General features: G+C 42.1%; 5 protein-coding genes and 1 long non-coding RNA gene across 13 annotated transcripts in view; 3 read left to right on the forward strand and 3 right to left on the reverse strand.

Annotated features, from left to right (window-relative positions):
* Window positions 1-914: 914 nt before the first annotated feature.
* LOC134454938 (uncharacterized) lies at window positions 915-5,947 on the reverse strand. Of its 3 annotated transcripts, none has more exons than XR_010035935.1 (7): window positions 5,754-5,947; window positions 4,456-4,555; window positions 4,259-4,316; window positions 4,039-4,145; window positions 3,539-3,651; window positions 3,353-3,411; window positions 915-1,359 (listed from the first exon to the last, which is right to left on the reverse strand). It is a non-coding gene; the product is annotated as an uncharacterized LOC134454938 (long non-coding RNA). The 3 variants fall into 3 exon arrangements; XR_010035934.1 differs by having other exon boundaries at window positions 5,749-5,947; XR_010035936.1 differs by having other exon boundaries at window positions 3,539-3,682; window positions 5,749-5,947.
* Window positions 5,948-16,009: 10,062 nt separating this feature from the next.
* LOC134455395 (inositol monophosphatase 1-like) lies at window positions 16,010-30,380 on the reverse strand. The gene is made up of 9 exons (XM_063206414.1): window positions 30,243-30,380; window positions 29,082-29,153; window positions 25,780-25,913; window positions 24,523-24,627; window positions 23,543-23,588; window positions 22,464-22,572; window positions 21,931-22,039; window positions 18,770-18,921; window positions 16,010-16,253 (listed from the first exon to the last, which is right to left on the reverse strand). The coding sequence occupies exons 2-9, from the start codon at window positions 29,142-29,144 to the stop codon at window positions 16,129-16,131; spliced, it is 843 nt and encodes a 280-aa protein (XP_063062484.1). The 5' UTR covers window positions 29,145-29,153; window positions 30,243-30,380; the 3' UTR covers window positions 16,010-16,128.
* Window positions 30,381-37,734: 7,354 nt separating this feature from the next.
* On the reverse strand, window positions 37,735-62,373 carry LOC134454940 (inositol monophosphatase 1-like). 2 transcript variants are annotated; one of them, XM_063206027.1, is made up of 9 exons: window positions 62,307-62,373; window positions 61,327-61,406; window positions 59,326-59,459; window positions 54,910-55,014; window positions 51,150-51,195; window positions 49,509-49,617; window positions 44,010-44,118; window positions 42,693-42,844; window positions 37,735-37,988 (listed from the first exon to the last, which is right to left on the reverse strand). In XM_063206027.1, exons 2-9 carry the CDS (start codon window positions 61,387-61,389, stop codon window positions 37,870-37,872), a joined length of 837 nt encoding a protein of 278 aa, XP_063062097.1. In that variant the 5' UTR covers window positions 61,390-61,406; window positions 62,307-62,373; the 3' UTR covers window positions 37,735-37,869. The 2 variants fall into 2 exon arrangements, with proteins under 2 accessions (XP_063062097.1, XP_063062098.1); XM_063206028.1 differs by lacking the exons at window positions 37,735-37,988; window positions 42,693-42,844 and adding an exon at window positions 43,025-43,659.
* LOC134454939 (ADP-ribosyl cyclase/cyclic ADP-ribose hydrolase 1) lies at window positions 38,736-75,594 on the forward strand. Of its 2 annotated transcripts, XM_063206025.1 has the most exons (10): window positions 64,968-65,202; window positions 65,536-65,590; window positions 65,784-65,910; window positions 69,127-69,253; window positions 70,183-70,321; window positions 70,964-71,046; window positions 72,063-72,136; window positions 73,566-73,658; window positions 74,702-74,788; window positions 75,376-75,594. In XM_063206025.1, exons 2-10 carry the CDS (start codon window positions 65,548-65,550, stop codon window positions 75,455-75,457), a joined length of 855 nt encoding a protein of 284 aa, XP_063062095.1. In that variant the 5' UTR covers window positions 64,968-65,202; window positions 65,536-65,547; the 3' UTR covers window positions 75,458-75,594. The 2 variants fall into 2 exon arrangements, with proteins under 2 accessions (XP_063062096.1, XP_063062095.1); XM_063206026.1 differs by lacking the exons at window positions 64,968-65,202; window positions 65,536-65,590; window positions 65,784-65,910 and adding an exon at window positions 38,736-38,766.
* Window positions 75,595-79,890: 4,296 nt separating this feature from the next.
* LOC134455394 (ADP-ribosyl cyclase/cyclic ADP-ribose hydrolase 1-like) lies at window positions 79,891-112,794 on the forward strand. Of its 3 annotated transcripts, none has more exons than XM_063206411.1 (8): window positions 79,891-80,216; window positions 95,766-95,895; window positions 106,951-107,086; window positions 107,766-107,848; window positions 109,202-109,275; window positions 110,058-110,144; window positions 111,178-111,264; window positions 111,745-112,794. In XM_063206411.1, the coding sequence occupies exons 1-8, from the start codon at window positions 80,008-80,010 to the stop codon at window positions 111,929-111,931; spliced, it is 993 nt and encodes a 330-aa protein (XP_063062481.1). In that variant the 5' UTR covers window positions 79,891-80,007; the 3' UTR covers window positions 111,932-112,794. The 3 variants fall into 3 exon arrangements, with proteins under 3 accessions (XP_063062481.1, XP_063062483.1, XP_063062482.1); XM_063206413.1 differs by having other exon boundaries at window positions 111,673-111,847; XM_063206412.1 differs by lacking the exons at window positions 106,951-107,086; window positions 107,766-107,848; window positions 109,202-109,275; ... (1 more) ...; window positions 111,178-111,264; window positions 111,745-112,794 and adding exons at window positions 96,161-96,296; window positions 96,675-96,757; window positions 99,408-99,481; ... (1 more) ...; window positions 101,352-101,438; window positions 101,831-103,687 and having other exon boundaries at window positions 79,892-80,216.
* A 985-nt stretch (window positions 112,795-113,779) lies between these two features.
* The window catches only part of LOC134455396 (centrosome and spindle pole-associated protein 1), a 50,542-nt gene continuing 34,321 nt past the window's right edge, over window positions 113,780-130,000 (forward strand). For both annotated transcript variants that reach the window (XM_063206416.1, XM_063206417.1), the window contains exons 1-11: window positions 113,780-113,936; window positions 114,051-114,117; window positions 114,212-114,321; window positions 115,294-115,374; window positions 116,760-116,855; window positions 118,883-119,179; window positions 119,355-119,485; window positions 122,460-122,558; window positions 127,087-127,181; window positions 128,305-128,401; window positions 129,506-129,563. In XM_063206416.1, the coding sequence (XP_063062486.1) occupies window positions 113,856-113,936; window positions 114,051-114,117; window positions 114,212-114,321; window positions 115,294-115,374; window positions 116,760-116,855; window positions 118,883-119,179; window positions 119,355-119,485; window positions 122,460-122,558; window positions 127,087-127,181; window positions 128,305-128,401; window positions 129,506-129,563 (1,212 nt within the window). In that variant the 5' untranslated portion in view covers window positions 113,780-113,855. The remainder of the gene's footprint in view (window positions 113,937-114,050; window positions 114,118-114,211; window positions 114,322-115,293; window positions 115,375-116,759; window positions 116,856-118,882; window positions 119,180-119,354; window positions 119,486-122,459; window positions 122,559-127,086; window positions 127,182-128,304; window positions 128,402-129,505; window positions 129,564-130,000) is intronic.

The raw sequence follows: 130,000 nt of genomic DNA on the forward strand, positions 1-130,000 counted from the left end.
AGAGTAGACAGTCAGAAAATAAGCATGGCATGGTGCGTCATTTGCAGACATCCCTTCTTCCAAAGAACCATCAACTATCCCACTCATCCTCACTAAGTGTCATACCACTGATACCAATATTGGACCCAGGCTAAATGTAGGTGGCATGGACGCTGAAATATTCTACAGTGGCTCGTCTCGAGGATGGACATTTCAAAGAATGTCAGACAAGCCGAACCTCAAAACGTGTAGTCTATTAATAGCCTACAGCGTTTGATTTTTTTTTTTTTAACTATGCGTCGTTAGGACAGCAAACAACATTATCAATTGGGCGCACTGGCGAAGTGAACACAAAGACGCAAGACCAAAATCCAGGAACCCACTGCCCCTGTGTTCTGTTGCCAAAATCACTCGTGATGAATTGTTCATCTTTGAGACATGTACCCATTGCTATGTACACTCTTAAAAAGGCTGGGTTAAAAATAACCCAAAAACAACCCAGCGCTGGGTCAAAAATGACATAAACCCATTATGGGTTGGAATAACCAAGCACGCTGGGTTACACATTTTAACCCTGTTCATTGGGTTAAGTTGGGTTGTGAAATTAACCCAGCAGATGGGTTGAAACAACTTTATTGTAGGGTTGATCTAACCGAATGTTTGGGTTGCAAAAATTAAGTAAAATCATGGGTAAACCAAAACTCTTACTGCCATGAATGGTTTGCCACCACCTATGCTAAAGTAATGATAAATTAATAAGTAATTAGTCAGCCTTGCTAAGGCATAGATGCAAGGAAAATGTTAACAAAAAGTGGCAGTAAGACTGTTGGTTTACCCAAGTTATTGTCACTTATGCTTATTCAATCTCATTATGCAATATCAATTAATAACGACCTCATGCAGACACATACCACACAGATACAGCTTATTTCAAATCGAAAGTCAGTTTATTTGATATGCAATTAAAATACACATCAATATCCCAGTAGGTATTAAGGGCAAAAAAACACATATAGGAAACACACATGACTTCTAACTTAAAATTAAGTGATCCTGCCTGAATCTTCTAAATTTTGGTTTGGGAGCAGGGCGAATCTGATGGTCTGACAAGGTTGAAGCTAACTTAAAATGACAATAACCTAAAAATACAACACTGATATTCGTACAAACTCAGGCAGCCTCTAACTGAAAAGTTAATGAATATAAAAACACTGTCATCCATAAAAGGTGTGTGTGTGTGTGTGTATGTGTGTGTGTGTGTGTGTGTGTGTGCGCGGGCGCTACTGGCACTCTCCTTGGTTGTGTGCAGAGTCAGGGCAGGGCTCAATATCTCCCTCAGTCAACGTGTCCTTATGGGAGAAGGTGGCAACCAGAGTGACACTAAGGGAAGTGGGGGAAAAAAAAGTTTTGATATGTGGGCTGTCAGATTCTTTTGAAACACATACCATGGAAAACACAATAGTGGGTCAAAGACGAGACGTGCATTTTTTTTGTTCCGCACTCATTTAACTATCAAAAAAGTAAATTAATGAATTTTGAATGTTATGCTGATAAACAGCATAGTCTGGTGTCTCATTTCAGTAACATTTAAAGAAAAATAATTGTGAATGTATGTATTAAATAATCTCATAAAGTGCAAAAACGTCATTCAGTGTAATGGTCCGAACTTAAAAATCATCAATACATCCTTGAATAATTATGCAAAATGACGAACAAAATTCTTTTTTCACTCTCTGGGCATAATTCTAGAAGTGTTCTTGTTATTGTATCAAAAGCACGTTTCATTACCATTTTGTTTTGATATTCAAATCATCTGGGGACTTTTGTCCGGATTTTCAATTCCTTAGATATCATTCAGTGTAATAAGATCAACATGGTGCTTTTAAATCATAATAAAAAGTGATAGTCACACACAATATGTGACATCATCAAAAGGAACCCTAGGGACCCCTTAAGTGATGATGCAAAGGGAGAATCTTGTTCTTCAATAGTCAAAAATTCTGTATTTTTATCTTGTGGTAACAGCGTCCACAAAAACAGATGTCATTCAGTGAAATGTCAAAAAACACTTCTATACTCAGATATTCATCCAAACAAGCATATTTTCTAAATAGACATAGTAAACATTGTGGGTCAAAGTCATCCTCTCATGTAGGTGACTAACTGTGTGCTTGTAAAAAGGTAAAAATAAGGTGAAAAGTATTTGGTCGTCCTTCAGTGTAAGAGATGTCATTCAGTGACATGCAGTGTAAGGGCCATTTCATTCAGTGTAATCAGTTCATGGTTGTATTGTATATTAAGAATCAAAACGGCAATATAAGTTGCAATATTACTCTAAGATACAATAATATGATGATACTACTTGAAATTATGACTTTTATTGTTATTTCCATTATAACCTTGTTATTGCCATGTAGCATCCATATTACTGGGTAGATTCTGGGATTTTGAAAGTTGTGCATGAATTATCAGAACACCCTAAGTCACAATCCCCGAAATATGCAGGTTAACAGACAAAAAAATATTTTTTATTGTTTTAGGCCTAAGTAGTAGCCTACCTCTAAGCTTGTGATCTTGGAAGTTCTTCAAAACACATTGTAATGCCCCAATATTAAGTAAAATACCAATTATTTGACAACATCTATTTCTGTTGTCACTCATTCAGGACGTTGAGTACTGTAGTATGATGGTAACAATATGATAGCAATGAAAAGTGGCTGTTTATATAGGCTTTTTTGCCAAGGCATCATTCAGTGTAATAGTTGTGGTCATTCAGTGAAATGCACATTTTTATGTGAAAATAAAGTCAAATTCTTACGAAACTTATTTGTTTAGCACAACAAATGCGGGGGCATACAACAAATGAATAATTGTGCATTTTAAACTGATTTTCTCTTCAGTGGAAAAACTTCTTAAAGCCAAATGGGTGAAATGCACTCGGTGAAAGACTACAAACACTGCAAAAACTATTTGCAAATGCCTTTTACTATAAATGTTTAGGTTTGATGAAGACCTTAAATATAGGCCTTTACTATGGTATGTATCTTATTTCAGTTTTTTAACGTCATCTATATGCTTTTTGCATTATCAACAGTTTAACACCATATTACACTGAATGACATTTTATGGGTGAAAATGGGGTAAAATGCATGTTCCTTACTATTTTCTGAACAGAAAATAATAAACTTAATCACTCTACACTCCAATGTACCCAAAAAAGTTGAAGAACGGTGTCAGGGAACAGTTTTATTTTTTGGAGTCCTGAAAACCCTGTTTCGTCTTTGACCCTAATACACAACATTAACATAACTATGGATCTGATTAACATAATATTTGACAAACATTTTGTACAGATTTATCATACTTTACTGACCTCTAGCAGCTCTAGACAGCTTCCATCCAGCAGCAAAGAGTCCCTGGCCATCTTCTCAGCTGCAAAGGAGAGATTAACACACAACATAACCATAACTATGCATATCTGATTAACAGAGTGTGATTCAGACTGTTAGATCTTTGAAACACACATACATTTTGTGTAGATTTTTTAACATCTGCTCACCTTTAGAAGCTGTTGGTCTTTCTCAGCATTTTCCAACATGGTCCTACAAGGGGGCTTCATGTACTGCAACTAGACCGCTTCCATCCAGCAGCAAGGAATCCTGGCCATCTTCTCTGAAAAGCAGAATAATCACAACAAACATGACTGCATCTCTGATTAACACCGTGAGATACACAGATTGTTTTAAGTTGAACTAAAATTGTGCATACACACAGTTAATACTAATTTAAATTTCATAAACAGATTCCCATCATAATTCACTGTGCCTGCATATATTCTGTTGCACATGAGCGTGAGCTACTTCACTGGCCTGAGCCCACTCATATTCTTGTGACACACCAAATGTCAAGTCTTATTACAGTATGTATTAATGGTGCATGTGGGCCAACTGTAATACACATTTCAAATGATCTCGCAGGCCGAATAAAAGGACTCGGCCAGTTTTGACCCCTGGGCCTTAGTTTGACATCCCTGGTGTAAATGTATGAATGTTTGCTCACTTTTAAAAACCGTTGGTCTTTCTCAGCATTTTCCGACACGGTCCTACAAGGGGAATCAATGTAACTAGACAGCTTCCGTCCAGCAGCAATCCTGGCCATCTTCTCGGCTGAAAAACAAAATAAAACACACAACATACAGCTCTGATTAACACTGTGAGATACACAGATTGTTTTATCTTTGACACATTCATTTTGTGTAGATTTGTAACATTTTACTCACCTCTACCAACTCTATCTGGCTCCCATCTATCAGCAAGGAGTCCTGGCCATCTTCTTTGCTGCGAAAGAGAGAATAACACACAACATAAACACTATGGGTCTCAGGATAAAATATGAAACTTAAACAAATAGATTTTTGACATTTAAAAATACATAAGCTACATTTTGTGTAAATTCATTCAATTCAAGTTTGCTCACCTTCAGAAACCGACTAGTTCCACTTATTTTCAGACATGGGGGTCGCGTACAGTAACAAGACAGCTCCACCCAGCAACAGGGTCCCTGGCTATCTTCTCAACTGCAAAGCAAAATATAACACAACATAAACATTAGGCTATTCATCTCTGATAGACAGTGTGAAACAGACTGACATTTGAAACACACATACAATTTTTAAACTTAAACCCACCCAGTAGCCTTCCTCATTTCTATCTTTTGATTTATCTAGAGCTGTACACACAATAATGGGAGCGTACCTATGTTCCCCGGGTCTTATGTTCCCCTGTCTTTGTATGGGAATGGGGATAGGACCCTTTCTTCTAAAAAAGGGGTTCTATGTTGCCCGCATTATATGTTTCCGAGTTTTCAAATTGTGCCCTTTCCAAAACCATCCCTAAACCTAACCTGTCAGAAATGCAATGTTTCTGAGTTGTAAATGTGTGCCCTGATCTTACTTACTGTATCATTGGCCCTGACCATCCCTAAACCTAACCTGTCAGAGGTGCAACAACAACCTGCGCTTTGCCAGTCTACTTGGAAGCAGCAGGGAACATAGGACAAAATCTAAAACGGCACACACACACACAAGTTCAAAACATGCTTCCTTGACAACCCCCTTTTACATGAACATGAAAAGGGCAACATGGGTGTATCATTAATGTATATCCAAACAACTCTAGCCTCAACAAAGTAACATTTGTTGCTAGCACGTTAGCATGTATGCTAGCGGCATTTTAAAGCAGAGAAAAGTAGTTTTTTTCCTCTGATGTTAGATGCCATACAGTGTGATATTAACTGGAAAGGTTATGGCTAAACTTACATCAAAACGAATTCATAATGAAACTACAGTACAGTACTACAGTAAACCAAGCACCCAATGAAGCAGACATTTTGCAACAAACTTGCAAACAAACCATGATTCTTGTTGTTAACCCGTTAGCATAACGCTAACCGTTAGCATAATGCTAACGGCATTAGTAAACCAGACTGCTGGTGTTAACTTCAGATGCCACTGATGTAACTCGAACAGGACATGTTATACACTTAAAAACGAAGTTACATTTATAATAGAGTCAATTTCTAACAAGAAACTAAGCTCCCAACGAACTGAACATAGTTGTGAAGTGGCAGTGGGACCTACTGTGTGTAGTATGCAAAGTCATTTCAAATCACTATAGCAACCATAAACAATAAACGGTTTTGCTACTCCCTGTCAATTATCACTGAAATTATGAAAACAATTACATGATGGGACTAAAACAATGAACTTACCTTACATAGGGCTTTAATTTCACCGACTTCTTGAACATTTTCTGCAGCGTGGCCCATATTGTCAGTTGAAATTTGAAACGATCTTTCACGGACATCAGAGCAGTCTCGTAACCCAATGAAATGGGTTACTGGCTGGGTTAACATTATGGGTTAAAACTACCCAAAACTACCCAACCCGTACCTAACCCAGCGTTTTGGGTTACAAAAATAACCCAGCATTTTTAAGAGAGTAGTATTCAAAACATTCTCACTAGTTCTAGTTGCAGGTTAAGCTTACGCCTGAAATGTGAAGTGAAACACTGTAAAACACATTGTGCAACCGATCTATTTTTCAACAACTCATCTTGACAACTTGCCTACTCCGCTGTCGTTTTGACATTTAAAATAGCCTTGAGGGAGTTTTTTCAAACTCTTCATAGAGGAAAGTAAACGCAAAACGTGATGAGCATGGGCACAGAGTTTAATGTGCACAAAATCTTTTAAAAAGAATATAGCTACTACATCTGATAAGCGCACCGATGGGTAGCCAAACTTCAAAGCCAAACTTAGCCAAACTTCAAAGCATGAGGGGCTAGTAGTAACAACAATCGCACAGGCAAAATCAAATAGACCCAAGTCAAGATGCCGCGGCGGGCAAATTTAACAATCAAATTTCCTTACCTTAAAATGCTGTCTTACAGTGCTTCTCGCAATTATTCACACCGTTTGACATATCCAACCCAGCTAGCAAACTGCTAACATTGTTTTGCTTGTTGTCTCCATTCCACCTCCAGCAGGCTAGATGACAATGTCATCATGACATTTTTGCATTACCCACATCCAGAAATATGTCATACGTGGATGGGTTACTTATGTTGTTTTAACTATTAGGACATTATAACAAATCAATATGTATTATTATCATTATTATTTTACTGTTGAGGGAGATATCGCGCGCTAGTAGGATGGGTGACGTACACAACGCTACGGTGTGCCTTTGAGGACAAACTGCTTGCTTTACCCACAGATTGTCACATGCCGATGTCATTAGTGCCAGATGACTAAAATGCAAGCAAAACCAAAATATATGTTCCCCATTTTAATTGTATTGCTGTTACTTTGCACGTGTAATTTAAAAAGGATATTAAAATTAAACAGTCAAAATGCAATGGTTTAAAGTGTGTTATATATTTTTTTTGTCCTGTGTTGGGTGCTGGGGCACCAGTGGCCACTAGGGGGGGCACTGCCTACAAATGCCCCCCCATAGCGCCGACGCTGGCTTGAATGTCCTCCTTGTAAGTCTGTCTGCTAAATGAAACGTAATGTAAAGTAATATAATATATAATGTAATGTAATATAATATGAAATTAAACATTTGTTAGAGGAAACATTTGCCGAGTCTTGTCAGTCTAGTGACTCATTCTTGTGAGCATGGGTGTCACTAGGGGGGGAAAGGTGTTACAAGATTCTAAGAGCCCAAGCATTGACAGCACCGACAGGGGCCCTTTAGGGGGCTCAAAATTCGAATCTTTCATGGGGCCCAAAATGTTCTGGCGGCGCCCCTGCTTGTGAGTCTAAAGCAGTATTTTTCTCGAGGCCCCTTCAAAACACAGAGGTGCTTTGTGAAATCATTAACGCAAATGTGCGTACCCTTTCCACCCTTAATTCAATAGTAAATAACAAAGGAGTGGGGGAGAATTATAAATAGCATACTTTGTTTACTGTGCACTAGGTGCCTCTCAAAAGCTTTTCGGCCTTTGAAATTGCCTCAAGCAATGATACGCAAAGTTCCCACCTTATTCTTTAATTGAACACTTGGTTTCATGTTTGAAGTGGTGCTGGTGCTTCTGAAAGTGTGTGTTACCAAAAAAAAAAAAAAAAAAATCGGCAAGAGTGGCATTGTCTTACACTAGCCTGACAAGGGCACATGGGCTATGATCTATTTAATATATTAACATATTTCAGAGCACCTACTCGATGATGGTACTTAATGCATTCATGTATTTTAGAGCACATACGGTGTGAGGTATTCGACGCAACCCTGGACGGGCCTGTAACTAACATCATTGATGAAATATCATCATTCCCCACTTGAAGGTAAGACACCTTGAATGAGTGAATTGCATTATGGGAATGAAGGCTATTTGGCCCGCAGCCAGACGCGATGGCAAGGCAATTACTCACACTAAGTACATTACCATCCGACGCCGCCGAGTGACAAAATATTGATCGTAATTGGTCGTTGGGTGGATATTAAGAAGCCTGGGATTCATTTCGAGTTTCATTTGAGGTGATTGTCAGGAGAGAGAGAGAGAGAGAGAGAGAGAGAGACATAAAGGTATCCTGTGTTTGTGTCAATAATCAGGTGATCAAAAAAACAAAAACAAATAAACAACACAGAAAACACACACACACACACACACACACACACACACACACACACACACACACACACACACACACACACACACACACACACACACACACACACACACACACACAGTGTAGGCCTACAACAAACCAGACAGGTTTCAGTAGCGTCTGCTAAAAGCTTCCTTGTATGTTACAGCAGGTGGAGGCTATTGATTTGTGGTTAACATTTGAAACAGGTTGAATGACACTGTAGAGATCAATAAGAAGCGGCTCTCCTCTCCTCTCCCGCTGATCTGTGATCGCTATGGCATGTTTCACATCATTACAGTGCTGATATGGTCTACAGTGGTTTTCAAAGTGGGGGCCAGGGACCCCTGGGGGGACCACGAGGGGATGCCAGGGGGGATATGGCACGTTATTAACCCTATCCAGACTGGGGGGGGGGGGGGGTAAAAGTGCCCGCACCAACTTCGATGTTGTATAATTCCTTAACGACTTAAGCTATGACTACGAAACTTCGTGAATTTTCCTAAAATTTAGTTGACTACAGTTTAGTACCAAAAGATTATGTTTATCATTTTTGCCGTTGCCATGGCAACGGTTTTCTGACAGGTATGTCTGACCGAAAATCACTGATCTAAGTCTCATTATTGTTCCTTTTTCATATTTTTTTTATTTTTTTATTTCCATTAGCATCAGACAGCTTTGTGAGCATTAAAGTGGTCTGAAGCATATAATCATTAAAATGTACTGTAAGTGCATTAGGCCTACCTAAATTTGATGGAAAATACATCATGGCGAGATTTTGGGCATTGTAATCAGATGATGTCATAATGACATCATAATACCAGATAATGACACACAAATTACGTCATTCATAGATGTCCATATGTAGATAATCTCCCCAAAGTTTGGTGGTCATACCGTATTTCGTTCATGAGTTATGGGGGGGGGTCAAAAGAGCCGAGAGGAGTAGAGAGTGCTATATCACCCTGGGCTATGGGCAGTCATGGGTGAGCGGTTAGGGCGTCAGACTTGCATCCCAGAGGTTGCCGGTTCGACTCCCGACCCGCCAGGTTGGTGGGGGGAGTAATCAACCAGTGCTCTCCCCCATCCTCCTCCATGACTGAGGTACCCTGAGCATGGTACCGTCCCACCGCACTGCTCCCCATGGGGCGCCACTGAGGGCTGCCCCCTTGCACGGGTGAGGCATAAATGCAATTTCGTTGTGTGCAGTGTGCAGTGTTCACTTGTGTGCTGTGGAGTGCTGTGTCACAATGACAATGGGAGTTGGAGTTTCCCAATGGGCTTTCACTTTTCACTATGGAGACGAGTAGAGAGTAGAGGGTGCTATATCACCCTGGGCTGTGGAGACGAGTAGAGAGTAGAGGGTGCTATATCACCCTGGGCTGTGGAGACGAGTAGAGAGTAGAGGGTGCTATATCACCCTGGGCTGTGGAGACGAGTAGAGAGTAGAGGGTGCTATATCACCCTGGGCTGTGGAGACGAGTAGAAAGTAGAGGGTTCTATATTGTAGGAGCTCCTGGCTAATATCTCTCGCTCGCTAGCTCTCTCGTTCACTATCTTTCCTTCTTTCTCTCTCCCCCTCTCTCTCTCTCTCTACCTCTCTCTCTCTCTCTCTCTCTCTCTCTCTCTCTCTCTCTCTCTCACACACACACACACACACACACACACACACACACACACACACACACACACACATACAAAAAGTACACAGTAAATTCTGCAGTGCTCACTTTACACTTAGAGAGTTGATTTGACATCATTTGGACTTAAATGAAATCTTTAAGTGTTGAATTAACACCGCAACATTTACTGTGTAGATGGTCCATTATGGTCTAGTCGTTTACATACAATACATACGTAACAAAATTGCACAAATGTGTGCACAGTTCAGTGAATAAACTGTAAATGAAGTTAATTGATAGTTGAGAGATTTGAAGTGCCAGTTTGCAAGTTCTTTGCTTTTGAATGGTGACAGAATGAAAAGATGGAATTTACGTAACACTTGGAATGGAATGTGACCTAGAGCAAGAAGTACACAAGACAAAACATTTAAAAAAAAAAAAAAAAAAAAAGGTATTTCGCATAGTGAATTTGAGAGGCCGAGACTGGCACACATTTTTTTTTAAAATATATTTTTAGGGGCTTTTATGCCTTCATTTGACAGGACAGTTGAAGATGGTGACAGGAAGCGAATGGGACAGAGAGACAGGGGAGGATCGGGAAATGACCCCGGCCGGACTCGAACCGGGGTCCCCGTGGGTGGGCATGCAAGCCCAAATGTGGGGGGCTTAGCACGCTGCGCCACAGCGCCCCCCCTGACACACATTTTTAAACAACATTTATGTTTCCCGCCGTACGTAAGCATCCATAAAGTGTCTCTACAATTCCCGGCCATACACTGATTCCATCATTGCTGTACATTGAAAAGGCCATCTTCATTTGTTACAATCTCATTTGACATTTCTTTATGGAAACAAAACGAAAAAAGCATTCATTCATACATTTAATACAGAGTTAATATAATAACTTTAATATACTGAATGTATATAGGATTTTAATTTTAATTTAATTATTTCTATTCTACCAGGACTTTTTATTTATGTTGAATACTCTGTATGTTTTGTTTGTTTTTTTTGGTCTCGTCCTTGTATAATGTTGTAATTGTCTGTATGTTCAAGTGTTCCCAAAACGCAACAAAACAAACAAAACAAATTCCCCCTTCATTCATTCATTCATTCATTCATTCATTCATTCATTCATTCATTCATTCATTCAAAACATACAGTTCCACTTCTGCCCATTTGCAGGAATTACAGCGCGCAGCTGTCGGCTAGCCCAAGGGGAACATTGCATCCCATAATAGCCCATGGCCATACTGTAGCTCCTGACAGCTCTGTAATCTGCTGCTGAGTATTACACCAACGTCTTCATCTCAATCTGCACATTCTACTCCAACAACCTGATCCTCACTGACTGATTACAAAAATAACAGCACACACACACACACACGCACACGCACACACACACACACACACACACACACACACAGGGAGACACACGCATGCACAAGCACACACGCGCGCACACACACACACACACATATATAGTTACACTTGATTGATGTGTGTATGTGTGTAATTCTATTTAAGATAATGATTTGATATGCTTCAATATGCTCCAATTAAAACCTGCTGCTCTCCGAATCGATGCGATGAGATGCGACGCGGTGCGAGATGCGCAGGTGCTCTCATATATCATTTGGCAACGGAACAATTGCTGCGATGAACAGGGCTGGACTGGGATGGAAAATCAGGCAGGGCACTTTCAGACAGGTGTAGCAGAGGGGGGGTGTCGTGCCGAAAAGCGAGTCCCTGCCAGAACACGAGTGCCCTCATTGAAACCAATGGAAACCAATGACCAATTTTTCTGATATTTTTTACCCATTTTTGCAGACAAATCCGACACAATTTAAGATGGAAAGCCTGTCAATAAAGCATCTACATTCCTGGTCTGGAAGTATTATCAAGAGCTGGTTACAATTTCAGTATTATTTCCATAAAATAATCGGAAAAATTGTCATAACAAATGTTACGGTTTCATTCAAATAGCTCATATTAAGTGGAGGAGGAGTAATGTTCATAAGCATATGTTTAGTTCATAAATTATGTAATTCATTCTGCAAAAATGTGTATAATTTTCTCTCAAAAAATGTCATTGGTTTCAATGAGGGGACTCGTGTTCTGGCAGGGACTTGCTTTTCGGCACGACAGGGGCATCTTGCAGAGTGTGGCATGGAATGCTAGTAAACCTCCCTCCTCCCGAAACCTCAATACAGTGCGGTAGCGCTCGGGCTATCAGACCTAGCCTGATTATCATCGACTTTCAAATATCTTCGAGAAGCTGTTGCGTCACTCGGAGGGCGCGGCCTGGCTAATCGGACCGGCCCTTGAGCTCAGCGGTCTCGTACTGTGCTTCCCATTGCTGAGACCGATGCGTTGACGAGGTCAAAGAGGTTGGATATATAATAAGAGGAATCGAAACACGGCCACTCAATGCAAAAGCGTGTGCTCAAAATTTGGTCTCCTAAGGGGGCGTTGTCCCTCCTTCTTCTTCTCTTTTCGTGGTGTTTGCACAAGACGTGCGCTACCGCCATCTACAGCGCTAAGGGGACTCCATTTATTCTCTACCTCAAGACTCCGAAGGTCTCCTAATCGAAGGTCTCCTAAAGGGGCGTTCACCCGACGTAAAGTGGATACCGGAAAAGAACCCGCCTGCTTTATCTCACTCTCATATACGATTCTCTGACGAGGCGGTGAGTTTGCAGCCCCGAGGCCGAGGGGGACGACGAACAGTGTGGCCCCTGTGTCGAACAGCCAATGACTGCAACCTGATATACATTTTTGTGTATTATATATTCATAATTTAAAAAAATGTATCTCTATTGCCAATTTATGTGCCCCCTCTGGAAAGAATAATGGCACCACCTCGGAACACCCCCCCCCCCCCGGCAGTTTTGGTCTGGAACTAGCCTGATTATAATCGACGTTCAAATCATTCCAAGACTTGGTCTGACCAAGAGCATAACAATTAACATTTCCCTCCCTTGGTTTGCTTATTTTTGTTTGCTTACCGAGAAAATGGGAGGAGTTCCCATATTTTCGGGAACTCAGAAAGTTCTTGAATTGCTCTAGACCTGACTAGTTGCAACACTGAAACTGTTGCGTCACTAGGAGGGCACAGGCTAGTCTGGAACAGCCCCTGAAGGCCAGGCTAAAATCATCAACAGTAGGAGCGGGAAAGGATCTGCACACTGTTTGCAATAGACTTCAATTATTTGGAGCAACGTTTCGATCGAAACGTTGCTCCAAATAAATTAAGTCTTTTGCAAACAGTGTGCAGATCCTTTCCCGCTCCTACATGTGACAGTTTTTTGATTTGGCATCTGCTGATGCTTTTTTGCTGGATGTGCGCGCTTTCCACTACACACTAAAATCATCAACAGTCCACCGGGTAAATGCCCTGTGTGCCCCATGGCCAGTCCAGTCCAGGCTATGAAGAGGGGATACAGTTACCCGGCCCCAATCTCCGTCTCGCAATATAACTTTGCACCATCACACACCTGCTCTTATACTGCTTACACGTAAACGATGCTGTGGTGTGTGCGTGCTTGTGTGTGTGTGCGTGTGCATGTGCGTGTGTGTGTGCATTATAACTTGTCCCCATCGAACACCTGCTCGTACTGATGATGAGAGAGAGAGTGATTGAGAGAGAGAGACAGAGAGAGAGAGAGATAGAGAGAGAGAGAGAGAGAGAGAGAGAGAGACAGAGAGAGAGAGAGAGAGAGAGAGAGAGAGAGAGAGAGAGAGAGAGAGACAGAGACAGAGAGAGAGAGAGTGTGTCTGTGTCTGTGTACGTGCGTGCATGTGTGTGTGTGTGTGTGTGTGTGTGTGTGTGTGTGTGTGTGTGTGTGTGTGTGTGTGTGTGTGTGTGTGTGTGTGTGTGTGTGTGTGTGTGTGTGTGTGTGTGTTATATCCTCTCCCCATCAAACACCTGGTCTTTACCGCTTAGATGATCACACGAGTCTCACATGCACACTTCTCTGCTGGAGTACACATACACACATACTCACACACACACACACACACACACACACACACACACACACACACACACACACACACACACTCTCTCTCTGTCTCTCCCTCTCCCTCTCTCTCTCTCTCTCTCTCTCTCTCTCTCACACACACACACTCACACACACACACGCGCACGCGCGCACGCACACACACACACACACACACACACACACACACACACACACACACACACACACACACACACACACACATACGTACGTGCATGCACGCACTCACACACACATACGGCAGGGTATAAGCAACTGTTGTTGTGTGGAGTTAAAACACACACACACATAAAGTAACACACAAAGCTTTTTCTCTCTAGTCTCTAGCCTGTGACACACTTACTTACACACACACACACACACACACACACACACACACACACACACACACACACACACACACACACACACACACACACACACACACACACACACACACACACACACACACACACACACACACACACACGGCAGGGTAAGCAACTATTGTTTGTTTGCTATTGTTATTGTTTATTTGGAGTTAAACCTATCTGATTTGTTCAGCCTTTTTGTTCATGTATTTGTTGTTGTTGTTTTTCATTGACAGTGACCTTTGTAAACCACTTTGTATAGATTCTTACAACAACTATAGTGGTGGCAAATTGCATACTTTGATATGCTAGAGAGGAAGTTACACTTTTGTGTAAAAGCTTTACTGGTTTCAATAAAGTAGCATTACTAGACGACGTGAAGGCAGTGTTGTAAGTTACAACCTCCAAGTGTGGTAATACACTCCCCCCTGCTGGCCTGTATAAGAACTACATGGGCCAGTTGTACATGCTCACTGAAGCAAGAAAGTTGGCCAAGTTTGCCTTTTTCTCGTCTCCATCGACTGCCAAGGCCATGTAAGGATGAATGTGGTCGGTTTTCATTGCCAGACAGACAAAAAAAAATCCCGAATGAAAAGACTGTTTCAAGACATCAGGCTGACCACAAAAAGACATTGACAAGAAAATTGCTGCATTGCAAATGGAAATAAGATCATTAGACACACGCCCCCTTCAAGTAAGCTAATGTTAATGGAAGATGACTCTGGCATTTAGTAGATTTTATTTATTTATATGAGTAAATGGCTCGACTGTTTATTGTATCTGATAATTGCAGCAATTACATGGTAAATATGGAGTCATAAGGGGAGGGGTGTGTGTGGGGGGGGGGGGTTGGGGGGTACAGAGAGAGAGAGAGAGAGAGAGAGCTTAAAATATGGCGTCAAAAGGGGTTGTGTATATGTGTGTGTGTATGTGTGTGTGTGTGTGTGAGAGAGAGAGAGAGAGAGAGAGAGAGAGAGAGAGAGAGAGAGTCAGACAGAGTCAGACAGAGTCAGACAGAGTCAGACAGACAGGCAGACCTTAAGAGTCAAAGTCAGACAGACAGACCTTAACATATTAAGGTATACCCAAAAAAACAAAAAAAAATCAAATAGAGTCATAAAATGTCACAACACACTATTTGTACTGCCAAGTTGATGGGCAACTCTCATGGTTTTCTTCTGAGATTTGTATGAAAACTTACAAACACTCTCGATTTTGAATCATTTCATTTTATTTTTTATGAAAAACAAAATTGACACGATAGTCACATACATGTGCGTGCATGGTCCTCACTGACAATACCTAATGGCCAGTAAAATCACTGGCGATATGTAATCTCATGCCCAGTAAAATCAGAGAGACTGGACAATGTATATAGGATACTCTCAGAATCGCTGGTAAACTCCTGCTTCGGTAGAGAGTGCAACAGTGTTCACACAGGCATTCCATGGGTAAAAAATAAAAGCATTTGACAGTGGTCTGGCCTTAAAGGGACACTGGACACAGGAAATGGTCAAAAAGGGTACTGCAACTATGCTGCTCATAGGCTCCCTATTGCCAAATTTGATCTTTACATGAAAGTTTACTAAATAATGAACAAATAATTTCTAGTATGGTCCAAATACAGTCATTTTTGCAGCTAAAAATGGCTGTTTTTGGAAATTCAAAATGGCGGACCATGGAGAAGATCCCCCTTTTCATATATGAAAAGTGCAATTTTTCCAGTCATAATGAATACTTAGAAATTGATGGTGGTGGTAAGTATTCATGAAAAAGGTAACATTAGTGAATGGGCAGCATGAATTCTGGAAATAAACAACTAAAAATCTCACACAGTGTCCCTTTAAAGCTGGAGGTGGTCCCTACACTACATTTTATAGATATAAATATTGTAACATTCGACTAAGCCTTCAATAAGACTTTTACACACCCTGGGCAGTGGACCACTGTACGTGGAGGTGTAACAGGAAGGGGCAGTGATTTTCAAGATGGAGGGGCATGGGATGCTCACTTCTTTGGGGCCACGTCATCCCTCTCTTTGGGGAAAATCTCTATCTCTTTGACGATCCTGTCAGCGATGGCTTTATTATTAGCCGACACCATTCTTCTTGACATCAGGTCAAATGGTCCTCCTGCACCACACAAGAAACAGCCACAGATTACATTTGGGATTGTGAAGCATTACGAGGATTACATAGATTACAAGGATTTGTATGTGTCACATGCATAGTGAAACTACCCAAGTAAAAAAAAAGTGTACTTAATATATACTTAATAAGTACGTTTTATTGTATTTAAAGTGTACTTCAAAAGTGTGTATTTAAAGAATGTTATTTTGGGACAACTTATAGTATACTTAAATGTACTTGAAATATAATTAAGTAGAGCTTAAACACATTTTAAGTTGACTTTTTTGTACTAAAATTGAACTTTGTATAAGTGTACTTAATATACTAAAAATATATTTAACTTTAAGTACATTATAAGTATACTAACCAAGTCACTTTAAAATGTGTTTAATGTTTACTTTAGCATGCGGATAAGTGCATTTTAAGTACATTAGAAATCTATTTTAACGTCATGAGAAAGTACTTTATAGTATACTGCAGAAGTACATACTTAAGTTGTGTTATTTTGGGACAACTTATAGTATACTTAAATACACTTGAAATATAATTAAGCAGAGCTTAATCACATTTTAAGTTGACTTTTTTGTACTAAAATCAACCTTTGTACAAGTGTACTTAGTATACTAAAAACATACTTAATTTTAAGTACATTATAAGTATACTAACCAAATCACTTTAAAATGTGTTTAATGTGAACTTTAGCATGTGGATAAGTGCATTTTAAGTACATTAGAAATCTATTTTAACGTCATGAGAAAGTACTTTATAGTATACTGCAGAAGTACATACTTAAGTTGTGTTTTTTTGGGACAACTTATAGTATACTTAAATACACTTGAAATATAATTAAGTAGAGCTTAATCACATTTTAAGTTGACTTTTTTGTACTAAAATCAAACTTTGTACAAGTGTACTTAATATACTAAAAATATATTTAACTTTAAGTACATTATAAGTATACTAACCAAGTCACTTTAAAATGTGTTTAATGTGAACTTTAGCATGCGGATAAGCACATTTTAAGTACATTAGAAATCTATTTCAATGTCATGAGAAAGTACTTTATAGTATACTGCAGAAGTACATACTTAAGTTGTGTTATTTTGGGACAACTTAAAGTATACTTAAATACACTTGAAATATAATTAAGTAGAGCTTAATCACATTTTAAGTTGACTTTTTTGTACTAAAATCAAACTTTGTACAAGTGTACTTAATATACTAAAAACATACTTACTTTAAGTACATTTCAAATATATTCACAAAAATCGCTTTAAGTACATTTTAAGTGTATTGACTCTAAATGTATTTTAAGTATACTACAAGTAGATTTTACTTTAAGCACATTTGAAATATATTTATTTTAAGTACACTTTAAATATATTTCAAAAGTATATGAAAAAAACATTAATGTAATCCCCAGTTACTCATTTCCATTGTACATTGTCTTGTTCACAACCATCAGCCATTCACATGAACCTTCCTTTCACCTTCACTTCAGACAACAACCACTGCCTCAACCAGGATTCGAACCCACAATTCACTGAACCACAGACCTGCACTCTAACCACTAGACCACAACTACCTGTCCTTTGACAGGCACAATTACGTTCTTGAAGTAATAGTCTTGAGTAGTACACTTTAAGTATACTTTTATATACTTAATTATAATACTTAGAAATCATTGGTGGTGGTATGCTTTTATCGAATTAAAGACACTTTTACATGTTTAATTTGTGCACCAAAAAGTACACTTAAAGTGCACTTAATATACTAATAACACAACTTAAGTACAGACTTCAGTATTGTGCTTAAAAGTTTAATAGGTAAGGCCTTACATGCCTTTTTAAGATCTGTTTGTGCTCTTCAATATGGTGTTTTTACCATGAAAATACATTAACAAAATGGAAGGTGGAATGTTATTTAATGTTACAAAGAATAATGAATAAATAAGCCTAGGTTAAAATACACTAAAATGATGGTTTAAAAAAATGTAACATGCATTGACATTTCAGAGAGAATAGAAGGGATTATTGTGTAACACTTTAGCAGCAGACAGACACGGCTCAATTCAGACTATGAATACACACACACACACACACACGCACGCAAGCACACACACACACACACGCACGCACACGCACGCACGCACACACGCACACACCGTAACTACTGTACCATTGAGGACACAAAGGTCACGTCCTCAGTATTTTTTTCAGTAATGTAAAATTTATCTATGATGAAAATCGATACATGATCAACAATGATAAATTTAGTCTGTATACACCACCCTCATTTATCCTCAAGGCAGTGATTAATGAAAACAAACTTAAAAGTTTGACTGAAGTGTTTAAGCATTCTAAATGTACAGTATGTAGTACAGAACGCAGTATTTGACACCTGTATTTGAAAATGTCTGGTTATGGCCCTGCACACACACACACACACACACACACACACACACACACACACACACACACACACACACACACACACACACATCCAGCTGCCATCCATACCGTCCACGTCCATGAGTACGCCCCCGGCCTCGGTGACGATGACGGCCCCGGCGGCGATGTCCCAGCAGTGGATGCCGATCTCGAAGAAGGCCTCCACCGCCCCAGACGCCACCATGCACATGTTAGTGGCCGCCGTCCCCGAGCCTCGGATACTACAGACACACAAGGAAATGATGTTAGCATAACAAGGAAGTGAAGTGATGTTAGCGTCATCATAACATGTGCGTTCCAATATGCGACCTTGCGTCCTCCATTTGTGCTTGTGGCCTCATACCAGGAAGTAATATGTCATAATGACATCACTGACTACAGCATTATATTTCAATATCTCGCAAAAGGCTCAATAGTTAAGTCATTTTCTCATTAGCAAACTGGATGGTGAATGAAGAATAGTCCGCGAAAAAATTGTTTTGGCTAGGCCGACAGCGGGGAAACTTTATTGTTTTCTCCACGGAGGTGGGGCCAGAAGGCGGGGCGAGGCCACAAGCCACAAACTTTATTGTTTTCTCCACGGAGGTGGGGCCAGAAGGCGGGGCGAGGCCACAAGCACAAGTGGAGGACGCAAGGTAGCATATTGGAATGCACCCATAGCAATGTTGGTAGCATCAGTAACAGCACAAGCACAGGAAGCTAAGGGGTAAACCAAAGGGCAAAGCAAGGCCAGGGGACCAAATAGGCCAACTGTCCTCTGCTCTGTGCTGTGCCATGAAGTTTTAAAAAAAAAAACAACACTATGGCCTTTTACATGCATCTAACATCAAGTATCAGATAATTAAAGATTGAATAAATACCAATAAACATTGAATGCACAGCATGGTTTTAAAACTGATGTGTCATGTTTTGGCTTCATCATACTTATGAGATGGACATTTTCAGATCTAAAATGCAGTCACTTTTTTCAGCAGAAAGTGGTTTGAGAATGTTGGCCACCCCTAGCATGCAGTGATTAAGACTGAAGACAGCAGAGTGCTGGTGTAAGAGGTTACATAGCCTGGTTCAGTGTTTCTCAAAGTGGGGCGTAAGTCCCCCTGGGGGGGGGCGCAGAGGCATCACAGGGGGGGCGTGTGACATCTGATTTTTCCCCCCCAAGGAAATGATTTCCTGTCTCGCCAATTACCCAATAGCCTACGTTTTAAACATCATATACATAATTATAAACATTATATTATTAATTCTCATATAGGAAATGAACACACATTCCACTGCCGTCCTTCTTTGTTTTATCTCACCAGTCACCTTTCCTTTGATTCTGCACAGCACTGCGATCGTAAAACCAGTCTGCGCGAGTACTGCTAGCGTGGGGGGGCTCAGAAGCATCCAGACCCTCCGAAGGGGGAAATGACGGAAAAAGTTCGAGAACCACTGGGCTAGTTCAAAAAGTCAGAGAATACGCACACATCAGTTGCACGGGTGCTGGACCAAACAAAAGATCACTGAGAGAAAAATATAGGTCCACAACACTGTTTGATGCTCCCAGAGAAAGTTTAATGGCACAGCGTTTCGGACTCCCAGTCCTTCGTCACAACTGTGCAACTGTCTTGAAGGCCGTTTACATTATTAAAGGAATCTTAGAAATTACATTTGCAATACAATTAAGTTATATTCAGGGGACCTAGAGAAGGTGGGGTCTATTTTAAAGGTGGCTGCCTTCAATATAGGACTAAAGTGCAGGGGGAAATCCTGGTTTGTGTTCATAGTACAGCCCTTGGAGGGCGTTTACGAACGTTGGAGGAATTTGAAGTGGCCCCTCGAATGGAAAAGGTCCTCCACCCCTGATATAATGCATAAGAGAGCTACAGAAATTAATTTTGGTTAATACAGAGTACATTTGCACCCTCTGCTGTTGCGAGTGGGACATTACAAGTATAAGCTGTATATGCATAAGTATAAGTACAGCAGTCTGCAGAGAATTTCTTAGGCGAGTGAAATGGCCTATTCCACTATTTGAATCCATATTTTCAAATCAGCTGATCCTTATCCTAATCAACATCTCATGTAGATAATTTAGCTGCTGGCCTTCTTCGAAGAAATATCTAGGCCAGTATTACATGACACGTCTTGCAATACTGCAAGACACCACGAGTCTTTGTCTACAGTAGCGATTCTCAACAGAGAAGGATACAGCTGAGAAGGATACATATCTGGGGACTACCCATGACAAGGACATGTTTTCAGCCAAATTCTGAGGCCATACCTGTATATAAAAAGGTCCAGCAGCGTCTCTATTTTGTAAGAAAAATGAACACTTTTAATGTATGCAGAAAAATGATGTCTTTGTTTTATAAGTATTTTATTGAACCAGCCCTGTCCTTTGCTATTGTTGTGTGGTTTGGTAACCTGAAACTTGCTGAACGAAATAAAATGGGACAACTAGTCACTGTGGCTGGGAAGGTCATAGGGGAGGAGCAGACTCTGCTCAGTGAACTGTTTTATCACCATGTCCAAAGGAAAGCGCTTGCGATTTTAGACTGTGCGGATCACCCTCTCTATGGGGAGTTTGAGCTTCTGCCATCAGGCAGAAGGTTTAGACTTCCAACCCAAAGGACAACACTGATTACTATGTACTGTTATGCATCATACAGTATGTAGTGTAAAGTACTGCCATTCCCCCGTGTACGGGGCGGGGGTGTAGGACCTTATATCATGATCAGGGTCGCTGACAGCTTTTACCAGGCGCGGGACAAAGTCATTTGAAAGGGCCCCCACAACCAATACTATACATTGTAATATGGACTAAATTCTGGGCCCCCTCTTGGCCTGGGCCCGGGACAACTGAGCCCTTTGTCGCCCCTTGTCAGCTTCCCTGATCATGATTACTATGTACTGTTATGCATTATGCATCATATGTACTGCATAGTGTAATCAGTGCTGTGTGATCAATGCGGTCCTCACTAGGGGTGTAAATCACAGCCTTCATGACGATACGATACGGTATCGATTTCTTCAATCAGGGATTAGATTTTTTTTTCGATACTTAAGAATTCCCCACGATACGATGCGATTCAGATCGATTCGATTTTTTCCAATTTCTTTTCCACTACTATTATGTTATGGAGCTAGGGCATTGGACAGGGGCGATACGATGCGATTCGATTAAATCACCGGCCGATACTTCCAATACATCGATACATTTCAATTTTATTTACATCCCTAGTCCTCACCCGTGTACGGGGATGCAGAGGATCTTCTGCATGGTGGAGAAGATCTTGCCGACCACCTCCGGGTCTCTATTGGAGCCCAGCTCACTGATGATCAGAGTCCTCCGCATGTCTGGGGGAAAGACAAAAACAACATCCAACATCATAATCCATCAAGAGGAAAAAACAACAAATATGTTCATCCTATATGAATTCATTTAGATATAGTTCATTTCATGTCCGTGTCCAAATTACTGCATAAAGTACTGCAATTTGTTGCCATTTGTTTTGCGGTTTGCTGTGTAGTCTTGTCAGAAATACTGCATTCCGTGCTGTTAAACTGCAGTATTACTATTCACACAGCCATACTGTATGTTTTGACGTTAACCCCTTAAGACACGGCATTATAAAATAGCTGTTACCAGAATGGCAATGACCAAGTCGTAATGTATTACTAAAGGCCCTGTGCACTGTCATAGTAGTGTAATACTTAACTTTCAATGTCTATTACAGCGTGCCACAGGGGCTACGGACTATGTCAAGTCAACTAGGCTCACCTGTCTGGTCCGACACCTGCAGTCTCTCTCCATCGCAGAAGGCTCCTTTGCCCTTGCGGCCTGTGTACATCTTATCCTCCAGAGCGCTGTACACCACGCCAAACTCCAGCTGCAAACAACCATCCAAAACAACAATTATACTGTGAGCACAGCAAGCACATCTGTCTCAGGTGCTGTTTCCACGTAGCAGGATATTTTTTAGCAGGATATTTTTTTCTCCTGTTTAGGTGTAAAAGCAACGTGCGGATAAACATAAATCCTCCATTGTAACAAATGCGTTTCAGCCCCCTAAACAGGATATTTTTTTCTCCTGCTTTTTATACCTGGATTTTAAATATCTGCTATGTGGAAATGGGATGCCAAAACCAATGCAACCAGGAGAAAAACATATCCACATACAAAAATATCCAGCTACGTGGAAACAGCTCCTTAGTCTTGATCCTCGACTGACGACCTGGGGGGTACACTGAGATGCTGGCTCAGTAGTAAACCAGGTTAAGTTGACCTTGTGGTAGAGGTAAATCATCTAATAGAAGAGCCTGGAGTCATGGTTTTATTAACTAAATGATGTCTGCAGGTATCTCTATTAGCAGGTGTACCACTTCCTGTAGGTTCAAGGAGTATGCCACTATTTTGGGGCTTAATACAGTTAATACGTTGGCCAGGGTTTATAAAGGTGGTAAAGTGTCTTATTTTTCATGTTAAGCGTTGTCTTGCTTTAAGACAAGTTAAAAGAGGGAATATGTCGCTAAGCTAGAGAAAGTCAATGGATCCGTGTAGCATAGTGGCATACCCCTTTAACTAAACATTTTCTTAGTATACTCCCCTGGTATCACAAGTCTACAGTCCAGTACCATATGTTCTGAACACTTGTTCAGTACCGTCAATGATCGTACTGTTCAGCCATCTCAAGTGTTCAGTAAAAAATATAGCTGTGTTTGGCATTACAAATAGTTCCTACTAGACATGTGAAATACTAGAAGGTGTCTTTTAGATCCAGTTTGACAATCAAAGCTGTCAATTCAAATTTGCATAATATAAATGAACAAATATGTCACAAAACAGGTATGGGGCCTCACCTCTTTGTTCACGGCGAAGCCAATGGAACAAGCTACGAAGGGGAACCTGTGAAAGATCGAAAAATGAAGTACTATCATGTTTAAAATGTGAAACATTAAAAAAAGGCAAGAAGGTGCCATACCGTACATTCTAAGTATGTGATAACCTGATTTAATTTTTATTGTGACAACTGTTTGGCCTGTGGCTAAATTTACTGGAGTGGTATTCCTGATTGTTCTTGTGTGGAATGAGGTGTCTGTCTTAAATGTGTAATGTCTTTAAATGTGCAATGTGTAACTGTATGTCTTTTACAATGGTGAAACTGAAGACAAGTTTCCACACCTGTGGACAATAAAGACAATAAAAGGGGCAGCCATGGCCTAGTGGTCAGAGAGTTGGTCTGTCAATCTGGGGGTTGCAGGTTCGAATCCCCCCTGACCTCTCCCTACATCTCCATCCATGGCTGAAGTGCCCTTGAGCAAGGCACCTAACCACACATTGCTCCAGGGCCTGTAACCAATACCCTGAAAAATAATAACTGTAAGTCGCTTTGAATAAAAATGAAAGCGTCAGCTAAGTGCAATGTAATGTAATGTAACTAATGGCCAGCACCTCTTCATTTTGTCTGGCTACTGTATGTGTCTCCTCATTAAACTATGTGAAACATTACAATAAGTAGTGGGAAGAGACAGAAAGTTGTAGAGGCCCATTGCTGTGTAAGGAACACTATCTAGAAAACAATTGTAATAATATTGATTAGGGTTCATAAGGGTTGGAGCAGGCGTCACCCAACAGTTTTTCTCTTCCTTTTAAGGGTGCTGACCAAAATATTGTAAAACTGAAAAATGAAAAAAGGTCGCACCATGCATAGGTTTCTTTATTACACAGACGCGTTTCGGCGCTCTGCCTAAACGCGTCTGTGTAATAAAGAAACCTATGCATGGTGCGACCTTTTTTCATTTTTCAATAATATTGATTAGGCAATAGAATGCATGCATACCCGTGCACAAAGTTTGTGGTGCCGTCCACCGGGTCTACGATCCACGTGGGGTTATCTGTGAGGATGCAGGGCTCCCCTGCCGCTACAGACTCCTCTCCAATGAAGCTGAAGGAAGGCAGATATGCACACACACACACACACACACACACACACACACACATGCACGCACACCCACGCGCACGCACACACGCACGCGCACACACGCACGCACGCACACAGGCATGCACGTACACATGCAAACACACACGCACACACACAAACACGCATTTTCAAAATGACTTCACAAAAATGTCAGAAAATGATTTTGGTAATGACTACAAATATTTTTTCTTATATTTTCTTATCTCTCTCTCACACACACACATACACACCACACAACATACAAGCATCACACACACACACACACACACACACACACACACACACACACACACACACACACACACACACACACACACACACACACACACACACACATAGGTATACATATGGTCAGAAATATATTTGTTAATGTTTAGTTACATCTACTGTGTGTACGTACGTATGTGCACATAGAACCTTTCATTATGTCTATTCATATTCTGATAATGACACACACACATACACACACACACACACACACACACACACACACACACACACACACACACACACACACACACACACACACACACACACACACACACACACACACACATTACAGGAGTACGCTGTGTCTATTTACATTACATTACATTGCATTTGGCAGACACTTAATAACCAAAGCGACTTTCAAAACAGGACATAATCAAGTCAACATCACAAGCAAATCCATATTGAGAGAATGCGCCCCCTGCTGTACAGTAGGCTAGGCCTCACCTGTGGCCCAGGGATGGGATATCGGTATCGGTGTATCGGTATCGGGTTCAGATATCAACATAATTCAGAGATCGGATTCGATCGGAATTTTCCCTAAGTATCAGAATTTTCCTGATACTCACATTGAGCCAGGTGTAATGTAAACTTGAAATGCATATCAGTTTTCAGGATGGAATTGTTACTTTTTTACTTGCTACTTTTTACCTATTCATTGTTTTCCTGTTCTTCTGACTCCCTTTCCTGACTAAATAGTCTACGTGGGACTACCTCAAGTTGAAACCCATTTATTTATGTGGGTTTTGGTATTGGATCGGAGTAGTATGGGTATCGGCAGATATCCAAATTTAGATATCGGGATCGGATCGGAAGTGAAAAAAATGTGTATCGTTGCATCTCTACCTGTGGGTGGGGAATTTCTCCTTGACAGACTCGATGATGATCTTCTCCACCCTCTGGTCCGTCTTGGTCACCAGGTCCACGGTGCTGCTCTTGGTCATGATCTTCACCTCGTTCTGAAGGGCATCTCGGATTACCTGAAGAGAAATCACTCAGTTATTTATTGCTACTAGGGGGCGGTGGTAGCTCAATTAGTAGAGGAGCCGTACGGCAACCCAAAGGTTGCAGGTTCAAGCCCTAATGACTCAGTTATTTATTACACAGAGATTTTGGAAAAGGTTCAACCATTTTCTGACCTTACTGTACGTACCAAGGTGCCGCCTGGACAAAACAAACCATTGGTAACACTTTACAATAATGTCCTATTCACAGCTTTATAAACACTTTATTGACATTTAATAACAATTAACATTTAACAAAGCATTTACAAATGTTTGTAAATGAGTAATAACCAAACTATGACTGCACAGTGGAGTGGGAATCAACTTCTACTGTGTGAGTTTCATGTGGTTTCATGCCTTCTGGTCTTTGGAGGAGAAACTTCCAGGACCGCTGCGACTGCGCTGTGTTTGCTGTGTTAGCATAGTATTTCTTGCCCATTTATGAAAAATTGTAAACATTTTGTTGATAATTATAAAGTATAAAACTGTGAATAGGACGTTATTGTAAAGTGTTACCAAACCATCTACTATACTTGGTATGGTAATACAGTATATCACGAAAGTGAATACACCCCTCACAGTTTTGCAGAGTTTTGAGTATATCTTTTCATAGGAAAGCATTACAGAAATGTAACTTTGACACAATGATTAGTGACCTTTTAACAACATATTTAACCGCTTAAATTTCTTGTTCACTCAGAGAAAAACAAAATACAGCCATTAATGTTTGAACATGTACTCACAAAAGTGAGTACACCCCAGATTAAAATCCGGTAGAGAAGGGGCTATGTTGGCTCGAATCGTCTCGAAACGAAACGAAATGAAAAGGGATGACAAGGGAGGTCATCAGTGTGCGTTTCAACCTTTCTTTGCATTGAACTTTGACATTTTGAGTCTGCATCTGGCTTAAATAGATTGGTGTGAGATTTGAATGCAATCCTATGGAGAATATCATGATCTGCTTCAGTAGTCACAGTGCATGTTGACATGCATGTTTCTTTTAGGTGTATTTCAGATTGCCAATGTTGACAGCATTCATGCATCCCCAAACCATGTCAGTCCCACTACCATGCTTGGCTTATGAGAGGATACACCTTTTTTGTAAAACTCACTTGTTTACCACCACACATGCTTGACACCATCTAAAGCAAATTTGTTTATCTTGGTCTCTTCAGACCACACGACATGGTTCCAGTGATCCATATCCTTGGTCTGTTCATCTCTCTTGAGACCAAGATAAACAAATTTGCTTTAGATGGTGTCACGCATGTGTGGTGGTAAACAAGTGAGTTTTACAAAAAAGGTGTATCCTCTCATAAGCCAAGCATGGTAGTGGGACTGACATGGTTTGGGGATGCATGAATGCTGTCAACATTGGCAATCTGAAATACACCTAAAAGAAACATACATGTCAACATGCACTGTGACTACTGAAGCAGATCATGATATTCTCCATAGGATTGCATTCAAATCTCACACCAGTCTATTTAAGCCAGATGCAGACTCAAAATGTAAAAGTTCAATGCAAAGAAAGGTTGAGACGCACCCTGATGACCTCCCTTGTCATCCCTTTTCATTTCGAGACGATTCGAGCCAACACAGCCCCTTCTCTACCGGATTTTCATCTGGGGTGTACTCACTTTTATGAGTACATGTTCAAACATTAATGGCTGTATTTTGTTTTTTTCTGAGTGAACAAGAAATTTAAGCAGTTAAATATGTTGTTAAAAGGTCACTAATCATTGTGTCAAAGTGAAATTTCTGTAATGCTTTCCTGTGAAAAGATATACTCAAAAATCTGCAAAACTGTGAGGGGTGTATTCACTTTCGTGATATACTGTACATAGGCTATACTTATATAGCACACACATACATACATACAGTACAGTATAGTAGGTTTCCCATTTACAAACATTCATGTTGTGAGGAGGGGCAAGATGCTAAGCAGCCAACCACATGAGCCCATTTTAAGACTGACAGCAGTTTCCAACAATCAGAGGTTGAGGAGTGCACAGCCAGGGGTGTTTGTTTACAAACGGGAAACCCATTACATGTACAGCATAGGCAGGCGGGCATCCCAAGTTGACATTTCCTGGCCCATATATTCATGCACTTCAGCCAATTAACTTAACGAGATGATTTGCACAAGATCTAATTAGTGCCAACACCTGTGCTATAGATAATTAGTGAAATTCCACATGTTGTAAAAAATTGGCAGACAGAGACAATACACTGCAGGGCTTTTTCGTTCAGGGTCATTTTGACCAAGTCTGCATTTCAACAACAGACTAAAGCGTCAAGTATGATACTGAGATTTTACACACATGCACATACAGTTCATTCATCTATGGAAGAACATTTTAGAGTGGGGCATTAGTAGCCTAATTCAGTACAGAAGAACGAACCATTTGAGCGGACATGAGAACTGGAACACAACACCAAACAGGAAGTCAGACCTCTCAAATCAGGTGACAATCGAAACCGCAGACACGCACAGACATTGCTGTATAAAGCTGACATGGATGCTGGGGGTGGAGTGGATATGATTGGCAATATGATGTAGACATTTCACATAAACATTTGCAAACCCAACTGACTAACAAAGATAGGAGAACTTACATTAGCTGCTGTGAAAAATAATACTTTCTCTGAGTTAGTTCTGAATGCAGTGCAGATGCAATAGGGTGGAAAGATGATGTTGTGACATTGGAATTTTTAGTCTGAGATCAGCCATCCGAGAGCTATCCCTACATGCAGGAGAATAGACATGTGATTGCTTATTGTTGGCGTTCCAGTGCACCGCTCTGTTCCAAGGTGTGCCTATGAATGTGCCCGAGCATGCAGCGAGCTAGGGAAGAGTTTTATAGAAGCCAAGTATGGAGTCTGTGGACAGAGCTGGTTTTACGAATAAGCAGACTAGGCAGTTGCCTAGGGCCCCACCAAATTTGCCTATTGTATGCGCACAAGTCATTCTCATCATAGTAAATACCGGCAAAAGTAATTCAAAATGGCCCCATGTCTATATTTTGCCTAGGGCCCCCAAACGTGTTGAACCAATGCTGGTCGTGGCTGTGAAAGAATGTTGCACAATGTAGCGGTTTAAGGGTGTAGCCTAATTAGACACCAGTAAAAGTTAGCACTTACTTTCCCAGCTTTTCTGGCCACAGCAACAGCGTGGTCAAAAGACTCTTGCCAGGGATCTGCCATATTCAAGTGCTGTAAACAAAAACAAAAAAACAAGCAAATTCAAATTCAAAAGTCTGCTAAACTCTAAACATAGGCTAATATATTATATAGATAACAAATTCTAAACACAATATATTGTATTGTTATAAAACACTCTACATGTAGGGCCTATGCCTATAATAGCCTAGAGAAGGCCTACAGTTACAATCTTCCCATCTCCAGCGCAAGTCGCAAAACATACCAAATCATGGAAAACTAATTTAAAAAAAACTTTTGTGAAATATGGAGACGATCACATAAAACAGACAAACACAGCAACAATTAGTACCCAACGCTGTACAGTTAAAATTGACGTAGCCTACGCCTACGTCAGAGTCAGGATATAAAGACAAAAGGATTGCGTAACATGCGCTTCCTCCGCCTCTGGCTATTGGCATCTGTCTGCCCCAAGAGAGCGCATTTTATGGATGGGAAAAAACACACTTGAACAACTGGTAAGATTGCTCCATGTGCAAGGGAAGACAATGCACTATGCATCGTTTCAAATAGGCCTATCTGATAGTGAAAACACATACTGTTGAGTAAAATCTGAGGGCTTTAGATATATCAAAGAAAGTTTGACCTCGTCCGCACTCTATAGCCTAGAGCTCTACACTAGTCTCCTAAAGTGACCCTTCCAACCTCGGGGAGTATTTCGCAGGCACGCGAAATCACTCCAGACAATATTTTCCATCCATTCTAATGCGGCGGAGGAGTAATATGGAGTGCGTAAAACCGTGCAGATATGGTTATGTGCCAACATCCTGTGCCAACAGAAGACGCAAAGCCCTTCCGCATCTCTCCAGTGCGCTGTTCTGTGAAGGCTGCGCATTACAACTAGCGACCTCGACTTGTGACACGCAAAGCCCAGTTACTGTACAGTACAACCCTTTAAGACAACGGACACGTTCTGCAATAATTTGATATTTAGATAAAACGTCGATAAAACGTGCAAACAACTCGAAAACAATCGTTGCTGCAATAGCTCCAACCACCGCACGACTGTGCTAAACAGCCTGCCTCTAATATAAAACGACTCAAGTAGGCTATGTCCCAAAACAGCTTCATCGGTGCGCTTACCTGAGGAGATGTAGTTCTACTGTATGGAGTTGATCGATGGTGGTGTTTGAAGTGACTTCTGCCACTCCACTTTGCAAATGCAACGCAACTTCCCCAGGAGGTCGGGAAATAAATAGCTGGCACGACATGATGAAAAGGAAAAGTACCAGTTACGCCCTCCTAGTTTCCTCATACCCATCTAACTACACGCACATGTGCTTGAACCTGGGGATATGAATCAACATGTTGTAGTGCGTGGAAAAGTACTCATCTTTAGAACCCATCACTATTTCTGGCTTAACGTCTTTAGAAATGTAACATCATGTTGAAAGTCCACATTGTTAAGTCGTTGGTCATCAGTTGATATGTTTTCGAACTTATTTTACATATTTTTTTGCGCAATGTTGTCATGGAATCAGTCATCACACTCATCAAAACAATAGTAGGCTATAATAGGCTTCACTCAGACCAATAATAACTGAAGAATTAACTGAATTTGATCATTTGTTTTAGCAAGACACGGATCATCATTTGCATGAATATGTTTCAGTCTGGGGAAAAAGTGTCGACAAAAGTGAGGTAGATATGATTGACTGCAAGTTATGGCAAGTAAGAAAAGGGGTGTGACCCATACATCCATAAAGATGGCAGAGATCAACCATCTTTTTCAGATTCCCACACCCATGGTAGAGTTATACTCTATGAAGATGGACTTCCTTTTAGAGCTTGAAGAGACTCCACCTTCAGCCAGCTAATGTCTTGACCACTGGAGGTGGGGCTGAGAGCTCAGTCCCCAGCATCAACTGGAAAGTGCAGGGAAGCCGACGGGTGTGTGTGTGTGTGTGTGTGTGTGTGTGTGTGTGTGTGTGTGTGTGTGTGTGTGTGTGTGTGTGTGTTCAGTCGCCCCGGGCCCAGGAAGACGGGGGGGGGGGGGGGGGGGGGGGGGTTGATTGGGTCCTCACATATTGGATGGGGGGCCCTTTCAGATGATTTTGTCCAGGGCCAAGTCAAAGCTTGTCTGCGGCCCTGGGACGATGCATGGTGTGTTGTCACTTGTGTGATCTTTTACTCCCAATTAATCATTTAATTTTCCAGCCAGAAACTGCATGTATTCTTGTATTCAAAAACCAATAATTCAATTTTAATTAATTTAAAGTGACATACCATGAACGTGATTCCAGAACATGGTATTGTACACTGGGCACAGTGTCATCAATCGAGCTGCATGCAAATTTGTTGCAACACAAAGCAACGAGGACGGTGCACATGGAATCAGAATAACTGCGATCTGTCGGTATTGTCGTAGGAAACTCAGCAAATACTTCTATGTTCTGTGTGAGCTGCATTCCCTTGCTGTTTTGGCCTGCTTTGACTATCCCAGGCAGGCCTGTGTTTTATTGGCTTTGAGTGCCTTGCAGGCACAACAACCGAATGCTCGACATATTAAGTTTGAGAAAATGTGTGTCTGGAGAGGAGCTTGCAGATTACACACCGAACAGGATATTATAAGATCAAGATAAACGGTAAAGACATCATCATCATCATCAAGCAGATAAGAATGGTGATCGTATCTTCACATGCTTTGCAGAATGCTTAACTGGTGTGTAGGGGAAGTGGTTTTAGGAAACATGGTGCCTCAGTTCAGGGCTAACCGTTTCTTCAGAAGACTGACCACATAGCCACTGTGGTAATGGCCTGTGCACGCAAGAGTTGCAGAGCTCTAGTTAAGTACATTAACACCTTTAAGTGATACTGTCCCATTTTTGGAAATAAGCTTATTTTACAAACTGAAAAGGTTGACTGAGCGCTCTTGTTCTCCAACTTAGTAAACTCCAAACTGTGGGTGCTCTTGAAGTAAGAAGACTAAAGTCCTTTCATTTAGAGCGTGTTGGCACTTGGCACTTTTTACGCCCTGATGAAGACCCAGTGCGGGTTGAAACCGGTTGGCGGTTTTATCTTTGTAACAATGCCCATGGATTAATAAAGGGTTTTTATACTAAGTACAATACTTGTCGGCCTGTGGAGTTGCCTGAGTTCGGCCCTAGTGCCAACACGCTCTAAGCTTATTTTACACATTCCCCTGAGTTAAATAATAGGGTTTACCATTCTCCTCTACTTTCAACCGTTCTCTGGGTATGGCAGTGCAAATTTTACCTCTAAGCTAGCAGTTAACATTGAGTCCTATGAGACCAGTTAGCCGCCAGCTAACTGCCATACCCAGAGAACGGTTGAAAGTACGGGAGAATGGTAAAACCCTATTATTAAACTCAAGGGGAGGAGTAAAATAAGCTTATATCCAAAAATGGGACAGTATCACTTTAAAACACAGCATTATAAATGAGCTGTTACCAGAATGGCAATGACCAAGTCGTAATGTATTACTAAAGGCCCCGTGCACATAGTAGTGTAGTACTATAGTTGTTAACTTTCAATGTCTATTACAGCGTGCCACAGGAGGTACGGTGTGCATTAAGGGGCTACATGCTTTTAAACCAGTCAGCCTTCCTCTAAGCCGATATACAGTACCAGCTGACAATAGTGGCAAATATTGCATATAATTCAATATACTAAATAATTAATATTGTTTTTTTGTCTTACAATAATGCATAATGCTGAATGAATTAGGCCAAGATACAAATAACAATAAATATATCAATAGATGCATGATAAATAGCCACCATTGTACCTTTGAATTCATATGACACAGATAAATTGTACAGTGTGAATATTTTATCTGAACCTTCAGTACAAAATGTGCTGTTAACCACACATGTAGTCATCATGTAGGCCTATTCATCATGTAGCCTACTACATTTCTACACAGGAAAACGTATGCAACTTGCATTACTCATAGAAGACACATGTGTAAATCCTTTAAATTACTGCAGCTGTAGCCTTCTGAATAAAATGTGAAGGTAATCGTCATGAGTCATACATGAGGCAGTGCAGTGCAGCACATTCAGGTGTGAGTTTTGCCCAGCTCTTCTGTTTCAGGTGCTTGGGTGCATAGTGGGCAGGTCGGGACATGGCCGTGTGTGTGTGTGTGTGTGTGTGTGTGTGTGTGTGTGTGTGTGTGTGTGTGTGTGTGTGTGTGTGTGTGTGTGTGTGTGTGTGTGTGTGTGTGTGTGTGTGTGTGTGCGTGTGTGGAGAGAGAGAGAGAGAGAGAGAGAGAGAGAGAGAGAGAGAGAGAGAGAGAGAGAGAGAGAGAGAGAGAGAGAGAGACAGAATGTGTCTGTCTGGGTGTGTGTGTGTGAAGAAACAGAGAGAGAGACAGTGTGTGTGTATGTGTGTGTGTGTGTGTGTGTGTGTGTGTGTCTGCCAGTGTCAGCACACCTTGCGAAACCTTCCCTCTTGCTGGTATGCTGCAACACTTAATCCTGACACATCCTGTCCTTGGTGCACTACAGATGAGTTGCTATGCTTGATTCTTCACAGCACGTGAATCAAGTGTACGATACATGTACACTAGTGCAGGAGCGCAATCACTGGTTTTCAAGTGTAAAATACGTGTGGGTCAAAGACGTCCAAAATGAAATTGTCCTTCAGTGTAACGGATACCTTCTGCTGACTGTAAATGTAAAAAAACATGACTTTTTATTTATTTTTATTTTTTTCCAGTGAATTCATGAAAGCCTCGGCTGTCATCCATTCACTTGAAACAATTTAAAAATCTTGTTTTTTTTACAGTTACAGTCAGCAGAAGGTCTCCGTTACACTGAATTACAATTCCTTTTTGGACGTCTTTGACCCAGGGGTACACCTTTACTTGCCTTTATTTGACATGACAGGTTGAGACGGTGACAGGAAGCGAGTGGGAGGGGGGGGATCGGCCGGGGGAAATGACCTCGGGCCGGAATTGAATCGAACCTAGGTCCCTGGTGTGACAGTGCAGTGCCCTACCCTTGAGTCACAGCGAGGCCAATCACTAGTTTTCTTTAGGCTGCATTTCGAGATACACAGTGCACAGTTCTGTGATGCCTAATTTCACATTCATGAAGCCGTCATGAAGCTGTGGTGGCTTTTCCCCTCAGATAAACAGTGCTCACGAGGAGCCATTTCTTTTCAAATGCATTTTGGTACCGTGGGTCCATTTCTGCCAAATTAGTTCTCAAAAGAGAAGTTGTTAGCCTGTTAGCAACTTCGGTAGTTGCCAATGGGAAAATGCATTGAAAACAACAAAGTAGCTATTGTAGTAAGCAACTTTGGGTTTGAGAAATTCACCCCAGATGAAGTATTCATGGCTATGGAATGTCACCACAATTCCCCTGATGAGCTTGGGAAAGGATAGGGACTCTTTTCCCCATACACACACACACACACACACACACACACACACACACACACACACACACACACACACACACACACACACACACACACACACACACACACACACACACACACACACACACGTGAAATTCACAGAGATTCTTATTTTTGAGTGTATAAGTGAGTTTACAACTCGTGTGGAGAGAGAGACAGAAAATAAGCAAAGCTGACAACAAACAATATATGTTAAGTGTGCAAATGCACGAGCACACTATCTGAAACAGGCAAAATGACAAATACAATGTCTAGGCATTGATGAAGGCATTTAATGTCAAAGGCAAACAGCAATACATGGCCATATAGGAAAACAAATATATCAATCATTTCTGTAATATAAAGAGTAAAACTCAAACATCAAACTAAAAGAACCAAATGAAGTCAATATGGATATTGAACACCAGCTGAACCTCAATGATAATGGCAATGTAGTACGTACATCATCAATCTACATAGAAGGCAGTGTTAAGATGAAGCCACATACAAAAACATCAACACAACATGTTGCTTCATGATTTAAGTTGGTTCAGAGCAGCTTTTTCTATGGAATACACAACAGCTTACTTCCTCCATCACCAAGTTACAGTAAGGGATATAGTGCAATACAATGACACAAAGTTTAACAGAAAAATCAAACAAATAAGTTAAATGGACATCTCCATTCACTCTACACACAATGTTATCAAAGACATGGTATAATAAAAGGGTTGTGCACATCTGTTGTGAAAGGAGAAGGTGTGAAGGATGTTTTGACTGTGTTAAAACATAACACCGCTGAGGTCTAAGGTTGTCACAAAGAAGTCAAATTACTGTGAGGAAGTATGTGTGTTACTCTGGCAGAAGTATCACTTAAACTGTGTTTTGGGATGCGTAATTGGAGAAGAAATATGCAATGAAACAACAGAAAACAACCATGATTATAATACATTCCCACAATACAGTACAATATTTCGGAATAACACTTCAGAATAGGGTTCCCTTTAGCCACTAATCTGTACGTGTTTGTAGTAGTGACTTACAAGACATTTGTGTGTGCAGTTTGCCATATTAAAGGGACACTGTGTGAGATGTTTAGTTGTTTATTTCCAGAATTCATGCTGCCCATTCACTAATGTTACCTTTTTCATGAATACTTACCACCAGCATCAAATTCTAAGTATTCATTATGACTGGAAAAATTTCACTTTTCATACATGAAAAGGGGTATCTTCTCCATGGTCCGCCATTTTTTATTTCCAAAAATAGCCATTTTTAGCTGCAAAATTGAACTTGTACTTGGACCATACTAGAAAATATTTGTTTAATACTTTGTAAACTTTAATGTAAAGATCAAATTTGGCAATAGGCAGCCCAATTTCAATAAGCAGCATAGTTGCAGTACCTTTTTTGACCATTTCCTGCACAGTGTCCCTTTAACCCATTGATGCTTGCTGGATGCTATTCACCCTTGAGCCTGAAGCTGCATGACGCAGTATTCTTTCAGGCTCATGACATTGAGATTTTTTTTAATCATGTTGGTGTGTTAGAGCTGATTGAACAAGTTCTTATGCAAGATGAAGGTGTTAGCGTTTTAATGCAATTTATTTTATGTTTAGATGAGATGAGATGAGATAGCTTGGTTTTTAGAGGCAAATGAATCATTTGTTCGTTGCCAAAATCAATTTGATTATTGATATAATCGTAATAAAAACCTAGCAGGTCCTTGATTTAACACATGTTTTATCAGTCACAGTGACCATGGCTCAATGGTTAGAGCGCTGGCCTTTAGATCTGAGGGTTACAGGTTCAAATCCCACCCTTACAAGTACCTTCATCTATGGCTGTAGTGCAAGTCCACCTATCCCCACATTGCTCCAGGGACTGTAACCAATACCCTGTACCTAAATAACTGTAAGTCGCTTTGGGTAAAAAGAGTCAGCTAAGTGTAATGTAATGTAACAAGGCATATAATGGCTAGCGTGTGAACCCTATTCTTAAGAGTTACCTTTTGCTACTACGTACTTCTATCTGTGACCAGAATACAGGGTTAGATATGGGGTTAGAGGAAAGCCAGATAATCATCATGAGGTATGCTATAGGCCAGTTGCACTGGCTACGTTTACATGATGACTTTAAAAGGTGGGGTTGCAGGTTAACCCTTTTAAGAAAATGTACTATTATGACATCACGTTGGGGGTTCCGCAGGCTCATAGGAGTCTATGTAGAACCTTAGAATCCTGGGGGAGTTCCTTCAACGTAATGTCATACCTGCAACCCCACCTTTAATTAAATAGTTCCATCGAGTTTGCTTTGATCTTTCATTTAATTTCGAATTAAGAGGTGTTTGCGTGACGTTTTCAAAGCAGAATTAAGCTTTATTCAGAATTAAAATGAGTTCATTCAGAATTAAATGTCTCATGTAAACGTAGTGACTGAGAGCTATTTTGGGTTTGCTTCATATTGCAGAAGAAAAAGTGAGGGAGGAGCATTTCACAAGGAGCCATAACCAATACACACACACACACACACACACACACACACACACACACACACAGGAAGCTGTGCACAAAATGTCCCTTAAGTCCACCCACTCCTTCTTTCAGTTTGTATGTGTGTGTGTGTGTGTGTGTGTGTGTGTGTGTGTGTGTGTGTGTGTGTGTGTGTGTGTGTGTGTGTGTGTGTGTGTGTGTGTGTGTGTGTGTCTTCATCCTATGCTGTTATACTCGTTCTTGCAATGTTATAATAGGGCATGTGTGTGTGTGCGTGTGTGCTATTCTGTGAAAGTTGTCTTTGAACATTATGATTGTAGTGTCCACAAATACTACAACACTCGATTGTACCAATTGTTTTTTCCACCTCCCTCATGGTAAAAACATTCTTCTATTATTCAAGAAATATATTTGTTAACATCTTTGCATAGAGAGAGGGCAAACGTGTGTGTGTTTGTGTGTGAGAGAGTGAGAGTGAGAGAGAGAGTGAGAGAGAGAGAGTGAGAGAGAGAGAGAGAGAGAGAGAGAGAGAGAGAGAGAGAGAGAGAGAGAGAGTGTGTAAGAGCTCAAGCAAGAGCTCTCTGTGTCATCTTCTGTGTGTGTGTGTGTGTGTGTGTGTGTGTGTGTGTGTGTGTGTGTGTGTGTGTGTGTGTGTGTGTGTGTGTGTGTGTGTGTGTGTGTGTGTGTGTGTGTGTGTGTGTGTGTGTGTGTGTGTGTCTGTGTGTGTGTCTTTGTGTGAGAGAGTGTGTGTGTAAGAGCACTAGTTCTCTGTGTCATCTTGGCTGCAAAAGGGAATAGCTATATTGTGTGTGTGTGTGTGTGTGTGTGTGTGTGTGTGAGAGTGAGAGAGAGCCCTAGTTCTCTGTATCGTCTCGTCCGCACGGGAACGGCTGTATCTTCTGAGCGAGCTGCTTGGCAATGTCCTCACTACTGGCAGTGATGAGCCGACGAGACATCAGGTCAAATGGACCTCCTGTAAAGACATATAGACATCATGTCAAATGGACCTCCTGTAAAGACATATAGACATCATCAGGTCAAATGGACCTCCTGTAAAGACATATAGACATCAGGTCAAATGGACCTCCTGTAAAGACATATAGACATCATCAGGTCAAATCTTACTGTCAATGGGTCAAATGGACCTCCTGTAAAGACATGTAAAGACATCATGTCACATGGACCTCCTGTAAAGACATACAGTATAGAGAGACATCAGGTCAAATGGACCTCCTGAAAAGACATATAGACATCATCAGGTCAAATGGACCTCCTATAAAGACATATGGAGACATCAGGTCAAATGGACCTCCTATAAAGACATACAGTATGGAGACATCAGGTCAAATGGACCTCCTGTAAAGACATGTAGACATCAGGTCAAATGGACCTACTGTAAGGACATATAGACATCAGGTCAAATGGACCTCCTGAAAAGACATATAGTATAGAGACATCATGTCAAATGGACCTCCTGTAAAGACATACAGGACATACATACTCAAATAGCGGCCCGCGGGCCACTTGTGGCCCGCGGGGCATCTATTTGTGGCCCTCGAATAATTTTGAAAAATTAAAAAAAAAAAAAAAAAATTTTTTTTTTTTTTGGTCCGATCGCGCTGCCGGCTCTTATTTTGAAATCGCGCCACAGACGCTAGGAAGATGCGTGCCGTGTCTCCGCCCCCTCAATCAGTTTCTCCCTGCAGGCTCCAAACAGAAGTGACTATGAGGGTGGCAGAGGCTGTTGTGAGGTAGACTACTAAAGGGAAGTACGGTAGAACTTGTAAATAAATTATTTACAAAGTTCTCTTTGCCTCGTTTTTGAAAGTAATGGTCCACATTTCATTGCATACAGTGTGTTAGGACTTCGAATTGGTTTAGCACTAGCTGTAGCTAGTTGCGAACACAAATGAAGGCAAATTGTGTTTGAGCTCTGCTGGCAGCTAACTAGGGGTAGCCTACTTAAAAACGAATTGCTTGATAAACTTTTCACACTTTTAAACAGTCCCCAAATAGTTCGTTTGGAAAGCTAAGCCCCTCATAAGATTTCAAACAAAGTTATGAGCAACTTGATGATTTATTATTGGCTGTTGCATTTATTCAACATTGCATCAATGTGCCATTTTCTTGTTGGCAAAACCTGGTGTCCTCCTATCTATGTGTCCTCTTTGTTGGGTCCATTATTGCATCTGATTCTCATTATGCATGTGAGAGCAGCGGTGTAGTCTACTTTTTTGAAGTGGGTATACTGTATATTCGAGCATTTTTGGAAGTGGGTATACTGTATATATTTATGCTATTCTAAATAATGGATCAATCAATTTTAAGTGGGTATACTGAAGCCCCTAAAATTTAGAAGTGGGTATACTCCGTATACCTGCGTTCTACGTAGACTACACCACTGTTTGAGAGCTGCATAAACAAAGTCATAATAAGCAACATTTGTTTGAAAAGTGTTATCTTCAGGCTTATTGGTTTTCTCACTAAGAAATAAATGTTTATGAATGTAGTCTGCAAATATAGGCTAATCTTATGTTATTTAAAAAAGATAATCTTATGTCATTAAAAAAAAAAATACTGAAGGGTGGGTGGCAATGACAGCAAGGCAGGCACCTCACCCCACAGTGCTCCAGAAAAATGCAGGCCCTTTATGAGAGAAATGTTCTCCCATCCTGTCACTGGAAACTAAATATCTGCTGTGGGTGTGAGTGCGTGTGTTTTGTGATTACAAAGGCCTTATCATTTTTTTTTTTTTTTTAATATTTTTTTTTGGTGGGGGTCGTGTCGTGTCAGCCCGGCCCGGCCCTTTATTGGGAGGAATTTTGAAAAACTGGCCCTCGGGGACTTTTAATTGAGTACCCCTGACATATAGACATCAGGTCAAATGGACCTCCTGTAAAGACATATAGACATCATCAGGTCAAATGGACCTCCTGTAAAGACATATAGACATCATCATGTCAAATGGACCTCCTGTAAAGACATGTAGACATCATCAGGTCAAATGGACCTCCTATAAAGACATACAGTATGGAGACATCATGTCAAATGGACCTCCTGTAAAGACATATAGACATCATGTCAAATGGACCTCCTGTAAAGACATATGGAGACATCATCAGGTCAAATGGACCTCCTGTAAAGACATATAGACATCATGTCAAATGGACCTCCTGTAAAGACATATAGACATCATGTCAAATGGACCTCCTGTAAAGACATATAGACATCATGTCAAATGGACCTCCTGTAAAGACATATAGACATCATCAGGTCAAATGGACCTCCTGTAAAGACATATAGACATCATCATGTCAAATGGACCTCCTGTAAAGACATATAGACATCATCAGGTCAAATGGACCTCCTGTAAAGACATATAGACATCATGTCAAATGGACCTCCTGTAAAGACATATAGACATCATGTCAAATGGACCTCCTGTAAAGACATATAGACATCAGGTCAAATGGACCTCCTGTAAAGACATATAGACATCAGGTCAAATGGACCTCCTGTAAAGACATATAGACATCATCAGGTCAAATGGACCTCCTGTAAAGACATATAGACATCATCAGGTCAAATGGACCTCCTGTAAAGACATATAGACATCATGTCAAATGGACCTCCTGTGAAGACATATAGACATCATGTCAAATGGACCTCCTGTGAAGACATATAGACATCATCATGTCAAATGGACCTCCTGTAAAGACATGTAGACATCAGGTCAAATGGACCTCCTGTAAAGACATATAGACATCATCATGTCAAATGGACCTCCTGTAAAGACATCATCATGTCAAATGGACCTCCTGTAAAGACATATGGAGACATCAGGTCAAATGGACCTCCTGTAAAGACATATAGACATCATGTCAAATGGACCTCCTGTAAAGACATATAGACATCATCATGTCAAATGGACCTCCTGTAAAGACATATGGAGACATCAGGTCAAATGGACCTCCTGTAAAGACATATAGACATCAGGTCAAATGGACCTCCTGAAAAGACATACAGTATGGAGACATCAGGTCAAATGGACCTCCTGTAAAGACATGCAGTATAGAGACTAGTCTTGCACCAATACCGATACCAGTATCGGTGGATCGGCACTAAAATGGTGGCATCGGTATCGGCGAGTACCAAGAAATAGGGCACCGATACCATTTACAGATGCTTTTATGACACTTAAACAGCCTTGTAGTCTTTTTCCTGTTTCACAAAGGTGGGCAGCAGCCTGACAAAGCCATGCAATGATTTTACATCCAGGTAGTATGCACTGCAGCCCTTCATATATATATACACATTTCAAATAGGGTGGTATCGGTATTGGCCGATACTGCACAACCAGGTATCGAGTATCGGGGCCAAAAAATGGTATCGGTGCAACACTAATAGAGACATCAGGTCAAATGGGCCTCCTGTAACAACATACAGTAGAGTAGGGGTGTCAAACACAAATTAAAAGTGGGCCAAAATCAAAATCTGGAACGAAGTCGCGGGCCGAATTAAATATTTAAAATACACTGAAATTGTGAATACAGTAGACGTAAAGTTAGGCAAATAACAAATAACACGTTCCCATCATATGTACTCAAACTACACTGCAATGTGCTAGTAAGGGCCTACAAACTAATCTAGACTGACTCATAATTCCTGTGATGCAAACAATTTTGCTTTTAGGTAGGGATGCACGATGTCAAAAATTTCAGCCGATACCGATATCCGATTGTGATATTGCGGTTTTGGCCGATGACCGATATTAACCGATACCGATGTTTTTCTTTCTTTTTTTTAAAAAAAAGAGATGACAATGATGCAAACAATCAGAATTTTTGAATGTCGTCTTATTTCCAAAAACACTTTTTAACTCCCTGTGATAATCAGATAAAAAATAGAGACAAAATAGAAGACAAACAGTGAAAGTCATCGTCAAGTCCATTCTTTTAGAACCGTAACATATAAAAAAAAACATCGTTGTTAACATCGGCCCAGTTTTACCCATCAGACCGATGTCCGATGTGTTGAATATTGGCCTATATCGGCCGATACCGATACATCTGGCCGATACATCGTGCATCCCTACCTTTAGGTCATATTTTCTATATTAATGGTGTATGTGGGCCAACTGTTATACAGTAGAGAGACATCAGGTCAAACGGACCTTGTGTAACGACATATAGAGAGCCATGAGTAACAGTGTTTACAGTGTGTGTGTGTGTGTGTGTGTGTGTGTGTGTACCTGTGATATCGATGATATCCCTTCCTGCCTCTCGTGTGATAGCTGCTCCTCCAGCCATGTGCTGTGTGTGTGTGTGTGTGTGTGTGTGTGTGTGTGTGTGTGTGTGTGTGTGTGTGTGTGTGTGTGTGTGTGTGTGTGTGTATACCTGTAGTATCCATGATAACTCTCCCTCCTGTCTGATGATGACCCCTCACTCCACCATATATGTACTGTGTGTGTGTGTGTGTGTGTGTACCTGTGATATCCATGATGACCCCTCCTGCCTCTCGTATGATGCCCGCTCCCCCTGCCATGTGCTGTGTGTGTGTGTCTGTGTCTGTGTCTGTGTGTGTGTGTGTGTGTGTGTGTGTGTGTGTGTGTGTGTGTGTGTGTGTGTGTGTGTGTGTGTGTGTGTGTGTGTGTGTGTGTGTGTGTGTGTGTGTGTACCTGTGATATCCATGATGACCCCTCCTGCCTCTCGTATGATAGCCGCCCCCCCTGCCATGTCCCAGCAGTGGATGCCGATGTGGTAGTAGGCATCAGCCGCCCCGCTGGCCACCAGGCACATGTTGACCGCTGCACTGCCAGGGGCACGGATCCTGACATCAAATCAAAATCATTAATAATAATAATAATAATAATGAATCTATAAACGTATAAAACTATGTTTAATATGTTTATAACTATTCTAACATGTGGTAGTAGGCATCAGCCGCCCCACTGGCCACCAGGCACATGTTGACCGCTGCACTGCCAGGGGCACGGATCCTGACATCAAATCAAAATCATAATCATCATTAACCCGTTAAGACGCAGTGTTATAAATTTGTTGTTACCAGAGTGGCAATGACCAAGTCATAGTGCATTACTACTGGCTCTGTGTTATGTCATGGTATTGTAGTACTATGGTACTTAACCTTTTAATTAGAGATGTCCGATATTATCGGCCCACAGATGTTATCGGCCCGATAATAGCATAAAATGTAATATCGGTCAATGTCGGTATCGGATTTTTGCATCTTTGTTGCATTCGAGAATGCATCTAGTGGGGCATTACAATAAAATTAAGCATATTTTGTTCCACAACAGCAGATTTGTAATGTTACCTAAAATTTGTTATGAGGAAAAACAACCCACATATATGGGCATTGGTATCGGCCGATATCGGAATCAAAAATTGAGAGTTGGACAATATCGGCATATCGGATATCGGCAAAAAAGCCAATATCGGACATCTCTACTTTCAATGGCTATTACAGCGCGCCACTGGAGGTACACCGTGCATTAACGGGTTAATCAATAAAACTATTTTTAATATGTTTATAACTAGTATTCTAACATGTGGTAGTAGGCATCAGCTGCCCCACTGGCTACCAGGCACATGTTGACCGCCGCACTGCCAGGGGCACGGATCCTGACATCAAATCAAAATCATTAATAATAATAATTAATCAAGAGTTTGCTGTCACCCATACACAAGGATGGTGAGGATGGTCAGTGTGTGTGCGTGTGTGTGTGTGTGTGTGTGTGTGTGTGTGTGTGTGTGTGTGTGTGTGTGTGTGCGTGTGCGTGCATACATGTGTGTGTGTGCTCTCATCCGTGCACAGGAATGATTAGGATGGTCAGTGTTTGAGTGAATGAGTGCGTGAGTGATCAGTCAGTGTGTGCGTGCGTGCGTGCATGTGTTCTCACTCATGTATGGGGATGGTTAGGATGGTTAGTGTGTGTGTGTGCGCGCGCGTGCGTGTATGTGTGTGTTCTCACCCATGCACAGGGATGGTGAGTATGGACTCCATGTTAGCCATCATGGCTCTGAAGATCTTGGGATCAGGCTTGAAACCCATCTCCGTCAGCACCAGAGACTGGCTGATATCTACAGTTGGAGGAATGAAAATGAAAACATAATTAATAATTATATATTTATAACTATATAATTAGAATCAATCATATTAATACATTTTTTTAGGATTCATATATTAACAATTATAATTCTATTAATATTGCTAATATGATAATTATATCAATGTACTATGTATTCCCATTCATACCAAATAATAATAAAGAACAGGGCTTAACACTAACACACGCCAGGTAGCCAAATGCGGGTGAAAGTCGGCGTTGGCTAGTAGATACCGAAGGTTCACTAGCCATTCTGGCGGGTCCGTCACTATTCTAAATGATGAGGCACCGCATTTTGTAGTTTTTTTCCCTCGGACCGTCTTTGCTACAAACGCAATGCAATGCGATTTCGCGAGCCTACAATACCCATGAAGCACCTGTGTCACGTGTCACCTGTGTCCCAAGCACGAGAGGAATCTGATATAGAGCTAGTCTTGCGAATATGAGTGGCAGCAGCGAGCTGCCTACCGGCACATCAGCGCGCGTTTGGAAATGTCACTGAAAACCTTCACGTGAAAATAAAGTAGCGAAGTTCATCTCAACTGACCTGTTTTGGGATCTGTCATTGGTACAATGCATAGTAGTAGTGGACATTAAAATGACCAAGGCGAGAGGAGAACACCTCTTGTGAAAGTCTTGAGACTAATTAGCGCAGTGATAAGACAAGGACACATGCGGCATTAATAATGTTCGTTTTAAATCATTTTCTGATTTGCCTGTATGTCTTCATACCTTAATATTCCTCCATGTTTCTTGTGCCGTTGTTCCCACCCCGACTGTCAAACGGGGCTTAAACAACGCGCAGTAGTAGCCTTCACAAAATCATGTCCCATGTCCCTTCGCATGTGCCCATCTTGCCTTGCGTCCGTTTATATTTCAAACAACTCAATATTAAACGGAATGAAAGGAAGTCGTAGCTCCTTCTGTAGTTACCGGCCGCATATGTGTGTGCCTTCTATTAGATAGCCTACTTTTATGAGAAAATATTCCAGAAGAGGTGTTATTCCACATCCATGACCGAGGACATGCGAAGCTTGGCAATGACTTTGCACTATCTACTTTGCGCATCGAAAGTGCCCTTCAGATCAAAGACGGAAATATTTTGCTCTCATGTAGCTTACATTTGTGCCCTTCCACAACACGGTGCTTGGTGTTTCTGCACGGCTATGCCATTCCTCAGATAAGTTAATCTGTTCTTATAGCATGCATGCATGCATGGACCAGTTAACAACAATTCTAGTTATTAGGCCCTATATTATATTATATTATATTATATTATATTATATTATATTATATTATATTGTATTGTATTGTATTGTATTATATTAGTCCCTATATTATATTATATTATATTATATTATATAATATAATATAATATAATATAATATTATATTATATTATTTATTTTTAAATAAATTATATATTTTTAAATAAAATTATGGCTAGTGAAAAGGCCCAATGGCTAGTGAGTCAGGAAAACCACTAGCCAAAATGGCTGGTAAGCGAAAAAGTTAGTGTAAAGCACTGATAAAGAATAATATAAAATATTAATATTGTACAGTAATTGTGTGTTGTAGTCTCTTGGCACAACCAATTCAAACTGTGGAACGCTTTGCAGTTCACTAAAAAAAATTATAGGCAATAGGCAGCACAGTTTCAATGAGCAGCATAGTTGCAATACCTACTAAGGCCACCATCCTACACGGGGCCAGGCGGGTGAGGTAATCCAGGTAGTGGGTGGAGACAGAGGGCGTGGCGGAGAGAAGGCGTGGGGAATTTAAATGAGCTCGTCCTGGGATGACGACATCCTAGGAGCCTTTTAGGATTGTGTCAATTGGACTAGCTCTTTTCAAAGCATAGAGGAAATGCTGTAGTGCTCTGTGAACACATTTCGACATTTTTAGCCCCTGGGGTGACTTAAGGAGGCTATAGAGACTCATTTAAGGCCCAAAGAGCTCAGAGAGTGAAAATGTCATGCCATGGGATCTTTAAAAGAGAACAACTCAACATTGGTCAATGTCACCATGCCCCTGTATGTATTGCTCAAGCTGTCTGTGGCTCGTCATTCAAGAGGTGCTGTGTGACATGTGGTTGCTTGCAAAAACAGGATACAAAAAATGGAAACATAAAAATGAAAGACAATGCTAAGGAGGCCTGGCAGGGGATTAAAAACATCATCACCGGGTGTGGGAAGAAGAGAAGCATGGCAGAGGGTGACCTGTCTATGGCCAACAACCTAAACCAGTTTCGCATCCGGGTAGGCAACTCTGGAAGAGGGTCAGCCAATTCTCTTGTCACCTCTAAAGCACCCCCACCCCCCTATCCACACACTTGACAATAACTGGTAACATCCCTGACAATCACTTTTCAACAGGCTCCTATCTCCCTCCAAACCCCAACCCACCACACCCATCACCGACAATCACCTCTGAGCAAGTAAGAGGGGCACTGAAAAGACTCAAGTCCAAGGTGGCTGGCCCTGATGGCACCTGTACAAGACTGCTAAAGACGTGCTGAGGCATTAGCTAGCTAGCTAGCTAGTTAGCTAGCTAGCTAGCTAGATAGATAGATAGATAGATAGATAGATAGATAGATAGATAGATAGATAGATAGATAGATAGATAGACAGTTTATTTGTCCTTTCATAAAATTGTTCTGTGCCATTTTCAGTGCATCTGAGGCATTAGCTGCGCCACTTCATCGCCTGTTCAACAGGAGTCTGCAGCAAGGCAAGGTCCCCACCGTGTGGAAAACATCATGCCTGAGACCAGCTCTGTAGAGAGCACATCCCAAAGAACTCAATGATTACACACCAGTTGCCCTCACCTCACATCTAATGAAGACACTGCGTAATCTTCTCAAACCCCAGGTATATCATGCATTGCATCCTCTGCAGTTTGCCTACCAAGAGAAAGTGGGAGTGGAGGGTGCTATCCTGTATCTTCTTCACAGGGTACACTCTTGCTTGGACAAGGTTGGCTGTGATGTGAGAATCATGTTTTTGTGCACTTTCATGCGCCTTACCAGATGTATATTCTTATTGAAAACTATGTATGTCTTAGGTCTCTAACTTCTACATCAATACTACATAATAGACTTAGTCAACACTCATTCTTGGTTATGCTGATCTCTTGTATACCTCAACTCACAGAAGATGTTTTTTTGCACAATCACCTTCTTATTTTTTATTTTTTCTGCTTTGTCTTTATTTCCCTCCCCCAACTACTATCTGTGTTATATGCGTCTGTCTTGAAATGTCCATGTGGGTACCGGTAATTATGTGTGTGAATCTATGTGAGCTACTGTACTTGACACCTTAATTTCCCCCTGATGATCAATAAAGTTACCCTACTCTACGTTGTTGTGTACACTCGCCTCCAAAAGAGTTGTCGCCTATCCATCTGTTTGGAATAACAGCCAATAACCTGACTTTCAATTAATCACTTGGCTTCAGAAGTCACTCATATGAAAGCTACAACCCTCCCAAATGAAAATGTATGTACAAAAATAAATTTCATGCACCAAAGAAAGATTGACCCTTTATTGAACACAGACAGGGCAGATTTTCACAAGACAAAAGTTTTGTCGCCTATCTAACATAATGTGAAAATGAGCAGATAAGTCACTTCAAAACACTTCAAATACGCAGCTCGGGTGTCATACTTAATCACTGAATCACTCTCACCTCTCCAGAAAATCAACTTTGGCCTTAGGTGTATGTTTAGGGTCATAGTAATCACGGAAAGCAACACAATGAAAATCAATGGAGTTCAATGAGAGATGGTGACATATTCGCTATTCGTAGAGCAATACATGTTTAACTTCATGATTTAATCAATGATAAAAGCCCTCAAACACCTGCAGCATGAATGCAGCTCCTCATAAGAGCTGTATCCGTACCATGTTTCACTTTATGCACCATTTATCTTTTTTCATATTCTTCATCTCCAACACCATATAGCTTTGATGCTATCAGTCCTAAAATGGTTGATCTTGGGATCTTGACTTTAGAGTATGAGTCCCATTAGCCTTCATTTTTGTCAGAATTAGGCCTGACATACTCTTGGCTGGCTTTTTTGAGACAGGACAGTGGGAGAGACTTCTTTGGTGTTAAAGGTGAAGAAAATGGAAAAAATACATGGTGCCTAAAGTCAAACATGGGAGGGATACAGCTCTTATGTGGAGCTGCATGCATGCTGCTGGTGTGTGAGGGCTTTTATCATTGATTACATCATGAAGTTAAAAATGTATTGCTCTACGAATAGCAAATATGTCACCATCTCTCATTGACCTCCATTGATTTTCATTGTGTTGCTTTCCATGATTACAATGACCTTAAACATACACCTAAGGCCAAAGTTGATTTTCTGGAGAGGTGTGAGTGAATCAGTGATTAAGTATGACAGCCGATCTGCGTATTTGAAGTGTTTTGAAATGACTTATCTGCTCATTTTCACATTATGTTCGCTAGGCGACAAAACTTTTGTCTTGTGAAAATCTGCCCTGTCTGTGTTCATTAAAGGGTCAATCTTCCTTTGGTGCATGACATTTATTTTTGTACATACATTTTCATTCGGGAGGGTTGTAGCTTTCATATGAGTGACTTCTGAAGCCAAGTGATTAATTGAAAGTCAGTTTATTAGCTGTTATTCCAAACAGATGGATAGGCGACAACTCTTTTGGAGGCGAGTGTAGAGTACTTGACGGTGTAAAATCAATTCTCCGATAGCTTGAACCCCACAGGTGCTACTGGTAATGTGGGTATGTAGGTAGGTGATGTTAACAGTAGGTAGTAGGTATATACCATTAAAATGGAATGCTCTTCCAGGTAACCTGAAGAGCTGTGGCTCTTTCAAGAACTTTAAATTACAACTTAAATATGCTCTTAAAGAGACCCAAACCTGTAACCATTGGCACAAAATGATACCAATATCCTATGGGAAATTATTTTATTTTTTATTTTAAAAATATTTTTTATATATTGTTTGAGTGGGTGTGGATTGTTGTGTCGGTGGGGGTCGGCGGGTACAGGGGACATGAGTGATTTGTTTATTGTTTTTATCTGTATTTTCATTCTGTTTTTGACTGCTGCTTTACTTTATTATTCTATTGTATACTATTTCATTCTTAATCTCAAGGACTACTGATGAAAAATAGCCCAAGGCTAAATCTGGTGTGATGCATGAAATGGAAACATTTATGTTTTAATTGCACATGGTCCTAATAAACTTGATTGATTGATTGATTGATTGATTGATTGATTGATTGATTGATTGATTGATTGATTGATTGATTGATTGATTGATTGATTGATTGATTGATTGATTGATTGATTGATTGATACAAGTTCACCAAGTGACTGACCTTTTTGTCCGGACACTTTGATGGGGACCCCGTTGCAGAAGGCTCCTTTACCTTTCCGAGCCGTGTACATCTTATCCTCTATACAGCTGTAGACTATGCCGAACTCTATCTGAGAAGGAGAAGGAGTCAAATGGGGACAAATTAGTACAAAATAGTAAATCGTCATGATAATGCATCGAAGTACATATTTTCACAATATACTGCATTGATTCATGACAATGTATTGCCATACTTATTTTCACAATATACTGCCTTGATTCATGACAATGTATTGCCATACTTATTTTAATAATATAATGCATTGATTCATGACAATCGATTATTTAATAATATAAAATTGAAGTTGCCACTGGTTCATTTTGTTCAGTAAAGGGTAGGTAATATTTCTGTTGTAATGGAAACCCTCCCCCAGATGCTAAAATGCTTAAATAAAATAAATTGACTTGTGAGTGCTACACAGCAACTGAGAAATAAGCTGTAGTTTAACACCATTTACTGAAGTATATCACAATGCATCTAAATAGTACATGAATCGCAATCCATCGTGATAGAAGCCCTTCGTGGCTGTGTGTCGTGATGCGCATTGAATCGTGAACCCTTTGCCAATGTCAGAGTTCAAAAAGGATAAATTCTTAGTACGTGTGTAATTGTTGCATCTTTGACCGAGACAGTAAGTCTTTGTGATGTATCAAGAGCCACAGTATCCAAGGTAATGTCGGCATACCACCAAGAAGGATGAACCACATCCAACAGGATTAACTGTGGACGCAAGAGGACCTAAATGACACTAAAATGACTAGCCTGGTGAACCAGCGCCACCCGCTGGACGGCAAAATGTTTTGTCTACGTGTGGGTCTGGCCTCGCATAATGATTCAATGAAGCCAGAATGCCAGGAATCTGGCAAACCAATTACAACGCAAAGATGTGTTTTGAATCAAAGCGGGCAGGGTTTTGAGGGAAGGTTGTTCTCATCAACAATCTTTGGATGTATTATGCATCGAGGCCAGACTAAATTAGACATCCACATTTAGTCTGGTTTATCAGGCTATAAAATGACAGGTGTCTCAGTTATTTTGTCCAACCCCTGTAAATCTGTGAAGCTTCACTGGAGGTCTTGAGAGGTATGGTGTAAGCAACTGGACGTCTTTGAGGAACCTCAGTCTTAAAGCTAAAAAAAATGTTTACTTTAGGCTTTAACAACCAAACTGACTACTTTGGATGACTTAACCCATTGATGCCTGATGTTGCGTTGCGCAACATTGGCCCTGGCGCCTGGAGTTGCATTACGCAACATTCAGGCTCATGAGATTTGAGACAACTTTATTAAAAATCTTTGTTTGTTTGAGATGAATTAACACATTCGATTGAAAGATGAGGGTCTTAGCGGTTAAATGCAACTTAGTGCCTATTTTGATGTGCTTCAGAAGCTGATATATTTCGTTTTTTATAGTCTGAGGGCAGCTTTTCTTAAAAAGGGCTCAGGCATTCAGCACCCTTTTTTGCAGGTGCCTTAGGCACCAATGGGTTAACAACAGTTTCCTCTTAAGATATGTCAACACAATATCCCTTTACCAGTCGGCAAGTGTAAAATAAAAGCTGCAAACATGAGAGCTGAGCATGTGGCAATGCAAGAAGAGTACCTCTTTGTTGACTGTGAAGCCGATGGATACGGAGACAAAGGGAAACCTGGGGGTGATAGGGGGAAGAGGAACAGAGGAGGAGAAGTGTTGAGAATAAACTGATAACTGATGCTGCTTCTTCAAACTGGAGGAGGTGCCTACTGCCAACAGCATCCCTTTTCTTTGTAGAACACACATCACATTGCACTTGCAGTAGCTGACGCTTTTTTATCCAAAGCAACTTTCATGTTTTTTTTTGTAAGTACAGGGTATTGGCTACAGTCCCTGTAGCAGTGCTCAAGGGCACCTCAGCCATGGAGTGAGATATGGAGTGGAAGGGTGGGATTCGAACCTGCAACCCTCTGATCTAAAGACCATCTCCTTAACCACTAGGCCACCGAAATTGCATTTATGCCTCACCCGTGCAAGGGGGCAGCCCTCAGTGGCGCCCCATGGGGAGCAGTGCGGTGGGACGGTACCATGCTCAGGGTACCTCAGTCATGGAGGAGGATGGGGGAGAGCACTGGTTGATTACTCCCCCCACCAACATGGCGGGTCGGGAGTCGAACCGGCAACCTCTGGGATGCAAGTCTGACGCCCTAACCGCTCACCCATGACTGCCCATTCCATATGGAGTGGAAGGGTGGGATTCGAACCTGCAACCCTCTGATCTAAAGCCCATCTCCTAAACCACTAGGCCACGGGCTGCCTCCCTTTCTTTAGCTGTAAAAGAGAAGAGTTCTGCTGCTGCTAAAAACAGGCGACCCAACGCATGAAACTGCTGGTCGTCGTCATCGTCCCTTACCATTGTAGAAAAGAGGTGGCAGTTCTGATACATTACATTACATTACATTTAGAGATGCACAGGATCCTGATTTTTAGGATCCTGCCGGATACCGGATCCACTGCTTAAGATCCTGCCGGATCCGGAACCGGATACCGGATCCTACGAAAGGGTTGAAACACATAGCCTACTCACATATGTGGGCCCTTTTTATCATGTTGGCTCAAACTATTTTGACTGAAAAGCCTCGGCTACCGGATCCTGGATCCTGGAACCGGATCCGGATCCTGTGAAAAACCCTATTATCCTGCCGGATCCGGAACCAGATCTTGGATCCTGTACATCTCTAATTACATTACATTGCATTTCGCAGATGCTTTTTAACCAAAGCGACTTACAATCGAGGACATAATCATAGCTAACATCACTAGCTTCATCACTGCTTCCGAAAGCAGACACATGTGACCAACATGTGCAACTGCTGCCAACACAGAATCACCTTTTTCTTTGTAGAAGAGAAGAGTTGATCAGTCTGATGGTGCTTCTCTAAAAACAGAGACAGGTCATATACTGTACACTTCCGCTTAACAGCATCCCTTTTCTTTGTAGGGACCTGTCTACATTTCTGGAGGGATCAAGTGTTGACCATGTGGGTGTAATTTTAGGCGTGGATGGTGGGCACATGTCCATACCACTTCTAAGATGAACCTAGCTTGTCTACATTACTTTTTTCCACAAATATAATGCAAAAATAGCATACCCAGACAATTTGCCATTGTAATGTCCCCACCACTTTCCAAGCCAAACCTATAGCTTTGCATGTGACCATGTGGATGACAACCCTTGTGAAGAGCGTAATTTTTTACCATATTAAAAACATACGTTTTTGTCTGCTTGCTTCTAGTTAACATATAAGCTTCTTCCTCTAGACTGGAACTATAATAGAAGAAAGCCGAGATCATTTGTTTTTAACCATGCTACCTTTTATATAGTGCCGTACATTGGCACTGTCCTTTACGATTCGATTTGATTATGATTTGGGAGGGAACGATTTGACTCAAATTGATTCAGTCCGATTCTACGATGCATTGCAATTAAAGATGCACCGGATCCTGATTTTTAGGATCCTGCCGGATACCGGATCCACTGCTTAAGATCCTGCCGGATCCGGAACCGGATACCGGATCCTACGAAAGGGTTGAAACACATAGGCCACGCACACGTAGGCCCTTTTTATTATGTTGGCGCAAACTGTTTTTAAGACTCATTGGCTTACTGCCACACTGCCTTCAACGACCGCTTCCAAAGGGCTTTCACTCCATGCAGAGATTGGGGCTGTGAAAGACTGACTGAAAAGCCTAGGCTACGTAAAAAGTACAGATGCCCCAGATCCTGATTTTTAGGTAACTGCCGGATACCAGATCCACTGCTTAAGATCCTGCCGGATCCGGATAGTCTGAGAAACCCTATTATCCTGCCGGATCCGGAACCGGATCTTGGATCCTGTACATCTCTAATTGTAATGCATTACATTTCTACTGAAAGCAACAACAAATTTCTCGTCAGTCATGAGGCAATACAAGCAGTCAGATACTGAAAGACATTTTGTTGGCTGTTGTGTGTATCAGTCCTGCAACTTTCAATGCTTTGAAGTGCTTTCATTTAATGTAAAATTAATTTGCTATGGAAATGCCCTTGGGAGTAATTGAAACTTTAAAAATATGCTGCATCCAATATGGCATTTGCCAAATCGATTATTAAAGTGTCCTGCCCCACATTGCAATGCATTGCCGAATCGATTATTGTTGACACCACTACTTTTATACAACCCTACACCAAAAATCTTCATAATCATCATGACAAGTAGCTTGTAAGGTACTGAGTGTACAGCTGGCTGCGGTTTTCACCACAGAGACTGAAAAACAGGAAGCTTGATGTGTGTGTGTGTGCGTGTGTGTGTGTGCCAGTGCATGTATGTGTGCGTGTGTCCATGCGTCATTTCCAACTAAGTATGATCGTGCAGATACTATGTATACTCAGATCACTCAGATGTTGTCTGTATGTGGCATTGGTCTGCACTGAGATGAGTCGGCATTTCTAATTGTACTTAGTAGTGATTTTAACATATGAAGAGAACATTTCAACTTTGTGAGCCAACATTGGCATTTCTGCTTGCATTTTTCATACAGCTTTTCAGTCTGGAGAACTGTTCCATCAGAGTTACAGCATATGGAATATCTTATTTGACAAACATTTCGACTTACGCCTTTATCAGGGTCGCAACGACAACTGTTTTCATAAACTAACCTACGTATTTGACCACTGTGTGCACCTCACAGTGTGCATTTACTACAACTGAAAAGAATAAGTAGTATCAGAAGAAGCGTAGGCAGAGCCCTGCTAGTATTCCTCAAAAACAACTGGTGCTCTTGGTGGGTAAAACAGAGCCAACTAATGCAGCATATCATTCCAGTCAGTAATGTAGCACAGCACTAGCCTGGTCCTGACCATCCCATAATACTACCATTTGCATTTCGTATTCATGGTCTGGACTTTGTTTGATCTGACGCGATTGCAGGAAGCAGGAAGGACATTTTCGGAAAAATCAGGATTTAACGTATAAGTTGTTGAACAAACATGTCTGACGTCTATCTATGACGATGTAGGACCGTTTAACAGACATGTCTGACAGAACATCCTACCGTAGGATAAAATTACAATGTAGGACCGTTTGTCAGAACACCGGTGAAAATCCTACCGGTCAACATCGCTCGACAAAGGACAGGTACCAGACGTAGTATGGAGCCAAGTGTCTTGGCGGAAGTACGTAGGATGGCGCGCGAGGCTACTTGGAGGGTGCAATGTTCAACAAAAAGTGGGCTTCTAGCTTGTTCAAGATTGTTTTGAGCTTTTTTTTAAAATCAACTGAAGTGCATAGACCAAGGATTTTTGGTCCTCCCTTTTGTTGAAAAAAGAAAAACCTGTTCCATGCCCCACCTGTGTACAAAGTTGGTGGTGCCGTCGATGGGGTCGATGATCCATGTGGGGTCGTCTGTTAAGATGCTGGGCGCACCGGCTGCTACCGACTCCTCACCTATGAAACTGAAGACATAAAAACACACACAATTAGAATCACATTTGATAGTCATTCACCTTACCCCTCATGATTTCGAAGACTCCATCAGCATTACACTATAAAAAAAGTCAAGTTCCTCAAGCTTATATTACCTGTAAAAAAAGTAACCAATCACAGCAAAGAAGGCAGAGATGAAACGGGCACATTCACACTACATCGTCCATACTGTACCACAGCACTTGTGAGAGTAGGACTTAAAGGGACACTGTGTGAGATTTTTTGTTGTTTATTTCCAGAATTCATGTTGCCCTTTCACTAATGTTACCTTTTTCATGAATACTGACCTCCACCATCAAATTCTAAGTATTCATTATGACTGAAAAAATTACACTTTTCATACATGAAAAGGGGGATCTTTTCCATGATCCGCCATTTTGAATTTCCAAAAATAGCCTTTTTTTAGCTGCAAAAATGACTGCACTTGGACCATACTAGAAAATATTTGTTTAATACTTAGTAAACTTTCATGTAAAGATCAAATTTGGCAACAGGCAGCCCAATTTCAATAAGCAGCATAGTTGCAGTACCCTTTTTGACCATTTCCTGCACAGTGTCCCTTTAACACTATGTGCAGCATCGGGGTGGGGGGAGGTACGCAAAAAGGGTCAGTTCTACCGGGCCCAAGGAAAAGCTTGGCCCACAATTAAAACCCCATTACACTCTTTATATTGAGAAGAGGGCCCTGCAGACAGTAGATCTGCACCATAGTGATTTACAGTAGATTACTGTAGGAAGGAGGAATTCAGACTGAGTTTTAAAAAAAGGAAAAAGGGAGAAGAAAATAGATTATATTATATATATATATATATGAAGAGCTCTTTTCCAAAACGCTATATACACCATTTTTGACTTTTTGCATTTTAATATTGGAATTGACTGCTAAGACGTCCTATAATCTATATGTGAATTCTTGCCATTCAAATGTTTTCAGAACATACTTTTTAAACCTCTATAAAATGAATTTTGCAATGCAATTCAATGGAGAGCCCAATACAAAAATGTCAATTTCCCAACATTCTATAAAATGGATATATCTCATTTTGGAAAAGAGCTCTTCATATATATATATATATATATATATATATATATATATATATTATATTTGTATAGCACTGTATCATACAAGGCATGCAACTCAAAGTGCTTAACTAATGGGAAAAAAACATCATTGTTAGAGATGGATTTAAAAGGAGAGTTAGAGAGGAGAGGCAGAAATAGCAGGAAGGCAGAGGAAGAAGAGATAGATAGAGATTGTAGGTTAGGACCAGGATTCTTAGAGGCGTAAGGTCCATAGTGGCTGGGTCTAGATTAAGTCAAAGATAGTTACACTGAATTTGGGCGATGATTGTGAAAACAACAATCAACAGGGGGGGGGGGGGGGTGGGTGATTATCTAAGTAAGTATATGCACCATGCAAGGGCGCCGGAATGTTTTGGTTCATTTTTTTCCCTTTATTTCCTGAAAATGTTGCTGCTGCTGCACTCCACTCATTTGTCTACAGTAAAAGTGGAGAAAGCCTCATTTAGGAACCCCAACAGTGGGGAAGCAAATGGACCACTACATCCCCCTTTCCGGCATCTATGGCAACATGACACCATCCATACTTCACTAGGTAGATTATGCACTTGCTTACGGCCCAAATGTTGTTTCTTCAGCCGGGTATGATCACATATTACGGGTGTGATTAATTTTATTTTAAGTGGAATTATGAGTTTTTGCTTGTATTCTTTTAATGCAAATGTACTTCTAAGGAGAAGAAAAACTAAAATGTGAAGCACCAAAGTACAGTATGCTTGTTGAAGGAACTGGACGAATCATAGACACAATGCCCTCCCACCCATGCTTTTGATCCTGGTATCATACCCCATTTGGTTCTGTGGTTCAGGTGAAGAAGAATGAAAATGTATGTAAATTAGCTTGTGGGAGAGTGCATGTAAATGGGTTTATGTAAATGTTATATGAAAACTAGAACCTGAAATATCATCAGCAATAAGTGTGTTTGCTGTAGGCCTACTGTGTGTGCTGGATGATGTGCTACTACACAGTGTTGTGAGCTAGTGTACCTGTGCATGGGGTACTAAATAATAATAATAATAATAATAATAATAATAATAATAATAATAATAATAGTATGCTATCACCTGTGCGCAGTGTTGGGAGTAACGCGTTACAAAAGTAACTAATTACTGTAATGCATTACTTTTTTGAGTAACGCAGTAATGTAAGGGATTACAGGGGCGAAAACGGTAATATATCCTCGTTACAATGCAAGTAATGCGCACATTACAACGCATTTGTTTCACCTAAATTTTGTGTGGGTATTTTGTTTTCTTCATACAATGTTCGCAGATCACCGCAAGATCAGCTATTGCATCTGATAAGTCTGCGCATAGATACAATTTCCAAAGTATCACGCAGAACATTGAACTTCCTCTTTCACGTTTCGTCTCTCGAGTCGAAATGGCAGGCTAACAAAGGATGACCGAACCAGAAGATCCAGATTGCTCGTTTGTTTTCAAGATGGGTATATGCCCACTACTTTGACTTCATTGAAAATAAGGACGACAAGAACATTTCTGTGCTTGAAAACTGTGCTTGAAACCGGGTGAAAGTCATGCCACCTCATAGATTTGCACTGTAGATTGCCAAATCCTTATTTCCAGTCATTTTGGCTAGAGTAGAAAAGTAATGCAAAAGTAGTGTAATGCCTTACTTTTGAGAAAAAAAAAGTAATGTTGTAATGTAAGGCATTACTTAAAAATGACAGTAACATGTAATAAGTTGTGCATTATAGTTTTTGAGCAACTTTCCCAACAGTGCCTGTGCGTGGGGTACTTTTCTCTGATGGAGGAGATGATTTTAGGAATAATAATACTACTACTACTAATAATGAAAATAATACGGGGTGAGTGTATTATTATTATGATCACCTGTGCATAAGGTACTTAATAATAATAATAATAATAATAATAATAATAACTAGATTGCATTTCCTCACAGAAAATGCTGGAGTACGCTTGCCCGTCTTGCATACGTTGCCCTTCATGCATGCCTTGCCTTTCATGCATGAATTGCCCTTCATGCATATGCTGCCCTTCATGCAAAACACAACATACAGTTAACCATCTAGATATGAGCTGACTTCCTGCTGGCAAGCATACTAATAATGTGTTGTTATTGTGATCACCTGTGCATGGGGTACTTAATAATAATAATGTGTTGTTATTGTGATCACCTGTGCGTGGGGTACTTAATAATAATAATAATAATAATAATAATGTGTTGTTATTGTGATCACCTGTGCGTAGGGTACTAAATGTGTTGTTATTGTGATCACCTGTGCATGGGGTACTTAATAATAATAATAATAATAATAATAATAATAATAATAATAATAATAATAATGTGTTGTTCTTGTGATCACCTGTGCGTGGGGTACTTAATAATAATAATGTGTTGTTCTTGTGATCACCTGTGCGTGGGGTATTTATTAATAATGATAATAATAATAATAATAATAATAATAATAATAATAATAATGTGTTGTTCTTGTGATCACCTGTGCGTGGGGTACTTAATAATAATAATGTGTTGTTATTGTGATCACCTGTGCGTGGGGTACTTAATAATAATAACAATAATAATAATAATAATAATAATAATAACAATAATAATAATAATAATGTGTTGTTCTTGTGATCACCTGTGCGTGGGGTACTTAATAATAATAATAATGTGTTGTTGTGATCACCTGTGCGTGGGGTATTTATTAATAATGATAATAATAATAATAATAATAATAATAATAATGTGTTGTTCTTGTGATCACCTGTGCGTGGGGTACTTAATAATAATAATGTGTTGTTATTGTGATCACCTGTGCGTGGGGTACGTAATAATAATAATAATATGTTATCACCTGTGCGTGGGGTACGTAATAATAATAATGTGTTGTTATTGTGATCACCTGTGCGTGGGGTACTAAATAATAATAATAATAATAATAATAATAGTAATAATAATGTGTTGTTATTGTGATCACCTGTGCGTGGGGTACGTAATAATAATAATAATATGTTATCACCTGTGCGTGGGGTACTTAATAATAATAATAATAATAATAATAATAATAATGTTATTGTGATCACCTGTGCGTGGGGTACTTAATAATAATAATGTGTTGTTATTGTGATCACCTGTGCGTGGGGTACTTAATAATAATAATAATAATAATAATAATAATAATAATAATAATAATGTGTTGTTCTTGTGATCACCTGTGCGTGGGGTACTTTTCTCTGATGGAGGAGATGATGAGGTTCTCCACTTTCTGGTCCGTCTCGGTGACAAGGTCGACTGGGGAGCTCTTCTGCTTGATGGAGATATCCTTCTGCAGCGCCTCGCGAATCATCTAAGACAACACAGACACACACAGGCACAAGCACAGGCACACACACACACACACACACACACACACACACACACACACACACACACACACACACACACACACACACACACACACACACACACACACACACACACACACACACACACACACACACACACACGGTTATGATTGTAGGATTGTGATATATGAGAAGTGGTTATAATTGGAAAATAAATTGATCCACTGGACTTAATCACTTGTAGTTACTGTATGATGTTGATTCTTGGAAGAGGTTGGGGTTTTGAGTCTGGGGCTTCAAGTTCAATTACCTTTTTAAATATGCAACATACCAGAACTACAAGCTGGCTGACATTTGCCATATGAAACCACAAAAATACAGTCAACACCTTACACCCACCCCGTCTATAAATGTGTGCAATGGCACAAGTCGGACACTATTGACTGGCACTCTTCTAACAGCCCTACCTATGCAATGACTCCACAAGGCCACAAGAGGGAGGCACAGATGGTGACATTAGGCCAACGCAAAATACTTCCAACACTTTCCTAGTAGCCTAAAACCAGCCAGGACACCCTGGGGTGCCACACACCCCCCTCAGGGGTGCCGCGGAAACGTGGCTGACGGTAGGCCTATGTGAAATTGACCTAAATAAATAAATGAATTGTGTAATATAATACATATTTGTCTAAATTAATAAGTAATACTTTAGTCAGTGGAATCTTTCATCTACCATTTATGCACAATAAAGCAAATTTAGGTCACCCCAGAATGTCCCACACATAGCCTGTCTGAGATAAAGCTGCAACTTCAAACATAGGTTGTGTGACAGTCTCCAAATGTGTTACTTTTCTAAGCTTGTGTGGCATCAAATGCGATGCCTTGTTACGGCTTGTTGGTTTGGGGTGCCTTGAGATTTTTCATGAATTGAAAGGGAGCCTCGCCTAAAAAAGGGGTGAGAAACACTGGCCTAAACAAGCCCACTGGTAGTTGCAAAGGCCATTAGTATCGCAAAAATACCTTGCAGCTCCTGTACATTTTCAGTGAAGTTAAAACTGCAAAAGTAGTCTAATGTATAAAATACAATTTAAATGTCAGCATTTTTTTTTTAATGGAAAAACCTAAAAATTACATAAGGGTGTAAAGGTGGTCTGTGTTTATGGGAGAATGAAAACTGACACACAGACAGGTAAGCAGTAGGGCTGTAATGATATTGTATCGAACCGAGAAATCGCGATACACAGAGTTACGATACTGTATCGTGATACAAGGAGGCAGTATCGTGATACGCCCTTTCAAAGTTCTGTTGCCCAGCAGTCCAGAAAACAACCACATGATTTGAAGTGATAGTGCTTCCAAGCTTCAAATCATTATCATTAATTTTATTTAAACTTTTAGAAATTATTAGTAGCCTCTTGTAACCTATTCTACCTATAAACTATCACAGTTTTTATTAATAATTTTATTTTAGAATTTTGGCTATGTGAAGTCGTGGGGTGTATCAAACCATAGGTTATAAATCCTGATACGAACCGAATAGTGAGTTGAGTGTATCGTTACAGCCCTAGTAGACAGACAAGCAGACAAACACATAAACAGGCGGGCAGACAAGCAGAGAGAGAGAGAGATACACAGACAGACAGGCAGGCAGGCAGACAGACAAGCAGACAAACACATAAACAGGCGGGCAGACAAGCAGGGAGAGAGAGAGATACACAGACAGACAGGCAGGCAGGCAGACAGACAAGCAGACAGACACATCGACAGGCAGGCAGGCAGGCACACAGACAGACAGACATGCAGGCAGGCAGACAGACAGACGGACATGCAGACAGACAGACAGACGTGCAAACAGACAGACAGTTTTACCTTTCCGGCCTCTTGAGTCACAGCAATGCAGTGATCCATACACTCCATCCATGGATCATCCATTATGCTTTTATGGTCAGCTTTAAACACACACACACACACACACACACACACACACACACACACACACACACACACACACACACACACACACACCAAATGACCTGATCCATACACCACACAGCAACAAAAATGCATAGGTTTCCCAATGCAGGCTACATCGTAGGCTATAGTTTGACTAGTTTGGAAGTAGGCTAGGCAAGGCAACATTGTAACACACTGTGACTCTCCTGCACCTGTAACATTGTTCTGCTCAACCATACATTGCTGATTAAACAATGCATCATTGTAACCACTGAACTACCGTATATAAAAAATATATACTAATCTTCAGTGAGTCTAACCAGTAGACTAGGGTAGAGATGTCAGGCTACCATGCAGATCCGGGTGAAGAATCATAACATTGTGACAGTTAAAGTTTTGATATTGACAACTGAGCCAAAGCACCAAAAGTAGGCCTACCAACAAGAAGTGCCGTAGCGTAGCCTACATAAACTGTTTCATCTAATCGGACATGTCAAATAACTTTAGGGTCGAAGGCCCGCCTGCCCATTGGAAATTTGGGCGTAGGCTATCTGACAGGACCTGTCTGACGTTTCACTTTTTCCCCGACTTTACTTTTATCAGATCTGACCTGACCGTTGTGGTTCAACAAGATACAGAATCACCTTGTGTGTTCGCCTTGGTATTTTGTCAAACACTTAGCAAATGCAGATTATGTTGTGACCACAGATTTTGGCTCCACTGCATCCAGGCTAAGCGATAGATAGCTATCGTTATCTGTTGGTAAATTTACACTAGGCCTACCCAATGGCCGTGTCAACTAAGATGTTGCATCGTATTTGGCACCAGCTATTTGCAATGTCAGAACTTTGCGCTAGGCATGGTACTGGTCTTGGAATTATCGTGCATCACTTTACCTGATAGAAATTAAACAGCAAGGGTAGGTAGGCTATGTTTATCTTCTTCTTCTTCTTGCGTCCACTCGTATGTTGATGACAAGCCAGTGAAGTGCAATACCTCCACCCAGTGGTTGGTGTAGCATATGACTTACCAAGGGTGGGCCTGTAGGCCAATTATAGCCTACTGTATGCCTTTGGTTTACATCAAGTGTTTGTTATGATTTGTTTATATAGTGTATATAAAAAGGAGAAATGTACAAACATTATGTGCTGTGGGTTAGCCAAGGTAAGTAAGTTAACATAGGCTGAGAGTTGAGGGTTGCTTTGCCAGTTCTGTAGTCTGATCCACACCTTCCTATCCACACGCGTGCGTGTGTGTGTGTGTGTGTGTGTGTGTGTGTGTGTGTGTGTGTGTGTGTGTGTGTGTGTGTGTGTGTGTGTGTGTGTGTGTGTGTGTGTGTGTGTGTGTGTGTGGCCTCTTTGGGCAGATGGAACGTTCACTCATTACTGTAAAGATTCAATTACATGGTAAAAGTATTGCTATGACATTGTTGGGAGCCTTAAGTAACAGATGAAGACCTGGTCATTACAAATTTGGTGACAATAAAGTTATAACATAGCCTCTGTGAAAACAGGTTTAACCTGAATAGCATAACGGATTATCCATGGATGGAGTGTGCATCACTGCATTGCTGTGACACAAGAGACTGGAAAGGTAAAATCTATCTAAGATTTAAAAAAAAAACTATATTTCTGTCTGTCTACATGTCTGCCTGTCTGCCTGTCTGTCTGTCTGTCTGTCTGTCTGTCTGTCTGTCTACATGTCTGTCTGTTTGTATGCCTGTCTGTCTGTTTGTCTGTCTGTCTGTCTGCCTGCCTGTCATCCCAACTGTGTCCCATGAGAGATGGGAGTAGAAATGTGTGTGTTATGTTAAAAGTTTGTGCATGAACAACTTGAAAAAAGGTATAAAAAACGTTTTTAAAAACCATCACCTCAATAAATGTCGGGCACATGACGTCACACGTTGCGCGGCAGACATTTTGGAAGCGGGCCAGCCCATTGTTTACAGTGAGGACTTGCTTTATTCTGCTAGTAGTTTGCTTTGTGTTTTACCGTTTCATTTGACCTCTGCTGTCGTTATGGTCGCCCGTTGCTGTGTCGTAGGGTGTAGAAGCGCAAGCTGTGACGGGACGGGGAAAAAAAATCCCAAATGGATTATCTTTTTACCGTTTTCCAACTTGGAGGCGTCTCAATGGAGAACAAATGTCCTCCATAACAAAGAGTCGCCGGCTAGCATGGGTTGCTGCTGTAAGACGGTCAAATATAACTTTCCACTCTATCCCGGTGTGGAGGTGTCTCTGGTCTAATACCCACAGATGAGCTCGGGGAGGCAAACTTTGTGAAAAAATTCCTGTGCCTTCCTCAGACAGGACTCCCAGAAGCTGACATCTGGCAGGATACAGGCAACGTCAAGTCACAGTAGGTTGCACCTGTCACGAACATCTGTGTCTGCACTTGTGTGTAGTACCTATGACCTTGTTTGAGCTGAACAATGCCATCAACTCTGTGGAGACAAAAGTCTTTGTCTGCGTCACAAGCCTCCTGGACAGTGCTGTGTTTGTGCTTAGCAGGGCATTTCACTTCCAGGCAGCCTTGTCCACAGCAGTCACAGCTAACTAGGCCATCAGGTGAGGCGCCTACCTGTGGGAACGCCGGGTTTATGCAGAAGCCAGACTACTCGATTGTCAAGTTATCGTGGTGTGGTGCTTGTTGTTGAAGGTATTCAGTGCGTGCTGTGTCTGTGCTTTGGGTAGCACACATTCTTGACTGTGGACACAGCCGGCTTGTCGATGTTAGAGACCAGAACTGCATGCATGGTGGAGGCAGTCACTCTCCCTTTACCATAGCAACTAGCTATCAATATGGCGGCGTACCCAGAATGGAAGCGCTGTGCCCGTCCCTTATACGTTAAATGGGCTAGTATCAACAGTAGAGGGCAATGGTACTTGCAGTTCACGGTCTTCGGGCAGATGCAGAATAAACTGATTTTAACTCATTAATAGGCTTCAATATCATTATACATTAGGCCTAGGCCTATAGTTAGTCTTTGTAAGGAGCTATTCTGTGGCGCTATAAAAGCAGTCACATTGTGTCAAATTAATGAATGTAGAAATTGTTTTGGTATTTGAGGGACGAGGGCAGCAGCATTGAAGTTGTCAGTGATTCTCTCTGTATAAAGTGGCTCTATATAATCGAACTATCTCATCTCTTGGGCATGCACAAATAGGCTACAACTTCACACAATTCAGCTGATAAGAATTATTGTCTTTTTGATTGAATTTATCATTCGCCTACATTTTGTTGGATTTTAAGGGGCCCGTGAGAAGCAGACTAAAATGCCATCTTGTTTTCACCAAGAGGAATCTGTTGTGTTTCTCTGACGTTGACATAAAATTGGAGTCATGTGGATCCTGAATTAGTGACAGGATGTTCGGTGTTTGAGTGTGTGTGTGTGTGTGTGTGTGTGTGTGTGTGTGTGTGTGTGTGTGTGTGTGTGTGTGTGTGTGTGTGTGTGTGTGTGTGTGTGTGTGTGTGTGTGTGTGTGTGTGTGTGTGTGTGTGAGTGACTAAGGAAAACTGTGTGCATGCATGTTAGCCGGAGAATGGGTGTGTGCCTGCCTGGTGGGGCCATGCTTTCGCCTTTCCTCCTGTGCTGTTCCAGTAGTACAGTAAGGTGTATACTGTAGTTAGCGGCTTCAGTGGACTTCAATGTCAACAACTCAGTTGCATACCACGACGTACCCTGTGAAAAGACTGTTTTAAGTTTTACCTCGGCTGAAAGTTGTATCGTCATTGTCAGTGTGAAAATAATCAACCGTCAGCATGGAAGAGAAAGTCAGCATACAATAACACTGTAAGTAATAAAGCATTATATATTTGTCATTATGTTTTGATTCCTCATTCTATGCGAAGTTAATGTGAGGAAAATGGTAGTCTAGCAGTGATTTGTCTAGCAGTGATTTGTTATCACTTGCATGATGTAATGTTACAGAGTGAGTGTTTGGATATTATTTTTCTTTTTTAATTATTTCACTTTCCTGGTCTGAATACGCCCTTAATATACATTTACCCATGAGCAATTGACTTATTCTCGATATGGATTTTCCCAAACTACTGTGGAAGTAGTATGTCGTATGTCTATCTTATAGAATAGTCTCACAGCTGTTTTGAAACTGCTGTTCTCCAGTTGGGCCATTGGATGGAGCCACCATCCAGCCATCTGCCGTCCACCATGATACTAGGTGTGTTTTCCAACTTCAAAACTGCTCTAAGTTGTTTTATGTTCTCTAATATCTTTACACCGTGTTTACACGATGTCTGTCCTGATCCGTATTGTGGTGTCTCTACTTTAGGGATAGTTCTCCTGAGCTATATGGTGGGATATCTACTTTAGGGATGGTTCTCATGACCTTTATTGTGGTATCTCTACCTTAGGGATGGTTCTCATTCTTGTGGCCCTGGAAGAGGTGAACGCTGCGATGATAGGAACCACTCCAAACTTAAAAAGCATTGTGATTGGGCGATGCTATAATTACATCACTCTAATCAACCCTGGCTCCAGGTAGGACATGTAATGAGGTTTGAGCGTATCTTCCTTTAATTAAAGGATGTGAGGTTTTAGAATTGCTTTGCATCTTTTAATTAGCCTGAGGTGTGTGAAGCTTTGAAAACTTCAAAGGAATTCGTTCTACAAAGATTTTTAAATTCCAAATGCATATAGGGCTAGCATGGAAAGTTATGTGGAATATACTTCAGAACTTTCATCTTCCAAACATTTCATGCACACTGCTATGACAATGCACCCTTAATTGTATAAAGAGTGTGTATTTATTCATTTTTGTACACAAACATCTTTGCAAAAGACACACCTTTGCTTGAAAAACAACTTATTCCAGTGTGACATATCAGTAATGATATTCACCAAATAAGGAAAGGGGGATATTCATGAGACTGACCTTTCCATAACATCATGCATCCTATACCATGTTTGTTTGTGTGGACATTCTGAGACATATGACTGTGAGGGCATCTGGTTTTGCATAAAGCAGATAGGCCTACAGTATATCATAAAGCCTGTTTGTTTGTTTGTTTGTTTGTTTGTTTGTGTAGTTATTCCAGATGACTGTGAGGGTGTGTATGTCCAGTCCAGTGCTGATATTCACCATATATATGATTATAAAGTGTCATTGTGTCCAGTAACTTGTTTGTGTGGATATATTCACCATATAACGAGGGGGTATTGTTCAGTAGCCTATCTTGTTTATTGTGTGGATATTCCTCATATAGTCAAGTCAAGTCAGCTTTTATTGTCACTTTCTTATGCTCAGGTCATACAAGGAAAAATAAATGACGTTTTCTCTCCATACCATGCCAAGACAAAGACATAGGCCTACACAAGACTGACATAAAGTGCAAGACAGGACAGGTAACAGTGATGGACTGTTAACAATGAGTGATTATTACTCATAAATACAGTACATATTAACATTTAATATAGGCCTAAATGTAGTAGATTTGGAGTAGCAGCATTGTAAGCATGTTGTATTGTCTTATTGTTCAAGGACTGAGGTAGTGCAGTCTCAGACATATATAGGCCTATTTTATAAATTATATGACTTACATGATTGTACTGATATGGCTTAGGTTATATACTCTATGACAGGGGTTATATTTCACATATTACATAACAAACACCACTGCTTGTTGTTGGCATAGTTCCATAACAACCACATATGTCCCACACCAACGACATCATGGAAAACATATCCCTTAGCCTGTTAGGCTCCCTTAGGCTTTTCCACATAGTACATGTGTGACTGTGAGTGCACATGTCTCATTGCCTGTGTGTTTATGTGGATAGATGCAGTACTTAAGGGAGCATTTGTCTTGTCTCATAGCCTGTGTGTTTGTGTGGCCGTTCCTCATGTAGCCTACAGTACAGTAAGCCTGTGAGGAAATATTATGTAGCCGGTTTCATCCCCACAGATACAGAATACTATAGTCAATGGGGGCTTTGACAGGTTTATGATGAGGTCAAGGGGACGTTTGTTCAAAAAAGGTTGAGAGCCACTGATGTAAGTGGATGTGTGATAGGTTATGTATCCTATAGGGTAGAAGATTTGTTTTCTTTCCAGGTATGACTGTGAGGCAGGCTTGTACGAAATTCCGAATTGGATGAATTCAAATTCACAGTAATGCCATAATATAATAACCCTAGGTGGTGTCATTACCTTGAGTTTCTTTGAATTTAATCTACACCACCCATTGGGAGTACATAGAACACCACCACCTAGTGTTCATATTATGGCATTACTGTGAATTCGAATTCATCCAATTCGGAATTTCGTACAAGTCTGCTGTGAGGGACATTTCCCTCGTGCTCCTTTGTTCCCGTATGATCATGATTATGATTATACAGTATAGCCTATTCTGTATCTATTATGAGATACAGGCTAGTCTAGGCCTATATACCCTATGTGTTCCCCATAGGTATGGCTGTGAGTCTGGGTTTGACTGTGAGGGGATCATATCATATGTACCTGAATGCATGTCGTTAACAACTACCATCCTTGCAATGCCATGTATGTGTGTGGTAGGCTGTAGTAGATATGCGCTTGAGTATCTCTATGAGGGCACTTTATGTATGTATGTGTATATTGTTTTTGTTTTTTGGCGTCATGTATCAGTGTTGTGTGTATGTGGCAGCTATGTATGTCCAAGACAAATTTCCTTCGGGACCATTTAAAGAATCTTGAATCTTGAATCTTGAATGTGTTCCCCACAGGTATGACTGTGGGGGGGATAAAGGCTACAGTCTATATACTCGTTCCCCATAGGTTTGACTGTGAGGGGGATACAGTCTCCATGAGTTGCCCATAGGTTTGACTGTGAGGGGGATACAGTCTCCATGAGTTGTCCATAGGTTTGACTGTGAGGGGGATAAAGGCTATGTGTTGCCCATAGGTTTGACTGTGAGGGGGATAAAGGCTATGTGTTGCCCATAGGTTTGACTGTGAGGGGGATAAAGGCTACTATACAGTGTGTGTTGCCCATAAGTTTGACTGTTAGGGGATAATGGATATACGTAGTCTATATCAGTGTCTCTCAACCTTTTTTTAAGCGAGGCACCCTTTCAATTCATGAAAAATTTCAAGGCACCCCAAACCAACAAGCCGCAACATGGCATTGCATCCGATACCACACAAGCTTAGAAAAGTAACACATTTGGAGACGTCACACAACCTACCTACGTTCGAAGTTGCACCTTACTGGGGCGACCTAAATTAACTTCATTGTGTGTAAATGACAGACAAAAGATTCCACTGAAGTATTACATTTTTAAATTCATTATTAATTTATTAATTTAGACAAATATGTATAATAGTAGGCCTACATCATTTATTTACTAGCCACGACTCCGCGGCGTACCCTGGTTGAGAAACACTGATTTAGACAAATATGTGTAATAGTACATAATTTATTTATCAGCCACGACTCTGCGGCACCCCTTAGGGGGGCCTGCGGCACCCCAGGGTGCCCCGGTACCCTGGTTGAGAAACACTGGTCTATATACTCTATGTGTTCGCCATAGGTTTGACTGTGAGGGGATAATGGATATAGTCTATATACTGATACTCTATGTGTTCGCCATAGGTTTGACTGTGAGGGGATAATGGATATAGTCTATATACTGATACTCTATGTGTTCGCCATAGGTTTGACTGTGAGGGGATAATGGATATAGTCTATATACTGATACTCCATGTGTTCGCCATAGGTTTGACTGTGAGGGGATTTGGAGGGAGTTTGAGGAGGCCGTGGTGAGGAGGACACCCTGCAGTGTTCAGGTCAAAGACTACCAGCGCATGTTCCACGCCACTCCACAGAAGCTACCCTGTGATAAGGTACCAGATATTCACATCATAACATTTTGTATAGTATTATAGTATAGTTTAGTATAGTCAGGGTGCGATTTGTAGGGGGGGATGGGGGGGGATTGTCCCCCCCTCTGGTTCTGATATTGCCACTTTTTCTACAGGATTTTAATCACATTTTAATGTAATTCCATATTCCATTGATATTACTTAAAATCTGAGACATATTCCCCCTTCTGGTTTTCCGACAAATCGCACCCTGAGTATAGTATAGTATGGTATTATGGTATAGTATAGTGTAGTATAGTATCGTTCAAGGGTTCCCAACCTTTTCCAACTTGGGGCCAACTTAAATTTTCGCAAATGTTCGGGGCCCACCTCTGACAACATTAAACAGTAAAACTCAAATAAATAGTAAACAGCAACACAGCAACAAATAGTATTTAGGTTTTTAGAAAATTATATTAGGGCCCTCTTGCAGTAGGCTACCTTTGCGGCCCACCGGTGGGACTCGGCCCACAGTTTGAGAATCACTGGTATAGTAGTAGAACAGTGTTTCCCAACCAGGGGTACGTGTACCACTAGGGGTACGCGAGCACACTGCAGGGGGTACTTGGAAAAATGAAATTTTAACAAATATTTGGAGCTTAGTTACATTGGGATGGAAAAATCTATATAGAACTTGACTTAGGGGGTACTCATGGCACAACGAAAAGGCTTGGGGGTACACAAGACAAAAAAGGTTGGGAAACACTGCAGTAGAACATACAGTAGGTACATTGGTAGTATAGTGCGTGCGTGCGTGCGTGCGTGCGTGCGTGCGTGCGTGTGTATGTGCATGAATACGTGCGTGAACGTGCATGCGTGCGTGTGTATGTGCATGAGTACGTGCGTGAACGTGCATGCGTGCATACGTCTATACGTGCGTGCAAGTCACCTGTTTGTGTTTGCGTCCGAAGCTGCTGTTCTGGAGCAAGACTCATGAGCTGGTGCATAACTACTCTGCGTTGACGCGACACTTCTGGACTTTGGAAGACACCCTGGTGGGATACATGTTTAACGACCTCATCTGGTGCGGGGAGGAGGAGCAAGACAGAGGTGTGTTGTTATCACTCAAGACACACTGCAGAAAGTACGCTGAAATGCCCTTGAGCAAAGACAATAACCCTGCATTGCTCCAGGGGCTATGGCTAACACCATGTACCCAAGTAATTGGATAAAAGGGGGGCATTGTGGTACGTCCTGCTAAGCCCCCTACATCTGCCCTACAAAGGCAGACCACCACAGTATAAAACTGAGGAAAGGGACTTCAAAAGGTTCTCTGTCCAGATAAATGGACTGTATTTATACAGCGCCTTTCCACTCCTTCGAGCAATCAAAGCGCTTTGTACATTGTATGCCTCACATTCACCCATTCACACACTGGTGGCTGTGGCTTCCACACAGGGTACCAGGAACAACTTGGGGTTAAGTATCTTGCTCATGGACACATCGATGCCATGGGGTCAGGCAGAGCGGGGCTCGAACTTGCAACCTTTGGGTTGCCAAACATGCTCCTCTACCAACTGAGCCACCACTGGTAGCTCATAAGTAGAGCTAAAATTTGACACCTGATTGTATTGAACCATATCCTGTGCATGTCTGCCTGGCACGAGTTGTGTAAATGATTATTGCAATCAATAAGTTCACGTTCAAGACGTTTATTATGAAGTGGGATACCTTAATGTTTTTGTTTTTCAGGATTTAATTTCAGTGCATGTCCTCTGTGGTCAGAGTGTGTGCACCATCCAGTCTACTCCCTCTGGAAACAGGCATCCCAAAATGTGAGTTCCCCACTCAGAGCACAACACGGGAGTGGATTTTCACTCCTGTCCCATCCCGGTCCCAGAAAACAAATCCCATCCCGTCCCATCCCGGACTGGAGTAAGAGAAGCAAATCACATCCCATCCCATCCTGAAAAGAATGTCTCCCAATCCTGCCCACTCCCACTCAAAATCAACCCCAATCCCGTTTCATCAAAAAAACGAGGCTTTTTTTGTTTGTTTTTTAAAGAAAAAATAAGCGCCATTCCCGCTCACGTTCATTTTTATTCCCGCTCCTGCCCGCTCCCATTCATCTTTATTCCCGCTCCTGCCCGCTCCCGTTCATGTTTAACATTTTGACTCCCCTGAGAAATGTCATCCTCTAGATTCCCCACTCACTACTCATTAACACACCTGGCTTGCACCTGGATGCAGTGATGGGCAAAATGGATTCATAATAATCCAGTGCCACATATTCCAAACATCCCTGGGAAACACTTTACAATAACGTCGTATTCACAGCTTTATAAACACTTTATTAACATTTAATTGCAATTAACATTTAACAAAGCATTTACAAATGTTTGTAAATGAGTAATAACCAAACTATGACTGCACAGTGGAGTGGGAATCAACTTCTACTGTGTGAGTTATATGTATTTTCATGCCTTCTGGTCTTTGGAGGAGAAACTTCCAGGACCGCTGCGACTGTGCTGTGTCTGTTGTGTTAGCATAGTATTTCTTGACCATTTATAAACATTTGCAAGCATTTTGTTGATAATTAGTTAATTATGTATAAAGTGTTTATAAAGCTGTGAACAGGACGTTAATGTAAAGTGTTACCCATCCCTGTTTTACCTGTCCAATTCAACCAGGTGATAATTCAACCAGCCAATCACCTGGCTGAATTGGACAGGTAAAACAAAGTCATTGGGAATATGTGGCACTAGATTTTAACTATGGAATCTATTTTGAGCATCGCTGGAGGGGATTTGATTTTGAGGGAATAACCTAAGTCTTGTTTTGTCCTGGTCAGTTCGCTGAGGCAGCCTGCGGTAACATCACGGTCATTCTCAATGGGTCCATTAAAGATGCCTTCAACAGGAACAGGTAATGGCAGAACCTTGAGGTAAAGGTTGTCAAACACTGTAGACCAGGGGTGTCAAACTCAAATTGACCGAGGGCCAAAATCAAAATCTGGAACGAAGTCGCGGGCCAAACTCAACATCTATTTTCAAAAATGTATTAAAATTGTGCATACATGCAATTCATAATCATAGTTAAATTTCACACACACTCCTTCCCGTAATATATGGTAGTTCAAATGTGTCCGCACATCCTGTGACACACCACATTTCATGTTCAAGTCTTGTTACACTATACATTAATGGTGTGGGCTAACTGTAATACACATTTGAAATGATCTGGCGGGCCGAATAAAATGGCTCTGCTGGCCGAATTTGGCCCCCGGGCCTGAGTCTGACATCCCTGCTGTAGACTATACAGCTATAATTTAAAAATCTCGATTTCAACTTCAATCATTTCCTGAATAGTGGAAAATACAGCAAGATTATTTTCTGTAAATGGAACACATTTAACACATTAGGACACTGCGTTGTAAATTTGCTGTTACCAGAACGGCAATGACCATGTCGTAGTAGTGCATTAGCCTACTGAAGGCCCTGTGTTATGTTATAGTAGTGGAGTACTATGGTAATTCACTTTTCAATTACTATAACAGCATGCCACAGGAGGTACAGCATGCATTACCGCAGAAATACACCAGCGGCGATCTGAGCGAGGCGAGCGACGGAAGTAATTGACTTTGTATTGAGTCGCGCGACAAAAGCGATTCGGGAGACTAGAGCGATTTACGCGACGAGCGCGACAGTTTGAAGTTGAAATCTTTTCAACTTTCTATGACGCGGTTCGGCGACAAGCCGCGACAGCCAATGACTGTATAGAGGTCAGTGACCACGGCCAATGGGAATGCTTGAATGCTTTGCCTTCTGCCTGTACGGACATACTCTAGTCTCCTCAATCGCTCGTATCGCTTGCTGCTGCACTCTGTCGCTTGAATCGCATCGCGCCTGGTCTATTCGCGCGGTTACGGCGCTCCACCTCCATTTAAATTGTTTCTTGAATAGTGAGAAATAAGATGCTCTTCTGTAAATGCAACACATTTAAAGTGATACAACGTAGCAAATGTTAAGTAGTGTAATGCAGGGTAACGTTACTCAGGTGCTGTTTCCACGTAGCAGGGGTTTTTTTTAGCAGGGTATTTGTTTCTCCTGTTGAGGTGTAAAACGCAACATGTGGATAAAAATAAATCCTCCATTGTAACAAATGCGTTTCAGCCCCCTAAACAGGATTTTTTTTTTCTCCTGCTTTTTATACCTGGATTTTAAATATCTGCTATGTGGAAACGGAAGGCCAAAACCAATGCAAAACCAATGCAACCAGGAGAAAAAAATATCCACATATAAAATTATCCAGCTACGTGGAAACAGCACCTCCTTCTTCTTTTGTATCCTGGCAGCATGTTTGGGGGAGTGGAGCTGGACAGCCTGAACCCCCGAATGGTGAACTACGTCAACATAAAGGTGGTGGCCAACCTGGAGGGCCCTCACATGTGAGACGGGGGGGGGGGATAGGACCCTTACATGTGAGATGAGAGGGGGGGGGGGGTGGAGGGCGATAGGACCCTTACATGTGAGACGAGAGGGGGGGGGGGGATAGGACCCTTACATGTGAGACGAGAGGGGGGGGGGATAGGACCCTTACATGTGAGACGAGAGGGGGGGGGGGGGGGTGGGGGGATAGGACCCTGAGATGTGAGACTGGAAGAGGGGGGTGTCCCAAACACACAGTAGACATGTACTATATGATGTGTAGGCTACTGTAGGCCTATATTTAAGCCATTGTCAATGGGCCATTGATGCTGGATGCTGCTTAGCGTAACATTAAACCAGGTGCTTAAAGCTGCATTACATTGGCAAATTAGAGCTGAATGAACACATTCTAAATATTTCATGTTTTTATGTGCTTCGGAGGCTGAGATACGTGTATGTAGGTTTTGGTAGGCCGAGGGCATCTTTTCCCAAAAATGGCATAGACATTTAGCAGGCATTTTTTGCTGGTGCTTTAGGCATCAATGGGCTAAATACTGTGTAACCAGGGGCCTTTACAAGTGAGACTAGTGACTGAGTTTAGGAAGGTTAACTTGGAGGGCCTTTACAAGTTTTGAAAATGGATATGCTGATGTTTTCAAAAAATATCCATATACAGTACGTACATGTGAACAGCTTCCTACTGTAGTTTCAAGTCAGCGTCTTACACCCTCCTCGGTACACCACTGAGCCAGGGTGCTGATAACAGCGCAGCCTGTTAGACACGTACATTTTTTTAACACTTGCTTGTGGGTGATGAAGTGAATGTACAGTATGACCAAAACATTAATTGTGCTGTGTGCATGGTAAAAACGTCATGATGTTTGCTTAGCAAGATGAATTGCTGCTGCAATGAAAAACATTTCCTACACTGGATGTTAATTTCTCTTTCCCTATCTGTTCTATTCCTCTGTTTTTCTGACTATATGACTACCGTGCATCTGTGCCTACCTGTCTGTCTGCTTCTCTGTCTGTCTGCTTCTCTGTCTGTCTGTCTGTCTGCTAGAGAGTCCTGCACAAAGGGATCCATAGTGGAGCTGATGAGAATTCTCCAATCCAGAGGATTCCGCTGGACATGCACAGACAATGACCTGTTAGTATGCTTCACCCGTGATGTGCAACCTATACATACTGTGAACACATAGGCAATGCTGTTAAAGGGCACCACTCTTGTATTTGTCCCAGATGTACATTAGCACATAAGAGAAAGGGAACAATAAATCATTATTTTTCAATTTGTTATTGTTCCTAAATCCAGGTAACAAACTGTGGTAGCCTACAATACGTTGTTTTCAGGGGTGGAAAAAGTGGATCTATCTGAGTAAAAACTGCTGTCTAGATATTCCTTGTGCCTTCAACACCGGCGATTTCACCAATGAGCTCATCAAGTGGGCTTAAGGGGTGCGTTAGAATCCGCAGGTTCAATATTCAATAATTTTAATAGGCTAAAGCAAATACTGTATGTGGCAGTGTTTTAATGTTATGAACCCAGGGTCTCCACCTCTGATTGTTTTAGACATAAAGACAGACTTAAAAGACTTAAGTCTTTTGCAAGCAGTGTGCAGATCCTTCCCCCCTTCGACATGTGCCATTTTTGATTTGCCACCTGGCAATGCTTTCCTGCTGGATGTGCCCACCTTCCACTACACTTTTTCACCCAGTATCCTCTTCCCTCCTCAGGACCCTGACGATCCTGCAGTGTCTGAGGAACCCCAGGCAATACTCCTGCCTCACCTGCTCCAACAGCCTCATGGCAGTATGATCCCCAGGCAATACTCATATGAAATAACACTTCAGTGAGGGGGGATAATCACTCTGCTCTCATATTAAAGTGAAAATGGGATTACAGAAAATTTCACATTTTAGTTTGTTCAATTTTTGCATGAAAAGTTGCACATTTTCATTGAAATCTATCCAGAAAGGGTTGTAGCAGAAGATTGCCTGTTTTTTTTGTTTGCAATTATTTTTTTAATGGAAAATCGTGGTTTAAAAAAATCGAAATCGAGATTTTATGTTTAAAAAAAATGTGATATGAAATGGGCCGATGGGCCCCCTAGCTAAATTCGCCTTAGGCCCCCAAATTTCTAAGTCCGCCACTGAATACTCCTGCCCCACCTGTGCACACAGCCTCATAGCCGTATGATCCCCAGGCAATACGTCTGCCTCACCTGTGCCCACATCCTCTTCTATGATCCCCAGGCAATACGTCTGACTCACCTGTGCCCACATCCTCTTCTATGATCCCCAGGCAATACTCGTCCTGCCTCATGTGCCCACAGCCTCTCCTATATGATCCCCAGGCAATATATTAATACGTCTGACTCACCTGTGCCCACATCCTCTTCTATGATCCCCAGGCAATACTCGTCCTGCCTCATGTGCCCACAGCCTCTCCTATATGATCCCCAGGCAATAAGTCTGCCTCACCTGTCCCCACAGCCTGTCCTATATGATCCCCAGGCAATACGTCTGCCTCACCTGTGCCCACAGCCTCTCCTATATGATCCCCAGGCAATACGTCTGCCTCACCTGTGCCCACATCCTCTTCTATGATCCCCAGGCAATACTCGTCCTGCCTCAGCTGTGCCCACAGCCTCTCCTATATGATCCCCAGGCAATATATTAATACTCCAGCCTCAGCTGTGCCCACAGCCTCTCCTATATGATCCCCAGGCAATAAGTCTGCCTCACCTGTGCCCACAGCCTCTCCTATATGAACCCCAGGCAATATATTAATACTCCAGCCTCATGTGCCCACAGCCTCTCCTATATGAGCCCCAGGCAATACGTCTGCCTCACCTGCTCCAACAACCTCTCCTATGATCCCCAGGCAATATGCCAGCCTCATGTGCCCACAGCCTCTCCTATATGATCCCCAGGCAATATATGAATACTCCTGTCTCACCTGTGCCCACAGCCTCTCCTATATGAACCCCAGGCAATATATGAATACTCCTGCCTCTTCTACAGATACTTCTGCTCTTCTACTCACGCTGCGTAAATAGAGCCAGGAGTATCATTAAAGATCCCACACATCCTGGCTTTCATCTCTTCACACTGTTGCCCTCTGGCAGGCGCTACAAGGCATTACCAGCTAGAACCAATAGGATGAAGAACAGCTTCTTCCCCAAAGCTGTTACAATAATTAACTCACACTTAAGCTTACTGGACAATGTTCATCTATAAAGGACTGTGCACTTCGTAGGGAAGCTACAATCTCAGTATACTTTGTATAATGACAATAAAGGCTTTCTATTTCTATTTCTATTTCTATTCTATTTTCTACAGGGCCACACCTGCACTCTGACGGGGGAAGACACAACTCTGAATACTGGACATTTCTCAAAGTGAAGTGTCCTAGCCTTGCTAGGATGACGAGTAATGCCCATTGTTTGTGGATTTCACTGAGGAATATAGGCTACAATAACTAGTTCTAAGTGTAATTAATAATGGCTTCTTGTTCTCTGGGGGTGCTGTGGCGCCGCGCGCTAAGCCCCCCACATTTGGGCTTGCATGCCCACGGGGACCCCGGTTCGAGTCCGGCCGGGGTCATTTGCCGATCCCACCCTGTCTCTCCGTCCCATTCGCTTCCTGTCACCATCTCAGACTGTCCTATCAAATAAAGGCACAAAAGCCCCTAAAAACATATTTTAAAAATATAATAATAATTTTTTTTTAAAGAATGGCTTCTCCTTGGTATGGTGAAATCCACGAAAAATGGGTGTGGACACTTTACATTGAGAGATACCCATTGTCTTGTATTTTAATTAGGAGTAAATCATTTGCTAAATTATTGTTGAGGGATGGTCGAACCCACACTCTGAAGTAACAAAGACAAAAGTCTACAACACTGCTGACACATTATGCAGAATGCTGATGACTCGTGTTGATATGAACTGATTGTCACCTGACCTGAAGAGTGGTGTGAAAGCATCCCTGAATACATACGTATAGGCTTTTACATATGAACCAATGGCCATACATGATTACCGTATAAGGTTTTACATAAGCCTATACATGTTTCCCCTTTGTAAGCAATCCCTGGCTGCGCAGTGCGCACCCCCATAGCTGTGCACTATTCAACCTCTGATTGTTGGAAACTGCTGTCACTCAAAAAATGTGCTCATGTGGTTGGCTGCTTAGCATCTTGCCCCTCCTCACAGCGTGAATGTTTGTAAACGGGAAACCTATGTATTGGATGAATATAGGCTTTCACATACACGTATGGGCCGATGGCAGGCGATACATGCCTGCTCTCCGATGGAGCATGTTGTACTGGCAATGCAAAAACAACAACACTGAATATGTGCCATAAATGATGATAGCATTTTATTATAATTGACTAATGGCCATATACCTGTTCTCTGATGGAGTCAATAGCAATAAAAAAAAAACAACAATGAATATAATAAGTTAATTCTGTGTACTGAGTGATGGTTGAGCGATTTTAATTCCAAGATGAGATCACTGGAGACTGACTCACTTGTCTGTAACTGTTTTAATTGATTTGTAATTGTGTCATTTGAATTGTTATTTTAATGCAACTGTAATTTTAATTGTGTAACTTGTGCCACCACGTGGCCATGACACCCTTGTAAAAGAGATTTTTAATCTCAATGGGTTTATTTTCCTGGTTAAATAAAGGTGAAATGTTTTTTTTAATCTTTTTTTTAAATCCATACTACTGCCTTACATGTGGGCCTATTGCTTTGAGGACTACTGCTTACGTGGCAGTGGCACACACTGTGAAAACATGTTCCCTGACAAACCTTCAGTGTGCCAGAGCTGAGGCTGAAATCCAAGCATGAAAGTCCAATTACTTACCATACATGCATGCTTGGAGTTCACCATAAAACGTAGATAGAAACAGCAACAACATTTTCCAGTTATCTCAGGCTCCATAACAGCATTAGTCTGAGTGTATGGTTCTTGGAACCTACAGCACATGCAGGCCTATATAATGCACAATATTTCTGGGAAGAACCATAAAACGTAGATAGAATTAAGCAGCACCAATATTTGTCCAGTTATCTCCAAAAAACATGGTTACACAATAGCATTAGCCTGACTGTATGGTTGTCTGAAGCTACAGCACATGTAGGCCTATATAATGCAAAATATTTCTTGGAAGAACCCGACAGTTTCTCTTAAAAGGCTCCTCGGGATACACATGAAGCCCAAAGGTCCTTTGAGGAGGCCTTTGATTGTCAAGTTCAGCATGTGCTCTGTCAATGTCAAATGGTCTCTGTTTAATGTACACCCATGTTGCAGTGTAGGTAAAAGCAGCTACCAGAAGCTGACAGACGGGGTCATCCCTATGTTCCCCGGGTCCTATGTTCCCCTCTACCAGGAAACACAGGACCCTTTTTTCAAAAAAGGGTTCTATGTTCCACACTGCTTCAAAGTAGACTACTGCCACATGGCAAAGTGCAGGTTGCTGTTGCAACTGTGGCAGGTTAGGTTTAGGGATGCTGGTTTTGGGAAGGGCACAATTTGAAAACTTAGAAACATACAATGCGGGGAACATAGAACCCTATTTTAGAAAAAGGGTCCTATGTTCCCCACTCCCATACAAAGACAGGGGAACATAGGACCCGGGGAATATGTATGCTCCCTGACAGACAGTAGGCCTAGCATAGGCCTATGACACTATGAGATTATTGATGATGTTACCAAGATAGTCCAGTACTAACTACCTCCTTGTAGCCTACACTCCACTGTGTGCCTAGCCTAGGTATGATGCAGTCCTGAGAAATGTAATATTCATGTGCAGGTTGAACTGCTCTCAAAACAGCATAACTCAAACCCTTGTTCCAAGAGCGACACTGGAGAGAGTGCTTATGCCTTTATTTTATTTTCTTACTTTGTCTTGCTTTGTAATTTTAATTGACGTGGGCCATGCATTTTATGTCTGTTGTGAATAAAGAATTGAATTGTCACGGTGGAGGTGCCCCGAAAAGTTTTATAAGGAACCTTGGGGATCTTCCTGGAACTTCAGAGAATTTATTCCCCCACAATCCAGAGAATGAATGAGAGTGACAGATAAGCACAAGTGCCTTTCGAAGAAGTTGGAGTGGTCCTCCTGCGATCTATGAACTTTATTTCTATGTATTGCAATTATTACAGTAGCCTAGCCTATATGTTACAACGTGGCATAGAAGCGCAAACCTTTGTCCCCTGCAATCAACAACTTATCGCGACCTTGGTTAAACGCATGCGGTGACCACATCCGTTGCCGTTTAAAAGACTGGACCAACATAGGCTACGAACATTCGCCAGAAACTCCAGTTGTCTCTGCAGGCAAACGGCGATATGAATTACCAAGATGTAGATGGAGACCCTGGACGGAATAAAAATAGGGTCAAACTGCTTATTCCACTTTGCGTAATCATGATTGTTTCAGTGCTCGTGACTGTGCTCGTGCTGTGGCTCACACTTGGTACGGGTTCGTCTGGCAGTTTACAGGCAACAGTAATGTCAAGATGCGAAACTTATTTGAAAGACCAAGGCGCCGCTATGAGGTAGGCTGTTACAGTTTGGCATGTAATGACCAATTCTGTGTAAACAACAAGCTTCTTATTCTGCATGACAGCTAGTCCAGACACTCGTAAAACGGAGACGATTGTGTGCAGACTGCCCTCTCTGTCCGGAAGTGGAACATAAATGATAAACATTTTAAGATTTATTTTGGAAGAGCGCCGCTGCTACTGGACGTGGCGTGGATGTGTCCCATGTAAACAGCGTTGCGCAAGAAATGGGCATAGGCTAAATGTAGTTGTTGGTGGTTGATCATAACTGCTGTCCGATAAGGTGGTCTACTTCTGCATGCACATGGACTTAAGTTGAGTTGTAAATTAGGCCAGCAGTAGGTCTACCTCACTGATTGCTTATGATTAGATTCGATGAGTGGTTCTCAAATAGGGCCCGGGAATTCCTGAGGGCGCGAAAGCGTTCTATGGACGAAATTAATAGTTGAATAAATTGGATAAATGAAGTAAAACAAATGAACCAAAAAATAACCTAAACAATATTCTCTTTTGTAATGGACTGCATTTTAATTATCTATTCATTGTTGTCGCGGTCAAGTTTGGGGAAAGCGGATTCTTGCCTTTTGTGTTAGAATAAATGATAGGCCTAATGGTGATGGTGATGATGATGATGATAATTTAATGTTACATCCAATGCCCAATTTCATCCAAGTAGGCTATACACATTACTCTACATTTGTTAAGTAGCCTACACAATTTATATCAAAGGCTAAAATGCAGTCTGTAGACTATCTTGTTCAAAACTTGCTGAGGCCGACATTGATATAGGCCCTAACCTACAGAAGAAAGAAAAAAATCTCAATCATCAATGATGTTAAAAGCCATATTGAGTTTTGCCTTTGTTTAGTTCAGCTTCAATTTTTGTTGCCATTTCGTCATACACACACACACACACGCACACACACACACACACACTATAGGTCGATCTTGTTTACAGAAACTTGAAAACTATATGATTTTTTTTTTTTTTAATGGTGTTTCTGTAGAAATAGTCAGAGCCCGTTGGGCCTATTTGTGCGTTTTGTAGCCCATATTGTACTACTGAAAAATATTTCTGACCAGAGGTCCCTCACTGTCAGTGGAATTGTCACCGTCACTCCCTCCCCATTGCAGAGATGCATGCACCACCGCCCCTTGCAAACCGTCGTCTCTGCTCGCAGCTCCCAATGGAACATTCCAGAGAATGGAAAGGTGAAGGGTCAACGCTGCAACCTTATGCCTGGCCTGTGGCTCCTGGCCTTAGGACTGTTGCACACTAGCTCAGTGTTTCTCAACCAGGGTGCCGCGGAAACGTGGTTGATAAATAAATTATGTAATATAATACATATTAAATAAGTATTGCTTAGTCAGTGGAGTCTTTCATCTGCACTTTACGCACGATAAAGTAAATTTCGAACTTCGAACACAGTCATGGGTGAGCGGTTAGGGCGTCAGACTTGCATCCCAGAGGTTGCCGGTTCGACTCCCGACCCAACCAGTGCTCTCCCCCATCCTCCTCCATGACTGAGGTACCCTGAGCATGGTACCGTCCCACCGCACTGCTCCCCATGGGGCGCCACTGAGGGCTGCCCCCTTGCACGGGTGAGGCATAAATGCAATTTTGTTGTGTGCAGTGTGCAGTGTTGACTTGTGTGCTGTGGAGTGCTGTGTCACAATGACAATGGGAGTTGGAGTTTCCCAATGGGCTTTCGGCTTTCACTAATGTAGGTTGTGTGACGTCTCCAAATGTGTTACTTTTCTGCTTTTGTAGTGTCCGATGCGATGCCATGTTACAGCTTGTTGGTTTGGGGTGCCTTGAAAATGTTCAGGAATTGAAAGGGTGCCTCGCCTAAAAAATGGTTGGGAGCCACTGCACTAGCTGACTCCAGATGGGGGTGTCGTGCCGAAAAGCGAGTCCCTGCCAGAACACGAGTGCCTTCATTGAAACCAATGGAAACCAATGACCAATTTTTCTGATATTTTTTACCCATTTTTGCAGACAAATCCAACACAATTTAAGATGGAAAGCCTATCAATAAAGCATCTACATTTCTTCTTGAAGTATTACAAAGAGCTGGTTACAATTTCAGTATTATTTCCATAAAAGAATCGAAGAATTGTCATAACAAATGTTACGGTTTCATTCAAATAGCTCATATTAAGTGACGATTACTGTTTCATAAGCATATGTTTTGTTCATAAATTATGTAATTCATTCTGCACAAAATTAGTAAAGCATAATTTTCTCTCAAAAAATGTCATTGGTTTCAATGAGGGCACTCGTGTTCTGGCAGGGACTCGCTTTTCGGCACGACAGGGGACATTGAAGAACTCCAAGGCGCTGTCATATAGCAGTGGCTTGGTGAATTGAACCCATTTTCAACATATTGGCAGGAGTTTCATTTACACGTTTTGTGGGTTTTTGCGGGGCTGGGAAATGACCCAGCTTTATATTCAGTCGTATTCCTCAGGCTTTTGTGTTCCTACTGCTATTTTAAAGTTAGTTGTTGTCATGGACTGTGACATTACCGTGGGTTTGCATACGCACAGCAGTTGTTCGCCTGTTGAGTAGCACCATCAACGTGTTGAAATTGCAGTTTCTAGAGGAGGGGTCCCCAACCTTTATGGGTCTGAGGGCTATAGGGCTACCCGAAGGCTACTCAGGGCTACCCGAGGGCTACTTGTTTATTCAAAATCCCCTACCGATATCTTTTTTTTTAAAGATATTTTTATGGGCTTTTTTGGGCCTTTATTTCGGATAGGACAGTGAAGGTGCGACAGGAAGTGAGTGTGGAGAGAGATGGGGTAGGGTTGGGAAATGACCCCGTCCGGACTCGAACCGGGGTCCCCATGGGCATGCAAGCCCAAGTGTGGGGGGCTTAGCGCGGTGCGCCACAGCGCCCCCACCCGACCGATATCTTGACATCTTTCTCAAATCACACTAGCCTATGATTGAATGATAGTTTGCTTATAGGTTATGAAGAAATAATCTCATATTTAGATGAAGAAAAGCATTAACTGTGACTTAAATCTTGTAGTCCTCATTGTAGACCTATTAACATCCTTGGTGGGCTCCTCAGAAGCTCCTGGAGGGCTACTTGTGGCCCGCGGGCACCACGTTGGTGACGCCTGTTCTAGAGCAGTGTTTCTCAAACCAGTGCTTGCCCCCCCAAACATGTTCAGGGACCACCTGTCAACTGAATTGACAGTTGAGGGATGCTAATTTGACTCTGCTAATTTCGATGCCGATCACTTACTTTTTATTCACATTACAAGGCTGTATTTTTGTGGCGAAAATATGACTTCAGCTATGTTTAGCTTTGTAATAATGTCATAAATATAGCCTACTACTAGCTTGTCTTGGAAAAGTAGAAATCCCCTCGCGGACCACCTGAGCTCTGTCGAGGACCACCAGTGGTCCCCGGACCACACTTTGAGAATCACTGTTCTAGAGTGACCACAGCAGCTCTAGGAAGGAGAGGCTTTTAAGAAAACATCTCTCCAGACTCTACAGATGTGTTCCAAATGAGGCTCGTAAGATATGAGCAGTGTCCCAAACCTGAGACAGCAGATAACAGGCAGGAGCGCCTGCCGTTGGGTTGGGCCACATTTTTTTCCCTTCAACTCTCTAAAACTTTCTTTAAAGGACCATGACTTTAGCAAAGGTGTCGCACTTCAACGCAGAATGCACTGGCGTGAAATGAACACACCTGGGTCAAAGACGTCCAACTTGTCCTTCAGTGCAACGGATACTTTTGCTTACTGTAAATGCAAAAAAAGAGGTTTTTTTGGGCTTGGCTTTCATGCATTCACTTTTCAAAAAATTGTTGAAAAAAATGTTTTTCACAGTAACAGTAAGCAAAAGCATCTGTTAGCACTGAAGGACAATGTCATGTTGGACGTCTTTGACCCGCCTTTGCATGATGGCAGTCTGCTATGGGACTGAGCAAAAATGGGCCACTTGGGATGCAATGCAAGTGTGTAAGACCGTGCTACATATTTCATTCAACAGGCGACGTTGCTAGACAACTTGTACTCGACCTGTACCCTGTAGGCTCAGCCTGGGGTATAGCAAAAAATGGAAGTGGTCTTTAATTTGTTTTATTGTGCCCTGTTCATGTTTAGGGCCTTTGTCAAAAAGAGAGGAGACAGGAGAGAGAGAGAGAGAGAGAGAGAGAGAGAGAGAGAGAGAGAGAGAGAGAGAGAGAGAGAGAGAGAGAGGGGTTGGGAAATGACCCAGGCCGGACTCGAACCTGGGTAGCCGTGGTCAATTTTGTCCAGACATTGTGCAGCTGCAGTCCCTTTACATGTCTGCTCCAGTTGTCTTTTTTTTCTTGCTTTTTATATTTAGTACGACAGGACAGTTGAAGAGGTGAACAGGACATGATGTGGGGAGAGAGATGAGATGGTGTAGGGTTAGGTAGGGACTTGACCCGGATCAGACTCGAACCTGGGTCCCCTTAAGCATGCATGCCCATATAGCAGGGCTATTCAAATGGCGGCCCTGGGGCCAAATGCGGCCCTTGGAAGGCAAGGTTCTGGCCCCCCAAAAGCCCCTTGAAATACAGAATCGTTTTTCAGAATTTAGCGATAAAAGTAGCCTATGGGTTCGGTATCAAGCTGAAACGGGACACACGGGATGTTGAAATGCAGGAAATTACATCTAAGAAAAGCAAAACTTTCTGGGGGAGGACCCCGAGACCCCCAACCTCCTTGAAGTCTCCCGTATTTTTTTAATTGACAGTCGGCAACCATAATGCATACGTATAGTTCGGCCCCTTTACTCTGAGGAATTTGAAAAATTGGCCCTCGTTTAGGGGTGGGCGGTAACCGCGGTATAATATTGTGTGCAGTATTTTTTCATCAATGATAGAGATTTTGTCTCATACCGTCTACCGCAATAGCGCATTGCGTCCTGTAGATGTAGAGTTATAGTTATAGATTAAACGTTTAAAAATATGTTTTCAAATTATTTGAATGACAAGAATTCCCACATAGATAAAACAATGTTTGACCAGTCATTTCCAAAAATAAAATGCAAAAAATGGTGTTTTGGTCATTTTGCCACAAAACGCTTAATTTCAAAAGTTTATACACAAATGTACAATACCGTGGTATATACCGTGATATTTACCGTGGCTAAAATTATACCGAGGTATACATTTTTGGCCATACCGCCCACCCCTACCCTCGTTGACATTTAATTGAATACCCCTGCCATATAGAGTACTGTAGAGGGGTGCATTAGCATACTGTGCCACAGCATCCCCGCCCAGGTTGCCATTATTATACAGAAAATAGCTTTACTTTATGGTACAGTTACCACACGTAATTACTAGTGGTGTCAACAATGATCGATTCAGCGATGCAATCCAATGCGAGGCATGGACGATCCAGAATCGATCTGGCAAGTTCCAGAATCGATCCGGCAATTTTTTTAAGTTTCAATTACTTCCATGGATATTTTGGGAGCAAATGAATATTAAATTAAATAAAAGCACTTCAAAACATTGCAAGACTGATACAGACTGATACAGAAAACAGCCAATAAATTGTTGCTCAGTATCTGACTACTTGTATTGCCTCATCATGACTGATTAAACATTTGCTTTGCTTTCAGTAGAAATGTAATGCATCGCAATGCATTGTAGAATTGAATCGGATCGGATCGCATAGAATCGAATCGAATCGCTACCTCCCGAATCGTGATCGAATCGGATCGTGAGGACAATGCCGATCCACACCACTAGTAATTACGGTATACTGAGTAACAACGGGGTGACAGAGAGAAGTTACATGGTATCGGTTAACGGGTTGAAAGGGTGTCATTACAAAGTAAATACCATTCATTGGGTAACAATAGGGTAACAGAGAGAGGTTAGATGATTAGATGGTTAGAAAATACGCAGTGGTTTCATCGTTATTCTTGAGATATGTGTATTACATGGTATTTACTTTGTAATTACCCTATTTGTACCTGTTAGATACCATGTAGAGAGTACAGTATCATTTATTAATCCTGAGGGGAAATTTAAGTGTCAAGTTGTACACATACGTACATATACGTACATACAGTACATACATTTACATACATTCAGCCCAAGGCAGATCTCACCCCCCCCAACCCCCACCCTCCCTCATCCGTGGTTGGTGATAAGTATGTCAGTGTAACATTGATTTATCACATGTGCCTCAGCTAAGTGGCACAGAGCAGCAAAAAAAGTGATAAAGTGTACAAAAAAGTGTCAAGGTCAGAAGTCACTCGCTGTGCATAGTCCAAGAGAACAAAGCCAGGGTCAAGTATCCATTGTTGCACACTCCATTGTTGCCCCCTCTCTCTCCACACACACACACACACACACACACACACACACACACACACACACACACACACACACACACACACACACACACACACACACACACACACACACACACACACACACACACTTGAGAATACAAATGGTGATTGTCCTGTATGGCTGTATAACTCAGTGGAGTACAGTAAAATTCCTAGAGCAGAGTGTAAATTCCTACTGCAGAAAAGTTGTCCTGATTGTTGGCGGGGGTGTGGGGTGATATCATCAGTCACACCCAGACGTAGGATGAGAGTCCAGGTAGAAGCACAGGGGTGGAATAAACAGTGAGTGCTGCAGATAAATAAGCAGGTGTGGGGTTGGTTTATGCGGTCCAGTCACCTATGACAATCTCTTTCTGTTTGTCCCTCTGTGTGGTGTTGAATAGCTGGATGGCCCTGGGGACAAAGGACCTCCATAGCCTGTCTGTCCTGCTGAAGATGGCGGGAAAACTTTTACTGAACAAGCTTCTCTGGTTGTCAAAGACTAGGTACAGGGGGTGCTTGTAGTTGTCCATTAGAGTCGAGTCTGCTCAGTGTCCTCCTTTCAGCTGTGGTAGTGAGAGCCTCCAGTTCTGTGCCTACAACAGATTCAGCTTTGCTCACCAGCCTGTCAAGGCGTCCAGCATCTCTCTTCCTAATGCTACCACAACACCATGCCACAGCATAGGAGAGCACACTGGCCATGACAGACTGATAGGACATCTGCAAGTCTGTTGCAGACATTGAAGGATCTCAGCTTCCTCAGAAAGTAGAGTTCTGTTCTGGCCTTTCTTGTTCATTGCTTGTGAGTTAGCAGACCAGTTTATTGCCCAGGTGTTCACCCAGGTACTTGTACGTGCAGACCACTGTTTCCACTGTCTCCCCCTCGATAGACAGGCAGCAGGGGTGGGGTGGTTTGCCTGAAGTCAACAACCATTTCTTTGGTTTTCTTTTGGTGTTCAGCTGCAGCTGGTTCATTCTGCTCCATCTGACAAACTTCTCCACCAGTCCCCTGTGCTCCCCCTCCTGCCCATCTTTAATGCATCCAAAAATTGCTGTGTCATCTGTAGGGCTGGGTAAAAAAATCGATTAATCGATTTTGAATTGATTTCATTTAAAATTCCCAATAATCGATTGATTCACAGGGAACAAAATCATATTTTTTATCCTTTTTCTTTTTGTTCTTTTTGTTCAATTTAGGTCTAAAGTACTCAGTACCTAGGTGTTAGTCCTGCTAATTAAAGATTAGCAATCTGTTAAAGGGACACTCCACCCATTTTGCATTAGGCTTTCAATTGATAGACACCCAGTCATACTTTTGAATGGTCTTTCAAAAATCTCTCAATTCCCCCTGAGATTGGAGAAATCCACATTCATCTCTTAACACTTCCTCTGTCAATGATGTAAAAATGGTCATTTTGCATCATCGACATAGGAAGAGTAAGAGAGGTGGATTTCTGTTGAGACAGAAATTCTCTAAGCTATGAGATAGGCATCTCTCATTGGCTCCCATTATAGCCCCGTTGGCGAACGCAGCCAAGTAAAAGATGAATGGGAGCATATTGGGCTAAATGGCTCAGCAGGGATTTGTGACGGTTCTGTTCTCTGGTTTGTAAAGATGTGTGCACATTCTGTACCTTATCACGGAAGTTGTATTAGAAGTGAAGTTAAAGGTTCCTGACATGGCTTTGTTCTCCCAAAGACGTGTTAGTTTTGTCCTGCAACACGCTAGCATTCGGCTAATACCTGCTGGCTGAGGAATCTCTGCGACTATTCACGACCAGAGCTGACGAGAGACGTACTCTGACTGATCCTAGCAGAGACATCTACGGTCACACACCTCAAAACCCCCCACCGCCGTCCAACATGTTAATTGAAGGTGCCCAAATTCTTAAGGATGAGCGCAGTCATTTCCTTTACCCCATGTACACATGCCGCTTTTCCACCACCTTAAATGCAATAAATAACAGGTGTCCTCAACAATCCTAACATAACTTTAAACACATCGACATCTGAAGTCAGACTTAAAACTACAAAACAAATGGCGTAGTGCCGTAAAGTCGATTGTCACGTGTTATCATTGCTATAGTTGAAATAAGGGTCATTTTCACGAATCTAACACTTGACAAGATGCAAACGTGTCGGCAAATGCTTTCACTTACTCATATCTATCGAACGCGACTCCATTGTTTCCAGGGAAAAAATCACACGGGCAGATAGTTCTATGAGAAGCGTACAGCCCCATTGGCACCCATTCATTATTTACTTGGCTGCGATAACATAGCTGCAGTGCCACTCCTGGCCACACCAGCTAGTGGTCGTTCTTGTACAATATTCCATTTTCTTTGGTTGAGACAGAGAACCTCTAACAGGGAGAAGGCTCAGTCTCATTGGTTCCCATTGTAGCCAGTTAGCTTTGCATGCATTCTGCAGTAACGAGCGTAGGCCAGTCCTTCATGTGAGAAAATGTATGGAATGGAAAGGGGAACCCATGCTAAATACATTGCTACTGCCATTTCCAGTCACAAATATTATCAACAAAACATTCCTGGTAAGCACGATGACTGTTGTTTAACAATAGGCCGTATTGACAAATCGTTCAGGTGTGTAGTTTTACAGCAGGTTTGAAGATTTCAACCTGTACTCGCTAGCATCATGCTAATGTTTATGGGTTTGGCCCCATCAAAATTGAGCTTTGTGACCCAGTATATAATAATCTAGTGGCGCAAAATAATCGAAACGCTACTCAAATGAGGTCTTATTATTTCTAGCTTCGAACTTAATATTAGTATTTCAGGACAAAAAATTATAAAAAATCAAAAAAATTATAATGGTAAAAAACTCCATTGACACCCATTCATTTTGCACTGTCCCGTGGTTAGGGTTAGCCAATTGTGGCTAACAGGAAGTTCCGTGAGTGAACAGCCCCTGGTTGAGACTACAAGCCTTTTTCCCACCTTTTCAACCCCGCCCATAGGGGGTTGGACCTAATGCTCTAACAGACCTATCACAGATCAGTGTCCCCGCCCGTGCTTTTGAAATAGGCTCGTTTGCAACCACGCAGCAAAAGATTTGATCAAAACGTGATTTGCTTGGTCATAAAAAGGAGGGGATAACTGCGTCGCAATCAAGCTGGACACATCAGGACGACGAGATTTCAACAGCGGCAAAGAAGGTGGATCTATAGGTCTGTGGGTGGATCTACCTTTTTTGACAGCGGGTGTACCAGGGCGCCCTCTCGTGGAATTAAATCATCATGGCACTAATTCCATGACGTGCTTACCAATGTCGGCACATGCTTCTGAAATCCGAGACTCTCTGCCTCTCGGAGACAAATCGGATGGTCTTGAGGTAGAGACACAGGTTACTACCTGCTGAATCATGGTACAACTCTTAGTTAAATTTGTGATGATTTGGCTTCACTTCCATGTTATAATTCAGTTAATTAGTGCTCACTTTAGGCTATTCATTTTGTGTTTTGGGACCAAAGTCGTCATTCAGATAGGACCGTTTTAAAATTACTTAACAGCGCCAACCCATGCTGCGAGGATTGAACCCAGGTGTATATGTAGCTTTACCATGGCGCGCCAACCACAAAGGCCACTCTGTTTCGTGCACTTTCATACATAAAAGACAAGATAAGTCTCTCGCAACTGGTCTGTTTCCACATTAACCATCAGCAACTAAAGCCTCCCCGTGTTTCGGTGCAGTTTCGAACCGGGGACCTCATGTATGGAAGTCAGGCGCGCAACCACTACTCTAACCGTCGAGTAGGCGGCCCGCGGAATAATACTGGTTTTGTAACCTACGGCATACACTCCTAACGTGGCGAAGATGAAGCATCTGACGACAGGGTGTTTTTTTTTTTTTTTCTGTTGTAAGTGGGTTGTGCGACCATACATATGGATGATACCACTCTGAGTATGCTGCATTTGAGCATGAAATGCATTTCAGCATGTAGAAAATGAAGCACGTTCAACTACACACACATGAATCACATGAGCTATGAACACCAATCACGGCAGATTCCTCACATCATGGAGGAGGTCTTCTGCCCAGCGCAGTTGGTTTCAGCTACTGCGTGGCAGCTTGACAAAACTTTTGTTCCCGCGATGGTTCAACGCCATGTGACACGACTGCCGCGCAGAGGTCACTCCCTTCAACTGCATCGTGAACGGCAAATTCTAACCAGGATGCTTCACGCGGACACACTGAGCATGCTCGCTGCCTAGCAAATTTTCAACTTCGTCAAAATTACGCCATCACGAACGCCCTTAATCACTGGCATTGAGGCTCCAGTAAGCAGTGTTGCCAGATTGGGCTGTTTCCCACCCATTTGGGCTGCTTGGGATGGCCGTCTGCGGGTAAAAATGGCATTTTACAGGAAAACTCGCCCAATCTTTCCCATCGACATCAATAGAATTGGGCGGGATTTAGTGCTTCCAGGCGGGTTTTGAGCATTTTTTGGGCTGGAAATCATCAGCCTCATCTGGCAACTCTGCCAGTAAGTCACTGGCATAGCTGGAAAGGAGAAGCTGGAGCACACTGCAGCTTAGTTTTCAAGACTTTATTCTGTGCACACACCCGACCAACGTTTCGGTGTTGTTACACCTTCTTCAGAGTCAAATGATAGCAAGAGATAGACACACATTTCAGGACTTGACATTCACAGGTGATCCCACTTGGTTTGGCTAAATTGGTCTCATCTCATTGCAGGTAATTGACCCCACCCCCAACACCAGGACAAGATTGCAGACAATTAGACAGAGAGGCTTTGTGGAAAGGCATTTTGGATTCATACTCTAAATTCAGTGGAGCCTCAGGGCATAAATGAGGAACACAATATGTCTTGCTCTCTGTAACAAATTGTTCCAGCATCGCGGCTGTGGTCTTCTAATAATTGTAGCTGTGGTTTTATTGACAATGTTCTTTGTGTATTGTTTTTTTCACTTTTTTATTTTGTTTTGGGAAGTTGGCAAGCTGTCTAATTGTCTACAATCTTGTCCTGGTGTTGGGGGGTGGGGTCAATTACCTGCAATGAGATCAGACCAATTTAGCCAAACCAAGTAGGATAACCTGTGAATGTCAAGTCTTGAAATGTGTGTCTCTCTCTTGCTATCATTTGACTCTGAAGAAGGTGTAGCAACACAGAAACGTTGGTCGCGTGTGTGCACAAAATAAAGTCTTGAAAACTAAGCTGCAGTGTGCTCCAGCTTCTCCTTTCCAGTGATGTCTGTCCCACTGTGATGCACCTGCAAGCAGGGTTGCCAGATGAGGCTGATGATTTCCAGCCCAAAAAATGCTCAAAACCAGCCTAGAAGCTCAAAATCCCGCCCAATTCTATTGATTTCTATGGCTAAAATTGGGCGGGTTTTTCTGCTAAATGCCATTTTTACCTGCACACGACCATCCTAAGCAGCCCAATTGGGCGGGAAACAGCCCAATCTGGCAACACTGCCTGCAAGCTGAGGGAGGGATGATGCATAGAGTCCCAAATAACTGGGTGTGGCCTGTGGAACTTGAGCATTGCAGTGCATTATGGGGATTGTTGTCACAAATCCACAAGCACTAAAAAGTCATGTTCTGCCTTTTCTTGGCCAAGAAGGCACCAAATTAGAAATGTATGTTACTATTCTACTATACATATGACCCACTTTCAGTAACATACAAGGGGCAGTGAAATTAAAGTCCATATGCCTCTGTGAATAGATGTGATTTAAGGTGCTTCTTGAACGTAGCCAGTGTGGGGGCCTGGCGTATGTTGGGAGGTAGACTGTTCCAGAGCGTGGGGGCAGCAACACAAAAAGCTCTGTCACCAACAGTACGGAGTCTGGCTCGGGGGATGATGAGATTGTCCTTCTCAGAAGACCGTAGAGACCTGGACTGGGAGTGGGGTTGGAGGAGTTCAGAGAGGTACTGAGGAGCAAGGGAGTGAAGTGATTTGTATGTCAACAGGAGAATTTTGTACTGAATACGGGACTTCACTGGGAGCCAGTGAAGCTGTCTGAGTGTGGGAGTGATGTGTTGCCACCGCTATAGCCGTAGCTGTAGCCTAGCCCAAGATCTTCAGCGGGCTCCAGTTATCAGATTCAGTCAGTAGGCCTAACTGTAAAAACGCCACGTTCTTGTGGCAGAGACACAGAGAGACACTTCATATAAAAAAAGTCCAACAGCGTATGACAAACCACCTGTTTGTCACTGAAAATGCATTATAACTCACCCAAAGTTTTACAAGTTGAAGAGTTGGACAGGGAATAACGGGGGAACCCAGTTCCCTTTCCTCATAATTTTCATCGTGAACATTCCGGGCAGGCAGAACTTGCAGGCAGTAGGCCGTGAACGTGCAGCCAATAGGCCTACAAAAACGTGACTTGTATGGATTTGGTACTGATGAGACTGTCGGAAAATCAGGGTTCCTGATTAGAGTTCTTGCACCTCTTTTTTCCGCTTCATGCACTGTATACAGAAAATTAGACCAGTTCAGTCAATTTCAACATGCAGTTGTAATGCTCACACTACCGTGGACTTGTCAGTATTTGAGGTTTTTTTTTTTTCTTCTTCAGCCTTTTCCGAGATCTTGGTCATTGTAATGGGGCAGCGCTTTGTTTACATTTCAAAAAAACATTTTTATTTATTCCCAAAAACATCCGAAAGGTTATGCAAAATCAGCTGACAACTAACAAACAGCGGTACCTTTTGGAAAATATTTGGAGTAGGCCTATGTTAATTTAAAAAAAAAATGTAAACAAACGCTGCCCCCATTAGAATGGCTCATGTCTCGGAAAGGGCTTAGCCGAAAAATATGGCATCACCGGGTACTGACAAGTCAAGGGTAGCGTGAGCAATATAACAGCATATTGAAATTGACTAAACTGGTCCTTTAATATCAAGTCCAGAGGTGCCCTGCATCCAACCTTCGTCTGAAGTCATGCATCCATATCAGCACACAAGTAATAGTAATACAAGTAGACTTTCAGTCTACATACAACACTCCACTGAGCTCTCCACTGAGCTGCATGTTTGTTAAAAATTTACCCAATGCCTTGAAAGTACAGTAGTTAGCATTTTACGGTGGCAAGCATATTGATTATCTAGAACCTTGACCTTGAGAGCAGGAAACCGAATGGCTTTATTTATTTACTTTTACTTTTGAATCTGTTTTTGTGCTGTTATCTTTGAACATTATAGACTCATCATATAGCGGAAAATCACTCATTGATTACACAACACTGCTTTATGTGTAAGTGCATTTAGCAAACGCCTTTTTCAGCAGTGGCCTACTTCAGTAATACAGTGTGTGCGTAATACTTGAAAGGAGTAAACACTGAGAATACAGTATAGATTTGAGTTCATTGAGAAATGGAGAAAGTAGACCTAACCACTGGCGTAACGCAAGTACTTCAGGCCCCCCTGCAAGCTACCAAGAATCGGCCCTCAAACGAAAAAAGAGGGCCTAATATCATGTGGAGGGGGCCCGTTTCTTCAAGTCAAGGGCCACCTCGTATGGGCCTCCCTGCCTCGCGGGGGCTGCGGGGGTATAATTTACGCCCCTGGGCCTAACTAAGAACGTCACAAACTAATGATTTGCCTTTGCTACGTTGTCACTAAAAGAGAGAGATTCATGAGGAGTAAGGTCAACATGGTCACCAGGCCCTCCGCAGGGGCTTTAGCCAGGTCTATTTCAATGAGTCTGGGAGTCCACCACGGGAGCAGTCCACCACCAGGAGTAGTTCAAGAGCCTGGCTAAGTAAACCAGGTTAAATTAACCTTAAAGTGATACTGTGTGAGATTTTTTGTTGTTTATTTCCAGAATTCATGCTGCCCATTCACTAATGTCACCTTTTTCATGAATACATGCCACCACCATCAAATTCTAAGTATTCATTATGACTGGAAAAATTGCACTTTTCATACATGAAAAGGGGGATCTTCTCCATGGTCCGCCATTTTGAATTTCCAAAAATAGCCATTTTTAGCTGCAAAAATGACTGTACTTGGACCATACTAGGGAATATTTGTTTATTACCTAGTAAACCTTCATGTAAATATCAAATTTGGCAATAGGCAACCCAGTGTCAATGAGCAGCATAGCTGCAGTACCTTTTTTGACAATTTCCTGCACAGTGTCCCTTTAAGGTAGTGGTAAATCATGTAATAGAAGAGCCTGGAGATCTCATTTTCTTAGCTAAATCAGAGAGAGTTTATGGGTAATACGAGAGAGGAATCTCGCTACTTTTTCCGGGTGGTACTGTCCACTAAGTGGCGCCATCCAGACAGCGCAGAGGAGCGCCAAGGAGCGCAGAGGCTGTTGAAATGAATGGGGTCGCATGGAGCTCAACCACGATGCTGCCATTGCTTTGGGAGAGAATTGGTATCATCGTTTCATTTTATTTTTCCAAAAGGCAGGATAGATTATCCTTTCAAACAGCAGTTAGTTTGAATGTTTAAACTTGCTGGATCTTTGTAAAATACGTCTTTATTGTCAATATGACGTCACGAGTGGCTTCACACACTGCGTTTAGATTGGTCGGCCGGCTGCATTGCTGTGATCACGACGACCGTAAAGCAATTTTGTTAGCAAGATGCTAGCGGAGCCTGACTCATAAATGCCAACGCTGTAGGAAATCAGAAGGACATAATTCCCAGGTTATTGTACATTTCATTGAAATCCACATTGGTTTCTCAGAACTTACAGTAATATTGTCAAGTTTCAGCAGACAGCGAGCACAATTGTCAGTTATTAGCGCCAGCCTTATGAGCTCTGCTGTCTCGACAGCGCTCCCTAGGTGAACTGCAGGCACGGGTTTGAGGGCGAGATTCAACACTGTATGTAAACCCACTGTGGCTAAATGACACTTGTGGGCTATTCATTAGCAGGTTTACCACTTCCTGTAGGTTAACTTAGCCAGGTTTATACTTAACCTTGCTCTTGGAATAGAACTCCTGTCTACTTGTCTGGCGGTTTGTCCATGGAATGTTCATGGAATGTTGCCTGCAGGGGACTGGAGCCAAATCCAAACCAAGACACACACCGACACACACACCGACACACACACACACACACACACACACACACACACACACACACACACACACACACACACACACACACACACACACACACACACACACACACACACACACACACACATTTATTGATGTACAGTAAAACATGTTAAAAAAAGAACACTTTTTATTCATTTTAGCCAAATTAGCTGTGAGAAGATCTGGGAGTCGTTCAAGCAGGCGTTCGTGGGTAAGGACCCCTGTGACGTCCCCCCTGAATCCTACGACCCTCTCATGCGCATGACGTTCCAGGTTACAACGTGCGACAGGGTAGGCTAAACACACAGCATTTCCTCCCCTGCATATTTGCATTTATTTCCCTTTTATGTGTATATTGCATGCATTTTATTGCATCATTTCACTGTGTTAGTTAAGCACAGACAATGTTTTAACTTGAAGTTAATATGTTATACATTGATTCAACAAAGCCATGTACAGTACATTTATATGCAATAATACTGATGCATCCAAATAGGTTGACCCAGTACAATACGATTTAATAGATTTAATTGAATATATCCTGACTCTCCAATAGTCGCTCTTCTGGAGTAAAACTAAAGACATCGTCCACGACTTTACATCAAAGAAAAATTGCTACTCGACATTAGAGGACACTCTCATTGGGTTCATCTTGGATGGGCTGACGTGGTGTGGCAGAAACAACAGCGAAGGTGTGATACTATGTATTCATTTGAAGCTGGAACATCTTACTGACATTCCGATGTCTCCATCTTCATAGTTCATTCATTTGTTTTCATTCAATAGCCTATAGTTTATTCAATGTTCTTTAATTGTTCATTCATTTGTTTGTTAGTAGTTCTTAAACAACTCAAGTCATTTAATCAGGTTTAATTCTCTCTCTCTCTCTCTCTCTCTCTCTCTCTCTCTCTCTCTCTCTCTCTCTTTCTCTCTCTCTCTCTCTCTCTCTCACACACACACACACACTCACACATAACCTCTGTGGTGTGTCTTCTTATATATACTGTATATATCATGAATTTATTTATTGACTTTATTTCTTTGATTGATTGATGGATTGATTATTGTAGAAGTGTTAACTGAGGGGTGCCCCGGCTGGACAGACTGTGTCAACAACCCTGTCCGCTCCTTCTGGAACCGAGCGTCAGCTGCAGTGAGTGTTCTATGTTCTCTTGATCACGTTCTACAGCTGCTGCAGTGAGTGTTCTATGTTCTCTTGTTCACGTTCTACAGCTGCAGTGAGTGTTCTATGTTCTCTTGTACACGTTCTACAGCTGCAGTGAGTGTTCTCTTGGTTCTATGTTCTACTGTGATTGCTCTCTGTCAACATTACCACATTATATGGAAGCCTGCACACTTGAAACCTGAAAAAGACATCACGGTCGAAAACGTATTCGTCGTTAAATAAAAGCATGGGTGTGGACTTCCATCAATTTAAACGAAAATCTGTCCAGGAGTCCAGTGCTGCTCAAACTGGGCCTGATGTGATGTGATGTTATGTGTGTGTGTGTGTGTGTGGGGGGGGGCGGGGGGTGGTCCAGGGGGTCCTGTACTGTGAGTCTGATGGCTCTTTGTTCCTCCTCTGCTCTGCTCATGGCTGGACTGGTCAGTGGTCATCTGGCATACATGGCAGTTCCCCAGTGGGCTGGACTGGTCATCTGGCATACGGTTTCCCAGTGGGCTGGACTGGTCAGTGGTCAGTGGTCAGTGGCATACAGAGGATTTTCCCCATGGGCCAACAGTCCTCAGGGGCTAATGCTGATGTTTTTGACTGTTTGGCAGTTTGTTTGTTTCCTTACAGACTGGCCCTAAATGTACATGGGACGGCCCATTGATATACCTTTATAATACACTACAGTGGACTGAGCTAATCATAGTCAGGGGGCTGTGTGAGGGGCTGTCTATGCCAAAAATGCCCACACTGTTTTTGCAGCCCAGTCCAGTTCAGTCCAGCTCCCCTCTCCTGTGTGGGAGCCGGAAATGTCAGCAGCACGCCGCACCTTGCAGCCCAGCTGAGCGCACAAAGGCCAGCACACAACCGAAACAAAAATCACCTCTCAAAGCTCCAGTCACAAGACTTGAGTCTTTGCACACAGTGAAATGCGACAAATAGATGCAACTTTTAACAAGGGAACATGCTTTTTTGTTTTCCCTTTACTATTTGGCTCAAAAATGTTTTTTTATGTTTTAAATATGGTTATTTTAGGTAAATTGTAGAATTACAAAAAATTACAGAATCACCCTTAAATTCATTGGCGTTCCGAATCCAATTGTGCTTTATTAGCATTAACTGTTACGATATAGTGTTGCAAAAGCATACAAATAGCAAGACAAAAATGTGAATTACATTAGCATTCAGCAGACGCCTTTGTTCAAAGCAACTTACAAGGAGCAATTTAAACAAGGACAGGGTAAGGCACAGTGTACAGTTGCAACACTGATAGCCTTGTCCTACACAGACTAAAGAAGAGGAGGATGCATTAAAAGTAGCAGAAAGTAAACTAAGACATCAAGGTGCAATGTACAGTTGCAACACTGACAGCATTGTCCAACACACGGTAACAGAAGCAACATTAAATAATAAGAAGGTAACAAGGCTTATTGGATAATAAGCAATACATCTAGGCGCAGTGTACAGTTGCAACACTGGCAACAATGTCCAACACAAGGATGAAGCAGAAAATAAGTAAAGAATTTAAAAGGATGTTAAAAAAGCAAATTAGGTTACCTTAACCAATCAGTAACGGACTCTGCAGGTGAGTTCTGCATCACCACTCTCTACTACTGTTTGCTGATTGGCTAAACAGTGAGCGAACCGAGCTGGGAGGGTTTCGCCAGACTGCAATATGTGCAGAGCCAAAATCTTTGAGTGGAAGTACATAGGATGGCGCCGCCAGGTTAATGGTAATCCTCTGTTATAGAAGTGAGAGGAAAGGTGGGTGCAGGTATTAACCCTCTGAGGTCTAAGGCCTTTCAGAGGCTTTTAGGCTGCTTGCACCACCCTGACATTTTCAAGTATTTTCAACTAACAGTAAGCATCTATGCAAAAGTGGAATATATGGTTGTATTGTGAAAAGCCTGACAAGAAATATGGATGTCATACAAACATGTTTTATTTAAATTGAGTATAAACGCAACTGTACAAAAAAACAGGTTTCAGAGGTCTTCAAAAAGTTCAAGAAAACACACAATAAATATATCTAGCCAAGACTTTTGAAGTTTGAATCTTGTAAACAAATGTGTTGGCAGCATAAAAGTGAAAAGGGCATTTAGAAATGTTTTGTTGTTTTCATACAAAATGCAAAAAAGAATGACTATGTCACTGCCACTGCCTGTCTCATTTGAATACTAATGAGATAGGTGTGAACAAACCTCTAATGGCCCACACCCCCCTGTCAATCCCCATGTGCTCTGATAGCCCCAACCCCCCTGTCACTCTACGTCTGCTGTGTTTACCCTACCTGAAAGGGGCGTGTTGTCACCTCTGAATAGCCACTCAAGCACCGGTACTTTACATGTGAATAGCTATAGGTGTGGCTGCTACAGGCAGAGAGTACAGAATATGCGAAGATTTCTTTTCACTTTCTTTAAATTGGGCCAGCTATATAATTTATTTAATATATATATATTTGAAATCTGGAAGGTCTGAGGTTTATAATGGTGTAACTTATGTGTTTCTATGACAAAAACTCACAGAGTTACAGATTTGTTTTTGGAGACATGTCAAATTGCCCTCTCAAGGGCAATTAGACCTCTATGGGTTAAAATCTCTATAGAGCTGGCTAAAACATCATTGTTTACAGTTTGCAGGCTGCGCACGTGGGAAGGTGTCTGCCATGCTGAATGGATCCATACCCACCCCTTTTGATCCCAATAGGTAGGAAAAATTAACAAATGATTACATACGTAAATATGAAAAAGAGCAGAGAAGACATGTGCCATGTTTTTTGTAAGGCATAGCGTGTGTTATATCGAAGGGAAAAAAAAACTTTTTTAAATTATTGTTTTATTGCCTGCGAGTGTTATTGGCCTGTGTAGCATAACATGATACTGAAACAATGAAAAAAAAAATCGTAAGATCTGCCCTTTTATGTATTAATGTCTGTTTTTCATCTCCTGTAGCATTTTTGCTTCAGTAGAAGTGAAACATTTCAACTCCACCATCATGAGCGACTTAAAGGTTTTGTTGGTTACCATGGAGTCAGATACGTAAGTTCTTCACCCATGACATTTTTTATTTTTCATAATGTAGACTAGGCCTATATTAAGCCAATGTGGTGCCCCTGGGCACTAGGGCTACTACACCTCACAGGTGCCCCCTTTATGAACAATATTTGTTAAAGGGCAACTCCTGCCAATTTCAATATGCTGTTGTATTGCTCACGCTACCCTTGACTTTTCAGTACCCGGTGACGCCGCAGTTTTTGGCCCAGCCCTTTCCAAGATATGAGCTATTCTAATGGGGGCAACTTTTGTTTACATTTTTAAAAAAATGAGCATAGGCCTACTCCAAATATTTTCCCAAAAGGTATCGCTGTTTGCTAGTTGTCTGCTGATGTTGCATAACCTTTTGGATGTTTTTGGGAATAAATACCGGTAAGATGTTTTTACCCCTGACAAGTTAAGGGTAGCGTGAGCAATACAACAGCACATTGAAATTGGCAGGAGTTGCCCTTTAAGCTTGTGCCCCTGACCACTGTGTCGCTGGCCCTTATGGATAATCGAGCCCATGCTTGTTGGTGTACTCCACTTTCACTTCAAAGAGAGACATTCAGTCTTGACATTCAGGCAAATAAAGATTGTTGCGCTCCTGTCACTTCCAGTCTGTGGGCAGTAAACCCTACTTTCAAAATCTGACTGACAGCCCAAAATGAGAATGGTTGACTTGCCATAAGAAATTCTGCACAGAAAGAAACGCAGTGTTCGTTCAACACTTGGCGAGTCAATTTAACATCCTCTCCAGAGCAGGGGTTTCCAAATGATAAGCCCCCCCCCCCCCCCCCCCACACTTTTAACAAGGGAACATGCTTTTTTGTTTTCCCTTTACTATTTGGCTCAAAAATGTTTTTTTTATGTTTTAAATATGGTTATTTTAGGTAAATTGTAGAATTACAAAAAATTACAGAATCACAGCCCTTAAATTCATTGGCGTTCCGAATCCAATTGTGCTTTATTAGCATTAACTGTTACGATATAGTGTTGCAAAAGCATACAAATAGCAAGACAAAAATGTGAAATACATTAGCATTCAGCAGACGCCTTTGTTCAAAGCAACTTACAAGGAGCAATTTAAACAAGGACAGTATTGTTGAAATGCCTGCCTAAAAATCTGCATCGTCAGTCCCCTCACGCATTGAATTTATTTCATCACAGAGAGCCATCAGTCAGTGATTATGTCTTCTGAGTCGCTGGCCCAGATTTTGAAAGTAGGGTTTACTGCCCACAGACTGGAAGTGACAGGAGCGCAACAATCTTTATTTGCCTGAATGTCAAGACTGAATGTCTCTCTTTGAAGTGAAAGTGGAGTACACCAACAAGCATGGGCTCGATTATCCATAAGGGCCAGCGACTCAGAAGACATAATCACTGACTGATGGCTCTCTGTGATGAAATAAATTCAATGCATGAGGGGACTGACGATGCAGATTTTTAGGCAGGCATTTCAACAGGCAGCTTCATAATTGCAGAGTCATGTGTATGGCCATAAATTATTTCAATGACCTTTTCTTTTTCCATTTCATGAGCAGGAAAACCTGTGAGAGTGATGCATCACTGAAGGATCTGCAAAAGGCACTGGACCCTAAAATTACATACCAGTGTGAGATTGTTCCTCAGTGAGTAAATTTAATCTGGTGTGTGTGTGTGTGTGTGTGTGTGTGTGTGTGTGTGTGTGTTACTTTGTTTTGTTTATATTTTTACATTGAGCGTAGTTAAATGTGAGGAATATTCCAACTTTAAGCACAATGGTGGTGTTCAGTTTGCGCACAAATCTCATCTTAACCCTTTATTCATTGTAAATTGTCCATTTGTAGAATGCTGTTCAACACATTGCTGGAATATTCCAGAACTTGTTATAAACCAAATATTGTAAAATAACCTGTTTGAAATAACAATATTTGTGTATGTAACCGTACTCTGTCTCTACCTGTTTCTCTTTCTTTCTCTTTCTCACTCTCTCTCTCTCTCTGTCCCCCCTCTTTCCTTCTTCGTTGTCATTTATAAAAAGGACAAAAATTGAGAACTGCATCGCACAGCCTCAGATAGCTTGTGGTGACTGCTGGTGACTTCACTTCAGATGGATGTACTAAGAAGTTGGCTCAGCAGTAAACTGGGTTACCTAAGTTAAAGGGACACTGTGTGAGATTTTTAGTTGTTTATTTCCAGAATTCATGCTGCCCATTCACTAATGTTGCCTTTTTCATGAACACTTACCACCAGTTTTCATTATGACTGGAAAAATTGCACTTTTCATACATAAAAAGGGGGATCGTCTCCATGGTCCGCCATTTTGAATTTCCAAAAATAGCCATTTTTAGCTGCAAAAACGATTGTACTTGGACCATACTAGAAAATATTTGTTTAATACTTAAACTTTCCTGTAAAGATCAAATTTGGCAATAGGCAGCCCAATTTCAATATGCAGCATAGTTGCAGTACCTTTTTTGACCATTTCCTGCGCAGTGTCCCTTTAAGGTAAATCATCGAACAGAAGAGCCCGGAGTACTCAATGGTTTACCTCTTAACTTAACCTGGTTTACTCCTGAACCAGCTGTTTAGTATCGGCCCCAGGAGCCCTGTTGCAGGCCCTGATGCCTGTCTGGACACTTGCTGCTCTTACTGTGCGCCCCAACGCACCAACGCCTCCTAAAGGATACGGTACCTGAGTGAAGACTGGACTGCATTGCCTTGAAGCCTTATGACCAAAAGTAGAACTGCAGCAATGACCCAAGATAGCCGTTTTCAGGGACTAATGGGGCAGCACAAACACACATACTGTAAGCAAACACATATTCAGTGCAATGGTACTTTTCAGTGTCATTTTGGGGCGGTCTGCCCAAGGACTGTATACTGTGCACATATCCCCCCAGTTATACACTTACAGTATACACAGAACCGAATGATAGGCCTACCTCACTTCCACATTAATACATGTCAATTCTATTGATATTACTGCCATGAATCAGTACAGTATATGCAGTGCATGATGTGAACAGCTTTAGATTTGGCTGGAACATTAAATGTGTAAATTAATGGAAGTGTTCTGATCTGGCCACAGACAGGGGGCTTGTCTGGAGTCACACGTTTTCAGACGCATTCCCTTCTTCAAACTGAACAGGGTATTGCATTGGCAACACAATATATTGCGATACTCGACTGTTATGAGGTTGTCATGTCAATGAGCAAAAAGGAGAGGGAACATTTGGGGAAATTTGGTGATCTAACACTGTGCGGTCCGGTTCTCGATTCTGATTGGCTGATAGCCGTGGTCAATTGAGCGTGAACCTACACCTTCCACCTGAAGATTCTATGCGCGTCTAAGTTAGACGCGGCACATTATGAATTATTAATAAAAGAATCTTTGGCGGAGCTTCGGGTGCAGGAATGGAATGTCAATTAAAAAACCTGCTTCGCGTTGTGCCCCACTCCCCTTGGCCGTTATCAATTGAGCACAATCCACGGCCTCTCGTGGCTTATTGCTTAAATATAGCCTACATATTCATGGATCAGAAATGTTGATAATGAACACTGTTAAGTATTATACACTGGGCCTTTAATATGCTACATAGTCTAGCTAAATAAGCTGAACAGCTACAGCTGTTTTTTGTTTTCTTTTGTTTTTGTTTGTTTGTTTTTTGTCTGTTTGAGTCTGAGTAACATTTTGCACAGCTTAATCGATGTCGGGTAAGCTGCCGAGAACATAAATTTATGTTTTTGTATAACTATTCCTGTTGTAATAAAATATAATGATGGTAATGTTTTACCAAGTAATATAGATCTAATTTATAGGCCTACAAAACCAGGACATCAAGCCTATAGGCCTATATTTTATCAGAGGACGATGTGGGTGATGTTAGTCTGTTCAATAAAGGATTTTAATAAGACATGCTGTTTTTAGTAAATTTGTTGTGTGATTGTGGTATTGTCTGAGTTAGCATCTGGATATAAGCTACAAGGGTTTCCCAGTTGTAAACAATCCCTGGCTGTGCACGCTGGCTGCGCACTTGTCAACCTCTGATTGTCGGGAACTGCTGTCACTCAAAAATGAAAGTGCTTGTGAGATAGCAGACCAGTCCAGTTTATTGTGCAGGTGTACCCCCAGGTAGGCCTACTTGTAGGTGCATTTGTCTCCACACAGTTTGCACAAATGTATGTGCAAACAGACAATAAACTTTATCTTATCTTATCTGAATGGCCACAAAGGACAAGGGACCTCCTTAGCCTGTCTGTCCTGCTGGAGAGGGTACGGAGACTGTGGCTAAATAGACTCAGCTGGTTAGTGAAGGTGGTGTGTAGGGGGTGTCCTGATTGTTCATAAGAGACCCACATCGAAAGAGTGCGCGTGACAAACATCGACGAAGCGTAAACCTTTGTCCCCTGCCATCAACAACTTATCGCAACCACTTCCGTTGCTGTTTTATGAGACTAGACCCAGACATAGACAGACACATTAGCCAGAAGCCCCAGTTGTCTCTGCAGGCAAATGGACAGAATGGACTCGGACTACCAAGGAGTGAATCAAGACTCTCGGCGGAGTAGGCCTAAAAGCAGGGTCAAACTGCTTATTCCACTTTACGTAGGCCTAATCGTGATTGTTTCAGTGCTCGTAACTGCGCTCGTCATGAGGTTCACACTTGGGACGGGTTCTTGTGGCAGTTTATCTCTACAGGAAACAGTAATGTCAAGATGCGAAACTTATTTGAAATTCCACGGCGTCGCAAAGAGGTAGGCTGATACGGTTTGGCATGTAATGACAAATTCTGTGTAAACAACACACTTCTTATTCTGCATGACAGCTACTGGAATAGAGAAGATTGTGATGATTGTATCAATAATAACAAGAATAATAATAATAATAATAGTAATAATAAGTTACTGTTACATCCAATGTCTAATTTCATCCAAGCTCTACATATTATTCTACATTTGGTTAACACATTAAAACAAAGGGTATAATGTGCAGCCTGTAAAACTTGTTGACATAGACATTGCTATGATTTTGTCTACAGAAAAATATTAAAGGGACACTGTGCAGGAAATGGTCAAAAAAGGTACTGCAACTATGGTGCTCATTGAAACTGGGCTGCCTATTGCCAAATTTGATGTTTACATGAAAGTTTACTAAGTAATAAACAAATATTTTCTACTTTGTAGTATGGTCCAAGCACAGTCATTTTTGCAGCTAAAAATGGCTATTTCTGCATGGAAATTCAAAATGGCGGACCATGGAGAAGATCCCCCTTTTCATGTATGAAAAGTGCAATTTTTCCAGTCATAATGAATAGGCCTACTTACAATTTTATGCTGGTGGTAAGTATTCATGAAAAAGGTAACATTAGTGAATGGGCAGTATGAATTCTGGAAATAAACAACTAAAAATCTCACACAGTGTCCCTTTAAATAATAATAAAAAAAAAACAATATTGTGAGGCTTGCAGTCAGATCAGTTTCAATTTGTGAGGGATCATGTACAATATGAATAGAAATGTAAATATTGCCATGTAATTAGCCTAAGCCTCCATATGAATGGTGTCATTTCATGCACTGTACAGTAGAGATAGCCTCAGCCTAATTTACATCTGCCTCTGACATAAAACATAAACTCACAGCGCCACACACACACACACACACACACACACACACACACACACACACACACACACACACACACACACACACACACACACACACACACACACACACACACGCACACACACACACACGCAAACACACACACAATTCAAGGTCACAGTTTTGATTATAAAAGACATAAAGCATCAACTCACGTGCCACACATTCATGTGAGCTGATGTTTTATGTCCTTTTGAAGTTTTATGTCCTGTGACACTAGTGACACACACACAAACAATATGCATCTTTTTTGTCACATTATATAAAAAGTTAACCACAGATTGTCTTTCCAGATTGCTTTTGTTAGGCTATAATTTATTAGGTACAGTAAAGCATGTAAAAACTTACTGAACCACTTTTTATTCACTTTAGCCAAATTAGCTGTGAGAAGATCTGGGAGTCGTTCAAGCAGGCGTTCGTGGGTAAGGATCCCTGTGACGTCCCCCCTGAATCCTACGACCCTCTCATGCGCATGACGTTCCAGGTTACAACGTGCAACAGGGTAGGCTAAACACACAGCATTTCCTCCCCTGCATTTGCATTTATTTCCCTTTTATGTGTATATTGCATGCATTTTATTGCATCCTTTCACAGTGTTAGTTAAGCATAGTCAATGTTTGAACTTCATGTTAATATGTTACATTGATTCAACAAACCCATGTACAGTATGATATGCAACAACACTGATGTATCTAAATAATGTTGATTCAATGCAATATTACACATACAATACAAGGCAAGACAAGGCAATTTTATTTGTATTGTGCATTTCATTCACAGATGCAAGTCAATATGCTGTACAAAAAAAGAGAGAGAAAAAAATCAAAACATGGCAGGTGAAAATAGAATGACAATTTAAATAAAAGAGATGGCAAGAAAAGGAGTGAAATTATAGATAAAAAAATATATAACAAGAGTCAATAATCTGGATTTCTAAGACAATGCCTCTGAGAAAAGCTTTGTCATGAGAGCAAATGGCCCGGGCCAGACTCAAACCCAGGTCGCCGGTGTAGTAGTCTAGTGCCCAGCCGGGTGAGCCACGGCTGGGCCGGTCCCAACCAGAGATTCTTTAAGTATAGAGATATGCCAATGTAATAGGTTGCTATGGGCACCTAACATGACCAGGTTCCGGTCTGCCTAAAGGGGTGTGTCATAATACTCCTAGCATTGAATAGAACAGTCCTTAGGTCTGCCTAGGTCTGCCTAAAGGGGGATCCCCCCCCCTCCTCCCCCTTGCAATAATAGAACCCGGAAACAATGGGCCAATGGAACCTCTCTCTCTCTAATCTCTCTGTCCCAACCTATTTAATGATTTGAGCACAAGTAGTAGGTAGTGTCTAGAAGTCGATTCTGTAGGTTACTGAGAGCCAATGCAGGGACCTTAACATTGGAGTAATGTGAGCAATGCAGGCCCTATGCTGTGTAGTCAGGGATTGTACTTTTTCACAGGAGCTTTTAAAGTGTTTTTTTGTTTATTTTATCCTGACTCTCAAATAGACGCTCTTCTGGAGTCAAACTAAAGACATGGTCCACAACTTTACAGCAAAGAGAAGTTGCTACTCGACATTAGAGGACACTCTCATTGGGTTCATCTTGGATGGGCTGACGTGGTGTGGCAGAAAAAACAGCCAAGGTGTGATAATATTTATTCATTTGAAGAGAGAAGCTGAAACACCGCACTAACATTTTGATGTTTACGTCTTCAGAGTCTACTTCTTTTTTTGTTCGTTGATTTAATTATTTAACCACTCAAGTCATTTAATCAGGTTGAATTATCTCTCTCTCTCTCTCTCTCTCTCTCTCTCTCTCTCTCTCTCTCTCTCTCTCTCTCTCTCTCTCTCTCTCTCTCTCTCTCTCTCTCTCTCTCTCTCTCTCAATCTGCCTCTGTGATGTGTCTTCATAGGCCTATAGGGCCTACTGAGGTGCTGTTTCCACGTAGCAGGATATTTTTTTAGCAGGGTATTTTTTTCTCCTGCTAGGTGGAAACGCAACATGTGGATAAAAAAAATCCTCCATTGTAACAAATGCGTTTCAGACCCCTAAACAGGATATTTTTTTCTCCTGCTATTTTTTTCTCCTGCACCTGGATTTTTAAATATCTGCTACGTGGAAACCGAAGGCCAAAACCAATGCAAAACCAATACAATCAGGAGAAAAAAACATCCACATAAAAAAATATCCAGCTACGTGGAAACGGCACCTGAGCCATGAGTTTGTCATGTCATGACTTATTGATTGATTAATTGAATGATTGGATGATTGATTGATTGATTAGTTGATTGATTGATTGATTGATTGATTGATTATTGTAGAAGTGTTAACTGAGGGGTGCCCCGGCTGGACAGACTGTGTCAACAACCCTGTCCGCTCCTTCTGGAACCGAGCGTCAGCTGCAGTGAGTGTTCTATGTTCTCTTATGAACATTCTACAGCTGCAGTGAGTGTTCTGTGTTCTCTTGATCATGTTCTACAGCTGCAGTGAGTGTTCTATGTTCTCTTGATCGCGTTCTACAGCTGCAGTGAATGTTCTGTGTTCTCTTGGTCATGTTCTGCAGCTGCAGTGAGTGTTCTATGTTCTCTTGGTCATGTTCTACTGTGATCGCTCTCTTTCAACATGACCACATTCTATGGAGCTCTAGCGTGCAAAATAATCAGAGGCTGACAATAGAGAATCCATGGCTGCTTGACGGGATCGAGATCATAGTGACCCTGTTTTTTTTTAAAAGCTGTTCAAAAGACTAATATTGGTTAATTTGGGTAAACAATCTCATCTATCTTACCTGGCTGAGGAGAGGCATGGAGTGCGTTTTAGTATGCGACCTTGCCTCCTCCACTTGCGCTTGTCTCCTCGTCCCGCCTCCTGGCCCCTCCTCCGTGGAGAAAACGATAGTTTCCCAGCTGTCAGCCTAGCCACAACAACTTTTGAGGGACTGTTTTTCATTCACCATCCCAATTGCAAATGAGAAAAAGACTCTACAATTGAGCTTTTGCAAGATATTGAAATATAATGCTGTTGTCAGTGATGTCATCATGACGAGAAGCAAGTGGAGGAGGCAAGTGGAGGAGGCAAGGTCGCATATTGCAACGCACTCTTGGTGTTGCTCTGCTCCCCTCTCCTGTGTGGGAGCAGGAAATGTCAGCAGCAGGCCCCACCTTGCAGCCCAGGTAACTGAGCGCACAAAGGCCAGTGCACAACGGAAACAAAAATCACATCTCAAAGCTTCAGTCACAAGACCGCAACTCACTTCAGTCTTTATACACAGTCATACGTGACTAATAGATACAAGCGGGTTTTTTTTTAACATGGTTTTCATTTTGAAAGTTGGAAAGCCGCTTTGTCATTATATGCAATATACGACATGGCAAAGTTGTAGATTTGACATGGTGTTTAACTAGCAACTCTCTGTTATAGAAGGGAGAGGAAGGGTGTGGAGGAATTGATATATCCTGTAAAGAAAATATCAAAAGTTTACGAGCTACCTCAGAATTTGTTTCAATTCGCTCAAATCCTTATTGTAAGTTGTGTGAAGCTTTGAATTTCAGCTTTGTGTTCAAGCACACACAACTCCACACAATTTACAATAACGATTTAATTAACTGATGCATTCTGGCAGCTGCTAAACTTGTGATTTCAACTTAAACCAAGATGATTTTTTAAAGTGTATAGCAGAATGAATTGAAAGTCATCATGACTTATCACTGATATAATTTTTTTTTACTAGAGCTTGTTAAAACATCCCTGTTTACAGTTTGCAGGCTGTGCACATGGGAAGGTGTCCGTCATGCTGAGTGGATCTACACCCACCGCTTTCAACCCCAATAGGTAGGCTGCAGGCAGAATGAATACATAAGTAGGCTAAATATGAAACAGACCAGAGAAGAAATGTTTTTTAACATACAAGGCATAGTGTCTGTTTTATCTAAGACGTAAGTAATTGTAAAAAAAAAAAAAGTAGGTTTTTTTTACCTCTACCAAGGAGGCTAGTTTTCTGTTGCGTTGGTGTGTCTGTCTGTTTGTCTGCCTGTCTGTCTGTTTGTCTGTAAGCAACGGATTGAACGGATTTGGCTGAAATTTTGTGATGTTGTTGAAAACCAAAGGACCGAGTTTAAATTGAGGTGGTACGGATCACGAACCGGAACCAGGATTTTCAAAAAGATACTTCACCATTGCTAGCCTACAAGACGCTGCGCCCCTAGTGACTGCAAATTGAATTGCAGGACAGGGCGATTTTTGACATTCCGGTTTCCACAAAAAGAAGACAGAAAGACTTAAAAATAACAAGTCCGGCAGGCGGACTGAGATGCGTCCTATGGCGGCGAAGATAGTGTTTTGGACCATTTAAAGAATGTGTTTCAGACGGACAGACAGAACGACAGATGGACATACCCTCTTATTGAGATTTCAAGACACATCTAAAAATAGTGTGTAACAGTCAAATGTTCTTTCAAGCAGCTTCCTTAGTGGAGGTCTGCACTCTCTGAGTGCATTTCTAGTTTTTATTATTGTTTTATTGCCTGTGAGTGTTATTGGCCTGTGTAGTGCTGTATGATAGAAAATCGCAACTTCTGCCCTTTTATGGATGTCTGTTTTCTCATCTCCTGCAGCATTTTTGGTTCAGTGGAAGTGAAACATTTCAACTCCACCATCATGAGCGACTTAAAGGTTTTGTTGGTCACCACGGAGTCAGATACGTAAGTTCCTCACCCATGACATGTTTTCATTTGCTGATTGGTGTACTCCACTATGACTCCACACAGACATCAAGAAATGCAGGCTTGTCGTTCAGGTAAACAAAGATTAGCTCTTAGTGAAGCAACACCCTCGACGTTGCTTCTAGTCAGGCCACGAGCAATAAAAATATAGTTTCTGAGCTCCGGAGAAATCGTGAACTCCACCTCCTTTGTCAGGAAGCAATCAACTTTGAGCAGCTCCAACTGCTCTGGGTAGAGGCGTTTTAAGGCAATGACGTGGTTTAAGCAGAGACATTCTATTGGGACTTAAAAAATGTTTGGCTTAAACTTCGGCACAGCATTTTCTGGCCTCGACTAGTAGCAAACCGAGGGGTTAACGAGGCCGTTTCGGAAATCTTAGTCATTATCTTATTGGTCAGATCTCGGTATGAGATTTGACAGTCGATGATAATCAAGCAAACAAGGATTGTCCTGTCTCTACCAATTCCAGTCTGCGGACAGAAACACCCACTTACCAACTCTGACTGACAGCCCAGAGGGAAAACTGTTGACTTTCTATTAGAAATTCTGCACAGAAAAACATGCAGTCTTAATTCAACACTTGAGAGTCTATCTTCCCCTAGGGTCCAGATTGGGGGCCCACAGAATTGTTTCTGTTTTGAAATTATGATTAAAATGAAATTATACTTGTGAATATTATAACAGGCCAACATAATCCCCAACAACACATCCAACAGGATGAACAAAACATTTAAACTCATTTTGGTCCCCATGTCATGCAGGTATTTATACATTTCTTCAGTAATTTGTATTGTGTTTACGGGTAGAATATTGGATTGGGGGTGCATGTCTTGTCTCAGACACAGGTAAGGGGGACTTTAAGACCAAGACATGATTACATTTATTTTGACTGCTAAGCGTGAGGGGCATGACAGTGTAGATGTTTTAGGCAGGCATTTCAGGCAGCATAGTTGCTGAATCACATGTGGCCATACATAATTACATTGGCCTTTCCTTCTTCCACCATGAGCAGGAAAACCTGTGAGAGTGATGCATCACTGAAGGATCTGCAAAAGGCACTGGACCCTAAAATTAAATACCAGTGTGAGATTGTTCCTCAGTGAGTACATTCAATCTGTTCTGTGTGTGTGTGTGTGTGTGTGTGTGTGTGTGTGTGTGTGTGTGTGTGTGTGTGTGTGTGTGTGTGTGTGTGTGTGTGTGTTACTTTGTTTTGTTTATATTTTCTTACATTGAGCGTAGTTACATGCAAGGAATATTCTGATTTTAAACAGAATGGTGGAAGTATTCGGTTTGCACACGAGTCATGTTATCTCTTCATTTATCGGGAATATTCCATTTTTAGAACGCTGTTCAACACATTATTGGAATAGTCCAGAACTTTTTTTTAAACCAAATACTGCAAAATAATCTGTTTGAAGTAAGAATCTGTGTATGTAACCGCATGTCATTACCTCTCTCTCTCTCTCTCTCTCTCTCTCTTTCATTCTCATTTGTCATCTATAAACAGGACAAACATTCAGAACTGCATCGCACAGCCTCAGATAGCTTGTGGTGACTGCTGGTGACTTTTTTTCTTCAGGAGCCCTGTTGCCTGTCTGGGCACTTCTTGCAGTTATGCCCCAAAGACGGGATACGACTCAGGATGCCTGAGTGGAGACTGCACTGCATTGCCTCAACCCCATTTGGTGTACCAATCAAGAACCGCAGCAATGGCTCAAGATAACTTAACACTGTTTTCCAAGACTGATATATGGCAACACAAATAACATACACACCACCACACGTATGCAAACAGACATACAGTAAAATGGTGGACTTTTTGGTGTAATTTGGGGCGGTCTGCCCAAGGACATACGAATAGGCCTATCACTTCAGTCATCATATCCAAAATGATACCTCACTTCCACATTAATAGCCTACATGTGAATTCTGTTGATATTACTGCCATGAATCAATACAGTAATGTGTCAAATGTGTGAATCAATTAATCAAAATATATATAGGCCTATATATTTTTTTTTCATTATTAAAATGTAAAAATGTAATTGCATCCCTTATCATTGCATTTATGAGAACTGTTTTAATCCATCAAGGACCTTTCAGGGTGCTTTGGGAAAAGGATAAAAAAATTGGGAAAATGTGATATAGACTATAAGATCAGAAATGTTGACAATGAACACTGTTAAATATGACACACTGGGCCTTAATGCTACATGGGCTAAATAAGCTCAACAGTTACAGCAGTTTTTTTCCCTTTTGTTTTTGTTTGTTTGTTTTTTGTCATTTTGAGTTTGAGTAGCCTATCGTTTTGCACAACTTAAATGATGTCGGGTAAACTGTATGTTTTTGTATGACTGTTATGTATTCCTGTTGTATTAAAATATAATGATGTTAATGTTTTCCCAAGTAGCTATAGGCCTAATTTGGATCTATGGGTGTAGAATCAGGACATCAAGCCTAAAGGCCTACTTCACCATTTATGTACATTGTACAACATAGGCCTAATTCAAAGAGTCTGGGATTTAGTTTTCCGTGTGTGATGAAAAATACATTTTGATGATTTGACAATGTTTGTGTAAAGAATAGGCCTACACTGTAGACCTCTCAAATCTTTTGATGTAGCCTGAGGTGAGCCAATAGGCTACGTCTGGCTACAACCAAAAGAGGTCGCTATTGATTATCTTATTAAACAACAATGAATGAGTTGGTGAAGTGCTCACACATTTTATTTGAATGCCATGTGTCAATTGCTTTTTGCTGAAAGCAAGATTTTAAAACGCTGCATTTGTCCGCTGAGCAATTTTTTTCTCTGGTTGAAGAGGCCAGGTTGCGGTGTTTACATCTGGAAAAGACCCGTGGAACTGTGGGTCTGCGTCATCAGTCATCACTTGTGTGCCCTCCCACTTTTTAAACAGACTGCTCTGGGCTTTCTTTCACCGCCGTTTCAAAGGAGATCTTAGCGCTGTGAATGTGCGTTGTTTTACACTTGTAAATTGCTACAGCTTAGAAGTAGGGTGTTACACGGCCTGGAAACCGGAATAACTTCTTATCTCGGAAAGCTGTTCATCTTGCAGTAATTGTTTGGCTCATTCATTTGGATGTGCGAAGGGGTAAGATAACTTCCCAAGCTAACGTAAAGTTGCCAGCGTCGGCGTCTGGTAAGCCGTGGCAGTGCACTCAAAAAGCTAACGACGTTTACCATTTATGCCTCAAGAGGTCAACACGGCAATTTACTGATGGCATGCATAATTTTCTTTGTATCCGACGCGACATATACGCAGCTAGCACTGGAATAAATGGCTAGCCTTAGCAACGTGTATGAGTTGGTTGCCTAACAACGTCCGTCTAGTATTCCCTGGCGGCCTCGACACTGTCATTTGGTTACCTGTTATCGCCCCGTCTATCTGAGCCCGTTAACCAGATATCCCCGTCTAGTGCTTACGGTGTTGTCTGCATTTGGCAGCGAGGGTAGGCATCGAACTGCTGCCTGAGGAGCTATCATTTAGGAAACAAGTTTGTTTTGCTTCGTCTGTCTGCTACTGGCAGTGTAGGAGCTTCATGACAAAGTTTAAGTTGCCTGTCATGATCTCTTATTCAGCCTAATGATTCTGTAATTTCCAGGCTAGACACCAGTTTTGACTTTTTGGCGTCTCGGATGTTTTGAAGTTGGAGGCAAATGCAGTCGACGTGATGTTGCTGGAAGGGAACGCAACTCATCAATCTTCGGAGAAAATTACCATGGACGATGGTGTGCCCTATTTGGAAATGAAGGTACACCACCACGCGCCACTTTATTCCAACGCATGTTGAAGTAATATTGAGATTTCCAAACTGCAGTCAGCGCTAAAAATACAAGCAACGAACGCACTTGGTTTAATTTTACAGTCAAGACCATACATCTCCTCCAAGGAGAATGTGCCTGTCGAAGCCTCCACACAACCCCCTCACAAAGGTAAGCTTAGTTTAATTTCAAAACAGTTACCTGTAGTACATGGGTACACATTGCTCTGTCGACGTTTTATTATTTATATTGTATCTTTTGACAGGAGAAAAACACGACTCCAGCCTCAGTATGCCTTTCAGCAATGACTTCGAGAGGACAAAACAGAAATGTCAGCAGGACTTTCGATTGGACTACAGGCGGCATGTATCACAGGTACACTGTAGCCTAATAGATCACAATCAATCCCTCGACAGCAGAGATTGGCAGAAGCGGCAGTTGCAGAAGCTGACAAGCCATGACCACGCATTAGCCGTCCAGCCATTCAGTAAATTAGATTAATGTGATGATGATAAGCCTCCAGTGCTTAAGTCTGGCAGACGGGTTAACTCACCTTTAGTATACCTGGTGAGCTATGGGCCTAGTGCTTAGTCAGAGTTAAGTCCTGTAAAGGTCACAAGTTCAAATCCCACACCAGGTGGGAAAATGTGGGTGAGCTCTTAAACCCTCATCCTTTCATCCATGGCTGAGGCACCCATGGCCAAGGCGGACAACTCCATTTTGCTCCAGGGACCGTAACCAATTCCCTGTACCTAAGCTGTAGGCATCTCTAGATAAAAGCAAAGGGTGTAGGTTTGGCTTGGAAAGTGGTGGGGACATTAGAATGGGAAATTGTCCGGGTATGCTTTTTTCCCATTGTATTTGTGAAAAAGTGGTGGGGACAAGCTAGCCTGGCGACGCCATCCATGTACTCCACCCAAAGATTTTGGCTCCGCACATCGTCTGGCAAAAGCCTCGAGCTCGGTTCTCTCAGTGTTTAGCCAATCATCAAACAGTTGATTGACGGAGTCAACAGTCGGCTTTTAGCCCAGGCTAGGGACAAGCCATCTTTATCAAGATGGCTGAATTTTTGTTTGGCCCATGAATTCTGACCGGTTGGTTGGATTTGCCCACAAAAATGTTTAGCTTTGTTTTCACAATAGTTGTTTGGTTTTAAGCCTATGCATGGCACTGATCTATGTATATATTAATAAATGTATAAATAGGTGGACGGGAGTGGTGGGGAATGATGGGGAGCGTCGCGTTTCAGAGATATACCTTCAGCAGTATGTATATGACTGAATAGGCCTAGTTTATCCTTTTCATGTTTGCTCTGTTCTTTTCTCCATCATGCTTTACGTCATCCAGAGAAAGGAATCAGATTCTGGACAAACCTCTGCTCAACCCCAGGAGCTCTCTCTACCTATCCGAGAGAGAAGGTCTGCCAAGGTAAGAGAGTAGTTGTGTGCATTGGTACTGCTGCCCTCACGATTCGATTCGATTACGATTCGGGAGGTGACGATTCAATTTGAATCGATTCAATCCAATTCTGTGATGCATTGCAATGCATTTTTTCATCGGTCATGTGGCAATACAAGCAGTCAGATACTGGACAACATTTTATTGACGACTGTGTGTATCAATCCTGCGGTTTTCAACACTTTGAAGTGCTTTTCTTTGATGCAGTGGTTCTCAAACTTTTCCCATCATTCCCCCCTTCGGAGGGTCTGGATGCTTCCGAGCCCCCGCCCAAGCAACAGCAGTAGCCTACTCGCGCAGATTTTACGATTTCTGCAAAGTGCAGAATTAAAGGAAAAGTGACTGGTGAGATAAAACAAGAGGGACTGCAGTGGAATGCAGATGTGTGTTCAATTCCTATATGAGAATTAATAATATAATGTTTATAATTATGTGATGCTTAAAATGTATTGGCTTATTGGCGAGACAGGAAATCATTTCCTTGGGGGAAAATAAAAATAAAAATCAGATGTCACAAGCCCCCCTGGGATGCCTCCGTGCCCCCCCAGGGGGGCTTACGCCCCACTTTGAGAATCACTGCTAAAGTTCATTTGCTCCGGAAATGCCCACAGAAGTAATTGAAACTTGAAAAAATATGCTGCATCGATTATGGCATTTGCCGAGTCGTTCATTGAATTGTTCTGCCCCGCATTGCAATGCATTGCTAAATCGATTATTGTTGACATCACTATAAGAGAGTGTCACCATTTCCCAATGTCAAGTGTTCTAGCCTTGGTAGTGCCTCAAACACCTAGTGATTGGATACTCCGTGGAGTTCACCAAAGAGTATCCCATCACTGGGCGTTTCACGCACTACCAAGGCCAGAACCCTTGACATTGGGAAATGGTTTGTGTGTGTTTTTGTGTGCGGGTGCGTGTTACAGTAATATATGTATTGGAAAAAGCAACACATACACACCCACACCAACTGATGGCTATAACTTTGTGGGGCCTTGGTTTTTATTGCTTGACCACAGTTGTTAATCTCGGTTTAAGCGAGACTTGGTGTCCAAGAGCAACAGTTTGAGTTGACGGTAGTGGATGACGGTACGGTAGCTTTACTTTGGCTTCTGTTCACCTGTAAAAGTAAAGGGATAAGGGGACAGAATTTACGGGGGAAATGCTTGTAAAAATGTAACCTTAACTGGTCGATGGTATACTAACAGTAAAGGTAAATGGACAATGGATCAGGTGCCTTTAGTGGGTTGCCAATACTTTGTCCTATTGCTTGTTGAAAACATTCAGTGGTCCTAAGAAGATGTGAAATGGCTGCACTATGAGTATGCAACTTGAGTCGTTGGGCTTTTTGTCTTTAGGCCCGGCTGAGAGACGAGAGGAACAGAGAGTACAACGCCTTCCTGAAGCAGAAAGGGGCTCAGGCTGGGACCAGAACATTGCCAGACTACCTGAAGGTAAAGCTAGCATCGCCATATACAGTCCCAGGAAAAAGTTTGTACACCCTTTGAAATGTCTTCCATTTTTGTCAAAATTGATCATAAAACATGGTCGGATCTTCCCGGAAATCTCAAGAAGGAACAATCAGAGTCTGCTTTAATTAATTCCAGCCAAACATTTACATGTTATCATATTTTTATTGGTCATAAGGCCATAATATTCACAGGAGAGCAGGGCATAAGTAAGTACACCCTTGCATTAAGTAGGTTTTAACCCTCAGTTAGTTGCAATATCATCAACCAGACTTGTCCTGTAGTTGCAGATCAGATTAACAAAACAATCTGTTTGCATCTCGTCTCCCTCTTCTTTAGAGAACTGCCTCTCGTCAGCAAGGTTTGTGGGATGTCTGGAGTGCATAGCTTTCTTGACTTCATGCCATTTAATCTCAATTGTTTTTTTGTCAGGGCTTTGACTGGGCTATTTCAGAATGTGTATTTCATTATTATGAAGCCATTCTAAAGTCGATTTGCTTCTAAAGTATGGGTTGTTGTCACATTTCAGGACCCATACTGCTTCAACTGTGCTTCAACTGTGTGACAGACGTCCTCATGTTTTTTCTGTAAAATATCACAATAAACTTGAGTTCATTGCTCCACTAAACTTTCAAGGGCCTGAGGCAGCAAGGTAGCCGCATATAATGATGCTCCCGCCACCATACTCAGAAGAGGAGATGTAACAAAGAATAGCTAAAAATGGGATTCATTCTGCCAATCTAAAATTAATGGGGTTTCTGTCCAAAAAAATATTGCTGCACCTTTGAGGTTTGCGAAAAAGCATTTATATGCTTCATAGAATTACTGCAAAATATTCTGTAGAGCAATGTTGAAACCAAAGTTGAATTGTTCAGGGGAACACACAATGTCAAGTTTGGAGGAGAACTGGAGAACCACACCTTCACCAAAACATCATCTCCGCCTTTGAGTATGGTGGCGGGAGCATCATTATATGCAGCCACCTTGCTGCCTCAGGCCCTTTTGAGTTTGCTATTGTCTGTGGAACAATGAACTCAGAAGTTTATCGAGGTATTTTACAGAACAAAGTGAGGTAGTCTGTCACACAGTTGAAGCACACAAGAGGATGGGTGCTGAAATGTGACAACAACCCATACTTTAGAAGCAAATCGACTACATAATAATGAAATACACATTCTGGAATAGCCCAGTCAAAGCCCTGACAAAAAACAATTGAGATTATATGGCATGAAGTCAAGAAAGCTATGCACTCCAGACATCCCACAAACCTTGCTGACGAGAGGCAGTTTTCTAAAGAAGAGGGAGACCAGACACATCCAGATTGTTTTGTTAATCTGATCTGCAACTACAGGAAACATCTGGTTGAGGTTATTGCGACTAACTTGGGGTTAAAACCTATTGAATGCAAGGGTGTACTTACTTATGCCTTGCTGTCCTGTGAATGTTTACATCTTATGGCCAATGAAAATATGAAAACTTGTAAATGTTTGGGTTGAATTAATTAAAGCAGACTCTGGTTGTTCCTTCTTGCGATTTCCGGGAAGATCAGACCATGTTTTATGACCAATTTTGACAGAAAGGTAAGACATTTCAAAGGGTGTACAAACTTTTTCCTGGGACTGTAGCTCTGGCAGCTCATGGTTTTCCATTAGAGTAGTGTTTCTCTATGGCAGGGGTGGGGAACTTATGTCTTGAGGGCAGTTTATGGCCCTTGAAGTAGTTTTATCCGGCCCCTGACATAATTTTAATGTAATGCAGCTTTGCATTGAACTGAGCCCTGAGGAAGGGCAGTTGACCGAAAGCTTGGCTTATTAAAAAGAACACAAAGAGGATTTATGTGTGCCTGACATTTTTGTCAAGTGTACCCTCGAATGAAAAAGATTCCCCACCCCTGCTCTATGGGTATTTTAATGATTGGACTGATACTGGTAATTTAGTATGCAAATGTGCTTTGTTGGTGGCTTAATCAGTCTGTGTATGAAAAGGCAAATTCTACTTTTCCTTCCTCCCAGTCCAAACCTACAGCCACCACCACCTCCTCTTCTCCCCCACCTCCACCACCACCTCCGCTGGCCGGCTCCCAGACCGAACCGAGGGGAGTGGGTGCCCCCAACAGGCCCCGCAGGGACGCGGCCACCCTTACAGACCCACGTTCGGAGGAGGCCGCCCCCGCACCTGCACCACGCCGCCACTGGGGGGACGGGCCCCTGCACGCGGAGCGCCGGCCCCGTAGGCTGCGGAGCTACTATGTCTACTCTGACGAGGACCTCAGCTACGAGGAGGGCGAGGAGGGGGAGTATGGAGATGAGGTAGGGATGCAAGCAATTCATCGGCTTAAATCAATTAATGCCTTAATCGATTAAAAAACATTAATTAAATCAAACATTTCGGGGGAAAAATGCAGCTTATCAATTAATCGTAAGTCGACCGATAAGGTCAATCAACTAGCAATTACTGAATTAATCAATTTATTTTCATCCCAAGGATGAGGAGCTAGAGCCGCAGCACGCGCCACAGCCCCGCAGGCAGCCCACGATACCCAGAGACGAGCCCGCGTACTCGGGCAAGAGGGACCGAGACCGGGACAGGAGAGGCCACCAGCACAGAGCTGACAGGTGCGGCAGATATTGGTGTTAGTTGTTTTTGTTTATGTACATGTATGGTGGTGATGTTTATTTGTTCACTTTTCAGTTGATGGTATGGGAGCTGGAAATGAAATAGTAAGATATGGATGATTTAAAATAGTGTAATGGAACTGAGTTGTCCATGTGTGTCCTACAGGCCTCATCTGGCCACAATTGACTGAGGCTGGAGTGGAGCCAGGGGTCTATCGGTCAAACCTCTCCTAGTAGAGTAAGATAAACCAAGCCTGTACTCAAAGAAGGTGGATCTAACAAGAAGCGTCATTTTTTTTTCTTTTCCGGTATCCACTTTATTTCGGGTGAACGCCCCTTTAGGAGACCTTCGGTCAGGAGACCTTCGGAGTCCTGAGGTTGAGAATCAATGAAGTCCCCATAGCGCTGTAGATGGCAGTAGCGCACGTCTTGCGCAAACTTCTCAAAAAGAGAAGAAGAAGTAGGGGACAATGCCCCCTTAGGAGACCCAACTTGAGCACACTCTTTTGCATTGAGTGGGCGTGTTTTGCGTTATCTTAGTTTGATTCAGTATTTTTTCTGTACTTTTCTGGGATCCATGTGACGTCAGGCGAACGCCCCTTTCGGACACCTTTAGGTTGAGAATACATGGTGTTCCCTTAGCGCTGTAGATGGTGGTAGGCCACATCTTATCCAAGCCACCACGAACCGTCACAGAAAGAGAAGAAAGAGGAGGGGACAACATCCCCTTAGCTTCGGAGACCAAACGTGAACACACGTCTTTGCATTGTGTAGGCGGGGTTTGATTTCTCTTACTGTACTAGAGGATGTTTATATGTGTGCATGGCATGGATGGGAGCCCTATTGGGGCTATAGTCATGAACGGCGTGACGTTTCCCATGTGCGTTACGCCCATTTGTGGGGGAAAACGGGCAATGCAAGTTAATTGGTGGTAGGGCTGTGCAATATATCGTATTTATATCGCGATATCAATATTCATCATATACCGTGATATCAATATCAAAATTCATATATCGTGATATTTTGTCATTTGCAACGCTACGGTGCAGTATGGCAGCCAAGGGATTAAGCAAAACGCAGGGGTGGTACATCAGAACTAGCTCTATGTCAAGAAAAATAGACGCCTCTCGAGTCTCGCGCTCTACCCAAGTCTACATTCACACAGACTTACTGGACATTATGCTACTAGAAAGCACTAGAAACTAGAAAGCCATTATGCATGCTACTCCACTACGATAATAGTGGCGGGGGTTGGGAATTTCGTATATATCGCTTAAAATATTGTGATATCAATATTTGCAGAAAATATCGTGATATTGATTTTTTCCAATATCGAGCAGCCCTAATTGGTGGTGTTGAGGTTTAGTAAACGAAAGATAAGGACCTGTAGACAAGAGTTGTTCTCGCGCAACATGCCGAAAACGTGTTGTGTTGCCGGCTGTTCAAATAATAGAGCCAAACAGCCGTGTCTGCAGCATGGACTGTGTTCATTTAGGGTGGCCGATGTAGCATGCAAGTTAATGAGACATTCGGTTTGTTTTCACCCATAAAGGGGCGTAACGCACATTTAGGAGCAAAGTACCCGGATGGCCGTTCGTGAGTATGTGGAGTGAGTGCCATGGGGCTCCATTTGGACGTCTAATAGGTGGATGCCATGGTGGCGTCTTTTGGAGGGTCCGTAGGTGTACTGCGCGGTGGCGTCTTTTGGAGGGTCCGTAGGTGTACTGCGCGGTGGCGTCTTTTGGAGGGTCCGTAGGTGTACTGCGCGGCGGCGTCTTTTGGAGGGTCCGTAGGTGTACTGCGCGGCGGCTTTATTTGGGGTTCACCGCTGACTGGCCTTGGACTGGCAAGCAGCTCTGAACCGCTCACATCAGCCAGTTTTGGCTGTTTTTCAAATTTTAGTGTTTCACAGTTTGCTCTTGGCTTGAAGCAAAGAAATGCAACTCCATCGCTGAAATAAGAGAGACTGCCATGCTAATTTCTGGAGTCGGGGGCTGTTATTTTGCAAAATTCAGCTAATGCCCTTTTTGTAAATGGGACACTAACGTAACGTCCAAAGCCGAGTCATGCTGTAAACCAATTTGATCAGCACATCAGTTTCCAGCTGATAACCTTCAGTTTTCACACTTTTAAAAAACAAATTTACGTCATTTTTTTCACGGAAGTGGCCATGGAAATTCTGCTTTTTGGGTCTGGAAAGTCATGGAAAATCATGGAATTTTATATCTGAATTAGAGTGGGAATCCAGAACATGGACTAACATTCATGGATATCTTGCTAAAGAGATGGTGTGTGTTTATGGAATGAAGCAGGGCCATATAGAACTGCTCAGAACTGCTCAGCGTTGCGAATGTTAGTTCCTAGAAGTGGGCGTAGCACACAGCAAATGCAATGCAATGCAGGGAATATGACAAGACTTGCTGTTCGTAGTAATAACTTCAGATAAACATCACAGATGGTAAAACTGTTGTGATTATCATTACCGAGACAGTTGATAGTTTACATATTTGTGTAGATTACCCCGCAGAATAGTTTGTTAGTCCTATATTTTTGGCTTTTATGTGGTGGTTCAATGTTGAGTCTATGGAGAGGCAGCCACTTTAGGCACTACCTCGATCTCGTTGAAAGGCGGGGCTGCAATTTATTTCCTGGTCCTCCATTTGCGCAACTCTCCTCCTCGATGGCTCTGGAATGAAGTGTACGAACAGGTGCTCTTAAGATCAGAGGGTTGCAGGTTCGTATCCCAGCCTTACCTCTCCCTACACCTCCAGCCATGGTTGAAGTGCTTGGGCAAGGCACTTGACCCCATATTGCTCCAGGGACTGTAGTCAATACCCTTCAAATAACTAAGTCGCTTTGTAAAAAAAAGTATCATCTGCAGTGTAAGTGTAATATAATATAACCTAATGTAATCCATCATTTCAATAATCGTAATTAATGTGCGGTAACAGTGTTGGTGTGTGTTCATTTGCAGAGTTGCCCCGGAGAGGCGTGTGGTCCAGGCCCCCATACTGCGAGCAGAGGAGGTGGTCGAGGAGAGCAGACGCACGCTCTCGGCTATGCACAACCACAAGTAAGTCACGCTAGCAGACCACGCTTTTGGCCATGCACAACCCCAAGTAAGACACCCCAGCACATCACGCTTTCCGCACAATCCCAAGTTTTGTGTCTGATTTTGATGTCGGGTTGTGCCGACACATCAAGAAATACAATCGCAACTGTCAATCTTATCCCAGATCGTAAACACAGAGACAATGTCAGATAGATTTGTGATTGGCGACTCTTTTGAGCGGGCAAAATTCTATCTAAGAGGAAGTCTTGCCCAACAATCGCTTGCGATGGTCCTACGGGGGTAACTTTCCACCGATTGTCGTAAGGGGTGTTTTCAGCCGAGAATCGGGCCGATAGTCGTGTAGTTTCAGCCTGGCTTCAGTCACCCCAGCCCACCACACTTTTGGCCATGCACAACGCCCAAGTAAGTCACTCCAGCACACCCGGCAATTGCCAATCTTCAATTACACTGATTTGATTTGATCTCTCTCTTTTTTTTCCCCCCCTTCGTTCAATGCTTTCTGCTGTGAAGCGCTCCGCTCCGCTCCTGTCCGCAGGGTCTGATGATGCTGGCGGTTTCAGCAGTGGGGTTATAAATCCTCTCCATTGATTGGGTGGCTGACTGTGCGGTAAACTGAACTAAGCAGGACGAGAGAAGGAGAAAGAGAGAATGCAAATCCGCTGCTGCTGCTGCGGTGTAATCTCTTTTGAAGTGCCGGATTAGTCCAAATGTAGCCCCTGCCTGTGGGATTATTATTATTATTTTTATATATATATGTTTTTTCAAAATCCTTTGGCTCTTGCCCCATCGGAATAGGGGCAGAAACAGCAGTGATTGTGATGGGTGAGAGAGAGAGAGAGAGAGAGAGAGAGAGAGAGAGAGAGAGAGAGAGAGAGAGAGAGAGAGAGAGAGAGAGAGAGAGAGAGAGAGAGAGAGAGAGAGAGAGAGAGAGAGAGAGAGAGAGAGAGAGAGACTAGCTGGTCTGCCTCATTGATTACTAACTGGCAGGGCTGTCTGTCTGAATCGGTTTCTATCCAGTGCAGTTTGGCAGCGAGGTGCGGAGTAAAGTAGTACTTCAAAAACTACTGTAGCTCTTGCCTTGGTCTGCTTTCCCTCTTATGGTGACATAATAATAGCCTGGTCTCACCATACACTCTTAAAGATCTACTTCCACTGAAAACCGGTGTAACTCGCTCCTTTGGAAATACGGAGGACCACCCCTAGCCACTTAACTAGCCTACAAATACGACTTGAAACAAAGCAACCAGAACGTCACCGACGCATAATGATATCATGGTGAACGCAGCCATATTAATGAAATGATGATGAAAGTGGATCTTTAATACTTTCATTCATGCAAAGTGTCTGAGAAACGATTACTGGAGAGAGGGGGGCACTCCTTTTGAAGTTTGATATGTGTGCACTTGTGATTTCATCCAATTGCTGAACACTTGGTCGTGACCCTGAAGTCGTGACACTGAAGTTTGAAATGTGCGTCCCCCGTCCCTCATCCCTCCCCATTGGATGAATGACTGGTTGCCTGGGTAACAAGACTAAAGCCCTAGAACACCTGGCCCAGATGTAATGTGGAAGGATTTTTTTTTTTGGGCTGGAGCTAGGGCTGGGCGATTCACCCTTAAAAAAAAAAAAAGGCTTAAAAAATAGGCTTAAATCCCAGTGGAATAATTTTGTTCTTTACAATATTTATGTATTGTGCTTTCTGTAGTACCTGAATGGTCTTAGGAATGCACAAACTGTATCAAGGTGTCAGGGGGGGGGCTTGGCTGGAATCTACCTGTATGTGGAGGGCTCAGTAAAGTTTGGGAACTCCAGGCCAAAATAGCCTAATGTAATGTTATCTCAGAACATTGCTAATAGAAATGACCAATTGGGATTACATTGAAACATCTCAGAGAAAGAACAAAAAATGTGAGGGGTAAACCCTCAGGCACTGTTGAGATTTGTCGTCAGGTGCCATCCATCCCCACAATATATTAATGATTTTTAAGCATTATATTACAGATGTATGGAGGCTCTTGTCCTAGATGAACAAATGTAGCGATTGCCTGCTGGTTTCCTAACACATCAGAGCCCATGGTAATGCGTCTGAATACATGTCGATGTATCTGAACACTGCTGCGTTAACACGGCGAAAACATTTTGGAGCAACACCCTAAAAAGATGCTTACTTCAAGACGGTAACGTTTGCAAGCCTGAGTAGATTAGATATTGCGTTTCATGCATTTAATCAAACATCATCGCATTCGCACAGGATTAGAACTTGTAAAACTTTCGGCAAAGTTTACAGATATCGACGCTATCTTTACTGACATGGCGCGTTCAGACGCGGTTATTATTACTTTATCACAAGTCTCCTAACTAGTCCCGTCCGAGTAGGGCTTTAGAGAGAGGGGGAGGGAGAGTGAGCGAGAGACCGAGTGCTGTGTGTGTGTGTGTGTGTGTGTGTGTGTGTGTGTGTGTGTGTGTGTGTGTGTGTGTGTGTGTGTGTGTGTGTGTGTGTGTGTTACGATTATACAGGCGAGGAAGCAGCGCATCCAAAACTTTAAGCAGTTGAAAACATCTCTTCTCCGCCGAATAAATTGGAAGCATATCCATAGTAGATAGTTCTAGGGTAATTGCATCCGTGATTGCTTTCCACCTTGCTCCACTCTTGTGGTAGGGGAAGAGTAGTTTGATTAGCATTTTCTCCGCGAGATGTTTTCGTTCCAAATATTGAAACAAGCTTGTAGTCCGGCTGCTACAGCTTACGTTACGACAACACTGTCATTCACAATTTACAAAGTGGTATTGTTTGGTATTCATCATTGGCAAAACGATAGGAGGTAGTGTCACCTTTTTTGAACAGGAGCCCGTATTCCTCACCCGTTTCACTATATTTCTGTCTAACTATTTCACTCACCACGTTTGTTTGTGCATGTAATGGGGGAGGAGACACAGAGAATGCACTAGGTAGGCCTACATCTCTGGACTGAGGTCTTGGCGAACGTAATGCAATGCGTGCGCTGTGCGCTTGGAAACTGCATAGGGGCAGAGGATTTTTTTTTTTAATCGTATAACGCGATTTCTCAAAAAACAAATCGATTTGACGTTCAAACTCGATTTTAAAATCACATCGATTTTTTGCCCAGCCCTAGCTGGAGCTTATGTCTGGCAAAGCCAGGGGCCTATACTAAGATGCTGGTTCAGGAAACCAGGTTAAGTTGAGAGGTAAATCATCTAGTAGAAGAGCCTGGAGTCCTTCACGTAACCTGCTTTACTCCTGAACCAGCTTCTTAGTATAGGCCCCAGGCCAACTAACTAACCCATATCAGGACTTTTTCTAGGATTTTTTGGCTTGAGGGAGCATCGTGGCAGGTTGGGGGGGGGGGGGGAAATTATATATATATATATTTAAAAAAAAATATATATTTAAAAATGTATATATTTAAAAAAAATAAGTATGAGGGTGCACCCACGGAGGTATGAGGGTGGAGCGCCCCTATTTCCCCGTTCAGAAAAAGCCCTGTCATATTCATTTGCACTGAACTTGTGATTGATTGATTGATTGATTGGTTTATTGACAACACATCAGTTTTCTCCTTTACAGAAGCACTGTTCTTCCTGTGGTGCCTGTGTGTTCTCTGTAATTTTCTCCACATATTGGATGTTATTGATTAGGTCCTCTTTTATACAGTAAGTAGCTTTGGATAAAAGCATCAGCTGAATTAAATGTATTGTGAGTGATGGGTGCGGTGCGGTGCGGTGCAGCCTGGCTTGGCTTGCTCCGACTGGATCGACCCATCCGTTGGCTCTCTTCCATACCACTCCACTGTGTTGCAACACTGCACTGTGAAACTGGCCTGGCCCGACCCAACCCGACCCAGCCCCTGTCTGTCCAGTTCTCTTCCACTGCACTCCCCTGCTCTCTCAGACTTCCCACCTCGACCCGAGGCTCTCATGTTCCGCTCCTCTCCGACCGACACCGCTCTCCTGTTCCCACAATTGCTCTCTCACACTGGCCCAACCCTGCCCGACCCGATCCTGTTCTGTTCTGCTGTGGTCCGTTCCACCACTGCACTCTCAGCGTGACTGCCATCGATCCGGCGTGTTTAATGGCGCGACGGGATGAGATTGAGGGGCTTGGCGGGGTGGGGGTTGGGTTGGAGAGGATGGGGGGCGTGTTGCTGCCTGGGAGTTGAGGGAGGGAGTGGAGGCTGCTAGTTGATGGGTCGGCGGGAGCCAGTGTTGCCAGATTGGGCGGTTTCCTTTCCTGTGTAATTTGGCTGCGTAGGATGGCCGTCTGCGGGTAAAAACGGGTAAAAAGGGCACGTGGGAAGGTTTTTCTGCACACTTAGAAATCAATAGACTTCAGTTCAAATTGGGGGGGGATGTAGTGCTTCCAGGCGGGCTTTGAGCAATTTTTTTGGGCTGGCAATCATCAGACTCATCTGGCAACCCTGGCTAGAGAATGTGCTTGTGCTGAGCTGAGCTGAGCTGAGCTGGGCTGAACTCTCTCTTCTTTTGTTCTGGTTGTGCTGCGCTCCTGTAGTCTGCAGGCAGAACCAGCGCCAGCCAAGACCAGCGAGCGGTCCAGATCAGCAGCCAATAAGAACATGGCCGACTTCTCCACGGGACTCATCATAGGTAGGAGGAGACACACACACACACACACACACACTTTTGCTTTCTTATTAAACCCACTGGACTCATTGATGGCTCACTCACTCACTCACTCACTCACTCACTCACTCACTCACTCACTCACTCACTCACTCACTCACTCACTCACTCACTCACTCACTCACTCACTCACTCACTCACTCACTCACTCACTTTCTTTCTTATTAAATCCATTTTTTTCTACTATCATAAACGGAACACTGTTTCTCTCTTATACATATTTTCTTTGGCGTTTCTTTGTCTCTCTCATTAAATCTCCCACACACGTGATGCTTTCCCTACACACGTGTGTGTGTACTGTGTACGCGTGCACGTGCGTGTGTGCGCATGCGTGTTTGTGTGTGTGTGTGCATGGCTGCATTGGCCATACCTATTCTTCGTTACTCGGAGTTAATAGTCCCACATGGGAACTGCATGTCTCCCTCCCCGATGTCTGCCTCAGTGGCTGGTTTCAGTGCAGCATTGATTGGCCTACTTTTAAAGTCTTTATGAAGAATACCGCAACCAAGTAACCAGTCTGCTCTGTTCGATGTGTGTGCCTGTGGCTGTGGCCTAATGGAGCCTGGCCACCAGACCAGGTGTAGTGTATGTAGGAATGTGTTTTAGTCACACGTTTGTCTGTGTCTGTGAGGGCGTTGCAATATACGACCTTGCCTCCTCCACTTGCCTCCTCCACTTGCATCTCTCTTCGTACCAGGAAGTAATATGTCATGATGACATCACTGACAACAGCATTATATTTCAATATCTTGCAAAAGCTCAATTGTAGAGTCTTTTTCTCATTTGGAATTGAGATGGTGAATGAAAAACAGTCCCTCAAAAGTTGTTGTGGCGAGGCTGACAGCTGGGAAACTTTATTGTTTTCTCCACGGAGGAGGGGCCAGGAGGCCGGACGAGGAGACAAGCACAAGTGGAGGAGGCAAGATCGCATATTGGAATGCGTTTGTCTCCGCGTGTCCGTGTGCGTGCGTGGGGGAGTTAATGGTGCGTCCATCACCAAGTGTAAGTAGCCATGTCTATAGCAGTGACCGATGAACAAAATCAGTGACTCTGTGTGTGTGTGTGCGCGCGTGTGTGACCTTTCTAGGTGCGTGTGAAGGCAACGTGGCGCAGCAGAGGAGGAAGGAGCGCTACAGACAGGAGCTGCTGGAGCAGATGGCAGAACAGCAGAAGAACAAGAAGAAGTGAGAAGGGCTCTCTTTTTTTAATCTTCTTTCTCTCTCTTGCTCACTCTTTCTATGTGTCTTTATCTTCTCTTCCTCTCTCTCTCATTCTCTCTTTCTAGCTGTCTGCCGGAATTGAACTCGGGTCGCCGGTGTAGCAGTTGAGTGCCAAGCCACGGCTGCATTGCATATAAATGACAGGCTGATTTTAACCGCCTATCGCGTGTGTCCAATACGCCTTTACAAGTTAAGGCATGCTCCACAACGCCCTGTGATTGGTTAGGTTTAGGGATGGTTTTGATTTAGGCACAATTTAGCTAGAAATTCGCCAAATGTCAAATGCTGATCTTGACAAAAGTAAAACAGCAGAAACATGGCTTTACTGACAAGTTGGGTTTAGGGATGGGTTTTGGTTAGGGCACAGCAAAGCATATATGCGTATAGCAACAGAAATGCACTGTGGCAAAAGAAAATCGCCGACACGGCCGGAAAACTGTGCAAACCTCGTCACGTGTCAAAAAGTGCATGAAAACGCTTTACTGTTGCGTCTGAGGAGCACGCGTTGACTTCAAAAGGCGTCGCACCAACACGCCGAATGCACTAGCGTGCGATACATGCGCTAAAACATGATGACGGCCTCCATAATAATGATCTCCTGGAATGCCTTTCTTTCAGGTTCATAGACAATATTTTCCCTCCAAAGGCAATGGGCAATATTTCCTTTTTCGCTTTCCCCTGCACCTAGCTGTGCCTTGCAGAGATGACCTTTTCTGTTTGTACAACTCCCAAACGAGTCGCCATGTCCTATTTTGGCTGCGTTCCCGATTCAATATCCCTAGAGTGTGATTAGAGAGCAGAGTGTGTAAGCGTGCCTGTTCCTATGTAACCATCATCCCTGGTTAATCATACACGTTCTGTAAGTGTGTGACTCTCCCCATAGGGACATGATGGAAGGTGTGTGCGTGCGTGTGTGTGTGTGTCTTCCAACAGGAAAAGGGGCCTTTGTAAATCTCCTGTGTGTTTGTGTGTGTGTGTGTGTTGCGGTCCCAATAGGGAATGATGCTGTGTGACTATCCCTGATGTTAAATAACGTGTGTGTGTGTGTGTGCGTGTGTGTTTTAACAGGGAGAAGGAGCTTGAGCTGAGAGTCGCTGCCTCTGGAGCTGTGGATCCTGAAAAGCAGGTAAGAGACGGGAAGAGAGATCCGCTCAAAAAACAAATCACTCTAAGCTGCTGTTGACCCCATTTGACAGTTTCAAAACGTTCTGTAATTCGTAAAATGTTTGGAACTCGCTGGTGGTTAGCAGGCCAAATACTTCTGGTTTCTAACTCTGTCCAAGCTAGACCTGGACGTGGACATTGAGCATGAAACATCAGTTGGACCCTGTATCAGTTTGACCCTGCATGTCCTTGCGTGTTCTAGAGATGATATCGCATCAGGGCTTGAAAGCTTTTAATCCGATGACCCTCGGTGGTTTTCCTGTTTTTGCCAGATGAGATTCGGAGGGTTTTTTTTGGCCTGCTTTAGTTTGACAGATCAGAAATATTGGCGCCGGTCCAAATGCATTAGGCCGCAAATGGCCATTGGATTGCTGTGGTTCGTCCCGTGGCAGTGAGGAT

This window comes from Engraulis encrasicolus, chromosome 9 (assembly GCF_034702125.1).
Source record: "Engraulis encrasicolus isolate BLACKSEA-1 chromosome 9, IST_EnEncr_1.0, whole genome shotgun sequence".
NCBI classification, from domain to species: domain Eukaryota; kingdom Metazoa; phylum Chordata; class Actinopteri; order Clupeiformes; family Engraulidae; genus Engraulis; species Engraulis encrasicolus.

What these genes read in the sequence shown, in the direction of transcription:
- LOC134454940 (XM_063206027.1), bottom strand. Translation starts at nt 61,389, where the DNA reads ATGGATGATCCATGGATGGAGTGTATGGATCACTGCATTGCTGTGACT. An exon ending in TGACTCAAGAGGCCGGAAAG is followed by an intron (nt 59,460 to 61,326) that starts GTAAAACTGTCT and finishes GTGTTGTCTTAG; the next exon opens with ATGATTCGCGAGGCGCTGCA. An exon ending in GAAAAGTACCCCACGCACAG is followed by an intron (nt 55,015 to 59,325) that starts GTGATCACAAGA and finishes TTATGTCTTCAG; the next exon opens with TTTCATAGGTGAGGAGTCGG.
- LOC134454939 (XM_063206025.1), top strand. Translation starts at nt 65,548, where the DNA reads ATGGAGCCACCATCCAGCCATCTGCCGTCCACCATGATACTAG. An exon ending in GCCGTCCACCATGATACTAG is followed by an intron (nt 65,591 to 65,783) that starts GTGTGTTTTCCA and finishes TCTCTACCTTAG; the next exon opens with GGATGGTTCTCATTCTTGTG. An exon ending in ACATGCACAGACAATGACCT is followed by an intron (nt 74,789 to 75,375) that starts GTTAGTATGCTT and finishes TTCCCTCCTCAG; the next exon opens with GACCCTGACGATCCTGCAGT.
- LOC134455395 (XM_063206414.1), bottom strand. Translation starts at nt 29,144, where the DNA reads ATGGCAGATCCCTGGCAAGAGTCTTTTGACCACGCTGTTGCTGTGGCC. An exon ending in TGGCCAGAAAAGCTGGGAAA is followed by an intron (nt 25,914 to 29,081) that starts GTAAGTGCTAAC and finishes ATTTCTCTTCAG; the next exon opens with GTAATCCGAGATGCCCTTCA. An exon ending in GCAGGTGTCGGACCAGACAG is followed by an intron (nt 22,040 to 22,463) that starts GTGAGCCTAGTT and finishes TCTTTCCCCCAG; the next exon opens with ACATGCGGAGGACTCTGATC.
- LOC134455394 (XM_063206411.1), top strand. Translation starts at nt 80,008, where the DNA reads ATGAATTACCAAGATGTAGATGGAGACCCTGGACGGAATAAAAATAGG. An exon ending in TGGCAGAAAAAACAGCCAAG is followed by an intron (nt 107,087 to 107,765) that starts GTGTGATAATAT and finishes TGATTATTGTAG; the next exon opens with AAGTGTTAACTGAGGGGTGC. An exon ending in GGAACCGAGCGTCAGCTGCA is followed by an intron (nt 107,849 to 109,201) that starts GTGAGTGTTCTA and finishes CCCTGTTTACAG; the next exon opens with TTTGCAGGCTGTGCACATGG.